We start from the raw sequence: 136961 nt of genomic DNA, 5'->3' as shown, positions 1-136961 counted from the left end.
ATTTCAGCACACAGTGTACTGAAAATCAAGTGTATTCGGCACACTGTGTGCCGAAATACATGTTTTCTTCGTGCCGATTTGGCTCTTCATTTTATGTAAGCTATTCCATGTGATTTGGCTATGCATTTTATGTAACCAAATTAAAAATTAGTTGCTAATGTAACTGTACAAAATACATGAGTAAAAAAGCATATAGTCTATAAAGCGGCGGACAATCTTAACACTTAGGTATATTCGAACATGCGCAACATTAACCCTTGTATCAGTGATCATCTTAAAATGGCGATGAAAAGTGATGATGTAGATTAGCGAAATCGTCGAGGCGTTGATGGCATAAAATTGTCGTCGTCGTCTTGAGGTATCACGGTACGAGCACGTGCTCTTGTATTGTTCGTTGAAAATTCTACTGTATGGCTGGTGGAACGTCGAGGCATAGGTGGCATGAAATCGTCGTTGTCGTCGTCTTGAGGTATCACGGTACGAGCATAGGTGGCATGAAATCGTCTTGAAGTAAATGATATATACAAATGCTTAATAAGTTACTGATAAATAAGTTATGTGCTCTAATTAGTTGAAAAAAGATTATATAAATTAAATGTAATTACTTGAACACTAAAGTGTATGGTATAGTACAAATGAGTACATAATATAGTGAATAACACTTAGTACAAATGAGTACACAAAATAGATGAGTACACAATATATTGCACTAGCTCATTAATGACAACGACGCCACAAGCAATCCCCAGGAGTGTAAGCGTCTGGCGGGTGCGTGGTCCTCATCCCAGTGGCCTGAGCTGGCCCCTGCCACGTGTGCCCTTGGTCCTCATCTTCATCGTCATGCTGTGTTCCAACTCCACAGAATGTGTATCCAGAACCGCTAACTCGGCCCTGCATGTACCACGATGTAGGATCGTCATGAGAGAGTGTGCCTGCCAGTAGTATGTGCTCGGTTGGAGTCCGAAATGATGAAGTCTCAGCTTCCTGGTACCAATGTGAACCCCTGGTGCATCGGGATATTAGGGGTATTGGCCGCTCAGTAGCTCGGTGAAGCTGCTCGCTTGCAATGCAGCAGCCCAGTCAAAATCTTAAGTGCCGCTCCAGTTGGGCGTCTGCTGCGTGCAGTCAATGACGTCCTCGTGGTGAGTTGATAATCCTGGTGGAGTTGTCTGCGTAGCCTGAGTAGGTTGTGTGAACGGAGAGGGCTGGGAACCCAGTGTACACTCCTCGGGAGCAGGAGCCTCAATCACCTCCTCGACTCCAGCACAAGAACGTGTCACATGATGGGCCGTAGACGAATGTGGCACCCGTGAATGTGCCTCATGAGCACTGGATGAGCGCCTGCTGTGGGAGGCACGGGACGGGTCCATGGTGGGTACGTCGTAGCCCCTAGAACATGGGGCGCAACCACCTAGTTCACGTATCGCGGACAAAAGACGAGACCCTCTCGTCCTCATGTAGTCCCGGAGAGGGTGCCGATCCCTTCGCGTGGCTGACCCACCCACTTCCACATATGCATGCTCCGCATGCCTATGCATTTCGTACCCTGCTTCAGTCTGTAGTTGTTGAGGGTTATGTCAGTAATACGGATGAAAAACTAATGAAAATCGTTATAAGTACAACATCACTTACCACCACATGAAGAAGCCGGGCACGATCTTCGGGGAAGGGTCTGGGGGCTGGCGGTACGTTGCCACTGAGTAAGGTGGGACACGTTCGTGATTGATACCACGAAAGGTACTCCAATATGTGCTATCGTCGTACTGTTCCGCATGAATGACGACATCCATTGGACCAGACTCCATCCACCGGGTTATGTGCTCTACATTAATCTCCGACTAGTTGTGTGTGCCTGCGTTTCCTTGGGCCCTCCTCCTGTACGTGACATAAATAGTTAAAATTACGTCACATAAGAATGGTACATACTTACTCGTGCGCCCGACCAGCGTCTCGTGGGGGAGGTACTGGCACCAACTGACGATGACCAAATTGCCTCTGTACACGGTCAGGAGAATACACTTCTACATTGTTCATATAAAGCAAAAAAACATATGGTCATCCATAAGTCAGAGTCACAGAAATAAGATGATGCGATGAGGCCGCTAGTCGCAATTTCAGCCACTTGTTCCATACGCCATGGATCCCACTCCACAAGTTCGACGCTGAGGACGTCAATGTCACTGATCACCCGGGCGTAGTTTCCATGGTCTTGATGGTGACTCCATCGCAGCCTGGCATGAAGCCACCGATAACCCATCGTTGGCCTCATGTCATCAGCCACGCCATCGGAGATGTGAACTGGATAGTAGGTCTTGCTCACCCACGGTCGACACACTGGGAGATACTCCCAGCTCCAGAGTTGTAGAAGGTGTAGGCAGCCAGAAATAGATCCCATCTTCGTTGACTGTTGGGTAGCAGCACACAATCCTTTGTATGTAGTGGCCAACACAGCAGATCCCCAACTGTAATGTGTCGGCTCGTACGGACGTGACGTGAGCTGACGCGCTGACGAGCTCGTATGTACAATATGTGGAAAAGTACATAATCGTCTACCGTGTTGCAGAACATAATGCCTCCAAGCAAGATGTACAAGTACACCTCGTAATGCTGCATAACTGTTACCTCGTCCGCATCCGGTGGGCAAGGGCTGAACTGTGGTAGCCCATGAATCCATGACATGGAGAGCCCTACGTCCTTCATTCATATTGCACATTAAACCTACAAGATGCAGAGACTCAATGAACCACAAACAACACTGCAACGTATGAAATGCTTTAGGTAACAAATAATTATCTACCCTGAATATAACTCTTCCACTACTCCTTTGCTGGTCGTGGAATTACTAACGGGGTGCCCCTTATCGGGAGCCTAGTCAGCATGGCCATGTCCCGTAAAGTAACGATCATCTCTCCGTAAGGAAAGTGGAACGTGTGCGTCTCAGGACGCCAGCGGTCGACGAGGCCTGTGAGCAGTGAGACCTCGATCGGCTGCAGTGAAGTCCTGCCACCACCCTCCATGAGAGCTCCTGCCATCATAAGAGCGAACGGTAGTAGTCCGGCCTGTGCGAGGGGCTCGTGGAATCGAGGGTCTAACTCATTAAGCTTGCGCACACTCCTGGAACGCAATAGGAGCAACTGCAAAGGTATGCAATACATTTATAGAGTAAGTACCAAGGTATTGGAGCAATTGAAATTCACGTATTATCGATGTACCTGTTGCCCTGCGAAAATCATCCTTCCCCTGTGGTTCTCGTCGTACCATAGTTGAAGAAGGTCGGGAAGGTGAACGTGAGCCATGCCAATGCTTTCAAGCCTCATGGTTCAATTACAAAACAACGTAAGACAACAGCTATTACAAAATAGGTACAACACCTAATACGTGCATAACAAATTACAATACAATCCATGTTTCCAACAAACTTCATATAACAAACTCAATGGCACCAAAGCTAATACATTTCAGTTCGATCGTAGCCTAATAGTTTACCGCCGGGTCGGACAAGTCCTCCTGTCATGGCCGGATTGCTTGCATATTTTGCACCTACGTAGTCCATCAATAGCATCTGCTGCATCCACATCACCTTAAAGCCTCGTGGCTCTAGGCCTCCCAGGATCCGTGCGTCTGGCCCTGGGATAAGGTACCCACTTAGGCCCCTCGATTGCTATACCACGGTCTCGAAAGTAGTTAGCCGTCCTATAGAATGTGAGCTCAATTATGGCACACAACGGGAGGCCGCGTACACCCTTTAGGACATTGTTAAACGCCTCCGCTATGTTCATTGTCATGATCGTATACCTATTATAAGAGACAACAATTTAGATGCGATATTTTTTCATAACCACAAGTAAAATACGATCTTTCAAACGCTATGTTCTAACCTGGAACCGTGAGTATCATGGATTAGGGCCCAACGCTCCACCGGCTTTCCCGTTATCCACTGGCTAAACGTACCACGTGAACGACTAATGATTGTTTGGCCCCCCACCATTTGCGTCCGCAGATGGTCCTCCTGTGCTTCCTGCTCTCCCGTCATCTTACGAGTGGTCTCATTTAACTCTCGCTATATCTCGTTGAACTTCGCTTGCTGGTTCTGAAGACACAACCCTTTGAACCTCTTCACAAGACCCTTGTTGTGGTACATTGAGTAAAGGTTTGCACCTAAGTGTCGTATGCACCATCTTCTCTCCACATCAGGCCAAGCAATGGAGGGGTTTGTGCTGTCATGCAGCACATCCAACACATGCAAGAGGCCCTTATTGCGGTCTGAGATGATACAGACTCGTTCCCTATTACCGACGACACGTGTCCTCACCAAGGTGAGGAACCACAACCAACTATCATTATTCTCACTCTCAACCAATGCATACGTGAGAGGAATGATCTGATTGTTTGCATCCGCCGCCATCGCTATCATTAGGTTACCATGGCTTGCCGCTAAGAAATGTGGCATCCACACATACCACCGGCTTACAATGTCTGAAAACTTCGATGCATTGGTCAAATAACCAGAAAAACCTAATGAGGTATCGGTCAGTGTTGTTGTATGACGCATCCTCCAGCCTGATCGGCTCATCCGCCATGGCCCACTGGGTCCCGGGATTGGTCATGGCAATCTTCTGCAGCAGCCTCGGTGCGTAGTGGTACGACTCTTCGAAACTTCCAAATAACATCTTCAACGCATTCTCGTCTTAGTCTGCACCTCCTCCATAATGAATTTTGGTGAAAAATATATGTTTGTGCCAACAAGGGTGATGAGTAGTTGGGTTATGAACCTCGCATCAACGGCGTGGCTCCAATTCCTAACAGCCTCTTCGCTGCATGTATGTGGGGTGTGTCTACTCAGCACAAAATAGTTCTCGTGCTTTGGCTTATGGGCTCGTACGAAGTAAGGACAAGTCGGGTGCTTGGTACACCTGACCTCATACTCCGTATGGTTAGACCGGGTACACTTGTGGTCCCTTTTTGTGATTACAGCATAGTTGCTGATAAAGTGGATGACCTCCTCCCTGTTCTGAAACCGTTGTCCTACCTGGATGTCGCTATTCTGGTATCCCCAATTAGATAGGGTGTTGTCGGTGACATGGGAACCAGAGGTCTCTGAGTCCCGAGGCCAGAACAACAGAGTGCCACGTGGCGAACAGTGGCCCCCGAGCACCCGAATTCCCCGAGGACCCGAGCAGTCAAGTTCTGGGAGAGGGCGCTCGGGGTCATGAACAGTAGCCCCCGAACACCCGAGTTCCCCAAGGACCCGAGCAGTCAAGTTCTGGGAGAGGGCGCTCGGGGTCATGAACAGTGGCCCCCGAACACCTGAGTTCCCCGAGGACCCGAGCAGTCAAGTTCCGGGAGAGGGCGCTTGGGGTCATGAACAGTGCCCCCCGATTACCCGAGTTCCCTGAGGACCAAGAAAGGGCATGTCCTGGAGATAGTGCTTGGGGCTGTGAACAGTAGTCCCTGAGCACTCACAGTTCCCTGAGGGCCCGAGAAGTCCTCCGCCGGCAGTCCCCGTAAGGGCTCAGCGGTGAGGTGTCAACTGGAGAGAGGCCCGATGCTGCATTTAAGAGGGCGCGTGGCCTGTCACTTCCAACCACTCCCCCCACGACTAATGTCAGTCCCTGCCACAGTCTGACAGGGAGGCGTGGGGGCATTTAATGCGCAGGTCCCGTTGCGCCTCGGGATAACGTCGCAGGGCTCGAGGTGCAACGTCTGCCGCGCTGCTGTGTCAGGCTCGCTCTGACCGGGCGGGCACGCGGGGCTGCTAGGTGGCTGCCCGGCGGGCCCTCCCCGCTGCACCTGCTGAAAAGCGAAATGATGACGATGAAGACTGGACGGGGGCGCATTTTCAACCCTCCCCGTCACCTCAAGCTGCAGCTCATGATGGTTGCTTTTCCATTGATAGCGCCTTGGAACTTGCGTCACCCTTTCTGGGCACACTACCCGCCCCGACAGATATAAAAGAGGGGCGGGCTCCCCGGAGAAGAAAAACTGGGATCAACCAAAGACACGAGAACACGTCGGACGAACTCCGGACGATGGCGACAGAAGAAGCACGAAGCACTAGACTTAGACAAACATCCTTGTAACACAGCAGATCCTCAGAGAGACATTCCCTGAGCATTTATAGCATACACACAGGAGTAGCGTATTACGCTCAGTGCGGCCCGAACCTGTCTAAAAATCCCATGAGCATTTACTTCCTCCTGCATCTGATCATCCAATCCACCTGCCTCTCATTTACTCACATTTATTTCCCGTACGAAGCGGATTCAGAATCATCCCCCCAGCCGAATCTTAAAGGGGGCCCCTCCGGATCCCCGCTTTAGGAGTTCATCCTCCGACAGGTGTTATACTCAACGATGGTACAATTTAGCAGCCCAGCACCATGAAAGTACTGGATCACCGGCACCGGGTCATCGTTGTCAGCACCTTCTTTGTCGTCAATACCACCGGCTTCATCATCCATGCATCCTGCATCTACCTCACCATGGTCCACTTCAGGTCCATCCGTACCAGAAGTGCCCTCCCCGACATTCCCTCCCGCCTCATCATGCATCACATTATGGTCTGATCTTTCCACGGTAGGCACCGCTTCACCATGCATCGGTCGTGATACTATGTTTATGTACACTCTCATTTCAAAGTTCTCCTCTAATGCCTTGCGTGAGTACAAGATCCATGCGTTGTTCCTTCTCAAATCGAACAACGTATGGACAATGAGCGAGCTGTTTGGTACAAACCGTGGCCTGACACCTTCTAGGATAACATTTTAGGACTGCTGGTTTAGACGCAAAAAACTCATAACATGTGTTTGTAAGCCTTCTAGATCAATTGGTAGCTCAACCATACTCTTTACGTGCTGGCAGTTCTGAATTGACACGAGTCTCCCATGCAAAACAGCGGGACGTTCTCCATAATAAATATGGATAGTCATAGCGTCTCTGCTAAACAAACGTAAATGGCCAAATAACTAATTAGATGTATGTTATATACCTACTCTATTTTAACAACTTAATATCATTTAGCCAATATATTCGAACGAAATAAATACTCTACTTGCTCTAATTACATTTTCTAATCTAAATATTACGATTAATGTTACACTATAGTTGCTTCTGTTGCGAGATCATACAATATGCAAATATTATACCTACTCTATTTTACCAACTTAATATCATTTATCCAATGTATTCGAACAGAATAAATACTCTACTGGCTCTAATTATATTTTCTAATCTAAATATTATGATTAATGTTACATTATAGTTGCTTCTGTTACGAGATCATACAATGTGCAAATATTATACCTACTCTATTTTACCAACTTAATATCATTTATCCAATATATTCGAACGGAATAAATACTCTATTGACTCTAATTATATTTTCTAATCTAAATATTACGATTAATGTTACACTATAGTTGCTTCTGTTGCGAGATCATACAATATGCTTCTGTTGCGAGATTATAACTACTCTATTTTACCAACTTAATATCATTTAACCAATATATTCGAACGGAATAAATACTCTACTTGCTCTAATTACATTTTCTAATCTAAATATTACGATTACTGTTACAATATAGTACCATCTATTACGAGATCATATAATATGCAAATATTACACCTACTCTATTTTAGCAACTTAATATCTACATGCTATAATTACATTTTCTAATCTAAATATAAGTACATACATAATCTAGGATCCAAATAACTAGATGATTCTATTACGACATCATAAAATATGCAAATATTATACCTACTATATTTTATCAACTTAATAAATACTCTAATCCTCTAATTACATCTACACAACTAAATATTACATACATACATAATCTACGTACTAACTATTACGGAAGGCTGTCCAATTCACACGCTGCTGCACTGCAGCTCCTTGTGCTCGACTGCTCGCGCTCGAGCTAACCTGCTGCTCTGCTCGTTGTCGCTCTGCTCACCGGCGCGCTTGCTTGCAGAGAATGGAGCGCGCGCTGCCATTTATAGCAGCGTTGACAGCGCTGCCCGCATGCAAAACAAACCAGCCGACATGCCCATGCAAAAAGCAAACTGAAAAAGCGAAAAGGAAAAGGAAAAAGAAAAAGGAAAAACGAAAAACGAAAAGAAAGAGAAAAGGTAAAGCGCGACGTGACGCTTAGTATTCGGCACATGGTGTGCGAAATACGTTTTTGCCTGTATTCGGTACACGGTGTGCCGAAAATGACTTTTTCGGTACACCGCGCTCCGAAAATCCGTTTTCGACACGCCGTGCACCGAATACAGGTGCTAAAATCCTAAATACAGAAAAAAATTATCCATTTCTTTAAATACGCTAACGTATACTGTACAAAATCATATTTTCCCCCAATTTACATCTACAAATATACTGTAGATAGTAAATAAGAAACAAACTCCACACTATTAAGATATTTATCCATAAGTAAACAAGTAAAACTAACATACCTAAATACCAACACAAAAAACCTAACGAAATGAGTTGTACTTACTAGAATGAGACAACAGCCAGTATATATGGTCCATCCCATTGTATATCACAAAATGTTTTCCACCCCTGTCCTGCACGCATCTCCACGTTGCACGGGCGCACTTGATTTCTGGCGCAAGTGACGCTAGGGGCACCAAAACATTCTCGTGATGCACTGTTTCCTATCGGACGCGAGACCGGCCCACGCGTTAACAGGTGCAGGCGAAGTCGGTGCGACAGAGCCAAAGCGCGCGTGTTTGCCGCGTCGGACTGTCGGAGAGGCCTTTTTATCTTCTTCTTTTTTCGCTTTCGCTTTCGCTTGCGTCCGATCTCCGGCGCCGCCGACGACGACGTGGCACCGCGTCGTCTCCAACCGACCAACCGAGGAGACGTCGCCCTCCCCTCCCGCCGACCGCCTACCTGCCGTCCCGCGCGTGCGTGGCTGACGTCGTCCGCGCCTGGGACAGTGGGACGCGGCATGTGCTGGGTGGCAAGCCGGCAGGGCAGGGCAGCTACACCTGCGCGACCGTGCGGCTCGCGGAGGAAAGTCGCTCGCGCCGTTGCGTAGGAATGGCAGCTTCGGGCTCGACGAGCTGCCGAAAGGACGGCGTCGGGCGCCGGTTGTTTGTGGAACACGTCTCTGCCCGTGCGGCCATGTTGTTCCGTCTCGCTTTTCGCCAAGCCATTGGCGATGATTGATCCAGGAAACCCGATTCCTCGCTCCTCCATGCAGGAAATCGGAGAAAGTGTTTTCTCCCCGAGTTCAAAACTATCAGTACTTTGCGTACCGATGTGCTATATGATAATAGGACTTAGGGGTTATTGGTATTTTGCATGCTAATAGGTCATATATCCCTAAATAATATTTTAACAAAAGTTTATAATTTTTTTACATGATCTCGGATATAGAGGATTTTTATACTAAAATTGTATGGTATCTATAACTTTATAGTTTAACATTTTCTATTTAAATCTGTTTAGATATCTAAAAATATTTAAAAATTTAGATCTAATTTTTTAATTACAAAGTTGTAGATATCACTAATAGTTACAATTTTTTATATAAAGATCATTTTTACTGAGATCATATGAAAAAATTATGATTTTTTCTTTAAATATCGTTTGTGGGACACCGAACTTGTCGGCACGCAGAGTGCTGACAGATCCCTATTCGACACTCCGCATACCGACATGTACGTATTTATGTAAATATCAGATTTTGGATATTATTTTTTAGTTTTCCAATAAAACAATATTATTTAAAAAAGCTCTTGTACCATGTGCATTTACTTCAAAAAACATTTTAGAGTTCAAAGAAAATAAAAGAAAACTGTTGCGTATTGTTGAGTGCCGAAGTTGTAATCATGTAAATGATCAGATATGTATTATGTATGTCGTGATTGTTGTCAAAACTATCCTCGCAAAAAAGTATTATGTATGTTGTCAAAAGTAAGTAAAACTAAACTTTCAATATATTTCTATGTCATATTCTAGTACATCTTTACAACACTTGGTCTAAAACGGGCATCATGCTTAGATGCAGACGGTTAATATTTTGAAACTTTTACCAGTAAGATGCATAAGGGATGGTCAATACAACAACTGCGTGTTTTTTGGGCTCCTAGCATCTGAATTTTGAGTAATTAGATATGTGAGCAATAGCTTAGATTTGATGTAACCGGTAGATGTGAATAAAAATTCAGGCATCATTGGGTTAACCCTAGCAAACACCTCAAAAACAAGATAGTACTATTGGTGAGTTCCAACAACACTCTGTTTCTAGTATAGCGGATCTGTATACATCGAGTATTTAGGCATGTCACGGGAAAAATTCTTCTCGTACAACCCTTTTTTTACAACATTGATTTACGAAAATGTTTTTAAGCCTTTTGATTTGGAAGTGAGCCATCACCCAAGTGATTTGAGCAATCCGGTTTTGAATTTTAGAGGAATTGCGAAAAAAAAGGTTACACGTATAAAAAAAGGTTACGCGTATAACAATGCTCTTTGACGGCCAAAAAATGTTTCATCACCCAAAAGACTTCTCAAACATTATAATTTTCTTAATTTCTGTTAATATATGCAGCGAAAGATTAAATCACCAGATGTTTTCTGAAGATTATCTCCTTGTCCAAAAGTACAAGTCGGAGCTAAGGTAGTCTCATTTTGATCATAAATACATATCGTTTAAAAAAATATTCAGTTAAACTTATAAAGTTTTGATTAACAATAACTTTCAAATATTAAGTTTGAAAATCTTAAAATCATATAGGTAGATTTGTCTTGAAAAAATACTTTCATAATATTATAAATTTAATATATTTTATAAATATATTATACTCCCTCTGGTTATAAATACTTGACGTTTTTATCCAGATCTGGTCAAACTTTTAAAACTTTAATCGTCAATAGCTTCCAAAATATTTAGTTTGAAAATATAAAAATCATATGTATAGATTTGCCTTGAAAAATACTTTTATAATATTATATTTTTATTAGATATGATAAATATATTCTAATAAAAACAGTGGTCAAAGTTGCATGTTGAATATCCTAAATAGTTAAAAACGACATGTATTTTTTACCAAAGAGAGTAATAAAAAATAGTGATCAAAGCTATATATTGGAGACTGCATTGTATACAAGACAACATGTATTTATAACCAGAAAAAATAGTTAATTTGTGGTGAACAAATTCTGGCACCTATTGAGATCGTATCATAGACTACCACGCAATTTCTACTACTTATCCACTTGAATCTCACGTTCACCCTGAATCCCAAGCCCATCTCCCCCTCACCTTCTCATCCCACCACCCTCGTCACTCTCACCTTCTTATCGCACAGCCCTCCCTCTATCCCCACCCCCGCGCTTTACGCGTCCTTCTTCCCTCCCGCACCCCCAAACTCTAAGCCTCTTCCTTTAGCCAAACCCCAACGCCGTCGCCTGCCATTGCTCTTTCCTCGTGCTCCGCCTTCTCTGTGCCAATGTCCGGTGCAAGTTCCTCTTTGACGCATGTGAGGAAAGGCGACGTCCTAAGAGGGGGTGAATTAGGACACTTAAAACTTAATTGGCTTCGAAAATTTCACAATATAAACTTATCTCAATTTCTATCTAGATATACTCTAGATTTATTTAATGTATCTACTCTACCGTCCAAGATGATTACAACATACTCTAACAAGGTAAATTGCAAGAAAGTAAATATGAAAACGTAAATAAGGTAGAGAGATAAACTTGACATAAGGAATTTTTATCCCGTAGTATCGATGGCACTAATACCACCCCTAGTCCATATTGAAGCTCCACCAAGAATATTGAAGTAGACAGGGGTTCCTGATCTTTCGATGAGAGCTGGGATAACTTCGATTTAGAGAGGAGTCAGCGTTGGTGGTCCACTACAAAAACCACAGGGGCGTTGCGCCTTAGCAATCGGTACACCGACTCTGGATGTTGCTGTTCTTACCATGCCAAGAATTACCTTGAATCTGCTAGCAATCGACGAACAAGTAAGAACAAGATGAACAAGCGAATAACTCAACAATCTAGCCTTGGGATTCGATATGTTACACCAAGGTGAGGTTCTGAATCGAGTAATTCGGGTGGTCTAGCCAACACACGCATTTACAAGTAAGAAGCAAAAGCTATCTTAGTCTAAAACAAAACCCCCCACTTCAAAGTGGCGGTTGATGGTGATATTTATAGGTAGCAAACCACCAGGAGGTGCAAACCCTAACTTAAGATGCAGTCACATGGGCTCTACTGGATATAAGGCTCAAGGCCCATAGCTGGAGGGTCCGAACATATGGTCCAAACATTCTTTGACTGATTCTGAACAACTTCTGTGGAATTTGATGGTGAGGTCAGATCTATCTGAAAGTAGAGGAGGAAATCTTTCCATCAAATACTCATAAGCCTCCACTATCCTCCGGAGTCAAGAGTTATGGCCGATTCAAAATGGTGTTGTTCATTGGTCCGAACTAATGGTCCGAACTTGCTCTTGGTTACTCTTGCTCCCATATGGTTCTTCTCCCAAGTTTCGAAGCATAAGAAAAACATAACAGGACTTTAGTAGCATCTAATTCAGAGAAGAACTTATATGAACAGCTAGAAATGACTTCACCTGATAATTAAGTTGACGTGCTCGAGCTCGAGTCATTAGCCCATGCTATGCAATATGCGTGGTTGTTTCATTGGAAGGGATGTCCTCATCACCATCCCCTTCTTGCATTTGAGTTGTTTTCGACTCAAACTCATTCTCTTCTCCCAAGTATGATTTCAAATCTGCAATATTAAATATGGGGCTGACCTCAAAATATGTAGGCAACTCAAGCTTGTATGTATTATTATTGATCTCTTCTAGCACTTTGAAGGGACCATCAGTTCATGGGAGTAACTTAGACTTTCTTAATTCAGAAAACCTATCATTTCTCAAATGTAGCCAAACCAAATCATCAGGTTCAAAAGTGACATGTTTCTTTCCTTTACTACCAGCAAACTTATACTTGGCATTTTATGCGCTCTATGTTTTCTTTGGTGGTTTTATGCATTTTTAACATCAGTTTAACACGTTGTTTAACATCAAAATGCAATCTCTCCGAAGTTGGCAGAGGCAACAGATCAATAGGGGCACGAGGTACAAAGCCATAAACAACCTCAAAAGGGCATATCTTAGTAGTAGAATGCTGTGAATGATTATATGCAAATTCAACATGAGGCAAACATTATTCCCACAAAACCACCCCTTGATGGTTGCCTACTTTGATATTACAGAAACTTCAGAGCTTCTTTCATTTCTCTTCCCCTTTTGTCTTCTCCACATCCGGACACAGGGTAAATAATTTTCCAGTTACATGCTCATTCTTGATTGCCTTCTTGATTTGCTTTTCCTTATTGCAAAATTTGGTGTAGGTTCGGGCTGGTGCCGAGGAGGAGGAGGGCAGAGGGATCGCATCTATGCATGTTCTTGCTGATGTGTTTGCACCTGTGCGTGTGAAGATGGCTACTATTTAGAATGATCCTGAGTTTCATTTCTCAGGTACGCTCTAACTGCATGCATGCTTGACTTTTTCTGGTGATCTTATTTCCATGCTTGTTGAGTTTTTCTGTTGATCTTAATTTCATACTTGTTGAGTTAAGAGGATTGGTCATGCTCTTTCTGCTCTTGCTTACATTGACTTAATTGCAAGTATATGTGCACTGTCAGACATCAAAATTTGAATTTGATTGGAGCTTTTGTTCTCTGCACCATCTGATACAATAGATTTTTTGTTGCTTTTTTTTTATTTTTCTTCAAATTTTTGTACCCAATCCATCTGTAATATGCTCATAATGCGTTTGTTATTTTAGGCACCATGAGAGCTAATCTAGCTTTAGCTGCTGGTTTTGACTTTGGTACAGGGAATCGAAACTTTGGAGTGCTTCAGCTATAAAGGAATCAAAACTTTGGAGTGCTTTAGCTATAACAATAGGATTTGCAATGCTTTTGTGTTAATAATATCGCCTCCTGAATTTTCTTACCTGAATTTATGCAAGTGCATCCTAATGGTTTTGCTAAAATCATGCTTCACTGACAATGAATGATGTTGGAATTTATGTTTTTTAGAAGATTTTGCTTATTGTGGTGCATAATTCGTTTAACTATTTTTAAATCAATTGCGTCTTTATCGTGGGAGCATAATCAGGTAAGTTAAAGATTGATATGGCAACACCTACTATATGATTTATGCTTGTATCTCACTCAAATAGTCAATATGCATCGGAGGAAACCTTGCACATCTGCACCATGTTGATTCCAAGGGTAAGCTACTTAAATTGACCATACAGGAAGTTGCACTAAGCTTGTCGCTTCATGCTTGTTCCATGTTAACTAGTGATATATCTTTTTACGCTCGTCTTGCATTTTATTCTCTAATTGAGAGTTGGGCCAATTGAAAAAATAATTAATTAACTTTTATATTCAGTTTAGAAAAAAAAGATGTGATACATAATTAGTGTACTGAAATGATTACAAAATTGGTCAGACTCTTGAATTAGGAGCTGAGGCTTATCTACTGTTACCAGAGTTGAAATCAAAAGTCAATACTATCAAACTTTTGTATGACACCTAAAGAATAAGTTAATAGTGATACTCCGAGACTACTCTAGAATTATATTTTCTTTTGTATGAAACAAAGACAGTAAGTAATTATGGTACAACCCTTGGTCATAAAGACCGTCTATAAATTGTGATTTTATTCTAGCATGAATGATGAGAGACAGGCTATGTACTTGAAGGGATACAATGAGGAACAAATATATATAGCAGATAGAGTATGTTTTATTCTTCAGCTTTCCTTTCATTTGCACTGAAATACTTAGCAGTTCTGCACTAGTGAATGGATTTCATATAAAAGCTCTTTGTCCTCAGTAATTGTTGTGCACTTGATAAACAAATTATAAAAAATAATCTAAACACTTCAACTCAAGATTTTTTGCATAGTGTAATTAGTCTTAGACACCATGTTTAAATTTTAGCTTGATACAAATCAATCAATCAGTCTTATTAGTCTCCAGCATGTAGTCATTATATTTTGTTTGGGGTAAATAGTAATGAGTGGACAAGTTATTTTTCCATCTCGTTACATGTTTAAGATTAAGATGCTTTTATTATAATGTTTTTCTTCGATGAATTAGTGTACAAATTGGTCTGTAGAATATGAATGTTGTATGGTGCAAAATAGCGTTACAGCTTGTTGTGTCAATTTAGTCAACTATACTACCTGTGAAAATTTTTGGTTCATGTTGCAACATACGGACATGTAACTAGCTAAATCCAAAATTTGCTAAGCAATAACTTCAAGCTAGGCAGATCCAACAGTCCAATGCAACAAAACAAAAATACCAATAAATGTAAAGGATCGACACCTTTGCCCATATAAAGGGAGTAAATCGTTATGCCAATAAAACATAATATCTTCCAAATCTAGATTTCTTTTCCTAAAATTTGCATAAGGTGACCCTGCGTGGGACCTTCTTGTCAATCGGTGGGACCCATATCAATGGCGGGTACTATCATAGTTTTCCCGCGATTCCTCTCCCGCACAAGGCACCTGCCGCCCCCATATCCCACATGCCGGAGCCCCACACATCGGACGACCGAGAGCGTCCAGCATGGCACTATTGGCACAGTACCCAGCCCATGGTAGGAGGGACCACATTCTTTTCTTGTCTTCCCCCTTTGCCGCCTGTTGTGCTGCCCTGTCGGGATAGCAAAAGTTATCCATTAGATTAATAAGATCTTATAAAACTGTATGTATAAGTAGATTGAGCTGAATTATATTTATTAAGAAAGAAGATTATTTAGCTGGTTATATCGGTCTGGATAGACTAATTTGGGTTCTTATTGGGTTGACTGAATCTAAGATTTAAAGATAATTTTATAATATTGATAAATAAACTTATTTACTACGTTAAATCAAACTACAGGGTAAAACTCAAATTCTCAATCTATAATAACACCACATTTACATCGATTAACTAGGACAATAAATAACTTCTTTTTAAAATTCAGCCAGGACCGGAGAGACGCGGGTAACCAAAAATGCCCCGTCTCCCTCTGCCTGCCTCGTCACGCATCTTTTGCACCTCGCCCCCTCCACAAGTTGCCTAATTATTCCTCGAGTGCGTGCGCGGAACGGAAACGGATCCCGCCGGCTCCTTCCTTTCGTGTTGCTGCTGCCTCTCCGTCACTTCCAAAGACACAGAAACCCGACCCTGAGGAGGGGGAAAATTGGAAACCCTCGAGGCCTAAATTGCAGCGGATTTGCGGAGGCGGGGACGGGAGACACAGAATTGGGGCGCGGATCCGTCGGGTAGGAGCGGCGGGGGCGAGATCTATGCGCGGAGCCGGAGGGGGAGGAGGAGTGGGCTGAGCAGGGGAGCGGGTGTGACAATGGAGGAGGCGGAGGAGACGTCGTTCTCGGTGGTCGTGGTGCTGGTGGCGCTCGCGGTGGTGCCAGTTCTGGTGCTGGTGGTGCGGAGCCGGTGGCGGCGCGCCGCGGCGCGGAGGGAGGAGGTGTGGCGCCTCTCGCGGCTGGCCGCGGAGGAGTCTGAGCTGGCGGAGCGGGAGTCGGTGATCGCGTACTACTCGGAGCTGTTCCCAGGCGTGGTGCAGGCCGCGGAGGTGCCCCCGGCGCCGGTGTGGGCGCTGCCGCCGGTGGCGGTGGCTCCTGGTCCGGCGCAGGAAGAGGTGGAGGTGCAGCCGCAGCCGCTGGTGGGGGCCAAGGGGGTCTGCGCGGTGTGCTTCAGGCCGACCACGTTCAGATGCAAGCAGTGCAAGGCAGTCAAGTACTGGTGAGTGGGCTGAATCCCTTCTCCTGATTCCATTTCCAGTTTGTTAAATTTCATCCGGTGATTGTGCAATTGTGGGGAGACAGTCCGCGATTTGTACAATCGGGAGTGGGGCTGTCTTGTATTTGGTATTATTATGGGTGTTGGTAACATGTGATGGGGCTAGTAGTTCCGCAAAGTTTTAGTCTTTACCTCAAACTTTGTGTGCCGCAAGCAGTAGTGCTTGGCAACTGAGTTTGGGCTTTCCGAACCCTCCACTTAGTCTTTACCATCTCCAACCATATTCCTTTCGTTTCGTTCCCTTCTCGATTCCCTTCCCCGTTCTCATTCCCTTTATTTTCTCTCATCTCTAACAGCTTCCCTTCGAGGGGAATCGCGAAGGGAAAGGAGAGAGAATCCCGTCCTAGAGGGAATGACCTTAGGAATACCTTCGTGACGGGAACCGTGAAATGAAACCGTTGGAGCGTTGAAGGGAACGAAAATCCCCATCGTGAAAGGATTCTGGACCCTGAAGGGAAACTGTTGGAGATATGTCTGTTTGTAATTTTGGATTTGGGATAACCTCAGGTGGATCAACAACATTGCTAATAGAAACTTGGATTTGATAGAATTTCGCTTGTGAATTGGTCAGCTATCATATTACTGGAAATTATCTAGGATCCGTGATGGCTTATTCCTTATAAAGTTAATTGTTTCGGTTCCCTGACTCCAAGTCTCTGCCTCTTGGTTCCTGCCAATTTATCTGGTTCATTGATTTTGATCAATTTATTAGGCCACAAACTGTCTTAGGTTATTAGCCATCTCATTGTGGCGTCTCATGTTGTTTAGATGAGGGTGTTATACTGTTATTATTTCCATGCCACAATATTGTCGGTTGTCATGGACAGTACTGGCATTGATCTGTTGCAAGATGTATCCTACGCAATGAGCAAGTGTGCTAATGGTGTCAACATCTGTAGAGATTCACCCATGACCCATGTGCAAGAAAATGGTTGGAACTCTATGTACATACTGAAAATTGCATAAACCTCCAAATTAATTCCTTACTTCTAAGTAGTTTGCATCTATGCAAAAAATGTTGTGTTTTCGGACCATTCAATGCCCCGAACATCATTTATTGTGACAGGAGGAGGTATCGTGACACCATCATTTGATGGTGAGTAAATGCACCAGCTAGCCACCAGTGCTACAATAATACCTCACACTTAATAGTTTTTTTACAACAGTACAGCTGCCAAATATTAGCGGAAAACCTTCATGCACTGACCCTCATCATCCCACATTGGTCGATCAACCTAGGAACTTCAAGACTATTTTATCATTGAGAACTTGTTTGCCTGTGGATAAGAAGTGAGATGCCAGCATGCTATAGATCCATCATGCATCTGCTTGTCCTGAAGTTTATGTGGTATATTTCTTAATTTATTTTTTCCTTGCTAATCCTTCATTTAATCATTTATTTCCATTAGTGCTTTTCCTGTGGAAAGGAGTGGTGTGGGCATCCATCGCTTCGTGTGCATGTGTTTCCTGTTAGGTGATATGATACTTTGTAATAATTGCTTCCTTAGATCATTAAAATGGTAGTATTTGACATTTAGAGAAGAAAATAGGAAGAATGGGAAGGGGAAAGGATTGTGTCACCATGTGGAAACAGCATGCATGCTTTCTCTCTCTGTGTGTGGGTGGGTGTGGGTTGGGGGGGTGCGGTGTTTCTTGCGGATACTTCATATGATGTGCAAAGAACGTTGAGTGGTTGAGATAGAATGATGGGTGGATTGGATGGGTCCTGCTTGTGTTTGTGGGATAAGTTTCCAACGGACATCTGCGAGTTATCATTTTTTAATTCCTAAACAATGTTTCACTTTGTGTGTGGTCCATAAGATCAGCAACTCTGTTAGCTTCTCAACTTCAATGACACCTTTCTTTTTGCAGTTCCTTCAAATGCCAGATAGCCCACTGGAGACAAGGCCACAAAGATGAATGCCATCCACCAAGTGTTAATACTAGGCCTGATGATGAAGGAAAAGTTGAACAGGGAAGAGCTTCTGAAGAAAATGTATTAGTTGGTGTAAAATCGGTTGCTGTTGGATCTGAAACTTCTGATGCAAACCGTGACTTGAAGAGTTTAAATGGTAAAAGTAAACATCTGCCTTTAGAAGAGGTATGTGCCAGCGCAAAGGTTGCTGGAGATCATCATTCCAACAGCACGGGCAAAATTTCTCAAAATGCTCCACTATCTGTTGACAGTAGTAAGATGCGATCAAACATCAAACATGCAGATTTTGTTGAAAAGGTTTCTTCCACTAAGGACTTAGATGAGGCGTTGCCATGTAAGTCTGAAGCTTCTGCAGCGGAGATAATTGCTCATAACAGTTCTGTTAATGAAGAATCCTCTGATCGTTCCAAGGAACACTATACAGCTCAGACAAGTAATAGAGAATTTGAAGATAATAGCAATCCTCAAGCTGCTGCATCTGTTGTACTGGAACCCAAAAGTTCTAGGACTCCTATTCGTGTGGAAGTTCAGACGTCTGAAACAAAACCTGTTGGTAATGACAACATTCAGAGCGCAAAACCTGCTTTGACGGTTGATAAAGTTTCTTCTGTTCGTGGGAGATGTTCTGTGACACCTAATCCATTGAAAAAGGCTGATGATCTTTCTGATAGAATATTTAAATCATCAGAGAGATCAGGTTCAACAGCAAATAACCTTGCAACATCTTTGAAGAAAATTGTCAGGCAGCAAACAGCACCAAAAGTTGTGAGGCATTATCCATCAGAATTGGTAAAAATAATTGAATTTCTCTTTATACTTAGCATTTATTTTATCTCTTCTATTTGCTAATAGTTCTCTTTTGTGTCAGACACTCTTTCCATATGAACTTTTCGTGAAGCTCTACGACAAGGTTGAGTTGCACCCTTTTGGTCTTCATAACCTTGGCAACAGGTAAACAGTGAATTGTTTTTGAATAGTAACAGTAGGAAGGTTAACTGCAACGCATATATGTCTTTCTGTTAAGTTTATCCCATCTTCTTTTTATCTTGGCATTTGTAAATTTTTTAGTTAATGCTCCTAATATATTGGCATTTATCATCCATTAAAGTCTGCTTTGTGCATAGAAGGTGACACTTTTAGTTGGTTTATAGCCTGAGCCAACCATATTAACACCTAACTTGTACCTTTCCATTGGAGCTTAGGCTAAGTGAGTTGTTTTGGCTGGACTTATATTTGAATAAATGTTCTTCTTCACTTTCTCTAATTCGTATTTTTCTTTTTCAGCTGCTATGCAAATACTGTTCTTCAGTGCTTGATGTTTACTCGACCACTTACAACATATCTTTTGGAAGGGCTTCATTCAAAAAATTGTAATTTTCCACTTCTATGTATGTCACGACACCTCTTTTACCATGCATTTGAGTATTTATGTAGTACCTCTTGTGTTCTAGGTTCCAAAAAGGAATGGTGCTTCATGTGTGAATTTGAAAAACTCATTGTGGAGGGCAAACAGAACAAGACTGCTTTGTCGCCAACTGGAATACTCTCTCATTTGCACGACATTGGCAGTAGCTTTGGTCCTGGTAAACAAGAAGATGCTCATGAATTTCTTAGGTAAGGAAGCATTTATTGTTTGTTATATTTTTTGTTGTGGCTAACTATTGTGGGTAGGTGGAAGAAAAACGTGTGCACTATGGTTGGGCCCTTTTACTACCTGTGGGCTGTGGATGAGCTCTTTTACCATTGTAGCTTATTTAGATGTCCTTCTACTGGGACTAAATTTGTAACACAGAAGCATTATTTACAATTAGGATGTTGAAACTCTGTTTGATTGTATACCTACACCTTTTTAATTTGATTTTTCTTATCCTGTTTGAACCAAATGCAAGCTGCAGGTATCATTCAGTACTTGTTTTGAATTTTCCCCCAACCGGTTGCTTATTGCCGTTCACACCATGGAAATGCTATGTGAATTACTACTTAGAAAACTCCATAGAAAAATAGACCCACAACAATTTATTAGGGTACTTTTTTGGATCAATTTATTTGGGTACTTTAGTGTCTCAAGTGACCATATCTTAAGCGAAAAGCTTAGTTAATTTTATTGAACTCTTTTATTTCCAATAGTTCTTTGATGTAACAATAATACCTGATCTGTTTACAGGTATGCCATTGATGCTATGCAATCTGTGTGCATTAAGGAAGCTAGAAAAGGAGGTGCTCATCGGTCAGCGGACGAAACAACACTCGTGCAATTAATATTTGGGGGCTATCTGCGATCTAAGGTTTTCTTAACCTGAAGCTTTTGTTTATTTTGATATATTCAGTTACCTTTAACTAGTTATCTAGTGAACTAACCTTTTTATCTCCCTATTGATTGTTTATTCCTCTTTCTTTGATTTTCCCCTAGATAAAATGCACTAGGTGCCGTGGTATTTCTGAGCAATGTGAGCGTATGCTGGATCTCACTGTTGAAATAGATGGTGACATCAATTCACTTGAAGAAGCACTTGAGCGGTTTACATCCACTGAAGTCTTGGATGGAGAAAATAGATATCAATGTATCAGGTTGTGTTACGCTTCTTGGTCTTTTGTTCTTGCATGTGTTCATTCTGTGTCCTTTTGTGTTTGTTACGTTGCTCATCTTTTATCTGTGGGCCATCCTCTAGCAGTCAGTGAGAAATTACTATACAAAGGACTTAAATTATAGTGTTGCAATATAATTTTAAAAGGTAGATGCCTGCACCTTTAAGGCCACCTTCACTTATACATGTACGGCTGTACCTCTAAGGTTGTCTCATTTAATTTTACAGGGTTGGTATCTGCATATCAGTTTGTTCTAGTTGCTAATGTTGGGGTTAGAGATTCTGCAATTCTTTGTTATGTCTTTAGAGCACTAGCATATTAGAAATTTGCATGTGTCTTCATACACCAACTGTATGACAATCATCTATAAATGTTAAAAATAATACCTTTCCCGTGGGCCATTTGAAAAGAACGGTGGGTGGGTTCTACAAGTCGTGCTAAAGTTTGCTAATTAGAAGCCATTTGTTGCAACTAATAATTAATTCAATATGTTAGTAATGTATCCCCACTTCATTTTTAATCACTTTTGTGTAACTTGAGCTTGATTCTTTTGCTCCTAATTCTGACACTCCTAACTCTACTCTGCGTTGTCAGATGCAAATCCTATGAGCGTGCTAAAAAGAAGTTGACAATATCAGAAGCGCCGAATGTACTGACGATTGCATTAAAAAGATATCAGGTACATAGATTACTATGTTTCACAGTATTTACTCGTCCTTGAAACTGCTATATGAACACTATCGCAGCGAAAGAGGGACAACTGCAAGTAGAACACTAAAATAATTGTCATTTTTTTCTGTATTCATGACTTCATGTGTTTTAGTTTTAATTAGTTTCATAGGAATTAAATTTTATAAAGGTACACTAATCATCCCTTTTTTGTGTGCAGTCTGGCAAGTTTGGGAAGATCAGCAAAGCCATCAGATTTCCAGAGACCCTGAACTTGAATCGCCACATGAGCGCAACTGATGACTATTCCCCTGTGTACAGCCTTTATGCAGTGGTTGTTCATCATGATGTCTTGAATGCTGCCTTTTCTGGTCATTATGTATGTTATGTTAAGGACACACAAGGAAAGTGGTACAAGATAGATGACAGTCAGGTATACTTACTCTTTCTGGACATCTCATGATTCTCTTTATGTGTTAAATAGTTACCTTTCAGAAATCTAATTCTATGTTAATACCTCTGTGCCTTTGTCTTTTTGGTAATCCTGTTTTCATATTTTGTTTTCAGATATAAGAAATGGACTATACTACCTTATTTGAAATTTGGAATAGTGGTCAGACTATGCGTCTTTTAGCATGTGATGATAATTTATATGCTTGGAAGTTGGAACAGAATAGTAAACATATTATATGTCAACAATCACTGCCCTGATGTTCCTCTTGCATGAAAGCTACCTGTGCTGGGTTATTATCGATGAGAATCAGTTGTTGTAGTCTTCTCTTCTAAATAGCTGGCCTTTGTTGTATGCAGGTCAAATCTGTATCTCTGGAAAATGTCATGTCAAAGTGTGCATACATGCTGCTGTATGCAAGGTGAGTACCAGGATTCTTTTATCTTAATACCAAATACTTCTGTGTATGCCTCTCAAGATATTTATCAGGACGTTCTAAATCCTATACTAACTAATCAGGTGTTCACCGAGGGCACCAAGCTCTGTGAGGCAAGCGATGAATGGTCAAGACCCATCACGTGTGAAGAAGGCCAGGCAGAAGGTAATTCCAGGGGAGACAACATTGCGACGAGGTTCCTTCAACAGACACCAAGGTGGCCAGCTGCATACAGATCGTATCGCAGATGACCATACCCATACATTCGACGAATATGGAGATACACCATATCCACCAGCAGAATCTCCAAGTCCAAGCGAGAGTTCATCGCTTTTCAGCAATTCTGATGCAGTGTCGCACAGCACCGATAGCAGTGACAGCACAAGGAATTCAACCAGTACTGAGGAGTATGAATACATATTTGGAGCCTCAGATAAAATGTATCCAGGAGGCCCCATGGTAGCATCTGTGGATAACGACTATACGACATATTCCCGTTCAAGGTCCGGCTTGAATACCAGCTCATCAGGTCGGGAGGTGGATCTGGCAGGCAATGCCGAGAGGTTTGTTGATCACAAGCTTCAGGGCACCAGAGGGGGTTGGGTCGAGGGCGATGACCGCCCATCCATATTGTATACTGACAGAAGTAAACAACACTTCAGCAGCAAGTTAACAGACCGATATAGGCAGTTAGATAGGACTGGACATGACCCTGGAGAAACCAGGGGTAGTGTTTTATTGAGAAGACCGGCTAGGTAAAGCACTGCCCAACCATTTTATTGATATGGAGAGTTTGGGTTGTAGAGGAATAATGGTGTAGCCTGTAATTTTATCTCGTTGCAATGTGAAAATGAAATGTGGTAGTTGATAAAAATGAAAGGAATTTCTGTCGTGCGTCCTTCTGAAATCCTTTGAAGCATTCAACTTGGTGCCTCAAGGTTGGCGCGACGAGTTGCAAGGTTGCATCGTTGGTCAAAACCAAAGGTTCAAATAAATAAGTTTTTGTCTAGTTGGGAGGTGAAAGTTGCAAGGTTACAGCATGGAGCATGGAACACGAGTTCTTTTCCGACTACCAACTGTTGGCAGGAAAAGCCTTTGAGTAGCACATGCTTTTTTATTTTTGGTAAAGACTTTCTTCGGTCGTGTGGACCGTTCGCACGCCGCTTCCAGCTAACTGAACAGACTCCTAGGACCAAACTCATAATTTAATTATCTGCTACTCCCACTGAGCTGCACCGATCCCTCTCCGCACGCGAGAAGACGGAAGAGTAATTACCTATTACTCTCACTTGAGTTACCCCCTGTCCCTCCCCGTAGGTGAGAAGATACGAGAGAGGATTAGGGTTTCGACCAGAGTGGCGGCTCACCGGATCCCCGGCTAGCCCGACGCTACCCTAGCTCCCTCGGCCTCCTCCGCTTCGGCTTTACCGGTGGCTGCTGCAGTTGATCGTGTCCACATCATGTTCCTCTCTATGGATATCACCCTCTTCACGCCCAGGATCGAGCACCTCGGGTTCACCGAGGATGCGGACGACGACGGAGATCACTTCCATCTCCCGGGACTGCCTCGAGCTCGAGGACGCAGAGCCATATCGGCCACTCGTGGCCTCCACCATGGCGGACGATTTCGAGTGGGATGGCTGCTTGGGACTTGATTCGAGGCCAGAGGAGAGGAGCTCACTTTGGGTGGTGTGGTGCTGGATCTAAAGGTCGGAAGGCCGAGGAGCCACCCTGGCCGGTGCGCATGCAGGCCAGGGCTCGTCGTGTTTGAAACATAGTCGCAGCTCGCTAGTGCGTGGCTATCTCTGCGGCAGCGTGCTCCATCCTGTCGCCGATTCATCAGCCGTCGCGCCCATTGGGTTGTGCTTGCCTAGAACCCAATCCGGTACATCGCATCTCTCTCTCTCTCTCTCTCTCTCTCTCATGGACAGATGGTGCAGTACTGAATTGAAATGGGGGTCCAAGGATTGGCTATCCCAAATAGAAATCCTTTCCATGTCTCTCAGTTTTTTTCTTTTCATTTTCAAATTTGTCCAGGTTCTATTAGATTTAGTTACGTTGAGTTAAATTAATCTCTTTGTTGATTTCATAAGATCGATCCTTCTTTACGTGATGTTTAATTTGCAAATTTGCTTGATTGGCTAGGTAAATGAGCTAGAGTTACTCAGCCTGGTTGCTTCGATACTGTCTCCACTGTTGCTGGTCATGGGGTTTGTATGAAATACATAACTATTGCTTATGCTTTCATTATTTTGCCACTTATCCTCCGACTGATCTTAGCTACTTATGCTGGTCGACAAATAGGTTCATGCCGTCATTGATTTGTTTACTCAGCCGCTTTTGATACTTATCCTTTTATCTGATAAAACACAAAGTGGTGCATTCATTTAACTGTGCTCTAAATCGACTGATTCATTCCTTGTTTTTATTTTTATTTTTGGCTCATGTTATTTGGTACTTTTGTGCTATGTGCAGTCTTTATACTTGCCCAAGTTTTCATCTTAGGTGTTTGGGGCCTCCATTTCATATGGATTAATGTCATGTATGCCATCGAAATAGAACCCCATGTGATCATAAAGTGCATGTTGTTGGTTCTCATGGTTCTCTCAAGTTGTCAGCTCTGGTGCAAGTTCTGGTCTTGGAATGGTCTGGAGTAGAGCCCTTTCTTGAAGCATTGGTGGATTCACGTGATTCGGTTTATGATTTGTAGTTTGTGGAGAAGGTGTTCAAGTTAGCAGTGTTTATCACGTTGTTTTTGCTTGGTATTGTAGTTGCACCTTGGCAGCAAAAGCAGCTAATGAAGTATGATGTATTTCAGTGGTTTTGCAATGTAGTCAGTGCATGAAAGCACTTGTATCAGTTATCATGAATGAAACCCTGCATTTGTATGATAAGTAATTAAATGGCTGAAATCTGATGTAAGAGAAGCATATTTTCAAAAAGTAGAAGCAAAATGTAATAGTATATAGAAGCATATTTTCAAAGAACAAAGAAGCAACCTGATATTCAAATCTGAAAAAAAAAACTGCATCAAGCACTTGATTCAACAAACCACCTTATTGTTCATTACATAAATAAATTAAATTAGCATTATGATGTTTATATTTTTAGCATATTTGCATGTGAATAACTGCATTTCTGCATTTGGAACATCCCCTACTGGCTACCCTAAAGGAAGTAAATTGGACTAACAATCAACTTCAAGACTTGAAACTTTTCTGCTACTGCTTGCTTTCACTGTCATGCAAATCTAGTTATTGAGTTAGGTTACTTAAGTGGTTCAGAGAAATATTTTGCTTTTCACACTGATCTAATTTGTCTATAGATTCACTATGATTTGCTTATGACTTTTAGCAAATTCTCTTATTATCCTAACACCTTTTTAACAAATGAAGCGCGATAGTGATTTTTCATATAGGTTTCGTAGTTATGGTTTACTTCTTTTCATTTTAGTGGTAGATGGACGTCAATAGTGTGTTAATTGAATCATGAACGGTTCCTTTTTCCATGGTGATGAACTGTTTTTGTGTGATTCATATTTGCACTCGTGATAATGAACAACTAAAACCACATGGGTACTGATTTGATTTTACTACATTGGCAAATTTTATGGTACTATATAGGCAAATCTAGACTATCATGTTTTTGTGAAATCCTGTGTTTATGTGAAATCTGTAGCGGAGCTAAAATGATATATGCACAACATTCATATACTCACATATTGTGCATTTTCTGTGAAATAATATGCTATAAATATCCTAAATCATGTATGCTTATTTCCTTTTTTTAGACTATGCTTGTGTTTCATGCAAAGGAACAACCGACAAAAAGGTAATTCTAGTGTCTAAGTCATTTATGTGCTCATTTTCAGGCAAATCTATTTATTCAGTCAAGCTACTTAACTATTAAAGAAGCAAAAATTCATAAACAAGAAGTAAAAACTTGTTAATATGTATAACAGAGTGTAAATGAACAATTATTATCCCATATGTATCTTATGATCAGTAAATCAGTACTTACTAGGGTTTTATCCTCCTTTGGTATTTGATTGTTCATTTGAGTATCCCATATGTAGCTACATTGATCGTTTTAGAACTAACGAATTTTTTCACTAGAAATTTTCAACCTAAACAAGAACCTATTAGCTAATTTTCTTCCATAATGCTTGTTACCCAAAATATAGCATCACTCACCCATCTAACTATCTAAGGAAATTTGTGTATGCTCTGTGCATTTGTGCATATGCAGTAGGGATGTAGTGGGGATAGAGCATATTTTTCTTCTGCTTCTGATCACTCCTTTGTGCATGCTTGTTATCCAAAATATAGGCTAGGTGATTAGTAGCTGCTATATTCTTTTTTTGGCTAGCAGTAGGGATGAAGGTAGTAAAAGTAGTTATGAACACAGTGTTTAAGGTGCTTTCTGAAAATATGAAAGCAAGTTCTATGAAATCTGGAAGCAATTCTTTCATAATCATCATGCAATTTTTATTCAAGTGAATTGGAAGCTAAAGCTAAAAATAGAATAGGTACTACCTACAATCTCTCAGTTTTACTATTATCAAATTTTAATTTCATTCAATTCGGCGTGCAAGCATTTTTATGAGTTACATAAGTATATATACAATGAACAAGAAGCAAAATTTCTATTGTCTAGTATATACCCTAGAGGAAGTGAAATATACCACTGTTGCTTGCATTCATTGTTAGGCTACTTAAGTGGTTTGGAGAATCATATTTTTATGAACTAATAAGCATTTCTACCAAATATGTAGTAGAAAGTAAATAAATAGGTAGATTGCAAAGTTAATTGCTCATACACCCTTCTTTTTCTCTGTTTGCGAAGCAGATACTCAAATGGTCACTGTAATGCTTGTTGTATATGCATTTTATAAGAGAAGAAGAATATACTCATTTGGGATTAATCAAGTTGTGTAGATTTTTAGTGATATGGATACGTGATCTTTTCTGATCTTGTCTAGTTATGTTTGCTTTTTTTTTAGTTCAAACTCTATTACGTGATCTATGCATCTGCTTTCACATGTAGTTCAAACGATAGTGCTATGTGCAGCAGATCTTAGGTATGTGAATATGTGTAGATATATGATCAGAAATATTTGAGGCAACCTTTTGAACTTGTGCCCATGTTAGGTATGTGAATATGTGCAGATATATGACCAAAAATATTTGAGGCAGCCTTTTGAACTTGTGCCTAGATTTGTGTGTTGTAAAAACTTGTATTTTTTAAGAATCTATGATCATATCATGTTTATATTTGTGATGTATTACTGTCCACGCGTTGGGGAAAAACAAACTAGGTTAGTTTGCTAGATTAGAAAACTAAATAATTAGGAATTTTCCTAATTAGGGGTTTGCAGACAGATCAACTAACGCGTGCATGTGCATACGTTAGCCATATCCCTTATTTTTTTGAGAGACTTCAAAACAAAACGAATTGTATGCATTTCCACTTGAGATTTAGATCGACAATGTCTACGTTGAAACGGCTGGCATGTCGCTATGCAAGATTGCAAGTTCAACTTCGACGCATCTGTTCTTCTTAATGATATGGATGTGGAGATGTTGGTTCTACACCCGGATTGATTGCATGGGCCAAGTTATGGTCAGGACCAATTATCGGATAAGGCGATCGACCATTGGGGTCCATCTGGTTGGCCAAGTGCATCACGTGCTCGCCGATAGTGCCTGTCGTTATCGGCCACGAGCATGCATGGATGGCTCAGCTACGTCCTCTACACACTACTGAATTGGAGCGCCTTTTCTTATAGACCGAAGCTTGGAATTCACCTAAAACACGATCAAACCAACCTTCGTAAGTGGATTGGAAATTTGGAGTTTGGATTGCTTCAAATCAAACGCAATGCACAACTTCACTTGTACTGATCACTGAATTTTACATCGCACTATCATGACTTCGGCCGCTCAGCCCGTACTCCCTGATACCGTCGGCGCCGTCATTATTACGGTCCAAGCCTGTCCTCCACAATGGATTTGTGTGTCCCCGATCGGTACCGGACCATCCTCGCGCCGAACCTGATCAATGCGCGCCACGCACCGCACATTCCATGCATGCATGGAGATGGAACAGCAGGCTCGGTCGCCGAGGCTATCTTGGCGTGTCGTCAAAAGATGCTGCGGCGGCCGGTCGGTGTTTGGTCGCAGAGACCGAATCGATGGCTGCTTCGCGCCGCGCGCGAGCGCGCTTTTGGTCAGTTTTTGCACGCAATGCAACCTTCCCGGTACACTGACACACGCGCCGGCGCATACCAACATGGACGCATGGTGCTTGGCATTTTGGCAATAATCTTGCAGGAACCAATCTCCCCTGGTCTCTGTCAACAATAGGGCAAAAGAATCAAGCCGTCAGATGACAAAAGAAGGTAAGATCAAAGGGCGATGCTATTTTTAAGTTCCCTGAAATTAGGCATTGCTTTAATCCATCTATATTAGCCGAAGGTCCCGATTGGACGGCTAGAACATCAAGCTTCAAACTCCGGCCTCCCTTCTCTCTTCTGTGACATATCCTGCCTCACCCGCCTCCTCCTGGTGGTATCTCTGCCACTAGATCCAAGCCCACCGTCTACCGCAACGCTAGTATCTCCGTTTTGAAGCTCCCTTAACGTGACGTAGACCCATCCGGCGATCGTCCATCACCTATAGCCGAAAGCGCCCCCGCCACCAGATCCGGTCCTGACATTTCGGTGGCTCGGGACAAGATTAAAAATAGAGCCTCATTATTAAATATAAATCGTCCAGATCTAATTTTTTCAGTTTACTTTTAGATCGATATACACAGTATACATATACATATGTGATCTTTGGATTTTGGAGGCTCAGGGTGGTCGTACCGTGACCCCCCTCCGGACCGGCCCTGCCCGCCACCTCACCACTCCGCCCCCGCGTCTACCTCCTCCCCGGACAGACTTTTCTCTTCAGATAGCTCTTCTAAACCCGACGACGAAGGAAGCCCCTACCCCTGCCGACGGCTCCCCTTTTTCATCACCTGAGACCAAGCTCGTTTTCGTGCGTTCAAATATGTTTACACCTATAGTCTGAAATCTCCCGAAACGCTGAAAATTAGAAAGCGTGAAGATCAAAAGCATGGGCCCAGACGCAGTCTCGGTTCTTTTGCCCCGGATCTGGTGGCCAATCCTGTCCCGCCTGTCCATCCTCCCCTTGCTTATATCTCGCCGAACGGCTCAAAAAATCTTCTTCCAGCTGCCGTGCTGCCATGCGCGTGTCATGGACATGGAAAGGCCCCGAGGACCCATCCTTCCATTATTACCACGGTGCAGCCACCAACCAGCTGCCTGCTACTCTTAACCCCTCGAGCTAGCTGCTGCCAAGCAAAGCCTCTCGCGGTCGTGTGTTTACCGCGGCGGTATGGACAGGGAGTGGCTTTACGGAAGCTGCCGGGATGACAGGGTCGTCCAAGGTTTCCCGCGGCCGCCGCCGCAGCGGGAGTCCTTCTCTGACGAGGTGAGCAGCCGCGACGGCGACGAGGAGATGAACGATGGCAGTGGCCCGCCGGCGGAGGCTTCTGGGGGAGGTGACGGGTTGAGCGTCGAGACGGGGAAGCGGAGGCGGGGGCGGCCACTGGGGTCCAAGAACAAGCCGAAGCCACCGCCGGTGGTGACGCGGGACGTGGAGCCCGCGACGGCGTTGCGGCCGCACGTGCTCGAGATCCCCGCCGGCGGGGACGTCGCGCGCGCGCTGGCCGGCTTCGCGCGCCGACGCGGCCTCGGGATCTGCGTGCTCTCCGGGACGGGCGCCGTCGCCGACGTGTCGCTCCGCCACCCCTCCCCTACCACCACAGCAGAAGGCCGCGCCGCGGTCATCTTCCGCGGTCAGTACGATATCCTCTCCATATCGGCCACGTTCCTTCCGCCTTCCATGTCCGCGGCGGTGCCCCGCGCCGTCAGGGACCTCTCGATATCGCTCGCCGGCCCGCACGGCCAGATCGTCGGAGGCGCCGTGGCAGGGCCGCTCATCGCCGCGACCACCGTCATGGTCCTGGCGGCCGCGTTCACCGACCTTACCTTCCAGCGCCTCCCCCTGGAGGACGACGCGTCAGTATCTGTCTCCGGCAGCGGCGAAGGCGACGAACACCGTGGGCACAAGCCGGAGCCGCAGGAGGCGACCCGGCTGCAGCCACACAGTATGGACATGGCGTCGGCGTCTCAGCCGGTGCCCTCAAATGCGCACCAGCGCCAAGATGCGTGGGCGCCGGCGGCGACCACACAACGCCCACGGCCGTCGTATCAGTAGCTCCGAACCTTCGACGAAAATGCTTTTCCTGACATCAAATGTATTCTTGCATGGTTAATGGCGATCGCCGACCGGTCCTTCATAACTAGATGGGTATCTTTTTTTGAGGGGATCTTAACTATCTAACTGTGCCTGCTACAACTATTTTAGGGTTAATAAACATTTGCTACACTGATGCTTTAGCTAGTTGTTAGGGTTCAACATTTATGCTTTTGCCATATGAAGTGACATATGACATATCTGATGCCAATGATGAGATCATAACAAGCAAATATCTGTGCCATTTTCTAATTTCGGTTGCTTGGGCATTAATGCTATTTTTTTTTTTACAAATTTGCTAAATGTCATAAGTTTGCATAAGAGATCCAAACCCACGTTGCAAAAGGACAGAATAAAAGGATAGTTTCTGGTGTTTGAGCTAATCAATGAATTTGTCAGCCATGAAACTGGCACTGGATATATTTTTTTATCAATTCGCTCGCACCATAAAGGGTTGTGGGCCAGTAAAATTCTTACCTGAGGGCTTTTTCGATTAGAGTTCAGAAGGAAGCGTTGTAGATTCTTCATTGAGTAATTTTTTACCTTACAGTTAAGTGATACACTTCATCAAGACTCTGCTAGCACCCGAATAATGTAGGATACCTTCCACTAGGGTGACCATTCTACCTTCGCAGACAATTTTTTTTTTTGAGTTAGCACCATTCTTGAACATTACTCGATCCCAAAGATAACCTCTGATAAGTTACTTCCATGAATCTTCGTACTCAAGCGATTTTATCGCATATGAAGAGTCAGACAATTCCTTGAGCGTTTTTCTTTTATTTGAGTCAGCGGCTTCTTCATCGTTTAAGGCCATTTGGGACACATATAGCTTTGAAAGTTTTTTTCCAAGAAAACCTCAAAGGCAAGAGAAATTGAGATGAAGCCAATCGAGTTAACATATCAGCCTGAGTATTGTCCTTTCTCGAGACACATTGCACCTCCAGTTCAAAGAAAAATCTCTTAACTTTCTCACCTCCGCAAGATATGCGGCCATATATAGTCGGGTCGGAACATTTGTATTCTTTTTTGACATGATTCGCGACAAGCTATGAATTGCCTTTCACAAATAGTCATCGATTTCCGAGCGAAGTTGCTTTTCAGAGACTAGTAAACAATTCTTCATATTCTGATACATTATTCGTTGTAGTGAAATTTATTTAGAGGGCATACCGCAAAGTTTCCTTTGTCGGCGAAGTTAATAGAGTTCCAGCCCCCAAGCCTTGAAGTGTAAGCAGACTATTGAAATGCATGGTACAAAATTCTAGGACCTTTGACTTCTGCTTCCTTTCTAGCTCGAGCCACACGCTAGACCAAGAAGTCGATTAGTGCTTGGGATTTAATGATTGTTTGGGGAACAAAACAAATTTTGAACTCTTCAAGTTCTACAACCCACTTTGAGATTCTCCTGACTGCATCACAATTACGCAAAACATCTCCTAACAGGAAAGTAGAAGGAATAGTAATCTTATGCTCTTGAAAGCAATGACTGTGGTTATGAGAAGTCATAAGGATGTCATAGAGCAATTTTTGTACTTATGAATAACGTACCTTTTCCCCATGTAGTACCTCACTCATGTAGTATACCGGCCTTTGTTCCTTCTCGCACATCTCCCCCTTCTCTCTCTCCCCACCATGAGTACTACACTGATAACTCATGGTGTAGTTGTCACATATAACATCAACTCTTCTCCTAGTTTCAGCGTGGTTAGAAAAAGGATCCACTAAAATGTACCTCTTTTGAATTTGGAATGCCGAGAAAAACAAAATCTCTGCTGATTTTCTAACGTTTGGGTCTTAGGTCTTGTTTGTTTTTTTATTCTGATAATGGATTCTAGCCCTAAAAGCAACAACAAAAATAAACGGTCACAATATAAAAGTCGATTCTCACAATCCACACGTCAAGTTGTACTACAAAATATCACAATCCACAATCTGGTGGGAAGAAACTTCCACAAATTCTACAGACTGGATTGGATTGTCACAATATAAAGATTTGTGGTCTGAGCGTGTCCTACTTTCTAGCACCGCTCTCCGTCGCTATCGGGTTAGAGTTCACTTGAGCCACACCAGATCTTACAAGGTGGAGGGGGCTACGGTGGCGCCACTAACTGCAAGACTGGAAGAGGGCGACTAATGGTAGAAGGCATCTCCATAGGTGGGTGAACTCGTAGGGCGTAGATGCACATGCACACTAATGCATGTGGGAGAAAACTAAGCAACCCACTGTCCTATTACTCAAACAAATAACCGCGTCTCACATTTTCACTGGACTAGATCTAGCTTCAGAATCCCACCAGAAATCATTAGACGTGTGACATAAAGAGACACTCCATGTAGACGATGCAGATAGCACCCATATTTCCAGCGTGAAAACAGAAGTGCTGGCAGTCTCTTTGCCTTCATGGAGGCAGACCGGGAAGAGTAGAGACGATGGCACGAAGATACGACATGGGGGTGGTGCGCACATGCAAGGTCAGGCGGTGTCGCACGCGGGTAAGCGAGCGCCGAAGCAAGATGAAGCTGCGGCACCACCCAACTTACGAAAACCCAATGATCGACTAGATGGATCTCACGATGTCGATAACTCAATACTGATGCACTCGCACTTTATTGCTGTAGTTCACGGGACTTTGCATCGCACTTTCTCTGCTTTTTCTCGAAGGAATGCTCTGCTATGCTCCCTCACTTCCTCTTCTAGCATGATCGACTATCTCTACTTCGGCCCCATATCTCTTCTGCTAGCTGCATAAGACTCCAGTGCTGACCCACATGTGATAGATCCTTGCACAAAAGATCCTCTTTAGTCTTTAACAACACCTCATGGGCCTTTGACTTGGCATACAACCCTTACAAGTCAAGGCCGCTTGGATCATAGCCTGGGAATGGGATATGAATGCTCTCATAGCATGCATGATGGTGGGGAGGAAAAGCAGGTGCTACCCGTGACTTCTGAACTTAATCCTCAACAAAATATTATAAGTAAACCTGGTTCTCCTCAGGTTGTTCAGAAATCTTCCTCTTCTCATATGAGTAGAGATTGGGGTGGTAATTTTGATGTGGGGGTTGTTTTAGTTGCAGATCTTTTGATCATCTGGCAATATAATACACTAAGGTTGTTAGATGTGTTCGGTGTGGTCGTGAAGGGCATAGGTCTCAACTTTGTCTAGAGCGTCAGACATGGGAGTTCATTGCACCCATGTGCGGAACACAAATTGCTGAACAAGCTTTTTTTTTCTTTATTGAGAATGTGCCTAATGTTTTTGCTGTGAAAGAGCACGCTAGCCTTGCTATGATCACTTTTGTTAAAGGTTCAATGACGGCTCAGCAAACTGAGCAATAATTCCAAGACATTTTTAGTAGTTCATGGAGATGTCATGCTAAAAAATGGTCAAAAACTCAGTATAGTATGCACTTTCCTAATGCTAAGAAGATATAAGAGTGGTCTCATTTTATTTCTATAAGTATGAGAAGGACTAAGGCTAAAATTATTGTTTCTAATTGGAATCCTGCTGTGGGGGCTAAAGGAGTCTTGCAAGTTGCTTGGTTTCATGTTAGGAGAATTTCACATGAGAGTAGGTCTAAGCCAGTACTTGCCTATGTGGGTTCTCTTGTTGGTATCACTCTGGAAATAGATAAGTCTAGTATGTACAAGTAGGAAAATGTGAGGCTAAAAATTGGGTGTTGAGATGTGAAAAAGATTTTTGCCGTAGCTAAAGGATGTCTGGCTATGCCAGATGGCTATTTTTTCTATGATTTCTTGTTTGAAAGAGAAATTCCTTTGAAAGAGAAATTTCTTTAGATGAGTCACCTCAAGTTGAGTTCCCTCTGATAATGATAAAGTAAAACATGCATCTAGGTCTGATCTTAGTGAGAGGACTTCTAAGAAGATCAAAATTGATGTTGGTAAGAAAGAAATGCATACTTCTATCTTTACCAGTGGGGGGGGGGGGGAACCTACCTCAAGAGTGCTTCCTCTTTGAGGTTCGTGCACAATCATCCTCAGTTTGCTCCTCCTAAGACCCAGAGCTTTGGACAGATCCGTCTGAATATGGCTCAAACTGTTGGAAATTTGTCAGCTGAACCTTATGGCAGTCATAGTTTGATTCCTCTTCCTAAGAGTATTGGGAGTGATAAAGTGAGTAGAAACATAAATCTAAGAAGATAAATGCTTTGTATGATCTTGAAGTTAGTGGTGAGGATGATGATGATGATCTTCTATCTAATGAGGTTCAAGAAGATGATGAGATGCTAGAAGGAGATCCTAAAATTCAAAGTGCTCATCCTGTGAATACGGTTAGATGTGAGGAGTTAGACAATGCCTTTAATGCTCCTAATATGCTAGGAGATCTCATCAAGCATGTTAATGAAGAACCTAAGGAGGTGATTCAATTTGAAGAAGAAGCTATTCTTGTAACAAAAGATACTTAAGATGTCAAATTGGATATGAAAGATCTTGACAAGACTCAAGAACTACTTATTCCAAAGAAAGGGCCTATGATGCCAACAAGGGATAGCACTAGATGTGCTCACTTGGTGGGGCATAACATTGTAGATCTGTCTGTGAAGAGGGCCAAGAAGAGGAATTTTGAAGGTACCCCTTTACCCCCTCCTCATACTATTCATGGTAAGAATTATTTTCACATCCTTTCTTGTTTTGATATTGTTTAAAAAGCTTACAAAATGGGTGTGCTTCTTGATTCTATTGATTATGAAGTGATAAATCTTATTAAAAATCTTGAAGATGCTAGGTGTGCCTTAGTGGATAAAACTAAGCCTAATTTGTGCTAAGAAATTCTTAATGAAATCTTTGATGGTAACATATCCCTCAATTAATTGGTTGGCATGATAATGACCCTATTTTTGACCCTGAGGATTTTGTTATTGTTAGTTCTAAAAGAAAGATGAGTAAGAAGGGCACTATTAAAATCCTTTCTATTCTATTAAGAGTGAACTTCTAAGATCAGAGTCTAATAAAAAAAACCTTGCAGAGGCATGTGAGGGAAGATACCAAAAAAACCCTAAAAAGTATAACTGATTGGATGTTTTTGGAATTGCAGAGGCTTAGGAAACAAAGGCATGAGTGTTTGCATTAGAGAGCTCATTTCCTCTAATCATCTTGAATTTATATGTTTACATGAGATCATTAAGTCTAGGATTTCTCAGACTGATCTTAGAAATATTGACCCATACTTAAAATTTTCTTGGGAATAGATTCCTTCCTATAGAAAATCTAGTGGTTTGTTAAGTGGTATCGATACTGATTGTTTGATATACTTGCTGTTAAAAAGGGTAAGTTTTTGTTACAATGTGACCTTTGGGAAGAACAGTTCAAATGCAAATGGAATTTGGTAAATGTGTATGGTGTTGCTCAAGATGAGCAGAAGCTTGATTTTCTCACTGAGCTTGCACTTTTTTGTGCTCAAGCTATGTGTCCTATAATGATTGGTGGTGATTTCAATATTATTAAATATTCACATGAGAAAAAAGGAACCAAATACTATTTCTACTTTCTCTCATCTTTTTAACTCCATCATTCAAGTGAATGACCTCAAAGAGTTACATATGTAAGGGGGGATTTTTTACATGGTCTAACAATAGAGATGTCCCCACCTTTGGAAAGCTTGTAGGGTTATTATCAATAATGAAATGAAAAGTTTGTATCCTTTGATTTATGTGCATTAAATTCCCAGACACATATCTGATCATAATATCATCATGATCTCTATCTCTGTCTCAAAAACCAATATAACCAAATTGTTCAAGTTTGAATTGGCTTGGTTAGAGGTGTATTCTTTTCAGAAAGAGGTTGAAAAAAATATGGAATGAAAATGTTGATGGCAATAGCATTGATATTGGGATAGCAAAAATGAAAAAATTAAGAGCCCATCTTAAAGGATCGGGTGACCATTTGGCTGATCAAATCAAGAAGAAGAAGGCTCTTCTAAGAGTAGAGTTGGCTGATATTGAGAAAATGGAAGAGCAATTCCTTTTAGACTTGAATACAACAAAAAGAAAAGTTGAGATTATAACTGAGTTGCAAAAAATATATAACGATGAAGAGCTTTACTAGTTTAAAAGAACTCATGCTAACTGGTTACTTAGGATTTGTAGAGATAAAGAACTGATGTAGCATGCTACTAGTTACTATAAAGAGTTGTTTGGTCCAGCTCCTAGGAATATTATTCCTATTAATCCTTCTTTATGGAATGAACAGAAAAATTTAAATATTGATGATAATCTGGTTCTGGATGAACTTTTCTCTGAGGAAGAAATTAAAAATGCCTTCTTTCAGATGAAAGAGAATAAAGCTTCTGGGCTTGATAGCTTTCCTATTGAATTTTTCCAAAATTACTGGGATTTGATTAAAGATGATCTTGTGAGTATGTTCCAAGATTTTTACTTGGGCTCTCTTGATGTGAGCATACTCAATTATGGGGTTATAATACTATTACCAAAAATTTATGGGGCTGATAAAGTTCAACAATTTTGGCCAATATGTTTATTGAATTGTACTTACAAGTTGATTACAAAGGTTTTGATCTTAAGAATTGAACCTTTTGTGGATAAACTCATTAACAAGGGTCAAAATGCTTTTATAAAAAATAGAAACATTATGGATGGAGTAATGACTCTGCATGAGATCATGCATGAAACAAAAATAAATAATGACATTGGGATTCTACTCAAACTTTATTTTGAGAAAGCTTATGACAAAGTTAATTGGGATTTTTTATTCTATTGTCTCAGTATAAGGGGTTTTAGTCCTAAATGGCTATCCTGGACATATACTATTGTGAGTAATGATACCTTGAGTGTTAAAATGAATAATCAAATGGGACCTTACTTTAGAAGCTACAAAGGTGTTAGACAGAGAGATCATCTATCTACTTTCCTGTTTAACCTAGCTACTGATTATTTGGCCAAAATGATACATGCTGATCAGAGATTTGATAGTGTAATTGAGTTGATCCCTCACCTTGTTGATGGAGGTGTTGTTGTGTTTCAATATGCTGATGACACTACTTTGTGTCTTCAACATGATACCAGTAGAGCTAATAATCTCAAGATTTTGTTGTACTTATATGAGCTCATGTCTGGGTTGAAAATTAACTTTCAGAAAAGTGAAGTGCTTGTTATTGGTGGGGATTTTAACATTTTGAATAATTATGCTGATCTTTTCCATTGCCATATAAGATGCTATCCTATTAGGTATTTGGGCGTGCATGTTAGCCCTAATAGGCTACATATTACATATTGGATTAAAGTGGAGGAAAAGATTTATAAAAAGCTAGATGTCTAGAAAGGTGAACTTTTGTCCATAGGAGGAAGGATTATTCTGATAAATGCTAGTCTGTCAAATGTCTCAACCTATCATATGTCAATGTATATTCTATCCCTAAAACTGTTATGGATAATATCGATAAGGCTAGAAGAAGGGTTTTCTGGCAAGGACATGGAACCAAAAAGAAATATTATCATGTTAAGTGGAGTACTATATATAAAACAAAGAAAAAAAGAGTGTTGGGCATTAGGAATCTCTCTGAAATGAATATTGCATTTCTGTGTAAGTGGTGGTGGAAACTGGATAACGAAGAAGATATGTGACAATAGATTGTGAAGAGAAAATACCTTCAATCTAATATCCTTACTGGCAATGGCGGAGCTCTTTGTCTGGCAAGACCCATGCCAACAACTAAGCGCCTAAACTATCCAAACCAGGTCATATACCAATATGTAACAAAAATAAAGCAAAAATGTACAATTTTATATAGTACTTCAACTTCATACTTATACGGAACAATGAACTACATAAAAACGTGCAATGATACAAAAGTATTTACCTAATTAATGAGTAATTCGTTCATCTGAGCCTCTCATGTCTTCATCAGCAATAGCATATGAAAGATAGCCTACAATTACAAGTTGCATTTGTAAAAAAATAAGGATGTAAAATTACAATTAATTATTGAACAAAAATTAGTAATCAAGAATACAACATACCACTAGCACTTACTAGAGGTAATCGAGGTAGCTGTTTTATATAACTCTTCGGTTCTTGAAAATGGTATAAAATATGTTTATCTTTAATGCTTGCAAAAGTACATCGCTCAATATAGCAAACCATCATATAATTCAACCACTCATTCGATATCTTATTCCAAAATTGTAGAGAATATATACTGAATAAAGTCAAGATTAACCAACCCAAATTGAATTATAAGCAGAAAGTAAAAGAATTCAAGAAATCGAGGCCGTGTTTTCTAAAGGACCAAAAGAGGCATTCTGTGGTAGCAAACCCCCAAATAATAAGCTTCCTTTCTCTATTATACCAAATCTTCTATATATCCAGCCATGAAATAAATCTAATATAAAATACTAAGGGTTTCTCTGCACTTATGATGATATTATAAATACACAGCAAACCAGAACAATACCACTGCAAACTGAGATGCACAAATTGAACTATCTGCTTGACAAAGTTTCACAGAACTAAGTTGTATAAAGTGCTAAGTAAAAATCTAGTAAACATTTTTCCTAAATACCACCCAAATCTGTCCACAAGTCCAAGGAATCACTTTTCTCACTGTAAAGGAGGGAGGAACATTCGAACTTTGTGCCCACAAATGTGCAGATCTTCTTCAAGCCACCCAAGTAACTTCTATGTTCAGTTACAACATCTGAAACATCTAAAGGGAAAGTAATTTCTCTTGCAAAAAAACCAAAAAGCACAACTGTTAGAATCTAGACCGTATGAGTCCATTGCTACAGATCCAAACACATGAGAGAGAGAGAGAGAGAGAGAGAGAGAGAGAGAGAGAGAGAGAGAACCAAATTCACTTGTTTCAATGCTTCAGTAGGGGTGGTGTAGCACCTTCTTGTAGCCATCAAGGATCGCACAAAAGCTTAGGCGATGGACTGGATAGGAAGAGGTACTGGAGGATGACCTAGGTTTAGGGAGGACATCAGCGATTGGAATGTGGAGGCAGGGACAAGGGCTCACCGGCATGCTGCCTGCACTCTATGACCTGCGGCTTGCATAGTGCGCAATGCGTTGTGTGCCCTGCAGCTTCCGTGCACGCCCTGCTGCTGCAGCCTCCATGCGCGCCTGGCTAGATGACGACATCCACCATGGCTAGGGTTTAGCAGTACGAGACTGCGAGCGAGTTGGGGATCGAGAGAGATGGAGTGAGCAAGAGATGGAGGCCGTCAGGCTTAGCCGCTTAGGCAGAGACACGCACAAATCAATTGCCAAGAGAGCCGGAGGGAAGTTGAGCCTTAACACTAGCCGCCTGGGCCTAGGTCGTGGGCTAAGTGAAGCTTGGGCCAATCAATAGAATAGTAGCTTGGATCTGAGAAAAGTATGGAAGTTGTACTCGGTTTTTTGGGCCATGACCTGGGCCGCGACCCTAGTTGCCCAGGCCCAAAATCCGCCCCTGCTTGCTGGAGTGAAACATAAACAAGGTGATTCTTCTTGTTAGTATGATCTCCTCAAAGTTAGATGGTTCTACCTCTAAGGAAGGAGGGCTAAAGTGCAGGATGGTAGAAATACCATGTTATAGGAAGATGCTTGGATTGTTCCAAAGCCTCTGTGTGATCTTTTCCATATTCTATATAGGATTTGTAATGATTCTAACATTCTTGTTAATACTGCATACCACAAAAATTGCGGTTGTCTAAGGATATGTAGTCTTAGCGGGATTTTATTAGAAATTTGATTGCTCCAGTTCATTTAAGTGAGGCTGATGATGTAATATGCTGGGTTTTTTTAAAAAAAAATGGTGGTATTTTTTTGGTTAAATATATGTATAGATGATTAGTGAGAGGTTTTCCTAACATATCTTATAAACATATTTGGAAAATCAAGTTGCCTTTGAAAATTAAAGTCTTTCTATGACTCTTAGAGTAAAATACGCTGCTTACTAAGGATAATATGTAAAGAAAAAATGGGTTGGGGATGGAACTTGTTACTTTTGCACACAACATGAGTCTGATGTACATTTGTTCTTCCTATGTCCTGTTGCTAAAGTAGTATGGGGTTTTGTTGCTCTATTCATTAGAGCAGACTCTATTTCTAATTCTGTTAATCAACTTTTAGCTGGATTAACACTTTCATTCCTCAAAAAAGAAGTTTCATGTGATTGGATTGGCCGTAGTTTACTGGGCTATTTGGAAAACGCGAAACCATGCTTGCTTTGATACGAAGTTAATACGTGATCCAAGTGAAATTATCTTTCATCCTTGTTATTTTTTGAATATTTGGGTATATTTGTTGAAGGGTATGAGCAAGGATGAATTGATGCAAAGGGGCTCAAGGTTTGCTGCACACGATGATGAATGTTCTTGCCAACCAATAGCAGTCCTCGTCCAGAGCTTTTCTAAGTAATCAAGTGATTATCTCAGAAGATCAGCCAGAAGATGAAGACCAGCATCCAGCTGAAGAAACCAATGAGGCTCAGTGATCTCTATTAAAAAACATTCTACTTATGTGGTAGTAGTTTTGGTATTTGTCTGATAGTCTCCCGTGACTTTAGTTTGGTTTGGTTTGCTCGGCCTATGTATGTGTGTGGGTCGTATACTTGTTGAACCTATGTTCTCCTTTCTCTATCTTTTTTGGTTGGATATAAGATGCTTAAATGATGGTTTGGTTACTCAGTAATGGAAATAGGTATTCCCGTATTCCAAAAAGATAATATAACACAACCCAAGGAAAATTGATTTTTTTAATTTTTATTTTTCAAATTTAACAATTTTAGATGGACTTTTGAAAAAAATTGTGCAATTTTTTCAAACGGCCATCTAAAATTACTAAATTTGAAAAAAAATATTAACATAAAAAAATTCGGGAAAGTTTTCCGTGAGGCCCGTAAAACCTAAAGCCTATTCTTCACGGCCCATTCGAAACCCACAAAATACTCCCTGCCCACAGGAGCACCCACCAGGCGAGAGAAGGCATCAACGTCTACCAATTCCTCGTTCGGTCGGAGCGCGGCGGCGGCGGCGTCGAGGGAGCCGGGGAAGATGAGCGGGAACGGCGCGAAGAAGGTGGCGGATGTGGCCGTCAAGGCCGGCAAGGCGATCAACTGGGATGGCATGGCCAAGATGCTCGTCTCCGAGGAGGCGCGCAAGGAGTTCGCCACCCTCCGCCGCACCTTCGAGGACGTCAACCACCAGCTCCAGACCAAGTTCTCGCAGGTATCCCGATCCCGCCCGACACCCGTCTCGTTCCCGGTGCCGATCTGACCTAGGGTTTCGAGATCTGGCACCTCGCGTCCACGGCGCCTTATCCTCCTGCCTGATCGGATCCATTTGAGTATTTGGCGTAGGGATTTTATCGTGCGATAGTGGCGGAACCAATCCAATTTGTTGGGAAATTTTGTAATGCGTGTGCGTTTTAATACCTTTTTTGTGAGGCCAAGTGATCTCTTGTAATTAGGTTAGATTTATAATTATGTTGGGAAACTGGGATAGCTCGCAGATAGGTGTTGCACCACCGATCGAACCAGCAGGAGAATGGGAATCTGAGGAAAGATCAGAGGTAGGATAGCAAAGCACGAGAGAGTCTAGACAGCATTCGAAGTTCAGGGAATTCAGTATTGTCTCTCTTCTTACCCCTTCCTCACGCTCCTCTCGCACTCACGACGCGGGACGCAGCCCATCACTCGACACCAAACACGACGCAGCCTGCTATCAGACGGCCCACTCATTAGCTGGGTAGCGGGTACTGGGCTGATGCACACGGGTTCCGATCGAGCGCAGTCGTGACCTGCCTGGCTCCACCATCTCCTCTGTAGTCGTCTTCTTCCTCTGGGTAGCTGTGTCAGCCGGGACGGTGACAATAGGGCATAGGCTGTTATTTGATGAGATTGAGTGGCCGCTTTGCTACATTGTCACCTCGTGGTCATTGTTGGTTTTGTTTTACAATGGTAAGTAATGGACACAGGAACTGGTAGAGGCATTACATTTTTTACTTAGATAAGTCAAACTTCAACACTATATTCAAGCCCTTCATGGCTTAGGCTCAGAGTAACTTTCTGTTGTTCTGAAAAGATTTCGTTTTGTTGCTGATAGAAAACACAAGGGGCGTTACATTTGAAGAATTGGTTTCAGAGTATTTATCTATTGTCAATATCGACAGAAAAGATCAAAGTATAGGGCATTTTTGTTTCGCATGCAACCCAAGTACTGTCTTGGTTGGCAGCAAGCTTGGAAATGAGATTGTTATGGGTTGGATTGAATGGCCCTTCCTGTCATATTGGATGCTTGTCTTCATGTTCCTTTGCTACTTTCATCTTGAAAATGCCTGGAAGTACTAAGGGAGACGAGACATGCATTCTCCCTTGAACTTGCAATCTTGTGCTGTTACCTGGCTATATTATGTGTTCTCTGAAGTTCTGTATTTGTTTTGTTGTTGCAGGAACCCCAACCTATTGATTGGGAGTACTACAGAAAGGGAATTGGATCTAAAGTAGTGGATATGTACAGAGAGGCTTATGAAAGTAAGCATCCTTATATTGCGAACCTAATTTTCATTTCTAGAAATCTGGCGGGAGTTTTTTTTTTTGGGCAACATTGAGGATGTTTTCAATTATTTCTCTTGCTCTGTTGATTATCTGGTCTGGACTGTGGACACTTTTCTGGTTTATTGATTTGTCAAGCTTCTACTTATTGGACAAGGACACTTACTCATGATATCCCATATAGACTTTTGAAGCTCACAAATCAATCCTGAAATGTGTTACCGATGTCAGGTCCTTCTGTGATTAATAATATGAATGATTCCACTGGTTATAAATTATACTTTACTAGAACGATAGTCACATTGTGGGTCTGAACCATCTGTCTTAGCATGTTTTTGGCTACAAGTTATGGTCCTGTCAGGCTATGTATTTGTAGTGGATCTTGCTCTATTAAAATATATTGCAGTGTGCAGTAAACCTCAGTTTTGTTGCAACTGATACCACAAAGTAAGCCTATTGAAATATTTCTCAGGGTAATCGTTGGTTCTACGGATATTCTTGTGGTTCTAAATAATCATGTTCTGTCGTTTTACTTGCTGAGATAATAAACTTGAAATAAATGCAGGCATCGAGATCCCCAAGTATGTCGACACCGTGACTCCCCAGTTCAAGCCAAAGTTTGATGCTCTGGTGAGTAGCTATTGCTCTCACTCTGCTTCGTCTTTCTAAGTTTATTGTCTGTTGAGAAACTTTTATTCTGTTTATGTTTTGTGCCTTGAGTTGTACTGCCAATATTCCCATTTTATTACAAGAGTGCATTCATTCTTCTGTACTTTGTCATTACCCCTAATAGAATAACATGTACTTTCTATTCCTTTCTTTTTCGTACGCTATAGATTGTTGAACTGAAGGAGGCAGAGCAAGCATCTCTAAAGGAGTCAGAGAGGATAGAGAAGGAGATTGCTGAAATGAAGGAAATGAAGGTGAGGACGTTCTTCAATGGGACTAGTATAAGTCCATTTATCTGAATTGAGTGCACTTGTATTCACTTTTAAGAGTGCATGCCATTCGCATCAACATCTTGTTTGTGTGCGCAGAAAAAGATCAGCACAATGACAGCGGATGAGTACTTCGAGAAGCACCCTGAACTCAAGCAGAAGTTCGACGATGAAATCCGTAACGACTACTGGGGATATTGAAGAGCATAACAGAACTCTTATTTGGCCATTTCCCTGCTGTGAAGAACCAATAATTTTTCTGTGCCCTGACATGTATAGGGGAAATCCGCTATCTCAAATTTGGTAGTTTCTGGAACATGTGGACGGGGCTTGTTGATGTTCCAACAGAACCGACTGTGTCAAGCTTCTTGAGATTCAAACCAAACACACTTTGTTTGACCTTGTCACAATCTTGAGGATTGTCGGTTTTGTCTTACGAAGATTATGTTTTGTTCTTAGCTCCTTTTCACTTGAATAAGAGGGTTTCTGCAGACTTGTCCTTCCACGGACCTTCTGTGATTTGTTGGTCTTTACTCTACTTGCAATGTTGTTTGGTGCAAGTTTACCTAATGCTTGTCCAATGCTTGGTTGCAACTGCATTTTATTGATTCCGGTGTAATCTTGGACATCATCAGCACTGAACAGCTTTCACTACGTAATTTGAAATCGATCACCATTGTAGTATGTTTATGAATGCAAATATTATGCAAGTATTTTTCAAGGTAAATCTATATCTTATTTTTTAAAGAATATTTATGTATCGGGACGCTATTCTACACCTAATTATTGTACATCAGGGAACTACTGACCTATATAGCCAGGTGTAGAATAGCTTATGTGTAAAATAGCACATGTAATATATATATATATTAATTATATCCATAGGTTGAATTTTAGCATCCGGTCTGTAGATATATCGAGAAAGCGCACACAATATCAAAGATTGACCCCACCTGCCATTGAGAAGGAAACAGCAAGCGCAGCGAGCAACTCCGGCCGCTACACGGAACCCGTGCGCGCGCCAACGGTTTCCGCCAAGCCACGCGCCCCGCGACATGGCGGCCGTGCGCGCCGCTCCACGCCTCCGCTCCCTCCCTCTCCTGCTTCCAGGGCCAGACGCCGCCGCCGCAGTCCGCCGTAGTCTCTCCTGCGCAAGCGCCTCCCCGGCTCCCAGCCCCGCGCTAGCGCGCACGATATCGTCTGCGTCCGCGTCCTCATCCTCGACTCCCTCCCCGTACACGGCGCTCGTGGGTCGCGTGAGCTGCGAACGTGAGATCAAGCGCAGCAAGTTCATCGCCGTAGCCGCCCCCGTCCCCGACGAGCGCGCCGCCATGGCCTTCCTCGACGAGGTGCGCCTTCCTCCCCCACACCGTTTACCTTCTAATGAGGCCCTAAATCCTCATCTCTAGCTGCGCCTGCTGTAATCGCGGCGCGCCCTTGCTTTGCCCCGGCTGGTCATCAAATCCGGAAACGCGGAATCCATGTGCGAACACAAGCAAATGCTGCACGGGAAGCTTAGTGATTTGTGTGCTCTGTTGGCATAATCCACTTGATCAATACTCCTAGCAAACTTATCCATGATAAAGGGTACTAGAAGCATTTGTGTGCTCTGTTGGCTTGATCCACTTGATTTTGTGTTTGTAGTTCTATCTCAACTGTTCATGTTTGTGCGTGGTAACGGTGAGTTGACCTTGCGTGCATGTGTGTTTAGCTGGGAGAGCAATTCCGTTACAACGATGACGGCGAACCTTCTAGCACAGCTGGGAAGCCAATATACTCTGCCATCATTTCCTCCGGCATTGATATGGTCATGGTGGTTGTTATTAGGTATCATTTTCTCAAGTGTTTCACTTCATTTATATTTTATTTAGTCATGATCAAACCAATTAGTCTTAGTGACGAGTGACGGGTATGATTGATAAAGTGTACATTCCACCACACATTTTGACAGGATACACTTCTCATATGATTATCGCTTTACCTTATTTTTTGTTTTAAACTACACGAACAGATATTTTGGAGGCATAAAATTGGGAACCGGTGGGCTGGTGAGAGCTTATGGTGGGGTTGCTTCTGAATGCCTTAAAGATGCTCCTACTTGTCTTGTGAAACCAAAGGTGATCAAAGTTTAATTCTTTAGCATATGCCTTTTCTTGTTTCTTGCAATAATGTTAGATATAGTCTTTACATGATGTGTATTTACATGTCAGGCTCGTGTGAGTATGGAGGTACCCTTTGATCTGTTGGGTACAGTCTATCATCGGGTGATTATTAGTTATTAATCAGCTTGCTTTTAGGAAAATAGAGTACAAGTAGTAAAATTGAGTTTGCCAATAGTTTTGGTATCCTTGATTAAAGCATAGTATATACTGAACTGTTGTTATAAGCACGCCACAGTGCATTTATGGTGTGTCAGATTACTGATGCTAACTAGAAATTATGTTTAAAAATCTAGGTTAGTTTACTAATTTTCATGTGTGACTCTTACGTATGTGCAACGACATTGAGAATAGGCAATGCAGCTATCTGTTGATCTATCATACAATGTGTAGATTTTGCAGTACCCGCATAACGAGTGACCTGATTCCAGATACTTGTTGTACATCTTGCAGCAAGATAGAAGGTTTCCTAAGACCAGTAGATTTGGTTAAATATGAAAAATGTTTCTATTTTGTTGGATAAATTTAAACAATCGTTACTGTTATATCTTTTTTTTTCTTAAAAATTGTTGTGCTGATGTTATTATTTGGTACATTATTTTGGGACCCTGGTAAGTAATCTGCACTTCAACTTTTCCAAAATGATAGTTGAATAGTTGAAGCACTGTCTCTAAATTATAAACTCCAAACCAGTTAGTCGCAGTCACCGCCCATTCCTGCCAGCTAGTTGTTTTTTTAATTCATCCCCTGTGCTGACTTCTGACAAAGTTTCTACCATCGGTTAGTCGGGAACTGGTGAGGCAGTTCCACCATGCCAGCCACTGTATGGGAAACTACTAGTGAACTTTCAGCTGGATAATATTAGAATGTTTAGATGACTTTATTTTGTCTCTTTGGTCATATTCTTTTATTCAGAAATATTTGCTGTTTGTGTTTGAACCATGATACAGAACAGCTTAATAGGGTAGTGTCCTCATGTTGGCCCAATATACATCTGATCAGAGTTAAACTCATTGTGTAAAACAACTGAGTGGAGTTATTTGTATATTGACATAATGAGGATCAATTATGACACCAAACTGACGTCCTAACTCCTAATTATATGAAGTAGTTTAGTATTTACTTTGCTAATGCTAATGGGACTGGGATGCTTGAGGTATCAAAGGTTCTGAAAGTTGATACTGCACAGTTGCTGCTATCATCTTGAATTGGATGGATCTATGCCCCATTGTTGGTGGTACCAATTACCGGGTTGTGAATTAAAAGCTGATTGAAAATTGAATGGCTCTCAATTTATTTTCCAACAAAGCTTAGTGAACCCATGTTATGTGCTCTTAACTCCAACTTGCAAGTGCTAATTTCAAGTCCCCTGAACTAGCTGCTTTTCAAAAAAATCCCAGTTAGCACTGGTTACTGCTGCTTGCTGAATGCTGACATTAGAAGCTATGTTTTTCCATGTTTTCTAACATGGTTATGCCTTGCTGCTTTTCTTGTGTTATTTGTACTTTCAGAAGCATATGTATGACTTGAGTTAAATCTTCAAACAGCTGCATCATTTCCAAGCTGAAGATATTAAACAGGACTATGACACTGGCAAAAATGGTACAGTTATGGTCATGTTCAAAGTGGAATATGAAAACATTGATAATCTTGGAAATGCAGTGAATTCAGCTTGCAGCAGGAAAATAGAACTAGTTCTATAAACAGCAGGCAAGGGACAAGGATGATTGTTTAGTTGCAATGTTTAAGTCGCAACTGGTATAGCTTCAGTTGTTGAGTGTAAGTATTGATACAGTCAAATCATATGTACTTGCAAGTCTTTAGTTCTTCATTTCCTCCTGCTTTGATATTGTTTTCCCGGGCTATTTGTTCTCCTCTTTGGCTTATTTTTCACCTAGCATGTAGGCACCGGAAATATTCAGCATCTTATTTGAGCTAACTATTACGTTGTATTGAACTGCCCCCATTGTTACCTGGACACGGACATAGGTGTCGGAATCCGACTCTGATTTGGGTGTTTGATTTGGCAAAGAAAATTTGGACAAGCGAATTACAACTCGGAATTGGACACGGGTGTCGGAATCCGACTCGGATTCAGGGTGTCCGATTCGGCAAAAAAAAAAAAAAAAAAATGGACACGGTTGTCCAGGTAACACTTTGCCCCAGTGTAAAATGTACGGTCCTGCTATCTTTTGACTTTCACAATGATAATAGATTCATGACTTTTGTGATTAATTGTCATCGAATTGGTTATTCATTTGCTTCAGTGTGTCACCATGATGGGATATCTTTTCTTTTTGTTTTCTATTGCCACGTTCTAGGAGTATTTTCACGGTAATTAAGATTTTTCTGTGTTAGATTCATGTTCTGATGCTTCGAAGGTTTGCTCAATAGTTCATATGTAAGCCACTTGAATACAAGATACCAAGAAACATACCTTTATGTCCTGTATGCTTGTCATGTATCATGCTGTCATTTCTGTCACATATGAGAAATGCCTTATAGCACTATAGGAAGTTTATCTTGTTCAGTAATGTATAAAACCCAAGTAATACTTTATTAACAGAACACAAGATGGTACAATCGACTGGCTGCATTCACGATCACACAACATGCTAGCCAGTATCACCCAAATAGCAAAACAGACATGGTAAACTCACTGACAATGACCATATACGACGAATCAAATTCCTGACTAACAGTAGTAAATTGAAGTCTCCTGCTACCATGAACTTCAAGGGCTGGCGGTCTGTGGTGGTGGGGCCATGAATGGAATGGGTGGCATCTGGAACCCAGGAATGGTAGGGATTGTTGTTGGGATCGTGGTTGGAATAGATGGCACAGTAGTGGGGATTGAGGGCATTGGTGGCAGGGTAACCGGCACTGCAGGGATAGTTGGTACGGTGGCGGGAATCCCAGGATTTGGTAGAGATGGGATTGTGCCAGCGGCTGCTGGTGGCAGGGCGACCTTCGGGATAGGAATGGATGGAATTGGTGGAACTGTCAACTTTGGGACCGCTGGAATGGAAGGCATCGGAGGCAGTGTTGTTGGAACTGCTGGTATGGAAGGCATCGGAGGCAGTGTGGTTGGAACTGCTGGTATGGAAGGCTGAGCCGGTGCCGCCTCTGGGGCAGCTGCTGTGTCCAGAAGATGGCGAGCTGCGAAGCTGCCATTGAAGGCTGTCAAGGTTAGGAGCAGGACAAGAAGACGGCAACCAGGTCCACGACCAGCCATGGTAAGTGACTGTATAGCTGTTGCCTGGGAAGCTATTAGAATTGTTGTGCTAATTGATGATACCTGTGAAGCTAAGACCTGATGCTGGGACTATTTATAGCAGTATGCGACCAGGTGAACAAGAGCAATGGTATCATTTATCATTGGTGGTTGACCTGTGCTCTGGCTTCTGAACTCGCATGGCCTCTGGTTGTTTACCGGCCAATGTGCTTTGGGAGTGTAGTTCAGGGAGTTAGGAAGTTCTTGCTCGATTGTTGAACTGATGGACGGTTGAGTTGTTGGATTTGTTGCTCTGGACTTTTGACAAGCCCAGCTTGTACACGATGTGAAGTAGTGGATGCCATCCAGATATTCAAAATTCAACACATTGAATTGCGAGAAATTCCATTGATATGAGAAATGTTCTAGTCAATGATGTTTACTTTGAAATGATCTATATTTTGAATCTTGAGGAAGCCTTATCCACATTTAACATCAATAATTGGGAAATTGGATGGCAACAGAGACATGCAATCTCACCGTTCTATCTTCCGTGTAAGACGCGAGGCTGAGCATGAGCAGATGCAAGGTATGCGGAGCCTAAGTGCTGTTGTTTGGGAAATGCTCTAGTACCACTATTCGAGTGTAACTCCGTTAACAACTGTGTGTTTGATTCATCAGATTCATTAATGAGCCATAATTCAAGTGCTCTCAACCATCTGATCTTAATTTGTTCGTGAGATGTAAGAAAATAGTTGTACGTATAGCAGTGTCGACTTGAACGTGTTACAAGCCCACTACTCTCTGGCTAACTTAGTTATCGTTTAGGACATGGATATCCTCTTTTGCATACTTGAACATTATTTTTTCTTATATATATCAATAAGGATAAATAAAAAATCTAATGATATTGAAGTACTTTTTGAGAGAATAGGCAAAGAGGTTGAGGAGATGTGACTACAAGATATGTGACTTTTCCCGAGAGCTAAGTTGGCCGACAATCCCTCTCCCCACCACCTTCGTCTCATTTTTTTGCTTCTTTATCACATCCTCACCCCCACCTTGCCAACCTTCGTTGTCTTTGATGACTTCCCACTGTTAGATCAGCCATTGCCTTTCACCCCATGTTAAACGTTGAGGTATGATGTTATGCTCCAGCACCGTCCAACTAGTGGTCATCCGTCTCATGGTCATCCTACCCCTGCATTCGACACCAACATGCCATTGCGACCTCCCCTCTAATCCGGGGGATTAGAGAGGGCCTCGCTGGAGCTCGAAGCCACCAACCCTGAACCCTAAATTCTCACCTGAGATCTCTAGTGAGATTTAGGATTAAAAAAGGTTAGACACTGCTACAAAATCTTAAAAACTAGCACCTCTAACCCTATAAAATCCAACTTGCATAGCTTGGCATGTCTAAGCCCTCTAACCCTACAATGCCCTAATGCACCACCCTGTTTCCAAACTCCATTATCGCCACAGTATACGGTGTACCGGACAAGTCTGCATGACCATAATACCGACTACTCATTACAAGACTTAACCCGGAGAACGGACATGTAAAATAAGGCCCACACGAAAGAGTTGAAGATACTAGCTAGTACGATCGAATGCATCGACACGGCGTTGTTCCCTTCGTTTTGCGCCTAGCTGGAACGCCGTTCACTGCACCTTGCCGATCTGCGCCGTGAAGCGCGGCCGCTTGTATCCCTCCGCGGCGACGAGTTGTTCCTCCCGGTTGAGCAGCACGGTGTGTAGCGCCGCGCGCAGCGTGGACAGCACCACCGCCCTGCCATTGCCAGTGGCCGCCTCGTCGTCGTCGCAGACGTCCAGCTCCAGGACCCTGCGGGTCCTCCCGCCGACGGTGGCGATCTCCGCGCGGACGGGGCGAGCGCTGACGGACCGCACGGCGCGGCCCAGGTCGGACATGAGCCCCGGGCTGTCGGCGCAGCACACCCACGCCCTGACGCGCCGCGGCCACCGGTGGTCGTCTGCCCGTGCGCCGACTGCGCCGTAGCAGTTATCGGGCCGCCAGTAGTCGTCCTCCTCGACGCCCACTTCGTCGCCCTCCCCGGGGACGACGCCGATGCCGACGCCCTCCATCGCGTCGCTCGCCTTCCCCCGCAGCTCCCGCACGTGCCGCACCACCTCGCCCAGCAACGCCGCCTTGTCCATCTGCACGCACGTCAGCCACGCATCCCATCACTCGCATGCCAAGCGCTTCGGTTTCTCTCTCTTTAGTAACGCACGAAACGCACCCGGGAGGCGGAGGGGACAAGGGTGCGGAGCGTGGCGAGGTGGGCGTTGATCCGCTGCCGCCGCTTGCGCTCGGCCTCGCTGTGGCTCCGGGCCGGCCCCTTCCGCGAAGCCGCCGGCGCCGAGCACTCCCCCTCCCTGTCCGTCACCACCATCTCTCCGCCGCCTCACCGCTCGTTAACCCAGAAGAGAACGCACAGCACGGGTACCGTATAAAGATCGTAGCCCTAGGCGACCGGAAGTGGGAGTGGAAGCGTCGCGGGTCGGGGGTTTAAAAAGGGGGAAGGAGATCGAGCAGGCGGGAAACCCTAGGGGACGAGCACGACATGCTGGAGCGGTGACTGTGCAGTGCTCGGGCCGCGCGCCGACACGCGGTGCGCTCCCTGTTTGCTCGGGTTGGCTGGCGTCAGCGCGGGCGCGGCAACGACGGCTGTTTTGGCGCCTGGTGCGCGGCCGGGCCTGCCGGGGCGGTGGAGCCGTGGAAACGGGCTTTCGGGCGAGGGTTTTGACGCTTTTTCACGTCGGCCGACCGGGAGCGGGAACGGGAACGGCGGGCAGGGAGGGCGTCACGTCGCGCCGGGGGGACATGGGAGGGACACGGCGCCTGCGTGGATCGCTGCGTTGCTTTGCGTCAGGGCGTGGCAGCCTTTGGGATTGGGATAGGTTCAGAATTCCTGCTGGTCGCTGGGTGCTGAGGCTGCTTTTCCACGGACCCATTGGAAGTTGGAACGTTACTTGTCGGCCGATCAGTGAAAAGCCGTCGGCAGCCACAACGGTGTTGTGCCACAGCTTTACTATTCTTTACTTCACTCTCTCATCGAAATTACAGTCCGCGTTGGTAAGCAGACTTTGTTCGGAATACGAGGGTTCCGTTTCATTTCTCGAGTACTAAACTGTTTCCTGCGAAATTCTAATTCCCACTTACCAAATGGAGGCTGAAATATGCCAAGATCCTTCACAGAAAAGTCATATGGATCAAATTTAATGGAATAATTATTATCAATAATAAATTGATGAATAGAAATTAAAATTTTAATTATCGGAGGAGTGACTAGAATGATCCGGAGATGAATAGGGCCATAAGCTCCTGGTATAGAGGTGGAGCCAGTGGAGGTAATAGGTAGCAGTGACTGATTACCGACAATGATGTTAGACGGTGTAGAAAACGAAGGTGGATGAGAAAAAATGAGGTTACCAACATCTAATGTCATATGAGAAGTAGCACAGGAGTCCATGTACCACTCCGCATTGGACGGATGGATGAGTGTCATTGTGTTGAGGCGTCGGCGAATATAGCGAAAATGGTCCTATTAGATTATGACTGTGATTTTGGTGATTAAAGATAACATAATCATTATGACTAATATGTTTGTCAAAATATATGTTAGTAGGTCTCATATATGCAATACATCAAGAAATCACTATAGCCGGGATAAAATTTAATTGAATTGAAGAAGTCCCAGAAGAATTGATATCACTACAAGGTCTGGTGCAGAGAAGTTTGTACTCACCAGAGCATTATACACAGAAGCTGATAGCCTCATCATATAGTCTGGTACTCTGTGTGTTGAACTCACCGGAGTATTTCTGACAAAAGGGGAGAAGGCTGATGATCTCACCGGATAGTCTGGTGATCTGCACTGAGTAACACCGGAGCATTTCTTGCAGAGAAGAATGTGAGTGCAGAAAACTGAAGATCAACCCATCAGAAGGTTCGATGAGGTCCAGCTTCCAAAGAATCAGGAGACTCCTGAGTCGAAAGACGATGAAGCCATTGTCTTCGTGGATTACTTCTAAGTTGGGCTTTGCCTACCCTACGATGAAATGGTGGCGAAGGTCCTTAAGATGTTTGAAATCTTTTTTCACTAGCTGATGTCGAATGCCACCATTCGGCTCAACCTGTTCGCTTGGGCACCGAGATCAGAAGAGACAAAGGCCTCCACACGAGCCTTCGTCGCTGCCCATCAACTTCATCACCAGTCAAAGCAAATATTCATGGATAACATCCAATGTGAAGCCCAGTATGGCTGCGTTAACTTCTGCTATCGAGGTGGCTGAGTTACACATGTGGTGGCCTACAAGAACAAGTGGCCGAGGAACTGAACGCAGTGATGGTTTTACCACAAGGTGGAGAAGAGGGAGTACCTTGTGTCCAAGTGCCAGGAATACAAGGGTAATCGCGCCCCCGATGTTATTCTGAAAAACTCACGAGGTGTAGGGATGGCAATCAGGTACCACGAATACGGGTAGTGCTCACCCATACCCGTACTCGTTAGTTTTTTACCTACCCGAGGGTATACCTGCGAAAGCCCACGGGCGAAGAGCGGCTTCTAAACCCATTATCCGCGGGTACCCGTTTACCAATGGATATACCCGTTTACCCATTAGTGAACCATACTAGTCGGACAATCTTTGAAGAAAATATTCCTCAATTCATGAAAGAGAAATTAACAATGCCATATTTGCTTCTCTAATCAAATAAAGAAATCACTAATGCATGCAGTTAGAACTCATGGTTTGCACTCAATTCACCATTTACTTCAGAAACACCTTATAAATTGCATGTAAAAAGGTCCACAAGTGCAATTAAAGTGTGTGCTGAACTGGTGACTGATAAACCATTTCTATCATCCTACACTCATCTCCCATGCCACTATTAATTCAGCTCAGCTCAATGTTCAATGGAGGATTGAGTTGGCCCACCTCTCAGACTTGTTTCACAGGTAAACGGGTTTCATGAGTATGGATACGCCTTACCTTATACCCATACATGTTTACCCGTCGGGTAGTATTTTCTGTCTATGAACGTACTCATGGGTAACAAATGCTACGCATAACCTACCCTATTCGAGTATTTACCCATGGGTAAACGGGTAATCGGGATAAATTGCCATTCCTAATGAGGTATGCAAAACACCTAAGCACTCGCGACCTTGTTAAAGAGTTCATTGATAAGGTTGTTTGGCCCCTGAGCGAAGGGTGGTCTATTCCATCCCTTGTTTGATATTGGAAGAAAAACTGGTATTGTAGAAAAGTCACGACTGGTGACCTTTTCTGCATGATTGCATTCGAAATTGTAGAACATGGCTCCTAAGAATATATTGACCCCAGAGATAAGGCGAAGTACCAAGATCTTGCTATTCCTTTTACTACCAACACGAAGTTCTTCGTCAATATTGTGCCATCTCCACCAGTAAATTCGACTGCTACTTGAAAACTCATAACAAACTCTGTTAAATCTAATTCTTCATCAAACATCATTACTCTTGGTATTTTAAAATCCGAATACAAAGGCTGATTCTGCGAGTCAGAAAAGACTAGAGAGTCTGGTTCACCTATGAACCGAAGATCTTGCACAACCCGTGTTACAAACGCGGGGAGGCAGGGACATGTCGCGATTCATGACTCGTACCGGAGACCAACTCCGTGTCTCGCCTCTCGAAAGTGGATCGGCAACCTTTACAACAGCAACGAAAATGCTATGGTACCATGTTACTTTCTCAGCTATTGGAACTAGCAATTGTACGGCCAAATCACTTAGCATTCGATCCGCTTTGTCCCGTCCTGAGCTGACACTGCCAATCTGCCCATGTAGCAACAGGAATCCTCTGCTGATGCGACGTCGTGTCACGCCGACAGGTTCTCTCGATTCGCATGGTGCTGCTCGCGAAGAGAAGAGAAACAGCTCCAAGTGGCAGCAAGATTTGAGCCATTAGTTCTCCACTGCTCAGACGCATTGTTTTACTTACCTTTTACCAGTCGGTCATGCAACATCCAGTCATTGGCATTACCCTTTCTGTTCTACCACAGTTAAAATCATGGGCCCTGCAGCTGTTTTAACATGTAGCAAATGCATTCTGATGCTGCAGGAAAACAATTCAGGGCAACTCAACAACTTGGTGGCAGGGTATACAAGGAATTCAATAGGCACCACATTCACCATTTTTGCGCAGTTACATTGAATTCAGTTCATTCTTCCGTTGATAATAACAGCGATTGCTATGTAATATAGTAAATCAGGCACCATATATCGGCGTTTCCCAAAAGCCGAATGCTAGCAGCAACTCGATATCCCATGGGGGCTACTAGGCAAAATGCACAGATTGAGGACTGCAAGATGTTAGCAGTTCACTAAACCTAATTGTTTCTGAAGGGCGTTGCGAGCGGAGTACAATTACTGATGAGTGGCTGCAACTACTCCGATTTTGCCAAATGGAGATCCTGATGGAGCAATCAGGCCGAGGCTTTGCATGATCCTGATTTGCCTGATCTGGCGTGCGCTAAGTGTTCCCGGTTGCTTCATCGCTGCACCCCTGCTCTGGTGGAATTTCATCAAATTAGCATATAAAATTTGATATCATAAAGGGGCAACGAAAGTAAGGAATGTGGACAAGGGAGTCGACTTACAGGAGTAGTGTGATCCACTTGCATTGTGTCCTCGGTTCCTTGATGTAATTTTTCTTTTCTATGCCTTCGTGTAACGTTGCTAGACTCACCCTCCACTCTGCTACCACTCTGCCTGACGCTTTGTCCACCCTTCGTAGAAGCAGTAGCACCACCAGTCACGTCATCCTCGGTAGCATTACAAATCCCATTAATCACATCATCTAAATAAGCCATTTCAGCATTATGCTCCCTGTCAATAATTTCCTTGAACAGTATATCCCTAACCAAAGCTTTTATTTCTGCATGAGGGGCTGAAGTTCCATCTCCCGTTGAATCTTCAGTTGCATCTTCACTTGCACCAATTTCAGTGATTGGTGCTGTTCTGTCCTCAGCTGGATCTAAATGTTTATTTTCATTAGTACGACCTGATCGTCTCAACCCTTCCCTTCTGACCACCGAAGCTCCTATCTTACAATCATCTTTATCCAGCATACATGCAATTTGCTTCCGTTTCTTATTTCTTAAACCTTCAGCTGAATTTTCACTAGAAGCTCGGTCAATGGCTTGCTCATGGGTACAACTTGATTGTCTCGCACATCCACGCTTTCCTTTCTGAACAGTAACTCCAGTTGTTGCAGTGCTCCCAACTTCTTGGTCTTGGTCTTCATTATACTGCTGTTCAGTTTCATCTCCCAGATCTTCAGTAGTTGCTGATTCTTTTAGACCCCTGTAACTACACTGCGCCAAACCTTCTCGTTTTCTGTCTTTTCTAGAAGAGTTCTTCTTTGTGGTTACTTCTGTATCACCACCTGAAATTGAATTTAGATGTATAGCAACTGAGGCAAAACAAACTTGATTTATTGATGACAAGTTCGAAATAGAATTTATTTCACAAAATCAGAAGCTCAAGTGAATAAATTTGCTTTATTAATAACACCATTGTTCATAACATGTGTCATTTGATAAAGATGAATTGCCTTTACATTGACATTGTGCCATATAGAACATGTTCCCAAATAGTATCAAATGAAGAATGTTGTCGAATATCTAACTATGGGGTATATGCGCATAAGGAATATATCATATACGAGCAGAGTATGCACATCACGTATTAATAAGCTTTAGATATCACGGAACCGAATCAGCGGTACCTGGTACACCCGGAATCACGAAAGTACATATCAGAAAGGTTTCGATCAATTACCTAACTCGATGCGGTTACTACTCAAAACAGATCTATCTACTTGGACGTCAAGAAAGACAACTCCCAATCAACAACGGTTGGATAGGAGTCGGTACCTCACCCCCATATAAAGTGAAAAGGTTGAGGGCGAGAAGAGAAGACACGAGAACAACACACAAGGAAAACACAAGAGAGAACTCAAGGCAAGCATAAAGACCATAGCAGAGAAGGTACTCAGCGACCCTAGTTTTAGGTTAGACCAGATCTGAAATACTCTCTATAATAGATTTAACCCATTGCCTGTACTCGAGATCATCAATATACGGCAGCAACACCCTCACAGGACGTAGGGTATTACTTCAATCGGAGGCCCGAACCTATATACATCGATTGTCCTCTTGTGATTAATCCCTGCACTCGAAGATACCCAGTCTATTTACGAACACATTGTCAGGAATTAATCTTCGACAGTTGGCGCGCCAGGTAGGAGCCTTCTTTTGCTCTGTAGGATTAATCATGTCTCGAGCTCACGTTTACGTCGGATTCTCCGATGACGGCTTCTACGACAACTTCGAGTCGACGGCGGACAACTTCGAGTCCCCTCTCATCAATTCAGAGATCATCTTCGGAACCATGGTTTTCCGTTGGGACGACCAAGGTCGACTGATCCATACCGGTACCCTCGAATCCAGACCAGTGGATGCGTACCGTGAGGTGGGACATCTCTAGTGAGATCCTGCGGAGCCTAATGTTCTCCACTGCATAGACACCAACAGCGATGAGGGTGACGACGGTGATTCTAACACTAGCTAGAGCAGCCGAACAGATCAATTCGTGTATATGGCTAGAAGCAATGACCCCTATCAACTGACCCAATGGCGATAGATCCAGAGGCCGTAGTCGACCATGGCACAGAAATTCCCAAAGATCCGGCGATAGTTGTCACCCCCAACGGTATTGGCGCGAGTTATCACCAGAAACATCCACAACTGGAGCCTTGCGTGCACCCGACACGACCCTTCACCGGCGGACCACGGGAGAACAGATGCCTCTTGGCCTCTCCCGGCGACTTCCGGTGGGTACGCCTCTGCCTGTGACGACTCACGGCTTGAGGGAGATGCTCCCCCCGAACAGTTGCCATGAAGCCTCATCGACTCGACCGCCACTGAGCCTTGGTAACGACATGTTCAATACTCCGGATGCTAACATACGAGGAGCGCATCTGATCCTTCGATCCCATCCAGAGTTAGATCCGACGAATCCGCTAACCCCTATGGTCAATCAAGTCAAGACCCTACTCGATGCAGCTTAGATCCAAGTTGCTCGAGCAAATAATACCAGCAATTCCAGGCCCCCCAGTCAGTACGGTCCCGACTCGAGGAGCCACGAGCGGGAAAGCTCTCGAGTAGGGGAATCTTAGACGGGAAGCTCAGGTGGTCGAGCCCGAACACGACAATGTGGGCCAAATCTACAGGACGGGATGGTCGACATGACTCCCCTGCTCAAAGAGGCAGGCGTGAAAGTCCCCAGCCACCTCCTCCTGATGAGTTCGACAGAGGCTGTGAGGCTTTCGTACACGAACTTCGATCAATTCGGTGGCCTGAGAAGTTCAAAGCAGGGCCCGATCCAGAAATATGATAGGAAAATCAATCCCAACGAGTGGTTGCAGATCTACACCACAGTTAATCGAGCAGCCGGTGGTGACAATCGAGTAATGGTCAGTTACCTGATAACCGCCCTCGATGGACCTACAAGGTCCTGGTTGCTAAACTTACCACCCAACTCGATTAGTTCATGGGCAGAACTCAAGACTCAGTTCATAGCCAATTTCCAAGGTACATTCGAGCGACCAGAAACGGAGAACGATCCCCACAAGCTACACCAAGGCGACAGTGAATCTCTTCGAGATTTTATCCGCCGGTTCAGCGACAAGCGTAACACGATCCCGGACATCTCCGTCGGTAATCATTGCCTTCAAACGAGGTGTTCAGGACACAGTTTTACGTGGAAAGATGGCTACTTGAAAGATCCGTACGGTCAAAGAGCTTTTCGAGTTAGCCGACAAGTGCGCAAAACGAGCAGAAGCGCAGGTGCACGCTAAAAACCTTCAATCTAGCAAGGGCAAACCCGAGTCCTCGAAGAGTAGAGGAAAGAAAACCAAACCCGGTAACAAGCGCAAGGGACCCGATACGACTATAGCTGCAGTCGACAGGAACAAATCGCGTAACACCGGAGACAACAAAGGCCTCAGTCGAGGTAGCGAGAAGTGGTGTCCCATCCATCGGAGCAACTAGCAGGACTTCGACGAGTGCTATGTGTTCAAGAAAAAGCTTGACGAAAAGATCAAGGCGAACGCTGAGCGTGGCAATAAGCAGGCTAAGTCGAATGTTGAGGGCAGTGAGCCCCAGTTCCATGAGGCAGATCACAGCTTGGCGCACATCTTCGGAGGATCCGCCACGTACAAGTCCAAAAGGCAGTACAAGGCGGTCGAGCGAGAAGTCAACTTGGCACTAATTGAGCCCACTCAGTATCTCAGGTGATCAGAACAGTCGATCACCTTTGGTTAAACCGATCATCCGGTCACAATACCACATCCTGGTCGATACCCGGTTGTGGTTCAACCGACCATACTCAATGTCAAAGTTTCCAGAACTCTGATCGATGGTGGTAGTTCATTCAACCTCATTTTCTCCAAAACCTTAGACAAGATGGGAATTCAGATATCAAAGCCTAAAACAGGAGTCGAGCCTTTTCACAGCATAACTCCCAACCCATCGACCATGCCTCTCGACCGGATTGAACTGCCAGTCACGTTTGGCACGCCCGACAATTTCCGCACAGAAAAGCTAACATTTGATGTCGCAGACTTTGAAACGGCGTACAATGTGATTCTAAGCCGCCCAATGCTGGGCAAGTTCATAGCGGTGGTTCACTATGCTTACCAAATGCTCAAGATCCCGGGTCCTAAGGGGGGCATTATAGTTAAAGAGGATCAACACGCAGCGGTCAAATGTAACAAGCAAAGCCTGGATATGGTCGAACACTTCAGTCGAGTGGCTATCATTCCCAAGGACGCAAATTCTAAGCGTCAAAGGCACCAAGATATCGTCGAGGCCAAAAACTCCAGGCTTGTAAGTCTTGCTAGCACCTCTGAGTCCGACGACGCCGAAGGCAAGATTAACAATGGCGTCAACGATAAGAAGATCGGTGGTTGCGTCAAGGCAGTGCCCCTCGACCTGTCTGAACCATATAAGATAGTTAAGATTAAGGCCAATCTTGACCTTAAATAGGAACTTGAGCTCGTCACCTTCCTCTTGGTAAACCAAGACGTGTTCGCATAGCAACCATCCAATATGCCTAGGGTCCACAGGGAGGTGATCGAACATCGACTAGCTGTTAAACTCGGCACCAAACCTGTGGTGCAGAAACAGCGAAGATCTGTGGAAGATAGGAAGCGGACCATCTAGGAGGATGTCGATAAACTCCTAAAGACGAGCTTCATTCGAGAAGTGCGTCATCCTACGTGGCTTGCGAACCCAGTCCTCGTCAAAAAGGTCAATGACAGATGGAGAATTTGCGTCGACTTCACCGACCTCAACAAAGCTTGCCCCAAGGATCCTTTTCCTCTCCCGCGCATCGACTAGATCGTCGACTCTATGACAGGCTGCGAATCGCTATGTTTTCTAGATGCCTATTCAAGGTATCACCAAATTAGCATTGGATTAGAAGATGTAGAGAAAATAGCTTTTACTACTCCATTCGATGTATTTTGTTATGTAAAGATGCCTTTCGGTTTAAAAAACGCTGATGCTGTATATCAAAGGTATATTCAAAACTGTCTACAACCCCAAATCGGGTGTAATGTAGAAGCATACATCGATGATGTTGTAGTCGAGTCGGAAACCAGAAACGCATTGCTTAGCGATCTCGCGGAAACATTTGACAACCTTAGAAAGTATCGTATGATGCTCAACCCCGAAAAGTGCACGTTCGGTGTGCCGTCCGGCAAGCTTCTCGGCTTCCTGGTGTCAAGTCGAGGCATTGAGGCCAACCTGCACAAAATTGAGACTCTCGACCAGATGCGGTCACCTTGAACACTGAAGGAGATTCAGAAACTGACAGGTTGCATCGCTGCTCTTAGTCGGTTCATCTTTAGGATGGACGAGCGAGGAATGCCTTTTTTTCAGATTGTTGAAGAAACAAGACCGATTCGAGTGGACAGAGGAAGCGGAACGCGCCTTCCAGAACTTAAAAAGGTACTTATCTTCCCCATTGATTCCTACATCGTCTAACGAGAAAGATGAGCTCTTTTTGTATATTGCAGCTACCTCACAAGTCGTAAGCACGGTAGTGACGGTCGAACGGGAATGCCCCGAGAAAAAGGCTAAGGTCCAAAAACCTGTTTATTACGTGAGCGAGATTCTGCACGATGCTAAGCTACGATACCTGCAAGTACAAAAGCTGATATATGCAGTCTTGATGTCTTCTCAAAAATTACGACATTACTTCCAAGCGCACAGGATCACGATCTTAACGATGTATCCGTTGAAGGATGTAATACACAATCAGAAAGCTACTGGACGAATCGCGCAATGGGCGGTAGAACTAAATGAGTTCGATTTAAGCTACGCACCACGCACAAGCGTGAAATCCCGAGTGTTAGCAGATTTCATTGCCGAATGGATAAGCGTTGAGGAAAAAAAGGCAAAACATGGTCGAAGATCACTGGACGCTCTTTTTCGATGGATCGCTCACGCTCCAGGGCTCGGTGGCTGGCATTGTGCTCAAATCTCCAAGGGGCGACGAACTCAGGTACGTTGTTCAGTTAGACTTTAAAGCCTATAATAATGTTGCAGAATATGAAGTATTGGTAAACAGGCTCCGCATAGCTGCGTCACTTGAGATTAAACATCTTGTGAAAGGGGACTCACAGCTAGTCGTAAACCAAATTCAAAAGGAGTATCAGTGCTTGGACGACAACACGGCGGCTTACTTACTCGAGGTGCGAAAGCTCAAACAAAAGTTTGAAGGGCTAGAAGTGACGCACATCAGAAAGAGTGATAACTCTGTTGTGGATGAACTTGCTAGACTCGTTTCTTCTCGAGCACTGGTACCCATACGGGCCTTCATTGAGAAACTCATTAAACCATTTGTCCTGACAGTTCAGCGGACGGATGCTGCCCAACCCAACCAGCAGTCTGGTCAGGTTAGCGAGGCAGAACCCACAGACACGGATGCTACACTATGTTACATAGTACGGGGATATGGATACGGGGATACGGGGATACGACATTTTCCAAAAACAACAATACGGGGATACGGTAAACCCCAAATACAATATTACAACCATAGTCGAATATTGTGCATTACATAATAATATCAATATATCATAGAAATATAGGATAAAAAAACATGCTAAGCTCATCAAGAAGTGATAAGAACTCAATCTTCCCCTCCTAATATCTCCTCAAATTCTGGCTCATCAAGTGTCAGATCGGCACCTTCGAAAAAGCCAACACCAACAAAGCTCTCAGTGCCATCTCCCCTGACATCCCACATTCGGCTTGGCCCACTTTGATAATCATTGGACTTCCTTGAAAGAAGACGCAAGTTGTTATGCACAAACACCAAACCCTCGGCTCGCTCAGGAGTGAGCTTATTCCTCACACATGGGGTCGGGCCGTATCCCCTGCGTATCCCTTGCATATCCCCTGCGTATCCCATTTATTTTGTATTTTTTTAATAAAAAAAGGGATACGCGGGGATACGCGTATCCCCACGTATCCCCGTCCCGTACGCGTCCTGGACGGGGATACGGCACCTCTGTGGAGTATCCGTGCAACAAAGGCTGCACTACTCGAACGCAACCCAACTTGGATGACTCCGTACCAAGCCTATCTCGAGGGTCGAGACATCCCTGATGATGATGCATCTGCAAAGAAAATTGCTCGTAAATCCAAACTCTACGTTTTGGTAGACAGCAAGCTCTACCGAAAGGGGAGTAACGGAATTTTGATGAAGTGCATCACTCAGAAAGAGGGCAATAAAATATTGCTCGATATCCATGAAGGCACGTGTGGTAATCATGTGTCTTCTCACAACTTGGTCGGAAAAATTTTCCGACAGGGATTCTATTGGCCAACTGCCCTCCAGGATGCTTCCGAGCTGGTCAAAAAGAGCGAAAGCTGCCAATTTTTCGAAAGGCAGACCACTCGATCAGCCCAAGCTCTGCAAACAATCACTCTTTCTTGGTCTTTCTCAGTCTAGGGCTTGGATATCCTGGAACCATTCCTAAAGGCCCAATGTGGTTACAAGTTCCTATTCGTGGCTATCGACACATTCACTAAGTGGATAGAGGCTGAACGCGTAGGAAAAATAACCACAGAAGCGACCAAGAAATTCATGAGGAGCAAAATTACTCGATTCGGCATTCCGCATCGGGTAATTGCGGATAACGGTAAGCAGTTCAGAAGCGAAAATTTTATTGCGTTCTGCGAAGAATTCGACATTAAAACTTGTTTCGCCTCAGTAGCTCACCCGCAGAGTAATGGTCAAGTTGAGCATGCTAATGGTATAGTCTTGCAGGATATCAAAACTCGGGTCTTCGACAGGCTAAAGGCTTACTCGAAACGCTGGGTAAAAGAGCTTCCCTCGGTACTATGGGTCGTTCGTACGTCGACTAATAGAGCCACCGATGAAACTCCTTCTTGGTTTATGGAGCAAAAGCAGTGCTACCGACTAAGTTGCATTTCGAATCACCTCGAGTGGAAAATTACTCTGAAGAAGGGCAGGAGCACTTACGAGCGGATGACATAAATCTACTCGAGTACCGAGATTGAGTGTCTATTCGAGAGGCCAAGTATCAGCAGGCGTTGCGTAGGTATCAAGGCTAGAAAATTCGACACAGGCAACTCGCTGCTGGGGACCTCGTCCTATGGAAGGTGCAGAAACAGGCCTAGCGCCACAAGTTATCGCCTAAGTGGAAAGAACCTTACATAGTAGTCGAGGTCACTCGACCTGGGTCGGTAAGACTATCTACTCCAAACGGCGAGATACTCGAGCACTCATGGAACATCGACCAACTCCGAAAGTTTTATTCGTAGAAAAGATAGGTTACTCCGAAAGTTTTTACTCTCCGATTGAGTAATTTCTTCCTCGGCCATAGAGTCAGGGGCTACATCGCATACCTTTGATGCTGGAACTTTACTCTTTGTTCGACTACATTATCGACCAACAATACAGGTATGTCCTTTTTTACTCTCCGATCGAGTAATTTCTTCCTCGACCATAGAGTCGGGAGCTACATCATAATACCATGTTTTTTGCAAAATTTTATCTGGCTCTGCGTCGATCTCATTGAATAGAACCAACGGAGACATGTGTTGAGTCGATGACGGACGATTATACCTCAGCGCATAACGGCACGAAGATTGTCAGACATCTCACGCCTTACCGCCAAAAGGGTTTTGAAGTCCTAGTCTGCCTCGCGTGTGCTCTCTATCAAGTTCATATTTATGTGCTGATTGAATGCACAAGTTGATAAAAATTCGCAGAAAATCTGATATGCTCTAAGCTCTATATTAGTTTTTTCCTTACTATTACGATCTTCTCAAGTACTCAAGGGCCGCGCATCTAATAGCTTATCTAGTTAAAATTTCAGGTTAACGAATGCATAACTGTATGGTCTTGAGAACGATGACAACATGTATCTATCAGTTTTTGCATCTACTTATGCTAATCCTATTTCATCGACAGGGAAATAGTAAACAAAAGCATAATAGACTGGCAAAGTATAGCATCGTTGCGAGCATTCTCAGATCATAAAATATATCTTACAAAATGCCAGAACAAGCTGGACCATCATTTTGAGGGACTCCCCCCACTATCATCATTAGGCAAACTAAGCCTCAAAGACTTGACAAATGCTGGAACTACCGGCTGGACGCTTTCGACCAGTTTTGCGGCTTCCTCGCTAGTACAATTGAACCCGACTGTCACCAATGAGGTATCGAGCGCTGGGTTATAGCTCTTGAGAATACCTAGCAATGTGGCAGCACTTGCAGAGGCTGCTTGTGACATAAGGTCAAGGGTCTGCTCTTTTAGCTCTTGTAGGGCCAGAACAGCAGCATCCCTTTCAGCCATCATCGCCTTCTTTTTAGCTCGAGCAGTGTTCGCTTGATTCCTGAGTCTCTCCCGAAACTTGACATCATCGTTAATCTTCTTCATTGCGACAGCAAGAAGCTTTTCCTTGCTGTTGCAGGAGGACTCGAGGCCTAAAAAAAAAGGTAAACCGAACAATAATTCTTTGTTAGTCACCCAATAATCGAATCACGCACTTGTGATCAAGAACAGACTTACGTTCAATTTTCTCCCTCTTGGCTTCAAGCTTTTTGTGGTGGTTGGCCTCAGCAGCAGCTACCTGAGCGCTTGTAGCCTGGAGAAGAGCTTTTATCGCCGCCCACGGATCATCAGTCGGAATTGGTATTGAAGTTTCACTTCCCCTAAGCTCCGAGTCTTCTTCGGGCGCGCTCGAGGCAGGATCTCTGATTGGACCCGAGGCCAAGTCAACCGGAGAAGGCAGCCCCAGATGACTGGTCAAGGCGCTGGCAGCCTTGGTCTGCGCCTCAGTCGATAGTCTGCAATCGACAAAATAAGAGAAGAGAAAAAGGAAGGATTGCTAATTGACCAGTCGAGATCAAAATCCAAAACAAACCTATTTGAAATCGGAAAATGTGAAATGATTCTTGGCTTTTGTCTTTTTGAGGTCACCTTCTTTGTTCTTGGTCCGGTAAGCGGAGCCGGTGGAGAAGTTACATATGGACCGAGCAAAGCCAAGTCATCAATGGCCTGCAAAGAACCAAATAATAAGAAAGCATTATTGAGTGAAAGTATGACCAACTAAATAGCGATAATTTAACTGAAATTACCTCTCTAATCGAGTCATCAGGCATGATGGTCCCTCGAGTTGGCGGTTGCGAGGACGTGCCAGACGTCCCCTAAAAAAGAGAGCCATCCATGCAACTCGCCATCAATAGAATGAAAGAAAGGAAATCGATGACTCGATAAGAGTTACCTTTTCGACCGGGTCATCGAGAGCGACGGTTGCTCGAAGAGGCGATTGAGCTGGTACACTCGTCGTTCCCTAACAAGAGGCCGCTCATCCAAACCGAATGCATTGAGGTATCTACTTAATAATTTAAAAGAAAATAAGAAGATAATAAGAACTTCAATCAGTACCTGAGGACTCCTTCGCTTGCGCTTGAGAGGGCTCGAATCAGACAGCAGTTGAGAACACGAGGATAATCTCTTCGATCGAAGAGACCCCTCGGCCTCCTCATTAGTTGATCCCTTCCCCTTGTCGACAGCATCAGCGGAATAGGTGCCATCAAGATCAAAGACCTCAATCGAAAGGATGTGTTCTTGGCGAAAGACTGGAGCCTACAGTCATACAAACAAGTCAGATCAAATGAACGATAACCGGTCCTACTTTTCAACTGCTACCCTTACATCTGGTCGAGGATTCTCATGGGAGTAAGGCAGAATATCACACTCTGGCACGCCAAAAGAGAAAAGCTTGTTTACTCGGGCGATGATATCCTGAGCAGGCAGAGCTGAAAAAGAGAAAAAAGGTTTACTCGATAAAGCTCTAAGTTTATAGCAAAACAAAAAAGGGCAAAAAGTTAATTAAGCCTTACATCCGGCGGCATCCCTAGAAGCATCCTTATCCCCAGTGTATTCCCAAGCTAGGCGTGTTTGCGCCTTCAAGGGACTTAATCTCTTACTAATAAAGCCTCTAGCCACATACCACCCGGTTAGACCAAATTGCCTCGACATGCCAATCTTGTTGGCGAAATAGGTGATGTGGTCGGACTCTCGGTGATCTTGTGTCCAAGAAGAATTTTGAACGGGAAAAAGACCTCTATACACTAATGGAAAACCAAACGGGTCAAGATTGGAGATGTAAAACCAAAGTTTTTTCCAATCTTTCGATCAAGATGTAGGAATTCCTCATTCCACTCCTCAATTGGAGACCACACCTCCCTACACATCTATTCTCAGTAATTCTTTTCTGTTTATAGAAGTACTGAAAAAGGTTCAGACTTGGCTCGATACCAAGGAAGGCCTCACAAAGATGAACAAAAACACTCAACATGGTGACAGAGTTGAGGTTCAGATGGTGAAGTTTAATTTGATATCGATCGAGTACATTGAGAAGAAACTTGGATGGAGGAATGTTAAAACCACAGCGGAAGGACTCGAAAACTACAAATTCGTGCTCAATCTTGCAGGAAAGGAATCTCTCACCAGATGTTGTCCTCCATTCAACCAGGCTGTACGCGGCACCACTCCTTCCGCTTCATGTTTCGCCAGCTTAGATTCTTGCATTGACGAGGGTGTCCAAGCCTCGATCATAAACCTCGTCTCATCATACTGATCGGGCGAGGTGCTAGCAGCTGCTGCGTCCGATTGCTTCTCTGGCGAGGAGGAAGTCGGGATCTCAGAGGAAGAGTTGGGATCCATGGATCTAGAAGTTCTTTCTGGCAATAGTGCGCGCCGGGGCGGAAAAGATTGTGCAGGAAGACTAGTGGCAATGACGAGGAACGGCCACCACAAGTCCGGATCATACAGGTAAATAGTCAAAGATTTATCGTCTCTTCGACAACAACGCCCGTTTTTACCATGCTTCGACTGGCGTGAAAAGCAGTATGATGACGACGTGCAAATCTCTGCACACCCTTCTGCTCGCATTAAATGCGCCTACACCTGTCATTTCAAATTTTGAAAGGTTTTTTAACTCTACTCGGAGTCAGGTGTCGATCAATTGAGTTCTTTAGTCTTTTCCTTCAAGTCTCAAGTGCGGTTAGCCGCAGGGCGCTCGACCCGACTGAGCTTCCACTCGATACTCGAGGAAGAACCCGCCTATGCTCGATTTCTTCAACCATGAGACTAATCCACTTTACTCAACCAAGCTTAAACTTGACGGTACTCGAGTGGGCGTTTATGGAAACCTCTCCTCTTAAATAGAATTAGGAGGGCTATTGTCGAATATCCAACTATGGGGTATATGCGCATAAGGAATATATCATATACGAACAGGGTATGCACAACACGTATTAAGAAGCTTTAGATATCACGGAACCAAATCAGCGACAGCTGATACACCCAGAATCACGGAAGTACATGTCAGTTACCTAACTCGATACAGTTAGTACTCAAAACAGATCTATCTACTTGGACGTCAAGCAAGATAACTCACTATCGACCACGGCTACCTCACCCATATATAAGGCGAAAAGGTTGAGAACGAGAAGAGAGGACACGAGAACAACACACAAGGAAAACACAGGAAGAGAGAACTCGAGGCAAGCATCAAAACCCTAGCAGAGAAGGTACTCGACAACCCTAGCTTTAGGTTAGACCAAATCTGATATACTCTATAATAGATTTAGCCCCATTGCCTATACTCGAGATCATCAATATACGGCAGCAACACTCCCACATGACGTAGGGTATTACTAAGGCCCGAACTTTTATACATCGATTATCCTGTCTCGTGATTAATCCCTACACTCGAAGGTATCCAGTCTATTTACGGACATATTATCAGGAATTAATCTTCGACAAATGTCAATAACAACATAAACTATTTCTTGTCAGAAGAACCATACTAGAAAAGAGGGTGAAGGAATGATCAAATGATTGACAACAAGGACCATCATGTCGAGTATACAGGACCTGCATGCATTAGATTGTGCAGGCAGAAAAGAAAAAGGTTCACCTTTTGAGTTGACACCTTCCTCATCATAATCACTGGATGAGTTAGCAGAAGACAGCTCCTGCATTATTAGATTAAGCACATCTCTCAACAACCTGTACCAAATAATTAACTCATAACACGTCTAGTGTAAAGATGACTGCTCTACCTTCTCAAGCACCTCACGGAATGCTTCCATTGCGCTCTTGTTTTGTTGCTTCAGCATCTGCATACAATGAGACCCTATGAGAAATCTTGTTACCAGCACTATGGAAAAAATGCCCATATCATTATCATTATGAGATAGAAGCTTGTGCATACCATTTTGAATTCTGTGTTAGACTTCCAAGGGTCTATGCACAAGCTGAAAGTAAAATAACAGAAACAATTAACTTTTCTCACCAAGAGTAACATTACAGAATGAAAAGGAAGGCTTGATGTATCAATAGGACCCCTTACTATTGACATGTGCCATACAGCCGGACTAGGCAATCATGTTTGGTCTTCTTCTTAGGCTTGCCACCGACACATGCTTCATCAATGACCTTAAATTCAGATAAAGAAATTGGGTGCAATTATATGCACGAGGAAGCTAGGGTCCAGAACAAGTAATACTCAACAAAAACTTCGCATCATACACATGCTAAGATGATGGCATCTGAACTGTAAAAGCTGTTCATCTTAATTGTTGTTGATCAACATAACTGTTCAACCACAAATGTCAAGCTATAACCCCAGCTAACTCTAGATTCTTACTATAATCCAGCCAACTTTAGATTCTTACTGTTTAAATTATCATCAGTTCAGTGCTCAATTTTATCCAGATGTGCAGTAAGCAACAAGGACATTCGCCGCTAGCAATCTAAACTGTTATGATGCTATGAAAGAACCATACTACGTGCATTGAAACATATGCCTACAAAATTCATGGAGATACCTGTGCTGGCCACCAAGAAGAGTCACTCTTCTTAACCCATGTTATATCTCCCAATCGAAAGTTGTGCCTTAACTTATTTTCTGGAAGCTCAGAAGTTGATGTGAATTCATCAATGCCATAATCTTTATCTGCATTTGCATTCACCATAATGGTCACTTGGTCCGTGCGAACCTGCATCAGCATCGGGCAAGAAACAATTGTTACAAATATTATCCACTGGGAGTGACGGTTGGCTCAATGGAAAGGATGCTATTCTACCAAAAGATCAATCAGAAGCATCTGCAATGATAGAACAGGGCAGCTGCAATACCCAGCCAATGCTAAAGCCAACTTTCTAAAGTCTAAAGCTCATTTTTATACTAATATAAAGAGAAAACCTACCCATGTAAGCCATCCGGGGCAATTTTAGGAAAACCATGCTAAAATAGGTGATTGATCATGAGGAAGGAAGGAAGATCATACAGAACACTTGTAACGTTGACATCCAAGGCTAAATTTGGATGATCTTAAAGATAAATAAATGTATTTTTCTGCAGTCTGCTGTCCAGCTAAACTAGATTCGTTTTCACGTTCAGGTTCACAGCATTATGTTCTCAGCATGCCACATTTGTGTGACACCAGCTACCAGCCTACTACTTACAAAATCAAAAACGGGTACACGATGCCAAATCGTGAAAGTATCGTCCTTCTGCTCACTTCACAGTTCAAAAGCTGAAATCAGGGGCTGGCTTAGCGTGGTGAATGGGGGTTCAGTTGAAACCCATCCTCCCCACCCAAAAAAAAAATGGAAAATAAACCGCACCCGCGCCGTAATTGGGTCCCTGGTGGCGCTAAATGAGATCGATCGATCGATCTTGCGCGCGCTGAAGAAGAAGGGCCTAACAGAACCGAACTAGAACCATGGATGGATGGTCAGATAGATACTCCACCAGGCATCAAATGAATCCGCTACTAGCTGATGGAGAGAACGAAGGTTCTGGGGTTGACTGCTCTCGTCGGTTAAAATGATCTCCCGGAACAAAAACCCACCACTCTTGGAACAACCCATCCAAGAAAGTTAGGGTTTCTTACCAACAAACGAGATCGGCCCCGACTCCGGATGGATCTCCACCCCACGCTGAGTGAGCCAGTACCCGGACCGGGGGTGGGGGGGGGGGCGTTGTTGGGCGTTGGAGGACGACAGCGCAGGAGGCGGCTGGAGTAGCGAGTAGGAGAGCAACCTCGCCCTCGCCCTCGCCCTCGCCCGCACTGACGAGTGACGGTTGCCCGTAAAGCTGTATAAACGTGCCGTGCCTATTGGACCGAGGCTCGCCATTGTAGGCAGAGCCCAAGCATATTCGGGCCGGACTGGCATGGCATGGTATTACTGGGCACTCAGCGGGGTATGGCTGGCCCAGCACATTTAGCCTGGCGTCTAGTCGTTGGCGTATGGGGCTGGTCTGGCTGGGCACGGGCAAGCATGCGAGGTACGTCCGGGTTAATAGGTTGAATGGGTTGCGTTTGGTTCGTATAACCCGTTATTTTTTAAAAGATTTATTGTTTTGTTACGGTTTGGGTTAAAAAAATAAAATCATCATTTTCACCTATAAATAGAGAATTATCCTACCCTTCCCTTCCACACCAGCAATAATATTTACTCTCTTGTTTTCTCCTCTTACTGTTGTCTCAAAGTTCTTAAAAATTTACAATAATTTAGCAAAATAGTTTGAATTGTTACAAAAATTTTAAAAAAATTTAATACAGTCATCCTACTATCTTAAAGAAATCTTTGTGTTTTTTTTATTGTTGTTCTTTCTTGTTTCTTTCGTTCTTTATTTTATTATTTGATTATTTTTAACTCTGAATAATTTGAATATTTTTAATGTCATTTGATATTGATTATGAACACCGGTGATCATGATCATGATAAAACATCTATCGATCATGATTTTTTCTTTAAGAACTCTCAGGGGACTACGATCTCTTTGATAGCAGTGCTACAGGTGAAGAATGACCTGACGGTGAACCTCTAGCTAGTTCACATGCAGCAGCACCTTCATCATTAGGCTCTATAAGTGCACAACGTCAGTAAGCACCGACTTTAAAAGATCAAGAGCCACTACTTCCGAAGTTTAGCAAGACTTCGAAATGATCTACAGTGAGGAAGACGAGGTAAGTGTCAGGTATGCTATGTGTTATATTTGCAAATATGAATTATCTGCAAAGCCCTTAAGTGGAACAAGACAATTGATGAGGCACGTCAGAACTTGCAAGCGAAAGAGTAGAGCAGCCATAAAGCAAATGATGCTGCAGTACAACCCTGATGGCTCTATTCGTCATTGAAAGTATGACTTCGCCAATGTTAGAAAAGGGTCATGCCGCTTCATTGTAAGAGCAGATCTACTACTTAACATTGGTGAGTTTGCTGAGTTGAAAATTTCAACATATTGTAATGGTGGCATAAGCACAAGACGAATTATCCAATGCTTTCACTGTTAGCACGAGATTTATTAACAATCCTTATATCTACAGTTTATTCAGATGCTATTTTTGGTCTTACTGTAAGGATAATCGAAGAGAGAAGAACAAGTCTTATAAGTGATATGGTGGAAATACTCACTATAGTAAAAGACTTGGAACAAACTGAAGCACGAATGCAACACACTGCAGAGAATACTGAGCTTGAAGATTCATTCAAAAATTTGTATCTAGATGTTGATGAGAACGTGTAATTTTCAATTTTTTAGCTAGGGTTTGAACTCTTTTTTCCTTTGCTAGAAAGGTTTTTAGTGAGGCAACATATTAATAAAACTTATTTTTTAAATTAATTATGTGTCCACATTATTTCTAATTTTTATTTTATTTTTATGAGTTTTTTTTTATTTTTTTGAAAGCGATCCACTACCTACCTTTCATCTTAGCCTATAAATAGCCACCATCTCAAACTCTCAGTGATCCTATTGATCACCCATCTCTCTTTTTCTACTTGCTAACCAGTAGCCACTTGCTCACTTCAACAAATTAATTATATATTTCTATTCATAGATCAAGACGTCGAGAAGTCGTGTGCATGGTCATCAGTATGGTAATATTTTTTAAAACATCTTTAGAGAAATAAACGAGGAACATGGAAGATTTGCTAAGTGTAATATATACAACTATGAATTATGTGCTAGTCTATAAGTGGAATGGGACACTTGAGGAAGCATATTGCATGTTGTAAGAAAAAATCTAAAGTTTCTAATGAAATTATATAATTTTCGGAGCATAGTTTGTATTCTTTTTTCCTCCTAGTAGAAAGGTTTTTAACAAGACAACCAATCAATAAAACTCATTTTTATCTATTTTATATATTATTTTTATTTTTTTGAATTTTGTAGCTATATTTTTATCTTTTCTATTTTCATAGTGCTGCTGGGCAGGCCATACCGCCGTGCCCGACGTGCCGCAACCGTGCCCGGGCCAGTCCGGCATGACACGACGACTGACAAGTCATGCCATGGGCTGAGGACGCAGTAGGCACGACATAGCTTGTTAACCTTACTGGCCTATTGGGCCATGCCTAGGTGGGTCCGTGCTGGATTAACCCGGTAGGCTTATTTGGACATGTCTGGTTGCCCGCATGGGTCTTAGAACAGATTGAGCAAATTTATATTTGTTAAAATAAGAATGTTTGGTTTATTATATCTTTTTAGACAGACTAAACTTAACTTCTATTTTGTTGATCGAATCTGAGGTCGTATGAGCGGATACAAGAGTTGAGATTTTGATTGGTTGCTCTATAAATGTGATTCTGTGACACCGAGTAGTGGACACACTTTCCATAAGCGAATGCAGGAATCTGTATCTATTAGACCAGATTATTAGCGTACATTTGCATCCATCGAATCAGACTGAAACAATATATATAGACAACTAAACACATTTCCCTCTAAAATTATATTTATCTATCGAGCCAAGTTACTTCCATATAGTTAACCAATCATATCCTAAGGTCACATGCGGGTCGATGGCAGGCTAGCTCGGGAGGTTTTGCGGGCTACTTTGCTTGATGGCCAACATGGGTTAGTCCACCATGCAACTTAGCCTATTTAAGTAAAAAAAAAACCTCAGAAAAATGATAAATTATTCTTGGTAACTTTTTTTATTATCTTTCTCTCAAAAATGGAACCACCGATTGATACGGTGTGGAGATGTGAGGATATTACTTCATCCATCAGTTTACAAATCCTGATGCCCACGATATTTTACACATACTCGAGTATGTTCAACGGTTTTATTTATATGGGTGTAACATAAATGCATTTCAGTCGTGCATGTGTGACGGTGGGTATGCGTGCGCATATGTGCATCTAAAGACGTCTAAATGGATCGTGTCTACTGGGCCGACCCGAGGCACGGCACTGTAGGCACGGCTCAGGCATGGCACGGCCCGGTCGAGTCGGGCCGGCACGCCTGGCAAGTATTTTCTATTATATATTTTTTTTTAATTTTTTAGCTATTTTTTATCTATTTTTTATATTTTTATCTATTTTCTATATTTTTTATATATTTTTTTCATTTTTTATATTTTTTTATCTATTTCGGTCCGTCGGACCGACCGGGCCATTGGACCGAAATCGTGTCCGGACCAGCCCGGCACAGCACGATCACTAACGGGCCGTATCGTGGGTCGAGGGGAAGGTACGCGGGCCGGCACGGCACGGCCCGTTACTGTAGATAAGCTGTTTGGGCCGTGCCGTAGCCGGGCTGACACGAATGGCCCATTTGACTATGTTTGTGTGCATCATACATGTAGTAAACAAATCTTTCTCTCAAAAATATAATTTTCTTATCGTGTGTTCGGCTTATTCAGCTGATTCTCAAACATGTCTTGCTGTCTACCTAGGACCGGTAAACCGAAAGAAAGAAGACAAATGAAAAATTGGTAACGCATTTGAGCTGAGCGGTAGGGAAGTTTTGAACTTGCGATATCTGATATTTTACGACTGTATCAAGAGGGGCAACTTGCCTAAGTAAAAACAAGGATAGCTATTGCATAAGAACTATCAAGATGCAATCGTAAAATATCTGTAACTTGGCGAGGTTCAAATGCCTTCATGTTCATGGCATGACCAATTTCAGTTGATGTCGTCCAGAGAAGATGACAGATGCTACAAATTTCACGCGGGGGCAGACCGTTAGTAAGTGAGAAAGGTGCGCACTCCCATCTTCTAGCTTCAGATAAGCTAGATTTGGAGCAGCTACACTCGTAAAACTTAGAAGAGGTCACTCAGGTAGAGGCATAGAACTTATGAACTTATGAATGGGCAGGAACCAGGCCAGACTGGTATTCGGAGTTAGACACAAATATAATTTGCAATACGAACACACTGCATCACAGGTGACCCCAGTTATAATTCCATTATGAATCCTCACTTGATCTTGACAATAGGTTTTTCCAGTCAATTGCACAGATCTGCACAAATGTTCAGCAAAAAAAAAAAAGGGCATCCATGATGGTTACCGATATACTAAATTTATTATATACCTGAACCAACAGAAGCACTTCTGACAGAATGGGTCTGTCTCCTTGTCTGTCAACAGTTCCATACTATTTCTAATTTAATGTACATTTCACAGTGTTAATCATCCATCTGATAATCTTACAAGTTACAACAGCCACAGCACATACCACAAGTTACATATGCAAGCTTACAACAGTCATATTGCTAAGTAAGTAATGTACACTTCGCAGTGGTAATTAATTGTCCATCTAATAATCTTACAAGTTACAAACAGCAAATATGGCCGTCGATCAGCTACCACTCTACAACATACAACATCTACACCATCAGGGCAATTGCTTTTTTTTGCCATCCTATCGGATGTCACACGCCAAATTATCACTCTACCAAAACTTCACTCCCATTTGCCACCCAGTCCCGCATGTCAGTGAGATCGGATAAACAGTAACCAACAGAAAGCTGAAAACCAGTACTACGTGTAATTCAAACTAAAAAATGCTAAAAAAGTGTATTGATTTTTTACATGCTCTATAATTCATAAGCAACCCATTTTAACTAAATTCTCCTAAAAATATTATTTAGAATTCAAACTAAAAATTCCCAAGAATGTGTTACTTTCGTAACTTCTAGCAATTTTTAAGACCTTAAAAAATTCCCAAAAAATACAAAATTCACTAATATTTCTCTAATGTGATGTACTAATTTCTAAAATTATCGCATACCCTAGATTATAAGATGAAAAAGTGAGTTATTTTGTAATAGGCATTACTAATAAATTATTACATCACATTATAATAAATAGGCATTACAAGAACACACTTTTTTAATTATAACGTAGGGTGTGAGATAATTTTAGAAATTACTAAATTATATTAGAGGAATATTAGTGATTTTTAAAGACTTTTTTGAATTTTTATAATGTCTTAAAAATTACTAGAAGTTACAAAAGTAGCATATTTTGGAGAATTTTAGTTTGAATTCTACATAAGATTTTTAGATGAATTCAGTCAAAATAGGTTGTTTATGAATTATATGACATGTACAAAAATTGACACATTCTTTAGTATTTTTTAGTTTGAATTACACAAAAAATTTAGCTGGCTCCGTTTTTCCAACTCCCTCATGCTTACTGTTCATCCAGGTGGCAAATGAGAGTAAAGTTTTGGTAGAGTGGCATTTTAGCGTGTGTCAACCGGTAGGACGGTAAAAAAGCAATTGGTCCGTGGAAGAAAGGGGAAAAACTAATGACCAAAATTGTTGTGCGTGGAGAAGCTCCGATTCCGATAACCTTATTGCGCCCATGTAATCCACGAACATGAAACTACCCTACATATTCAGAAAGTTAGGTTACAACAGATGCTGATGTCGAATGGCGTAGCTATTGCATCCCCGTAGTAGCCCTAATTGATCTCAATCACCACTTTCTTGTTCTTGCTGCCTTTGGGCCGCCCTCGCTTCTTTGCCGCAACCTTTACATGTGAGGACTTCACTGGCATTGCCACTGCCAGCGCTGGTGCTGGCGCTGTCACTGTGGGGGTTACGGGAATGCCACTGCCGGCACCAACTGCTGCTGTACTGCCTGACACAACGCTACCTTGGCCTGGCAATGGCAAGTATGGCCCCATTGGATAAAATCCTAGAGCAGCAGGCGCCTGCTGCGCCGGGGAATTGACGGGTCCGGGGAATGCAGGGCCTCCAGGGAACCCCATTGGGAAGAACCCCCAGGAGCAGTAGTACATGTCAGTGCCCGGCACGATGGGCGGCAGCGTGGGCATTGCCGTGGCGAAGAACGGCCGGCGGCAGCTCGGGCAGAGCAGTGTTTGCGCCTCATAGGAGCGATCATACTGGTGCAAGTGGCAGCAGGACGGGCAGACTGTCCAGAACGCTGGCGCCTGCGGTGCATCTGCCTCCTGCTGCCGCTCCGGCGGCGTTGCCGGCGGTTTGGCAGCGCGCGGCGGTCGCCCGCGCTTTGACGGCGGCGTGGCCGACGCCGCTTGCCGTGGTTTGGGAGCAGGCGGTGGCGACGCTGGCTGTGGAGGCAGCGGCGGCTGGAGCTGCGGCTCCTGCTGCTGCTGCTGCGGCTGCTGTTTCTCTGGAGAGGGAGCCGGGGGTGCACGAGCTGCGGAGGCGAAAACTGCTTTGGCGGTTGCAGCAGCGTTAGCGGCGGCCGCGGCGGCGTCGAGGTCGGAGTCGAGAGAGGCTTTGCGGAGAGGGTCTGATAGGAAGGCCCAAGCGTCCGCGACGAGGTGGGCGGCGTCGGCGAAGGCGAGGGAGCTGGGGCGGTCGGGGTGGGAACGGTTGAGGAGGAGCGAGAGGCGCCGGTAGTGGGAGTGGACGATGTCGGGGTTGCGGGAGGCGGGGACGGCGGAGTCGAGGCCAAGGACGGCGTAGGGGTCGAGGGCGCCGGAGGGCAGGTGCCGGCTCTGGGCGGCGAGGAGGGCGTCGGCGGCGGCGAACAGATCGTCGGCGCCGGGGATACGGGGATCGGCGGAAAGGGCCTGGGAGGCGAACTGCTTGCAGCCCTCAAGGTCGCGCGCCATCAGGAGCTTCTCCGCGACGCCCATCCACCGCTCCGCCTCCCGCCGCTGGGCGGCGGCAGGATCCATGGGGCGCTCGCCGGGGGGCACAGGGAGATGGCCAGGGGATTTGACTGGGGCAAGGGGGGCTGAATCGAGGCTTTGTGGGGCTGTGGATTGTGGGTGCGTGCAGTAATTTTGGTTGGCACACTGGTTTTGTGCTTTTGTTTCGGTTCTCGTGTCTGATTTGGGGTAAATTGCTATGCGCACTCCGTGACCAAAATCATTGATACGAGTCGAACAAGAAACAGAGCCACGCCCAAGATGGGAGGTCTCCAACTAAGGTTTATAAATTTGTTTGGCGAATGAAAATTGAGATCCGATGGTTATCGAGAACCATGGTTATCATGATAAATGCTTGAAAATCGGTGAAAATTTATACAAATATAATTGAACAAATTTGCAAATCGGTGCTAAAACCTTGCCGAATTGGACTGTCAGTTACCGAGCGAATTGGACTGATAACCGAGTAGTTTCTATAATTTATCAATCGATTTTGACCATAACCGAATTGATCAAAATTCAAGCGTTTTTTACCGATAACCGATCGAATTTTGACGGTTACCAAACACATTATTTGAATTTTTACAAAGCTCAAGAAAAATAAAAAATCATTAAAAATAACAAAGGGTTAGGGAAAATACAAATAAATATGACATGAGATTTGCTATGTTTTGTTTAATCATACTATCTACTCATTGCATATATCATACATAGGGGGAAATTTTGTAAAAAATAAGGGAAAAGTTTGGCATAAACTTTGCTATATTTTGGACATTTCCAAGGAAACAAATAGATACTAATAGTAATACGAGTATGATCATATAATTGTTTCATCGAATATATGCATATATTACATGAGTAGCACTCAAATTAACAAATTTGTCAAATTATCCATACAAAAGCTAGAAACATAATTACATGACATCCATCAATACTTACCAAAGTGATAGTTGATGCTTAACATTTAGTTTGCATATTATCCACGCAACATATAACCTATGAGATGAAAAAAATTAGTATAATACCATGGTATGTAGATAAAGTAGTTGCAGAAAATAAATTATCATCACCTTTAGTACCACCAACTTCTAACAGGGGGCGATTAAACTCGTTTGTATTATACTCCTCGGTGGAAATGAGTATTATCCATCATATAGATCGCAACTCTGTCTTAAACTCTGTCTAATTTTGTTCCATCTATGTAGAAGTGGTTGACCATTGTTCTTATAATATAACATAAAACTCATGATATTTTCACTCATAGACCCATTGAATAGGAGGCTCTGACTATAGGGAATAGGATAATCGTACAGATACGATCTAGAACTACTCTCCATGCCATAGTTGCTGGAATAGCTCGTACTATCTTGTGATCCATTATGGCCACCCCGTATGACATGCCTTTGTGAGGATGGGGCACTGTGATCCTTGTCCTGTGTGGCATGTGTAAACTGACTCTCACTAGTGAATCGCATGAGAGTAACGACAGATGATGGGCATGGAGGAGCATCGCCTCACTGATCCTCATCGTCATCGATATCTGTCTTTGAGCTGCTATCATTAGACTCTTAGTAAGTTGGACTCTTTGAGGCATTATCCGTGCCCTCATCGCTTTGCACTTGTCTTTTGCCCTTACCCTTAATCTTTTTGCTCTTCTTTAGATGCGCAATTGCTTCTTACTCTTTTCTCATGTGTATGTCACTTATCACTTTAGCAGCCCATTGTGATAGTGTACGTTGAAAATCATGTGGGTTCACTATATCTGTCACTATATGAGTTGGCAGGAGTATGTCATTGTTTGTGTCTTCCTCATCAAGCTCTGGGGCAGCATTTGATTTATTGATCTCCATCCAGTCCTGAAGCGCATTGTTCTCCTCATTCAATGTGAGCTCTATAAGCCGCTGAAATCGATCATCATCAACAGTTTACCTAATGCATGCATCCAAGTTATTTTGTATTATCAGGTTGTAGTTTACATATACCAACTTATGAAGCTTCTTGTAGCTTAACTGATTGCAAACTTTCGTGTGGATAAATGCAAATATACTACAGTTCCTCTCACACCCACTAGATGAAGCGCACTGAGACACTAGGCGCTTGACAATCATCGTTAGTGTAGGTGCAGATGAAACGAACATAGACCACCATTGCGCTGCAAGTAGGTAAAATGATCTAACGTTTAGAAAAGTAGATAAATAGATGTAGCGGTTACATATGTCGATACAAGTCGTACTAGGTAAAGTCCTACCGTCACATGTCATCCATGAAGCGAGCGGACCAGCGAATGATCGAGACTTTGTCCGATACATTTCAACCTCATTAAGTGCTTCCAAAACAGTACTAATATCGGTCATCCTCTCGAATGCCTCCCAGAGATCTTCTAACAAGGTTGGACCCATGCCATACATGTGGCACGCCTGGGGATTCAATGTGGCCGCTGCAAGTTGATGATCAAAACATTAGTACCATACGTATTAATACAATAAGAATGCAATTGGTAACAGTGTATCACCGGAATTCAAGTAGGTCTCATTCGTTATGTCATACATTCTGCGATCGATAACTGTCATGAACTTTTTAAAGGTATCCATATCATTATGATACAACGAATCGTACTTCTGCTTGATAATGTTGTATCTCAGGAGCACCTCACTCAATGTCGGCACCTTGTCTTGATCAATAAATTGGAGAAAGTCATACAATGACTGAACGGAACCGACAACCATTTCAAGGTTGTCTCACCATGTTAAATTGGATAGGCAACCATTGGCATATCTCCCAATATTAGAACCCATGTAGCGAGACTGTTGTAGGTCACTAGATGTCATCCATTGCAAGAACCTATCCTTTTGGCGTAGAAAGCTTTCAAGAAATAGATAGTTTGTACCAAATCTTATGACATTCCACCTCACCAACTCTCCACCAATCTCGATCGTCATCGTTTCATAGAGCTTTGAATGATTGTATAACCATCGCGATATGGATCTTGCACTTTGAATGACAATATCATGATTTCTAAAGTCACCAATTGATTTCAACATTAAATTTATCATATGTGTCACACAAGGCTACCACGTGATAGTAGGATACTCCCTTCTAAGAACCTGATATGCCTTCTTATAGTTGGACCCACTATCAGTCATGATTTGCACAATATTTTATGACCCCACATCATTGACCACGGATATTATCTCCTGCATAAACGAATTAACCAAATAAATATGCAACAATTGCAATACTAAGTTAACAACGCAACACAACAATGTACCTTGTTCAAATACTTGGCATCTTGGCTGTAGCCAATTACATCTACGGATTTGTGAAAAAAATACGACCATTGCAATATAAAAGTAAATTAATAATACTTATGTGCGTCGGTTCAGTCCAAGAATCACATATGATGGTCACACTACACTCTGACCATTCTAGCTTTCACTTGTCAAATATCTTCTCAATACACTCTCCTTGTCGTCCAGTTACTTACCATCCATATCCCGGCTAGTTGGAGATGGGACACCCTCTCCTGTTATACAACAGATGGTCATAAGTCAAAAAGAAAGAAATACGACAATAATAAATTTTATTACAAACTTTATCACTCATCTCATTTCTGTGTTTCTTTTACTGTAGCAACAATTTATGTGTCGTCCGCCCTTATAACAGGGGGATTGAGGGCAGTTCATTTTTCTAGGGGATATTCCCTCTCGGGTTTTTATTTACTGTTGCTGTTTAGGAACTAAGGGGATAAAAATCCCGGGAAACAAAAATGGTCGCAAAAAATCAAGAAAAATCATAAAAATCAATAATAAGAGAAACTGGTTATGAATTTGTCTCGACATCACATGATCACGAAAACAGATGAGTCCAATTCATACAACACACAATTCTATTAAAAAATCATCTATGTATGAATACCGCTACAAGCACAGAGAGCATGACATTATCGAGAGAACTAGATGTCAAGAACAAGCATTATGCAGAATCCTTTGTTCCAAGAAATTTAGCTGTCAATGGCTGTTGGAAGTTAGTAGCATTCAGTAACAGCTAGCCAATTAATGATAGACAAAAAAATCCACATATATTTAAGTTTTTTTAGAGGGAAGCTTAGATATGAAATTATTGGCAAACTTATATCCACTCCTCGTCTCACACCTGATGGCACTACTACAGTTCATACCTCGGGATCTGGCTCCTTTGCCGTGCCAAAGGGAAGGCACGGACGAAGTGACTCGCCTATGCTACAGTGTGTGAACAGACCGAATCCAACTTGTTCACACCCAACTCAGTATGTAATATTCTTTCTGCTTATAAATGTAGGTCGTTTTACTTAATTATTTTTTAAATATAAGTTATTCTCGAATTTTTATATTTTTTTTTTTTTTATTCTCGTCTTACCTTTATTTAATAAATATTACCGTTGTCATAAATAAATGAGTTATCTTTTTCAATACAGAATAAATAAAGGGTAACAAGGTTATTTGATTTACTTTCTTAATCTTTGTATATAAGTCTAAAACGAACTACATTTACAATCGGAGGGAGTAACTAAGAGTAACTCCAATCTATTCCCTATTTCTACTTCTTTATTCTCCTGAAAGAATTCCTTACCAGATTTCCTTCCCTACTTTTCAACATGTTCCAACCGGTTTCTTAAATTTACCTCTATATAATCCACTCACTGCTGTTTTATTAAAATTTTGTAACTAACAAATAACCATTTTATATTTAAACAATATTATTTCGATGGCTATATTTTTAACTGCTCTTACAACACGTGTGCTTATGTGGTAACTGCTCTTACAAATTCTTATAGCACGTGTGTTTATGTGGTAACTACTCTTACAACATGTGTGTTTGTGTGTTAACTGTTTTTACAACACGTGTATTTGTGTGACAATAGCTCTTATAAATTCTCATGTGTGTGCTTATGTGGTAACTGCTCTTACAACACGTATGTTTGTGTGGTAACTGCTCTTATAACGTGTGTGCTTGTGTGGCAACTGCTCTTATAATGTATGATCCCTCACATGCTCTCTCTCTCTCCGCCCTCTCATCTCATCACATGCGCATGAGCAACAACAAGTGGTAGTGTAGGATCAAGAACGGTGACTAAAGGGGGTGAATATGCGCCTTATAAATTTCTTGCAAAATAGATGACCTACTCCTTGTTCACCTAACGCTTCTAAAAACGTACAAATAAGAGCATAAACTTTAGAGAGACGAAGTGAGAAAGAAAGTTCTAAGGCAACATGACTCCACAGATAGAATATGAACTATAGGCTCTATTCAAGATCATTCCATATGTCTTTGAGCATAAAACTTGAAACTTGAACGAAGAATAAAGAAAAAATAGTCACTGAAAAAGCAACTCTCAAAGTTGATGGTCTAGAGATAAGTAGATTTAAGACCCTCTCAAATACATGAGTATATGAATATTTATACTTCTAGCAACAAGAAAAACAACTTTCAAAAGTTAAAAATCACAGTTCAAAGGCAAAAATAAAAATCAACAAGAAAATCACAACTAAAAAAGAAAAACTTACAAACTTACAAGAAAATCAATAGAGAAAGACTAGAAGGAAGTGAATTCAAATATATACAAAAATATAAACTTTATTACTCAAAGAGGTTAGCCCTATTTTAGACGGATTACAAAAATTTTTCTTTTAAAAACTCTCACATATTACATAGATTAAGCATCCATATTTCTCTCATCTAAAACTTTAACACTAAAATCTCAAATAAGTGGCACAAGGAGCTTAAATGGCTAGTTCTAACTTTTCTATAGCCATACCACTCTATTTATAGGTCTAAGAAATTTGATCCATAAATTTTCTAGCTTGTTACCAAAATACCTCTCTTTTTTAGTACACTCATACCTACTATTGAAGGTATTTTAGTATACTTCTTGCTTCATCTATCGAACGGCCGTGCGGCTCAGTTATTAACTCAGAAAAGTGTAACATGCAAACACATATTTTTCTTGTGTAAAACGTATTTTAAGAGAATCTTTAAAATTGATTTCACTTTATTTAGAGTTTTATTAAATTCTCTATGATTTTTACAAAGTTCACAAGCATAAAATAAATATGTTAAGAAACAGCACTGTAATTAACTTTTTCATGTCTACTATTATTTTTACTACGTAAATCATAGTATAAATAAGCTAATGAAAGTAGTTTCACTAATTTTTGAGGTGTGATGGGTCAGTTATGAATTAATCTAGTCGCAACACATTTACACAATCATGCATGTTACAATAATTAATTCATGAGTTCATGTATTTTTAAAAGACATAGGATCATGTAAGAAGACTAACAAAATTAGTTTCATGATTTTTGATTAGCAAAGAGTAAACTATGCATTTAACTTGGTTTAACAAATACAATTTCTCATAGAAAATTTTGAACTTTTTTATGAGTATAAATACTTTTATCATGTAGATCATGTTAAAAGAAAACCAACAAAATTTGTTTCACTTGATTTGAAGCTCAGATGAATTAGTTATTGATTTTACAAGGTTGAGCCCTTTTTTGGATTTTTTGTTGAACTGCACTGAAATTAGATAAAACTGCTCGATAAATCGAGAAAACCGAGCGGTTACCGACCCAAACCGCTCGGTAACTGACCAATTCAAAAATACGAGAAAATCGCTTAGTAACCGACCCAAACCGCTCGGTAACCGACCAAAACCGCTCGATAACCGACCAAAACCGAGCGGTTACCTTCTTCAAATTCTCTCCAAATTCAAATTTTGAGCGAATTCTCGTCAAATATTCTCTGGTTATTGCGATAACCGCGGTTTTGTCAGTAACTGCCGTCGAGCGGTTACCAATACCAAAACGGTTTCGTTAACCTTGCTCTCTATCTGCCCGTTGATTGTCGGCTCGCTGCCCCGAGAAAGGGCCAGGCCGGCGCGGTTTGGGCCTCTCAAACAAACCCTAAGTGAGTGAGCTGTTTCACAATTCCGTTCCAAGGCAGAGGCCGCGGGCCGAATCGCCTACTCCAGTACTCCTCCTCGAGCCGCGGCGGCCACGGCGAGAAAGCCGGCATGAGCGTGTTCGGCGGCGACAGCTGGGCGCGCGACGCGCAGCAGCGGAAGCGCCGCCTCGACGACCTCATGCACCCCGCCTCGTCGTCCTCCAAACCTGATTCCTTCAAGAGGCTCTCCGACGGAAAGCTCGTCTGCCTCGTCTGCCCCCACCGCCCCGTCCTCGACTCCCTCGTCATGCTCTCTGTAAGCCGTCCCGCCACCCCCCAACTCGTGTACTAAACTCATGTAGCTAGTTAGCTGACGGGTTGCCTATGCTTCTGTGAATCGTTGCTGAACGATGCGTTAGCGAGAATTTGCTCGTTTAGGATCTCGTTTTTCATCTATCAATCTATCGTTTATTATTTGCTCGCATTACTATGATTAGGTAAATCATGGCATATTTCACATTGTGGGGAAAAATGTCGCTATAACTGTTGAGAAAGGAAGTTTTGGTTTATCTGAGACATCTGTTGCTGTATGTTTGACGAAAACGATGTGCAACTACTCTCTTACTGAAATTTTGTGCCACAATCACTGTCTCTTACTGCATCTTGGATAATCCCTCGAGAATCTTGTAACTGGTGTCCAGGAAGCTGTTTTGTGTAAGTTCCTGAATCGCGGTAAATGCTCCTGCTTCCTCTACATTTCATTTTGGCATGCTCTACGAGAGAGAACTTCAGTTACTAACTTTTATTGCAATATGTCGTAAAAACTGTGAAAATATACTATAAGAAAGTATTTTCGATGACTAATCTATCACTATTAATTTCACTCAGTTAATCTAGATGCATTTGCTAATAATTGTGTTTAAAATTTTAAAACTTTGACTGCAGCTTGCCCAAAACAACTTATATATTTCTATGCAGATGGAGTATATGATACCGGTGGTTTATCTATCCATGTTATGTAACAGTCATTTTTTCGTTTTTCTTTTCATAAATCATGTCATGTAGATCCTGAGGGCACTGTGTGTGTGAATTCCGTGTTGAGTACTTCTTTTGGAAGTATATTTTGCAATCATAAGCCTTGCGCCAGTTCTTTATTATGCACTTCTGTTCTTGTTTATCATGCTAGACATTGTGACCGTGGTTCTTCCATTGTTATTGCTTTTCTAATGACAATAAATTAACAGATGCATAATAAAGGTGCACGACACATTTCAGCTGAATCTAGGCAAAGGGAGAAAGAATTATCAAAACAGCACGAAATTAACAAGAGACTGTCTCTTTCTTCAGATGCTTCCCTTTCAAATTCTGGTAATCCACGTGCTGGTGTTATGCCCAGTAATATGAAAGAAAAACCATTAATTGAGCAGACTCGAAGGGCTATTTTGGAAGCGCAGTCAAGCAGATTGAACGATTTCAGTGCTAACAGGGTGTCTTGTGATCAGAAGAAGATCGCAAATGCTTCACCCCATGATTCACATGTTTCTCCTGGTGTTCCAATGGAAAAATTGACTGGAAATACTTTATCGATTGAATGTAACAGTAGAAAAGGAGAACCTACTATTGGAAATCAAACTCAAGGCAAGGTACTTTCACAGTGGCAAGCAGATCTCCAGAAACGTCAGGAGCAAGAACTTAGGTTCACTGCTTCAGGCTGGAAACGGGACTGCCACGGCAAATGGTACAGAGATGAAAATGTGAGTTCATATATTTTATGGAGATATTGCCATTAAACAATATACTCAAGTCTTTTGTTGCTGTTATATCTCTCTGTATTACTGTGACACAATTTAGGTTGATTCTATCAATGAAGAGTGCACTACTTGAATCATCAAAGTTAAGTATAGTACACATTAAATTTTCACACAGACAGAGAAAGTGGTGTCAGTAAATATAATATGTGAACTTATGACATGATGACCCTCAAAGAATGTATCCTTAAATATTATGAAAGTGCTCATGATCCATATAATCCAAATTTGCATCAGTTTCTCTTGACATGTTTCCAATCATGCTGTCCATTAAACTTCTTATGCTGGATGGCAGGTTGAATTTGACTCAGACGAAGATGATCCTAACATCTGTCTCGGCTAATCATTTTTGAAGGCAGTCTGAATGGAATAATCAAAGGGTTCAACTGGAACTTTGAATTGTTGTCTCATTGCCAGATGAAATGCAATCACACCTTTATGAAATTGTGCAAATCTGTGGTGTCATCTGTCAGATTTTCCTGTAAATGTCACTGACATATAGTATTGAAAAAAACATTGCAATAGATAATGTGCCTGTCGAATTGCATATTTATATACTCCCTCCATTTCAAAATATAAGGCGTGGTTTGATTTGGCACGGTCTTCTAAACTGAACTTTGTTAATTTGTCTTACAGTACAATGTTAAAAACAATAAAACCATAACTTACTGAAAAGAACTTTCAAGTACGAACCCAATGTTATCATTTTTGCATCACAAAGTTTACATATCGTTTGACTAATTGTTGGTAAAAGTTTCCAAAGTTTGAATCTTCGAATGCGCGCACACCTTATAAAATGAATGGAGGGAGTATTTGTTTGCTTGCTGAAGCAAAACCTGTATATTGATACTTGAGAAATAAAGTGAGTATATGTCCATGTCTTGACCTGCTGTTAGCCTGTGTAAAGATACATCTGATGGTGATCTCTTTTGTTTTTGTAGCTTGTCTTCAAACGCGTCCATGTTTGGGGACTGGCTTATTGCTTGATTTGGGAATCCTGTTGTTCATTGTTGTGCTCGACAATATGATGAAACTTTCTGAACAAATCGCATGGAAAAGAAAGAAGAGTAAAATTAATCATTTACTGTGCTAGCGACTTAAAATCTATTTCGAAGACCTGATAGATGTCAAACGAACTTCATCAACCAAGCACGAATTGCGTGCAGCTTTAAGAAAAGCATAACTAATTAAATAATCTGCAATAGATTAGATTCTTTTTCTTCCACTCAACAACTACCTTGAGAACCTCATCCATTTTATTGTCAACACACCCTGATTTAAAGAAGTCAATGGGCAGCACACATGCCTATCTTCTTTTGTTTGATCATCATAAACATAACTCTCAAGACCTTATTAATCTTTGGGAGAGTATATAGCTGTGCGTTATCGTTCTGGCACTCTGGCAGGATAATAGTAGTCAGTAGTGCGTGCCTGTGTATGTTTACATTATATTAGCTGGAAGTATCACTTCTAAGCATTCTTTTAAACCACGTTTAATGCCATCTTTTGGTTTCAAACTTGCCAATTTTTTTTTCTTTTAAGAACCAGTGTAAGATATTTTTCTGGTGATGGAATACTTAACAATTTACATGCGCTCCATATACTTTTGTGTTGTGAATACAAACATGACTGCTAGTTCTTAAAACTAACATCATTAAGCATCAGTTGTTACAAGCCATTTAGAAATTGCAGGTGCATGCAAAACTAATGAGATGGGCAATTTGCTGCTTGTATCCTTACATTCCAGCTTCCAGCTTTCCAGGTTTCTTCCATGTATAATTTTTGTGAAAATCCGATGAATATTGTAAAAGCAAAAGATGCGTTAATTTTTTCCTGAAGAGAGATGCCAAACGTTTGCAATGTTAATTGGCAGATCAGTTTAGTAACTAAACATTTGCATGGAACCAAGCATTGGCCGGAGGTGCCTAGAAGGTGTGTTGTTCACCTATACAGTTCATGATGTATTGAAATTAAATGGTTGAGTAAAAAAGTGGATGACTTAGGGATTAAGAATTTCCCAAGAATACATACATGTTTGTTTCTCTTAGAGAGAGCAAAGATGCATCTTGCAAGAAATGCACAGCCTCCTTGCGCAAACAAGGGGCAATGCAATGCAGTTAAAAGAACGCAGTGGAGAGGATGTTCTCCACGACACGGTTTAAGGTTGAGTTTTATTATTATGACTGGTTCACCTCATAGTTGGTGAAAATTTTATTGGAGGGGCGTGATAGAAATAATTTGTTGGAGATGTCCTTGTAGCTGTATAGTGAACTTTAGATAATGTAGGTTGAAGATGTCTGGCACTGATTTCTTGTACAAGCAGTTGAAAAGAACTGATTACTTATCTCGGGATGTAATTTAATCAGATTAGTTGGCTTTTCCTCAATAATCTGGCCCTGTATGACCCCTCCAGTTGAGCCAACATTGTTCCTTCTTCCTTCAGTTGTTCCAGAGTCCAAAACATGTCTCTATAAAAAGCTTAATGGTTTGCTTCCTAGTACTAGTGGTTCCTTCACGAAATTCCTTCTCATAACTCAGAATAAGGTGCAGTCTGTGCCATCAAAATCAAAGATGGCAAGTCCTAGTTCTGCAGAAGGTGCTCATCGGATTTCCCCTGACAAGGTCAAGCTGATCACCGTCCTGAGCATCGACGGTGGCGGCGTGAGAGGGATCATCCCAGCCACCATCCTCGCCTTTCTCGAAGAAAAGCTCCAAGTAATTATGAACAGTGGAACGCTGTCACTCTGCACATTGATTTGCTTCTCAGGTTGTAGTTTCATGTATGTCAGGTGCTGATGTCTCGTGTGTTCTGGCGTTGTGCCTGTGCAGGAACTGGACGGGCCCGATGCACGGATCGCGGACTACTTCGACGTAGTTGCCGGCACGAGCACCGGCGGACTCTTGACGGCGATGCTCACAGCCCCGGACAAGAAGAAACGTCCATTGTTCGCCGCCAAGGACCTGGCGCAGTTCTACATCGATCACGCGCCCAAAATCTTCCCACAGAAGTAAAACATTACATGCATGGCAAAATTATACTGCCAAAGAGGAAACGTCTGTTTAAGGATACGTCGGTGACTGCCGTTCGTTTTGCAGGAACTTCATCCTGTCCAAGATCATCAGCACGCTGAGGATGGTGAGGGGGCCAAAGTACGACGGCAAGTACCTCCACTCGCTGCTTCGTCAGTACCTTGGCGACCTGACGCTGGACAAGACGCTGACAAACGTGGTCATCCCTACCTTCGACATCGCCTACCTGCAACCCTCGATTTTCTCGAGCTTTGAGGTAACTGAACACGGGTCCTCCGATGCCTGGCAGTAATATACTATTATGCTATCCAGTGCTCACACAAGCAGCACCAGTTCGTCTAATCAAGAAGAGAAGATTTACTCAGTGTCATTTTGTATGCACACGAAACAATTTGAGGGCTTGTACGTCCAGTTCCACCCTGAGACCGACGATAACCCCTATCAAAGAACTAGATTTTGATTTTTGAATAAAACAGTGGATTTGAGAGGCAAAATTTGTAGTTAGTGTGAAAAATAGTCGTAGAATAAGAGGACCCCAGAATTGTTTTTCCTTTTTTTGCTTAATTCATTAAATTGATGTTTCTTGGTCAAGCCAATAAAGGCTGGGGTTGTAGATAAAGCAGTCAATATAGAAAATCAAAATAACTGCTTATACTAATCATGAAAGGTTGAAGCTGTATTTGTTTCTCTTCTAAACTATACTTGTTGCCCACTTATTCTAATTCGTAGAAACTGTTAATTATATGTGTATCACTGTTATTGTCGTATGCGTTTGGGTTATTCTGTTTTCTCCGTCTCTGTAGCTTAAACTTGAGGAAAACCAACTACAAGTGCTGATGGGCTATGAATCAACTACCTAGTTTTTCCTATATGCCTTGAACATCCAACTGCTAGTTTTGGTATAATCCAACCACGGCCAACAACTTAGTTTCATATAATCAGATCACCATCATTAACCAATGCTTGTCATGTAGTCGCAATATCAAAGGAGAACTTTTTTTTTTTCGTGATTTCTTAATTAACTCGTTTCATGCTTGCTACCTGCCCTGGTAATGATCAATTGCAGCACCGGCAGTCGAAGAATGCGCTCCTCTCGGACATCTCGATCAGCACCTCCGCCGCTCCGACCTTCTTCCCGGCGCACTACTTCGAGACGAAAGACGAGAACGGCAGGGTTAGGGCCTTCAACCTCGTCGACGGTGGCCTTGCCGCGAACAACCCCGTAAGCGCCTCGCTGCATGCACCATAGCTCACATACGCATGGCGCGCATTTTAACATTCTCCACGTGCACCTCACGAACTGGCCGGGCGCACGAGCAGACGCTATGCGCGATGAGCCAGGTGTCCAAGGACATCATCCTGGGGAACGAAGACTTTTTCCCCGTGAAGCCGGTGGACTACGGCAAGTGCATGGTGATCTCCATCGGCTGCGGGTCGAACCGGAACCGCAGGTACAGCGCCAAAGCTGCCGCCAAGTGGGGCATCTTCAACTGGCTCATCAAGGACGGCAATGCTCCCATCATCGACATGTTCAACTCCGCCAGCGCTGATATGGTCGACATCCACCTCTGCGTCCTCTTCAGGGCCCTGCGCTCCAGACAAAACTACCTTCGCATTCAGGTATGCATATATAGATGAACTCCATGGCCACTTCCATTTTTTTTTTACTTCTGAATCTTCATCATAGGAAAAAATGGAATTTAACTGGCGATTATTTCGCGTGCAAATGCAGTATGATCAATTGACGGGCAGCGCGGGCTCCATCGATGACTGCTCGAAGGAGAACATGGATAAGCTGGTGAAGATTGGGAACGAGCTTCTCGGCAAGAACGTCTCCCGGGTGGACCTGGATACCGGCCGGAACGTGGACGTGCCCGGCGAGGGCACCAACGCCGAGCGGCTCGCCAAGTTCGCAAAGCAGCTCTCCGATGAGCGACGCCGGCGTCAGAAGCAGCTTCCAAAGTAGTATTTCATGTTAAGTTCGATGACACTTGAACTACCGATGATGTGGGTTTACAATGTTATCTAGCCGTTCGCTTTCCAAGCTTTGGCATATGCATTAATTTCCTCGTGTTATTGTCTTTTTTCTCCTCTCTTTTTTTCCTGAAGAAAGGGCAAGCCTCCTCTTATATTGTCATAAAGTACTTCATGATGTTTACCTGTGCAAGAGGTCGAGAGGAACGTCATGCCACGTCTAGCACGCATGTGCGTATCATTTGACAAGTTCGCGGTTTGTCCAAACCAATGCTACTCTTAGTAAGGTCTCAGGCTCTAGCAATTCCACGTGACGGACTAGCTAGAAAAATTCATTATTGTAGTCGTACACTTTGTCCACAAGAAATCTCAACCAAGGTGTGTACGAACAACCAAGCTTGAGATGAGGATTTGAACTGGTCGAGAACAGTATCATAATTCACAATCAATTTCATCTTAGGTCATCTCTACTGGGATCTTGAGAAAGCATGCGTCGATAGAGAATTAACAAATGGTGAGATTATAGTGTACTCAAGATTATGGTCATCGTTCGTACTGGTTAACACGCTCACGTTATCGATTTCGGACTAATTAATACTACAACTAGGCAAAACCCCGACCCTGTTGATTACATATGCATCCTCATCTTGGAAAGCTGCCCATCTACATCCATTCTTGTTGGAGTGGTGCATACACGATGTCTTCACCAGGGATTAAAATTTCGCTAAAACCTTGGTGAAATTTTGTGAATTTTGATAATTTGGGTGGGGAACAAACTATCTAATTTCAGAATTTTTTTTCGCACAAACATGTAGGACTCACATAGTAGATGACGAAAAATGACCGAAATTCCGGTCTTCTTCGCCCGTGAAAAAAAATTGTAAAACAAAATTGAAATCCCTAATCTTGAAGAAAAGCAACATGGGAGGAAGTCTCAATTCCCAAGATCATTCTAGCATAGCAGTAATTTGCATACCTTTTTAAGCTAATTTAACATTTTAGAGTGTCTTTTCTCCTCTGATCCTTTTCCCTCAAGTTTTCTTCTATGGGAGATAGTGGACGACTCATTCGAGCATAGATGATTTTGATGTTGGCCTCTACTGCTCTATTCTCTATTATCTACCATCAGATGAAAAGAGACAAATTAACTGTGGACATGACACAGCTTTTTAATTAGCTGTAGCAAGCAAAAGAATGAGCTCAATTTGCCAGGCAGGACAGAAGAATAGAAAAATTAGAGCACAAATGTGGTTCTGCTGTTGTCATCTTCCTCCTCCAGCCATGTTCTCCATTAAGCCAACAAGCATCGACCTCCAAGGTGAGATCCGGCCAAACATGGGCAGCCACCAATTCACTGGATCCGCCCATGTGCATATTGTTGGTGAAAGAAAAAAGTTTTTCACCAACAAGCTAGTGCAATGAGAATCTCTTCTAGAGTGGAGACTCAAGCTTGGAGAAGTAGTGGAGAGGAAGAGATATCAAATGTGTTGTTGATATTGATAAGAAAGATCTCTCATCCTTTGATCTGTACTTATAGTGTCGTTAGGGTACAAGTATACAAGTTTACCCTTACAAAGATAGTTATACCAGTCATTGCTATACCACATGGATCTAGGGCCGATTGAATCACACAACCTAGGTCCAAACAACATACTAATACTCCTATCCACTATGGTAAATACAATGGTACAAGTGGTCCTAAGGGCGATGTACTAGGTCGGCCACCTATTACGGCGCTGCACTGTCTAAGGATGTCAGGCTGACCACTACTTGTGCTAGGATGTCAGGATGACCTCTACTTGCATGGGTGTTAAATGACGGTCACTTCCTTACAGGCGGAGGACGTTTGGCGAGCTCCCTCTAGCTGATCTTTTGGCAAGACCTGATAGCTCACCCTCCGGGCTCCGGGGAGGCTGCCATGTCCTTCGAAGGATAGGGGCTCCGGAGAGCCCGCCTAGGCTTCGGAAGGTAGGGGCTTCAGAGAGCCTCAAAGCCTGGAGACCTGAAGGGCCTTCGGAGGTCCATGATCTCGAAGGCCGTAGGTTGGCAAGGCCAGGGCATTGAGGGTCCTTAATGATGACCCCCAACACTAGCCCATCGCGAGGGTGGCCAGCAGAGTACCCGGTGATCCCTGGCTCCGTGGCTGACAGCCTATGGTCCTTCGTCTTGCTTGAGTTGTTTTGTAAAGTTCAGACCAATTGATTTGAATTGACCGTTTGGTAACACCTGTGAGGGGGCATTCAATGCGTCCTGTGTTTATCAGTGTGGTCACGCCTTATCGAGCAGTAGTGGGACACGTGGTGCCTCGTCGTTGGAGGGTTGTGGGGGGGGGGGGGTTTGCTCCTCCATGAGCGTGGCCTCGTGGGTGAAAGCATGGGGCATGCCCTTGCGTTCCTAGGAGGAAATAACCCCCTCATTTTATAAGGTGGAGGTCCCGGCCGACTGGAGGCCCTATCTGACACCTCTACTCATATCTACATCTGCTTTAGCCCACGTGTGCGGCCGACCATAGCACTACCATCTTCCACCATTGTCCAGCGCTTTTCCCTGCCCTCCAGAGACCATCATGGTTAGCTTCGGTACTCAAGGCGGGGCCATTAATGTGCACGGGGCAGCGGATGCTCAAGCGGTGGTGATTCCTCTACCGTTGCCCAGGCTGCCGCCGGCTGTGAAGCTTCACTATGCCAGCAGGAAGTATCCCTGGCAGACCAGCGTGTTGAGAGAAACTACCATCAATGAGGCCAAGCTCGACCGGATGGTCGAGGAGGGGGAAGATCCCCTCTAGGTCCGTCGCCCGGGCATCGTGGAATGAAGCGGTTCCGGAACCTTAGGGCCATGAGATCGTGGTTTTTGAAGCCTTTTTTGATGCGGGCATCAGCTTCCCAGTAGTGTTGCTTCTCCAGTAGTGCTGCTTCTTGAGGGAGTGCTCCACCTTTTTTACATAGAGCTGCCGTAGCTCGTGGTCAACACGATTGCCCGCTTGGCCATCTTCGAATGGGCCATGTGGGTAGAGGGATGCGAAGGGAGAGGAACTTTTCACCTCCATCCATGAGGCGAGTTGCCAGCTGAAGGTTCAGATGGAGAATGGAGTGATGAAGGCCCTCAGTTTTAGCAGCATGAACTTCCAGCTCTGCCCAGAATATCAGGATGTGTTTCTACCAAAGGCCATTAACAACCGGTGGTACTCTGGGTGGCCAAAGCAGTGGTTCTACTACAATGTTGGTGTTGGGTCCCCCTTTCGTTCAACGAATCGGGACATTGAGTATGTTCGGGCCCTGGTGGCGGAGATCTCCGATGCCTAGCTCTCTTCGTGATTGGCGCTTCTCCAAAGGGTGGCCCGGAGGATGAACATGCGTGATCTCATGGAGGAGTTCACGATGCTAGGTATCCGGCCCCTTTGAGCGGACTGGGAGCACGTCTTTGCAAAAGGTGGGGATGATGAGCCAAACGTATACTCTGGGCCCACTATCAGTTCTGGTGAGTTTGCCTCGTTGTTTAGCTTTGACTTCGAGGATGTGACACGTCTTTTTCTTTTAGAGGATTGCCTTCCGCTGGAGCAAGTAGTCGAAGTCGTTGAGGAGTTCTTGGGCCTGCCTACCGCCACGAAGCGGGACCGGTGTATGGATTTGGTTGGGAGCTGGGAGAGATACAACCGCATTCACTTCCACCTCAGGGTAGTGGCTCTAGCATGGCCAGATCCGGTAGAGCCCAAGGTTTTCGGGAAGCGAGGGTGCATGGTTTCTGGTGCCGTGGCCTCCACGATCCTTGTGAGCCCTCTCCAAGCATGGATCCCTCCCAGAACAACAAGACGGAGCATCTTCTTTCGGTCGGCCTCCTCCAACCTCTAGATGTGCCTCGTGCGGTGTGAGAGGACATCATGATGTATTTTGCCGAAGGCTTTCCTAAGGTCGGCGGCAAGTCAATTGTCTTGACTGTCATCGACCGTTTCTCCAAATACGCCACTTCATAGCACTAGGGCATCCCTACACCGCCATGACAGTCGCTCAAGCTTTCTTCGACCAGATCGTGCGCCTACATAGATTTCCCTGTTCCATTATGAGTGATTGGGACCCTGTCTTCACCAGCACGTTCTGGTTTGAGCTATTCAGATTGGCTGGCGTGCAGCTTCACCTCAGCTCGGCCTTCCACCCCCAAACAGATGGCCAATCTGAAGTGGCCAATTGCGTGTTGGGAGTCTACCTACAATGTTTGGTGGGCGATCATCCCCGGAGCTGGCTACAATGGTTGCCATGGGCTGAATTATGCTTCAACACCTTCTCTCAGACATCGCTCAAGGTCACATTGTTCAAAGTGGTCTATGACAGAAACCCACCTGGCGTTGATCCCCTATTAGTCAGGCCTCACTCGCATGGTAGCGTTGGACAAGCAATTGCAGGAGAGGGATTTGTTCATAGCTGACATCGGAGAACGTCTACTGCAAGCACAAGACCACATGAAGCTGGACCATGATGCGCACCATCGCGATGTTGAATTTGTTGTGGGTGACTGGGTGTGGCTGTGTCTCCATTAGCGCTCGGCTATCGCCATCAAATCAACAACGACAGCCAAATTGGCTCCTCTCTTCTATGGTCCATTCATGGTGGAAGAATGGATTGGCGCGGTGGCATACAGGCTACATCTTCCATCTTCAGCGAAAATTCACAATGTGTTCCATGTTGTGTTCCTTAAACGGCACCACGGGACGCCTCCAGCAGCTCAAGTCCCTTTGCCACCCATCGTCCATGGTCGAGCAGTACCGGCACCAGGGCAGTGGTCTGTGCTCGGCTGAATCGGAGGTTTTGAAAGCTCCTTGTTCGTTGGGTGGGTCACAGTGTAGTGGATGCCACATGGGAGTGCCTACAAGGCTTCACCACCAGTTAACCTGATTTCCAGTTCGAGGATGAGCTGTTTTGCCAGGAAGGTGTAAGTGTTGTCGACGCTTCCGTCGGCAAGGCTTAAAGGCGACGTAAGGCAGCTCAGCCCAAACCGCAGATTAGGATCGGCTAAATCCTTTGTTAGCAACTTAGTTGGTTTGTTAGATAAAGATCAGATTTGGGTTAATTAGATAAGATTTGGTTGTTTGCTTCTCTTGTTAGGGCCGGCTATATACAGGCCAGGCATCGTCATTCGGAAGGCAAGCAAAGAATAGCATGAGTCCACCAAAATCGCTGCTCAGATCCTCCATCCGGAGGGCGAGTATGCTCCCCTTTGCTTATCCATCTCTGACCATATCAGAGACAGACCGGATCGTGGAGGTGCCCGGCGTGGGCACCAACTCTGGATAGCTCGCCAAGTTTGCAAAGCAGCTCTCCATCGAGCGAAGCCGGCGCCAGAACGAGCTTCCATATTCTTAAGTAGTAGTATTAAAAAATAAGTTTGTTGACACTTGAACTACAGACCGAATTGGGGTTTGATGTTCAGAGTTGTTCACATTTGATACCTTGGCATATGTTTTCCCCTCATTTATTTGTTTTATTGTCATACAGTTGTTAACTGATATCCTGAGTTCTTTTGAGCAGTTCTGTAACGTATGGATTGGGGGTTTCAAGGGTTAGAATAAAAGTTAGTGGTGTAGGAGTGGCAGATGTCTTTTGGAGTCCATGGAAAGCCAGATACAATGCATGCTTCAGGAATAAACTGTGAAATGATCCATCTAGTGTAGTTTTTACTATTTGTCATTGGCTCAAAACCTGGTCTGTTTTGCAGAGAAAACCACAAAACCGAGAGCTTCTGAAGCTGGGGAGTTAGAATAAGTCTGCTACGACCGGTCGCAGGTGAAGCCTTTGAAGCCAGTAAAGGTTGGAGCAGGGGTGGAATCAGATCCATGGTAAGACCCAAATTTTCATTGAATTTTATTGTAGAAATGATAGATTGTTTAGGCTCAGTCCAAACTTGAATGGATCAGCCCGGGGTTTGGCTCATGGCTGGTTCCATCCCTTTGGAGGCCGGTGGTGATGAGAATTCAAGACTGAAGGTTTTTGAGAAATGGAGTCTCTTGTGATGGTATGAGTGGCCGCTACGAAGCACAAGAGAGTTTGTAGCTGTTGTGTGAGTTTCTGTCGATCTTTTGTTTGTGCTCAAGATAGTATTGCTAAGCCTCTTGCTCCATGTAGGTGTGAGAAGAGTGCCAGTTCAGCTGGGGTTGGAGGGTGGCTGATTTCAGCGCCTCTGCACTACTAGTGTCCTAGTTTAATCTCTGCTAGTTTCTTTCTCGCTAGTTGAGCTCGGTTGTTAAAGACTTGGTTTCTAGCAATACAAATCGGAAGGGGTAAGTTAAAACCCTTGCCTCGTCTTACAAGGAACTTAACTGATATCGGTAAGCTAACGGTGTTTGTACTTGTGAGTTGTGAAAGAGTTCTGGATCCAAGAACGTTTCAGAATTCAGATGTTTCTGTGCCACGTCTTGAATGCATGTAGTTATCGTCTCCTTAGTTTATGGTTTGTTCAATCCAATACAACTCTCAGTTAGTCCTCTAGCCTCTAGGGCTCCAGCAAACTCCAAGTAAACGACGGACTGATACGTTCATAGTCGTACTCTTTGTCCACTAGAAATCTCAAAATGGCACCGATCGAGCTACTGTATACACATGTATATAAGCTAGGGATAAGGATTTGAGCTGGTGTATCTTCGAAAAGCATGCACCCACAAATTCACAAAATATTGGCATCAACTATTTGTTTAACTATAGTCCGCAGAATCCAGTTGTCATATCCAAGATGATCACCCTCTTTCGTACGTTCACGCTATCGATTCTGGACTATTACTACGCAAACCTGGGCCTCCTGACTACTGCCTGATTTTGGAAAGCTATTCATATATTATCCTTCCCAATTTTGAAGTGGTATAATACTATATACTCACTCCAGGCATAATAAATAAGTGTTATTTTGGATATCAGTATACTCTCTAAAATATATCTTTGACTGTTATTTTTTGATGTAATATGTTTATAAAACAAAATTATACTATTATAAAACTATTTTTTTTGACAAATCTTCCCGTATCATTTTTAAATATCCAAGTTTAATATATATAAAATAATTTATTGTTAAAATTTAAAAATATTAACTACACACAACTTAAACATGCTTATTTGTGACTAGGAGTATATAACTTAAAAGATTGCGATAGAGAAGTCAAAGATGTCCTCTGAACTTTCGAACCAGTAGAGCTTACGCACTGGTATAAATGTTTAGATATACTTTGTCCGAATGATGCTTTCTCTTGTTTCGTCTTTGCCTTTTTTTATAAAGATGGACAAAGATGCGTCTGACAAGCATAACCAACGTTTAACTAATATATGCCACGCATGGATTCAGCGGTACGTGTCTATCTTGTCTGTGAATTTGATAATGTCTGATGCCACGCATGGATTCAGCAGTTCGCCATGAATTGCACGTCTGGGTAGAATGTTCGGCTTGCCAGAAATGTGATGGGATCTTCTCCGAACTACACGAGATAAACTGGTAGAGCCAAATGACAGAGGCGTTCTGCATAAACAATGCCCCCGGAAGCCCACGCCGGCGGCGATCCGGTATGCTGCTGACCACGCCTCCCATATTAAAATCTGGAGTGGCATACAAAACCAGCATCAAGCCATCTTTCGTCCCCTGAGTTAGGTTTGGATTCTGGTACTTTCGTTTTGAGTGGTGGATTCTGGTACTTTCGTTTTGAGTGGTGGATTCTGGTACTGAAGCACAGACGTACCGAACCAAAATTACTCCAAAACCAACCGTGTCACACCCAAAATTCCGATTTTGATTGTGAACATTTTAAAATAATAAAATAATATTTTTTCTGAAATTTGAAAGCTTTTTCAAAATTTTGTTTAGAGTTTAAAAAGAATTTATTTTGTGTGATGAAAAATGTATTTATAAAATATTAGAATATGTTATAGAATTTCAAGATTGGAGAAATCATTGTTCTATTTTTCCCATATTATCCAAAAATTCACCGTGGACAATCTCATCTCGCATCATTTTGATCTAACCCACCGTACACAGTTTGTCCTCAATATTTTTCTCTCTAGCCTGTGGCTCAAAATCAGCATCAAGCCATCAACCTTGCATCATGTTGGATTGCTAGCATGATGGTACACATGTGCGCTAAAGTCAGCCCAAATCAGCTCTCTTGAATATGCATGTACCTGATAGTTTTATTCACTTTCAAATGATGTCATTCTTTCGCCTGGCAGCCAAGGTCGGCCAACAAAGCTCGAGACAGTGCTCAATCAAGACGCATTGACATCCATTTATCCTCTTTAAATTCCTAGCAATTCATAGTGGAAACCGCCGCTTAAATGACCATAATGACAATTGAAGTCGGCTACCAGTTACTCCTTGTCGTCAGCCTCATCTTCTCACGCAATTTTTGAGTTCAATACAACCTCAAATGCAAATCTTATCAATACCAAAGTGGTAGGTCTCGTCGAGAGCTTCGATTTGCACCTATGAAAGTCCCTATTTGGATAATGGATCTGAGAGTTATTCCCCCCAGATTAGTGCTGCACAGTTAAGGCTGAATTCAAACAGTTTCCCTTGTGACGTAGCCAGGCCAACTACGCCAATAGCACTCATCCATAAACCGGTGACGGGTACAAATAGCATAAAGAAATGAGTTTTAGAAATTAAGATGGCATTTTCAGAAATTCCAATGAATACCAAAGTTGTAGATCTTTTCGATTACTACAAGATAGAGTCTAGAAACGTCCAATTTGGTATTCGGAAGGTGGAGTTATCATCCTCAGAACACAGGCTTGCGAATTAGCATCGCGCAATCAGATCACAATTTGGGCCTGGGCCATAGCCGGCTTTGATCCCACCTTCGCTCACCAGCCCAACGTCCCTAGCCCCATAAAAAGGGACTAGCACACCCTCCCCTGCCCTTTTCCCATGTCCACCAAACCCTAGCCACCGTTCCCAACCTGCCAGGCACTGCTTGCCGTCGCGGACAACCATGTCGTCGCCGTTTGGCATCCGCGTTCCCGACGATCTGTCCAACTAAATGCCTTCATCTTTTGTCGAGATGTGCCCCTGGTCGGTGCAAACAACTCCACAAAGTAGCATGGCAAGAGGAGCATAGAAGCCACCGGGATCTACGTCATCGTGTGCGTTGCTCCGTTTCTGGCCGCGTCCAGGGCGCGAACCAAAGACTCCATCGGCATTCCCGACGATTCATTGAAGATCCAGCCACGCCACCCAAGTCACCATGTAGAATGTCAAGGGAACCTCTGGATCCCATAAGGGCTCGTCCAGATCTTTGTCGACGCAGCGGGAACACGAGCCTCAATTCCAGTGTCGCCGCCGTCGGTTCCGTCATCGTCTCCACAAATCCTTCTTGCCCGATCATCGCAGCAAGGTGAGGACCCAGGACTAGCCCTTTCCCCTCCTCCTTTACCCTGCATTGTCATCCCATGTGATCCCTAGCCAAACCCTCATCCCCTCGAATCCACCATCGCGCCGCCACGGTCGTCGCCGTCGCGGATGACATCGGCGTTCCCCAGCCGATCAGAGCTCAGATCACTGCGCCCTTTAACCAGCACGTACCCCTAGATGTCCCACATTCCCTCACCAAACCGTTTGGCCATTAGAGCCCCGACGCCACTGGGATTACGATCCTCGTGCCCGCTGCCCAATCTGGAGTTCTGCGCATGCAGCGCGGGTTCAGATCGCGTTCCCTAGCGAACTAGCACTCCAATCCACGAGTCCTTTGGCCGAGATGTGCCCCTGCTAGTCCTCTACATCCTCCCAAAATTGGTTTATCCAAAGCTACAATAGAGCCCACGTTCTCGATGTTGCAATCCCTACTGCCCAGTCTCGTACACGTTCTGCATACCTAGAATGTCAGCCGCGTTCCCCGGCGAACTAGAGCTCCAATCATCGATCCCTTTTATAGAGACGTGCCCTTGGTTATCCTGAATAATCCCTAAAAGTAGTTCAGCCAGAAGAGCACCGATGCCAACGATTTTGTGGTCGCTACGCCGCTGCCCCCATGTGTGTGAGTGTTCTGCGCGTGCACCCGGAATGCATTCGCGTTCCCCGTCAATCCAGGAGCTGTTTCGATGCACCGACTGCATCACAATGTGTCACATCACATCTTTTGTGCGGCCACATGAAGGTTCCCTCGCATTTGCAGCGATGCCACCAGGAACGCGATCCTAACTTCCAACGTCGTTGCGTAATCTCACCAAAGTTCCAACTGATCAATGTCCTTCTCAGGTGAAGCTCTATCCAAACCATCATTGCAGAATTGTGTTCTAAAAAATATAAATATTTTTATTCAAACTGTTTCTTAAATATCATAGCCAATCTTAGAGAACGTGCACGTCTTCTTCGTTGTGTCTGTGCGCGGTCACCTCCGAACCTGGGATGGTTCGTCTCTCTTTTGCTGCTACCTCGAAACTTCTCTGACAAGACCAACCATAAAATTGAGCTTGTCTTCTCACATTCTACCCCCGTGCTCTCCTTGATTTGTTGAAACACCATTGTTTCCCAATATCAACATCAGTGATCGTCGTTGCTATCGCCATCTAATCGTGCACTTCGCCACCTTCAGCTCGCCAGTGTGCGTGTCCTTCTGTACCTCAGGTCAAACCGAGCCCTTTATGAGTTCATGGCTGCGATGCGACCCCGTCTGCACCATCTCCGTCAACCCTGGGCCTTTTCCCTCACCGGCGACGCTGAGAGCCCACCGTCGGTCGACTCCTCCATGCCAAACTCCCCTACTCTGCTCTCTGATCTCGCTCTCTTGGTGAGAATCCCAAATAACCCCTCCAGAGATCCTTTATTTCTATCTGTACTTTACTGTTTAGGATATTTACACGTTAGTCCCTGCCTTCTATAGTTAATTCTGTTCCAACTCTTATTATTCAAATATAATAATCTATTCAAATCTTGTTCCACGAATTTCACTCAAATCCAAGCAACACTATGAATTCGCCTAAATCTCGTATCCTATCCAACCATAGAGTTTTTTTTTATAATGTGATGCCTCTGTTTGATGTACTGTTCTTAGTTATTTGTGTTTTCTCTTTTTGTCGGTTGTTCCTGCAAGTAGACGACTACGTTCGGAAGCAACACGATGATCTCCAAGAGCAATAGTTCGGAAATCGATGATCTGCAAAGTTAAGACTTCGAGATATGCTAGAACCAAGTTTACGAATATCATTGAGCAGCAGCCAGACAAGTGTCTTTGAACATCTTGCACCTATTTTAGGACTTTTAATTGTTTATCCTTCTTGCATGCTTGTCTAATTTGGAATCCCATGATTAGGGTTTACTAGATTTTGTATGATTATCCTTGTCGCCGTTGATGAGTCATGAGAAATGAATTGGGTATGATAATCTTGTAATAACATGGTATAGGGATCATAACTAGATGGTTGATTTGATGTGATGCTGCACAACAGGTTTGTGGTTGTTCCTGTGTGGGATTCTAAGGACCAGTTCTTAGAGCATGTATCCAAGCTAAACCGCAACCATCCACGAGGCCTATATGGGTACAGCCTGACTAATTAATTAGCCACCCCTCCGGTTGTGCGAGCACCATTGGACAGTTTAGTGGCACAAGAGGGGGCTTCTGCAGTGATGTAATCGTCTGTTAGCGGTGAAACCTCAGTGGGTGCTTGCAGGTCGGTGGGAGCTTTATAAAGGCCTTGTAGTGATCTCCTGGTGCACACCTCGGAAGTGTGTAAGTGCTTGGCCGGTACGGCAACATAGAGACTGTCACTTGGTAATGCGGGTGATGAAATCACGACCTGTAAGAAAAGATGGGCAAACTCTGCAAAGTATAAAACTGATCGATCAGCCGTGCTCACGGTCAAGAGCGGCTTGGACTTCTTCTTAATTAGTTGGGTTCAGGGTTCTTGTATGGATGGTCAGGTAGCCAGGTACTAGGATTACCTGGTGAGTTATGGTAGTCGGATATGGAATATCTGATGAGTTTCGTAGTCGGATGAAATCCGATGAGCTGTTCTTCTTATTTAAGTTGTGTCTTCACACTTAATAAATATGACGCTTGATTCTAGGAGTTATAGGTTAAGGTTGCTTAGTGCAGTAAACCGGTGTCTAAACTTTTTCTTGACTTAAACCCCTTTTCTTACTTTTCTACACTTGCAGAGTACAATATGTACTCACACTTGCTATTTCCAATTATAAATGTTGCTCAGTTAGAAAAGACCTCATCAAGATCAAGGAAGCTGAAGGCTATATGAAGATGGAGCGTTTCGGGTCGCGTTGCCCCCAGTTGATTGCCTGTGCTGTGCCCAGAAGATTCTTAGGAGTCCTCTTGTGTTCTTCCACTGCTGTCTTGTAAACTTTGGTATTTCTTTAAATAAATTTGTTTTTGTTCGATATAGAACTGTATATCATTGATAATATCACCGGATGTATGATGGAACTGATTTTGGCATATATGTAGAATGTATTTGGTTATTTTTTTTTAAAACCGGGTGTGACAAAGCGTGTCTAGACACACATTCTACTATTCTATTTTTTGGATAATTTCTATTTAGGCATTTACTATTGCTTTTGTTATTTCTACGTCTGATGCAACGGTTCAGGAATAATAGCACATTCACACCTACCCAGTGTTGACGAAAAGAAAATCAACGGTCATAACACAAAATCTGTATCCCAACACCGGAAAATCCAGCCTGATCGATCGAAGGGCCAACTGTTGGTCGAGACGTCTGATTTAATCCAGGAAAGTTTCTGCTCAACTCGTCTCCATTCACCGTGGAACGCACCCGATGGAGCTTTCCAGCCACTTTCCTGGCGAAGAAAAATTCCTCGCCGCTCGGCACATCGATACGTCGCACGTACGCATACGTCCATCCATCCATCCACACCGGCGAGGCGGGGGCTGGCTGCTTCCGACCACCGGTCGCTGGCCATCCACCCATGCGGTGGCGCAGCAGCCGGCAAGTGGCACCGCCGGAGTGGGCTGCGGATCACTAGATTTTTCGATTATCATGTCAGGTGCAAGTGGAACCCCTTGACCGGTTCGCCGTCCTGTCCTGCGACGGGTTCCTCGTCCCGGCGCGGGGCCCCGCGTGTTCGCGCGGCGAGCTGCTTGGTCAGTTCAACCTTTTGGCTCGCACGAACGTAAGGTTTCCATCCATAGGCGCAGCACGAGTGCGACATTTTTCTATCGGAAGGTCCATGGAACCACTCCGTGTTGTCTCGTTCTTTCACCCCTGCAGTATAAATATGCGCACATGTGCATCGACCTAACTACAGCACAGAGGCACACATCACCAAGTGCGGTAGCCAGGGACAGAAACAGATAGAGAAGTCTTTTTGTAAAGCGAGAGCATCTCATCTCCCAGAGCCTTTGTTTAGCTGCACGAACTCGAGGCTCCAGCTAGCAAGGGATCGAGGTTGGGGATTGTTAATCGGTTGGTGTTTGAGGTTGCAGCCATGTCGCCCGTGCACGTCCCGGAGCTCGGCACCAACGGGTCCCGCCTGACCCTGAACCCTGCGCAGCGAGCGCTCAGTCGCGGCGCGCCGTCGGTGTCCACGCCCAGGTCACCTTCTCCGGCCTACGGGAGCATCGTCACCGTGCTGAGCATCGACGGCGGCGGCGTTCGCGGGATCATCCCCGGCACCATCCTCGGCTTCCTCGAAGAAAAGCTGCAGGTGAGATTATATTGCGAGAGCCCATGCATGCATGAATCCTGCTTGCATGTTGCATGCATGCATGTAAGACATGTGTCTCTTATGCACCGATTCTAAGTCCACGTTCTAACGGGCTGTGTTCTTGTGTCTGTAGGAGCTTGATGGATCGGACGCGAGGATCGCGGACTACTTTGACGTGATCGCCGGGACGAGCACCGGAGGGCTGGTGACCGCCATGCTCACAGCGCCCAACGAGAAGGGCCGCCCGCTCTTCTCCGCCAAGGACATTAACAACTTCTACCTCGAGCACTGCCCCAAGATCTTCCCTGTCGTCAGGTGAGGATTGCAACGTAGTAATTAGTTTGAACCGGCGGGCACAAAATTAAAGCAAAATCCATCGAGTATGTTCATGTGTCGGCGTCAGCTCAACCCAGTAAGTAAACGTTTGACTTGTGCTGTGCAGCGGCGGGCTTCTGGGGTCATTGAAGAGCATTTTGGGGCCAAAGTACAACGGCAAGTACCTCCACTCCATCGTGCGGAAGCTCCTCGGCGAGACGCGGGTCAGCCAGGCGCTCCAGAACATCGTCATCCCCACCTTCGACATCAAGCTCCTCCAGCCCACCGTCTTCTCCAGATACGACGTACGTGCATCGATCGGTGGATGGGCAAACACACGCCCCTAACGCTCGCCGACTGCATGTTTTCCTGCGTCGTACTTACGTGAGTGTGATTCATTGACGCAGGCCAAGAGCGATGTCTCCAAGGACGCTCTGCTGTCCGACGTGTGCATCAGCACCTCCGCCGCGCCGACGTACCTCCCAGGTCACCAGTTCCAGACCATGGACAAGGACGGCAATCCCCGGGCCTTCAACCTCATCGACGGAGGCGTCGCCGCAAACAATCCGGTGAGTGATCGATTGCACTTGGGCATGCGTACGTGCTAGCTTAGCTAGCGACAACAAACAATTGGATCGACACAACGAACACGTAGCTACACACGAAACAAAAAATTCCAGGCAAATGGGCTGTCAGTGTGCAGTGTAGTCAACGGCGTGTAGCACCGCAACATCAGCAAACTGAATATTCAGATAAATTGAATATGGACTGAACTCAATTTACTTGTAGAACAATACGCTACGAGATTAAACAATATTGACTTCTTTTCTCTGAAAATGATCGATGCTAATGTACTTTGCGCGCCCTGTTTGACAAATTTTACAGACGCTGCTGGCGATGACGCACGTGAGCAAGCAGATCCTCCTGGGCAACCAGGACTTCTTCCCGATCAAGCCGGCGGACTACGGCAAGTTCATGGTCCTGTCCCTGGGCACCGGCTCCTCCAAAATCGAGGAAAAGTTCGACGCCGTGCAGTCCAGCAAGTGGGGCGTCCTCGGGTGGCTCTACAACAAGGGCGCCACGCCGCTGATCGACAGCTTCAGCCAGGCCAGCGCCGACCTCGTCGACATCCACGCCTCCGTGTTCTTCCAGGCCCTGCACTGCGACAAGCGGTACCTCCGGATCCAGGACGACGAGCTCAAGGGCGACACGGCGTCCGTCGACGTGTCCACCAAGGAGAACCTGAACCGCCTCGTCGACGTCGGCAAGGGGCTGCTGAAGAAGCCGGTGTGCATGGTGAACGTCGAGACCGGGAAGAACGAGCCTGACCCGCACAGGGGCACCAACGAGGAGGAGCTGGTCCGTTTCGCCCGGATGCTATCCAATGAGCGCCGGGCCAGGCTCCAGAAGAAAGGCGACATCAAACAGTAAACATGGATGGGACGGGAGAATACTTGTGTCAAAAATTTATGCCATAAATACCCTGTATTAATTCCTTCGTTAATTATCATGTTCTTGTGTCCACATTGATGAGTATTTCCGAAGCGTCTATCTCTCTTAAACGCGTGTGAATAAGAGTGGAGCGTGCGCTAGATCCAACGTCCCAGAAGTCAAGTATTTTGAGCCTTAGAAAACAATCAACAGATTAAACATATGCTTTCGTGTTTAAGCCAGATGCGACGATACTTTGGAGGTGAAATTTAGATGATTGTTTCTCTTGCTCCCTTCGGCTGTATCAACAGTATACATGGGCTCATTTGGGCCTAACAAACAGCCCACCTAACATTTACCCTGTAGCAAAAATGTCCTTATTAAATCATGATTATAGCATCGGAGCATTTTTTTTCAAGAGACGACTGTAAGTATTGAAGAATGAAGATCAACTCATCGGATAGTATGGTGATCACAGGGATAGTTGCACTGGAGTATTTTCAAGAAAAAAGAAGATAAGGTTTAACTTACGGATGGTCCGATGTGAATGAAATGAACACCGAATAAATGCATCGGAGTATTTACATACAGAGGCTGCAAAGTCTCAGTGATATTAGTGCCAATAAACTGGTACTTATACATAAAAATGGATATTAGTACCGATTCTTAGTACCTCAACCATAGTTTGGACGTGTGAGGGTAAGAACCTGAACCGGTATCTTTTTAGTGTCGGTTTTTAAGCAACCATCACTAATAGGCTGGCACCTATAACCTATGTTTGTGATAATGATAAGGTTGATGTTAGTAAATTCAACATAAAAAATATATTCATAATATATAATTTTGTCTATTTAAGATAATATTGTTTTATAGATTGTTTAAATTAAAATATCATATTAAAGACTGGATGCGTTGATATCCTAATATATTTATATTTAGAATTAGAGGGAGTACTATATATATTCAGGAACAAAGAGATCTAAGGTATGGAAAAGTAAAACGACTGGTAACCTGCGAATTGACAGCTGTGGTCGTTTACTACTGAGGGAGTACAAGACATATTCCGACAGTGCACGATCAATCGCAGACTCGCAGTATTGAACTACTACCACTACACTACACTGTCTACCGCAACAGGCCAAGCAGCAGAGGGCAACACGTCCTGCAGCACAAATTGACCGTCCTTAATGCCAGAATCAAGGCAGAAACTAACAAAGCGTTGACGTCCTTTTCGTACCCGCGATCTCACATTTGAGAAATTGATAATGTGTACTTCCTCTAGGAAAAATACTCGTCTAACGTCAAACCGGGGACGGACTCCAGAGCTAACATAAAGACGCTATCGTCTTCTCTCTTCTCCTCTTCTCTTCCACTTTTTCTTCTTTTTTTTTCTTTTTTTTTCTCCTCCTCCACCTCTTATTCCAGCGGTTAAGGAGAGCTTGAGCACCCCCCCCCCCGCCCCTAAAGATCCGCTGCTACTGAAGCCCTATCGAGTCGGTCCGTCGTTGATCATTGTATGTGCATGGCTCATGCATCGATCGCGTCCGACCTAAGTGAGCTGTACGGGCCACGGCCACGCACGTCGCTGGATTGATTCGATTCTCCTTGGACGTTGATCGCTTGTACTGATCTTCTGAAATGATATCTCGATCGAACGTCGATTGATCATGGAGCTCAGTGACGACACTTAGGTACGCGATAGTCTACGCGTGCTGCTTTTGCACAGGATCAAAAGCAAGCATGACGCAGTTGTGCAGTGCATAGGGGATGTGCCCATAAGGGTAGAATTTCTTTTGCCCAAGTAAGCAGTGTTCCGTGGCGCCGCCAGCCGACGTGTTACATTGATCAATCGTGCAACAACTTTAGCAAGCAAACACTAGCACGAGCAGCTACAACCTAGCATGCGTACATGGAAGCGCCAAACTACGTACCTAACTTTCGCTAGTAGCACTACTGTACAGTCTTTATGCACCTGTGAAGTTGTTGTAGAGATAGACTGGCATGCAACACGAGGACATTGGTTTGGAGGTCCTTTCGAAGGACCTAGCAGCAGCTCGCTAAACAAACGATGTTTCCTCATGATTGGCATCCTCATTTTAAGGACTTGTTTTTTTCCTTTTGTTCAGGTGACGAACGTACACCGTTGGATCGTGATGATCTAACGCGTCTCGAGTTGTCCTCCACCTCTAGCTCCTCTCGCAACCCCTCGTCTCTCTCTCGTTTCTCTGCAGTGCTAGGCCCCGCGCCATATCCCACTGCCGCCGGCTGCTACTTCACTAACCCGATGGCGCTATTGCCCCCACCTCGACTATTCCCATCCAATTGTCCTTCTCCACCCATGACTAACGACATCTCCATTGCTCGCCGCCCCGCCCAGTGACCGCCACCTCCACTGGGTTGGTCTATCACACTGCGGCCTCCCTCTAAACACAGAGATGAAGGAACCCGCCGGAGAAGAACGCAATGCATATTCGCACGCGTCGACCAAGAGATGTGTTTTCATGCATCTGAAATCTAGGTGTGCCATTTTACAGATGCATGCACGCAACCGATGCAATGCCATGCTAACAAGAAGTTGTTACATACCCCCGAGCCAGCTTCTAGTGAAATCAATGTTCGGTCCCCTGCGTGATGGCGAGGCTAATTATGTATGTTGCATACCCTAAGTTCATGCATTGTTATATATGGTAAGGATTCATAAAGATTCAACTATTATGGTAGGATTAAATTAGAGTATGACGACTAATTGAGATTTGATAGGATTTGTTAGGATTACGATATCATGTTTCTATCTTACCTTAGGAGGCCTCCTGCCCTTAAAGTCTTTTAACTTTATATAAACTGCTCTCGAGGCTAAGTAATACATCGACAACATTAAGTCAATTCCTTACTCTTTCATGGTATCAGTTTAGGTTTTAGCCCTTCTCTAAAACTGTTGCTTTCGCTACGCCGTCCTTAGGGAGATCAATCTCTATGATCTCTGTCGGGGGCTGCGCAACCCGTAGTTAGGATTTGCATCGCCGATCGTGTCAATTGGCCGCCCTACAGAGTCTTTACCCTATCCGCTGATCAGGTTTTCCTCTTTCGATGATCGTCGATTAGCGTTTTTTTCTTTTCGGTTTCTGATCAAAGATCGGTCTGCATCGCCCACTGCCGTCCATTGTCCTAGCGTGCCTCTACTCTGACATCAGCATCGACTCCACCGATAGGTTCCTCATCTCCAACCTTGTGGCAAGGCTGGGCGTGCGACACCCTAGGAACGTCTTCACGCGTTGTTGCCCTGCTGCCCCATCCGCACGCCTCCATGCTGGTTCATCATTGCCACCATGAGTATGCGCGCGATGTTACCAAGAACCGAGGTTGCCATTGTGTCACCCCTTTTGGGCCGTCGTACTACAGCCTATGGTCATTGCCTCCAGACTGTTGCCACACCCTCCTTGGCGTGTCCCTATCTTTAGTAGCTCCCGCCGCTGCTATGCCTTGTGCATGGCCACTACATCGCCCCCTCGAGCCGCATCATTTGTGCACATGGTCTTCATTGCTATTCCCACGTGCAATGACTCTCGAGCTGAGCTGGGCTACCTCTCTTGGCGTAGCTTTCATCGATAGTCGTACACATGTCTGGTCTTCGTCACGCCGATCAGGTCCTTCTCTGCCTACTTCAAGCACAGTCGCTTTGCTTCTCTTGGATAACGGCGTCGCCACTCTAGGCCACTAGTTCTGCTTCACATGTAGTCTCCGTCCACCACAACCTCATCACCAGAGTCGTCGTCTCTTCTCGGACTACACTCTGTCTACTCCAGCAACCGCGGGCCGCACCGGTACTCTACTCCTAGCCACTCAGCGCATCGCAACCATCTTGGAGGCCTTCTCTGCTTGTCCCTCTGACACTGGTGCATGGTTTGTGATATTCCCTTTCTTAGCATGTCCAGTACTAGCAACACCGATGCGTGCCTTCATCCCTAACGTGTTCCTAGGTCTGGTAAACTTGGTGCAACACCTTGTCATCGATGGCCTCGACTGCATCGACTTTGGCATCAATCTCTTCCTCAACAATTTCCTCGATCACGCCACCGTCTTCTTCCATAGCTCATCCTCGCGCCCTCGGCTCCATGGCACCTCCTTGCGCCCATGGCCTCAAGTTTGGCTTCCTCGTCAATGGCAGTCCCAACTATGGCTACCTCGACCACAACTATCTTATGCGTGACATCCTCAACCACGGCTGCATGCCCTCGCTCTTGGCTACATCGACATCGGCACAAAGAGCTATCATCTTCATGAGCACCTCGTTAACTTCCACTCCATTCACAACATCTGTGTTGCATTGGCATTGCCACTGCGACTGCAGGGGGGATGTCACTTTGCTTCCTCTTCAGTCTCACCTTTTGCGATGCTCCCGTATCGACTATGTGGGATGTTAGAATATATGGTAAGGATCCGGAAGGATCTGACTGTTATCGTAAGGTTAGATTAGAGTATCACGACTAACCGAGATTTGATAGAATTTGTTAAGATTACAATCCCATGTTTCCATCTTATCTTAGGAGGCTTCTTAACCCTTCAAGTCTTATAACTCTATATAATTTGCCCTCGAGGCTCAAACAACATATTGATCCCATTAAGCTAATTTCTTACTCTTTCATGCATCATGCTCTCATTGTACATATTTGCTTTTTTTGTACTTGGTTTCTAATTTCAAACTGAAACTTCAAGTTTCAAACGACTTTGATTGCAAAACAAATAAAGTTTCATCCAATTCTTTTACCAAAGTTTAAAATCTTTGATAGCAGATAGTTCATGTAAGTTTCACAAAATCTCATAGAAGTTTACAGGAAGTTCAGAAGTTTATGGAACAAAATTAGCATATTTTAAACAAACTATGCAAAAAAAACCTGATATATTGGCATTTTCTGTTGCAATGATTGCCCGTGACTGCACCTGAGCAAAATAGGCCCAGCATGAACACAGTCCAAAAGCCTTGTAGAGCTGTGCTTGGGCAGCTCCTCCTGAGCCCAAAACAAGCCAGTCTTGGTCTGATCCCGACCAAAACATTCTTCTTCTTTAAAAAATTGACAAGCGACCTGGCCTGGCCAATTTCAGACTAGCTTTTGCAGAACCCACAGACTTATTCGACGGACCTAGGCATATTTTTTTAGGCCTAAAACAAACGGGGATTTTTTTCAGCTTTGCCTGGCCCACAAAATCCTTCGGTCTAACCCAACCAGTATGGTTTGTGTTTGCCCGTACCACCATGGTGGTACACTATTTCAATATATATCTAATACATATCTCTACTACTTAAAAACTTTGTACTGCATCGTATTTTCATACATGGTTTGCTCCCGTCCCTGTTCTGCTCGAATCACGATCCCATTCCCCCCTCCTCATCTCGTGCGCGTCGATAGGTGGGCCTCCAATCTGCGTGACCGCGTCCACCCCCACGCCCGTCCCCACGGCGATCCCCCCCCCACCACGCCCGTCCCCATGGCGTCTCCCCCTCACCCTCGCCCCAGAGCAGCCCTCCACGCCCATCCCTATGGCGTCTCCCCCCCTGCCCCAGAGCAGCCCAGGCTTCTCGCCGCACCACTCGTCGGGTTCCACCACTAGCCATGTCTTCTTAGGTACCGCCTCCTCATCCCTACAGATCGATTAGGGTTTGAGTCGGTGTCAAGGTCCATCCATCTGTCGCGCTGGGAGCGTGGATGGATTTCGAGACTCTCGTGTGTTGTGCTCGTCGATCCCCATTTGGATCCCAGCCGTCCATGAAGTCTCACAATTCGTGTGTGTGGGTTTGTAGGTCGACAGCCATAGCCAATCTGTCGGGAAGCGAGCGTGCACCGACGGTAGGTTGCTCCACCGAGGAAGGTGCAGAAGTGGGGAGGCCGACGCCCGTTGCCGTGCACCCCTCATCGTATGCATCGTGCCACTGCCATGACGACGAGGATGGCGGCCGAGGAGATGAAAAGGGTGTCCACCACTGCCACGACGACTGCCACCATCAAAGAGGCGTCAGAGTCAGCGCCGGCCGCGGGGGTCGAGGTGGGCGAGGGTGTGGCATGCGCTCTACTGAATCCCCAACTCCACAAACCGCATCATCGCTGCCGAGAGGTCCCAGTGTCAGAGGTCCCGATCACTTGCGAAGTTGCGATCGCCTCCGCTGGTGGACTGGCATCAAGGGAGACACACAGACGGGCCCCCTCCATAACTATCCTGCAGCAATTGCAGAGGGAGCAAGCCGCCTACCGACTGCTCTAATCCTGTCCCTGATCTTATCTCAGGTGCTAGGTATTGAATCATATCGACTTCCTTCTATCTCTGCCATTTTAGATTGGTTAAGAACTAATGATTAGGGCTAAACCTTGATGGAGGTCATGCTGCTCGCGAATGGTAGCCCTGGCCTCCTCATACACCTGAGAATGGCGGCCTCCTGCATTGCCCACGACCCTCGACGTCTTGCTGGAGTAGCTACAAGTTCTACAGGCTACCATCCTTGCAGCTGGAAGAAGTGCCGATATGGAATAGAGTAGTTGTGAATACATCACCTGTGAGTTCACTACGTATGCCCCACAAATTTTGCATTTCCGGTTTGATCTCCTCCCATCTGCCTTCTTCGAATTTATTTTCTTCTTGTGATGAATCATTTTATCTATTTTGATTAGAGCAACCTTTTGTCGCTTAGGAACTGTGGTGGCCCAATCGATCTTCATTCAGCCCATGAGGTATTTGATGAAATGTAGCTCAGCCAGTACGGAACCTCAAATCGACATCTCTTGCAATAGATTCTACAGGTATGCATTTGCAACTTAAACGAAGATTTTGCTTGCAACTGAACTCTATATATCTAATTTGTGACAAATATCTATTCATTCTTGTAAAATGAAGCATTGTGTTTTAACGTGTGAGGTATGAAAAGGATTACATAGAAATTTCTGCCTAAGATATTTTAGAAGTGCCATGCATCACCTGCTAATATTATCCTAGAGCACCGATGACATGTCTGCTTTATGTGGGTGAGCTTGGGTGGTTTTTTTAATTATAAGATATGTTGGGGCCTTATAGAACAGTATGTTGATATTTCAATATTTTTTGGCTGTTGTATCTAATTTAGCATTTTTTTTAACACAATACAAAGAACCTGCAGGGTTAGGTTATCACAAGGGCCCACAAGCTGAATAAACTGCACTGCTACAATGCAACACCACTAAGAATGACATTTTGGAATTCTAAGATGGTTGTTCAAGTATCTTTCATGTTGGTTCATTAGTTCAAGAAAAGTTAATAGCATTTCCCTTGCTTCGCTTCCCATGCTCGATTTGTTCCATTCTCAGGATCGATGGAACACAGAAGAGAAGAGGTCTTCGTTTGGTCAGTCTGGGACAGATAAAGATTGTTAAAGTGGACTACTTATTCTGATTCCATTTTGTGATATGATCTGAAAGGGAAGTTAGGAGGAAAATTAGTGGTATACGATTGGGATGGACTTTAGTGTCTAATAATCAAGGAGGTCAAATTAGTAATGCAAGATAGCATGGAACATCAAGTTGTTCCACTGAGTTGATGCCTTGATGGTGATAGAGTAGGCCCCCCTGTTCTTCCCTTCGGGCCTTTGGCTACTGAACGATGAACTAAATGACAGAACACTACTGCACTCCATGCATCATTATCGCCACTGCATTGTTGGACACTTAACCGTGCATGCTGCGTGTTGCACCCGCTGTTTCTGTGAACATAGTGCTCTTTAAGCTGTGGTTGACCATATGTTAGTTGTAGGCTTGCAGAATAATATGAAAAGCTATGTGATAATAGATATTTTTAGAGGTTTCTATAGAGAACCACAGTTCATATAGTTTTAGTGTGGCAGTATGCATTTCCTTTTCTGTTAATTAGCAGGTAAAGTGTCAGAACAAGAGATTTTTTTTCTTAGATATGATTTTATAATGGCTCTAATATTTGTATGCCATCACAAGGCAAGGAGTGTGCTGCCATGCTTGCCATTGCCATTGGCATGGTGGGCACATGTCTTGTGAGACAAAGCCAGTAGCTTGATCGGCTGATCACTCATCCTCACTTTTTTGTTTTTTTTATGCATTGTTGTGAGTGATCATGTCATGTTTTTCCTGCAAAATAGTGAACATGACCTAGCACCATGGAAATATTAGCATTAGTAAATGAAATACGTCAATGTCAACCTGATAGCTGAAAAAGTTAGCTTGTTTGTAAGTTGGGTTTTCTTTTTTCTGGTTTTGGAAATGGAAAGTTGCAAAGAAGTTTGAGCTGGTTCTTTGCTCCAAGCGAATGGAGGCTCCCAAATTTTCAACCAACCATCTACTACTTATGTTGAAGAGAAACAGGTACTACTTTTGCTTCTTCTCACATTCTGATGATTGGACTGAAAATTGAATTGTCATGTCTGATGGTAGTTCACTGTTAATTAAGTGGTTTTGCAAACTTTGGAAGAGATGTCTCGTTGTAAACTGAGACATGACCATGTTATGTATTCTCTGCTTATTAAAATTTTAGCACTTCGATGATTTGATTTCTTTCAGTATGTATGCAATGTCATAGTGGAAATTATTTTTCCTTGGTGGTCAACAATTATATCGGTACATCACTGCCCGTGGTTTCAAATGGTTATATTTTCAATAAATTTCAATAATTTTGCCCCTTGATTTGTATCTCTCTCTCTTTCATGTAGTATGAAACGGCGGAGAGCATGTGCAATATGTGTGCTGCTATATGTTGCTATATCTGCTGTCATATCCATATGACTCTTCAAATCTTGAAGAGTGATACAGTTGGTTGTAAACACAATGAACTGAAATGAGAATTGACTTTCTTTGTAAATCTGTTCGAATGCATATATATCTCCCACCACCGTTGAGCCTCATAATCCAGACATTGCCTTGTTTTTTGGGCATCTTCAAGGTAATTCCTAACTCTGAAGTTTATAGCTTTTGTGCATATGCTTGATGTCATCTTGTGTAATTTTTGTTTCTATTGCAACACACGTGCACCAAACTAGTAATTTACTATAGTTGATATGAATCTGCTACTAGTGAAAATTTTCACCCTAGTGCACGTGCACCCGAATGAAACACTCTAGCGTCACCTCTAGTCATGTCCGCTTGTCCAAAGTTGCACTGGTTGCCATGATCCATACCTGCTGATTATGCCCTTGCTTGCTCCCGCACAGGCCACGACCACCATGACAACTCGCGGTTGCCAAGCCTCTTTGCCACAATCGCCGCCTCATCGGCACTCGCTCATAGCCATACGAATTTGGCTACATGATCTAGGGGAACCGATCGAACATGTGGTATTTCAAGTTTCATATTTCAAGCCATCGATGATAAGATTCTTTGTATTAGAATTTGATTATAGTTAGTGATCAATTAACATATATGTGTCTTGACTGAAGGGACATATCCTTTGGTGAAAAGACTTCAACCCTTTCATTGTGTCCAATGGAGAGAGACATGTCTCTCCAATGACACCCTTCATCATATATATATATATATATATATATATATATGTGTGTGTGTGTGTGTGTGTGTGTGTGTGTGTGTGTGTGTGTGTGTGTGTGTGTGTGTGTGTCTTGACTGAAGGGACATATCCTTTGGTGAAAAGACTTCAACCCTTTCATTGTGTCCAATGGAGAGAGACATGTCTCTCCAATGACACCCTTCATCATATATATATATATATACACACACACACACACACACACACACAATTCATTAAATCAATACAAGAGTTTCATTCTCTACTCTACGTGCTCTCTCTTTACTTTATATTTGCAATATGTTATCAGACATGCTAGTTTCTACCACTAAGCGGCCAGGAGAAACATCAACTAGTGGCACGAAGGCCTTCATCACAGACGGACGATCTACACTGTGCTACGAAAGCAATGCACTCACGCTCTACAAGGCATTCATCGGCATCAACACAGAGAAGAAATCGAGACCGACCATCAAGAATAGAGGTACGAAGGCCATCAAGAACTCATTGATGCCATACCTTGAACCTTGATGGCGTTCCAGACAGTGCTTCTCCTGGTCCTTCCCCTTTGTCATCCTCAACAGGGCCGACCATTCGCTTACCAATGTTGACGTGGATGCCATGGCTTTCGCCACAACTAAGGGTGTCTTCCACACCACGGCTTTTGTCGTGCACACCTTCGTGGATGTTGCACTCTGCACACCAGCCCTCAAGTCGGCGGCTCCTCCACGATGACAGCAACAGTGGACACGACCACCCCTCTGAGTGGCGGTGCCCCTTCCTCACCACGACGACCATGGAGCATTGCCACTGGATCTTTGGATCTATGGAGGCCGAGGTTGCCCTAGCACCACGAACGACTCCCTCCGACTCCTCGGCTGCTCACAAGGCTTGAGCGGTGCCTTGCCACGACCGCACCACCTGCTCCCGGTGTTCAACGTCACCGTAAACCCTAGGGTCCACTCATGGGCCTCCTACTCGGCGACTGATGCACGCCATCCTCTACCAACACGCTGATGTCGCTGACTGACCCTCCGATTCAGCTGAGCCCTTCGGGTGGTGACACGTGTGAGCACAGGAGATAGCGCCAGTGGACAGACTAGTGGACCATCCTCGTCCTCAATTCTAGAGGCACAGGTGGCACCGAACCTAGCATGCCCTCATCCATGGAGTTGTCCTATCTGCGCCGCACCCACTTCACCCGATCTACGTGATAGCGGCGCTAACGACGCCTCGACCGGCCATCATGCATCAACCTACCTCGACACTACAGAACGCCGACCTCGTGGCGGCGGTCCATCCATGTTCGCAATGGCACGACATCACACAGCCAGGCGGCGCAACGGCGCGGCCCCATGGCTACGTGACTCGACGCGGCAGCACACCAGCCTGGAAATGCGACGGCGCCATCGAAGTTTGGGTTTGGTGGCCGGGGTAAAACCCTAACTGTCGCCCCCACCTCCCCTTATAAGGCACGCCTCCACTCCCCGATTGGGCTGACCAAAAGGCCACCACGATCCAAGCCTAGGTTGTTTGCCACATGGGCCACCGAAGCCTTGGCTATTTTGGAAAAAGCCCTTTGGGTTCTTAATAAATGGCAAAATAGTCCAACAAAATAGTACTATATCTAGTACTTTTCATGTATAGGCCCTCGGTGTTTTCATTAGTTGTACATTGTGTTATTTACTAATGTAAAGTTGTATTCCAGACCCTATTTTTCTGAAAAATATGTAATATTCAATTTGTTTGCTATTAAGCATTCCCTATAATATGCAGTTGAATTAACGATCGTGTAAATTTTGCAATAGAGAATTTTCTTACAGAATTACATATTAATTCTCTGTAATTAAGCGCAAAGAGCTTTTATGCCCAATAGTGCTTAATTTAAGCAGAATTAAAATTCAAAATTAAGTGACTACCTCAACTAATATTGGTATAACACAAGGTCGTGGATGTTCTGAAATCTACTATAATATTTGTAGATTACTCGTTCACTATTGTGCGGTCTACACCATTTTTTTGGTGACTATCATCAAAGTGTTAAACCATTACTATGCGGTCTACACCTTTTTTGGTGACTACCGTCAAAGGGTTAAATCACTCCATTTAAGGTCTATACCATTTTTGTGATTACCTTCTAAGTGATTACCTCTATTTAATATTTACACAAGATAATAGAACAATGACATCTACTGCATATTTACATATTATCCACCATTACTGCGAGGTCTATATTTTTTCACCTTGACTTAATGATTATCTTCAACGTGTTCTTCCAAATATTCTACTTAGCATAACACAAGGTAATAGAAACATAGGCATCTACTGACAAATGTCAGATTATGCCTCCTACTACTGTGAGATCTACACCATATTTGGTGATTATCTTCAACGTGTTAGCTACATAATTTGAGATCTACACTATGTAATTCATGTCTCAACTTGACTTTACAAATTTTGCATCATTATTACAATATTACCATGATGATTTTTAATTTACCTACTGTAAAATAATCAAATCTATGGTCAAATCCATGTAGGATACAATAACCAGAAAAGAGTTCGATTAACTCATGTTAGATGGTCACAATTATCTAACATAGCCAATGTACGTCAAGGTCAGACTCGTGTCCCGCAGAATAGTAGCGGCACTCCAACCTTTCCAAGAGGGAGAACCACCGCTACCAGATTAAGTTAAATATGGAGCTTTATATATAATAAGGCACCATATCCATTTGGATCTTAAGTCTGAGTATCTGATGGAAGAGAATATGAGCACTCTATGACTGACTCTTAAAACAAGATATGAATAACAGAAGATAGTCATTCTCCCTGATGTAAGTCATGAATGGACACATCTCTGACTACAGGAGTTCAAATCCACCATAGATTACAATCATGATATTCATAAACTCTGCTCACAATTACGTTTTTGTTAAAAAAAACTACATATGCAGAAGAATAAAGAAAACTTTATCTTCTATGCTTCCCGCTGATATGATCTTATAGCAACAATACCGTGTAAGAGAATACTAAGTTTATTCTGACTCAATATATGTATTACCTCGGGCCGAATAGCATGATGAACTCCTTCTAAGAAATTATCATCAGTGTCCACTCGGCGTTGCTACGTTACCTGAAGTACGTGCTAATGTCCAGAATAACAAGTTCCATGGCTCTTTTAGACGTCATACAAATAATTTTAATGGTAAATACAAACATAATAAGAAGCAGAAGCCCTATGCACCGGATCAGGGTTGATGCTACGAGCACTCAACGAAGAAATATCATAACCCAAGATATTTAGTTGATCTGTATTTACAATCCATGGGACATATTCAACCTGCTCAAGGACAAAGATTCGAAACACACTTCAATCTTCAAACTGACTCCATCAAGGAGGCTAGTTGTTCACAACAAGTTCTATAAGAACCAAGTAATAACCAGACTCTTCTGCAACCAGAAGATCCCATGAGCACGAAAAACATGTTTGTCAAATTTTCTTTGCACGACACTGTCGGAGGATTAACTCCTGTCGCAGGGATCCCGAGAGACCCCTTTTTAGAGATTCGGCTGGGGGGATGATCCTGAATAAGTTCGTCGGAGAAATAAATGGAAGTGAAAGTAAATGCAACGGCCGGTGGTGGGGGATAATCGACCTAGTGCAAAGGGAAGTAAATGCACCGGAGTTTAGACAGGTTCGGGCCGCGCAGGGGCGTAATACCCTACTCCTGTGTGGATGTAATAACTGTCCTGAGGAAGTCTCTCAAGGATGTTGCTAATTACAAGAATATTGTATCTAACTAAGAGCTTGAGGCTCCTTGTTCTTGGGCAGGGACTACGGTTTGATTCTTGATGCTTCTGTGCTCGATGCTTGCGGGGGTCGTTTCGGATGTATCTTTGGTCGGACTCTCTTTCGGTCTATCCTTTGTTGATTACGGGGGTCCTTCCTCTCCTTCTGTGTGCCGACTCTTTTATGCATTCGCCGGCTGCGATATGCCCCGAACGGGAAGGAGGGGGCACAAGTTCCAAGACGCTATGACTGGGAAAGGCGTCATCATTTTCTCTGGGCGAAGTGACCGGGGAGGTGGAAAACGCGGCGCACGCTCGGTCACTTATCGCCATAAACGCCCTGGCAACGGGCGCCGTTGAGAGGGCCCACTGGGCAGCCATAGAGCTACCCGGCGTGCCCGCCCTGTCTTGTTCTTCTGTCACGGCAGGGCGGCAGGCGGAATGCCTTGATCCTGGCGATGTTATCCCGAGACACACCGGATGACACGGGACAGGACCCGTGCAATTAATAGCCCCACGCCTCTCTGCCAAAACGTGGCAGGAACTGACACTGCGGCGGGAGCAGTTGGGAATGTCAGGCCGCGCACGCTCATTAAATGCGGCCTCAGACCTCTGACTGATTGACACCTCATCGGCGGGCCCCTCGGGGGCCTTTCTGGATCGTCGGGGCACCGAGTGCTCAGGGGTACTGTTCACCTCCCCGAGCACTCTCTCCCGAGCACTCTTGCACGAGCCTTCGGGGAACTGAGAGCCCAGGGGCTGCCACGCGCAACCCCGAGCACTCTCTCCCGAGCACCTTTGTACAGATCTTTCGGGGAACCGAGAGCCCGGGGGCTGCCACATGCAGCCCCGAGCACTCTCTCCCGAGCACTTTCATACTGACCCTCGGGGAACCGTGCGCTCGGGGACTGCTGCGCGCAGCCCCCGAGCACTCTCTCACAGAACTTAGCTCTTCTGATCGTCGGGGGACTAGGGTGCTCGGGGGTGACCGGGCACCTCCCCGAGCACTTTCTTCCCGGTACTTAGACTCTGCGGGTCATCGGGGAACTGGGGTGCTCGGGGACCAGGGACTGTGGCCCCGAGCACCTTCTCCTGGAACTTAGACTTTCCTCACCTCGCAGGAGGAACCTCGCGGGATGGTGACACATGGCGGACGGCTGGCCTGGCCTCGGGACTCAGGGACTCCCGGTTCCTGATACACCGACAGACACGTTTGGAGATCTTAACTAGTCTCCTAATTCCTTAGATATCATGTTATCTACATCCCATTAAATATTGTAATACAATATTGTATCAGCATTATGATACTACAATAAAGTATGTATGTATATATATCTAATAAAGAATTTCATATCAAATTCTTTAATTCTATGTATAGATGTCTACGAGAGTCAATCCGATGGAGGAAATGTGCCTTGTGAACAGCTACACTACAAATTCTATACTTAGGGAAACCAAAATATTTTTAAACTCTTACTAAGAGATAATGAAATATTTTGATAATCGCTGGACGCAATGTAGTGATTGTTGGCTCTAGTCGTGCTATAATTGCTCTCTCTATGGTTACACAAGTCATAATCATTTATGCTCGATGGTATCTCGATTCAACCCGTACCTTACTAAATTGTAGAGATATTTATCAAAATGGTTTCCATATCGAAACCCATGATGACAACAAAGTGGAATTTCTCCTCTTAATCAAAATAACGGATATGACAATCTTCCCAAAATATGATCTGGATTGTAATATATATACATCAAATCCCGTGCCACATATTGCATACAATATAATTTTTCTATCTTGATCAAATCAAGACTTGGCATGATTGCCTTGGTCACTCTACCTTAGAGATGATTAGAAACATTATTAATAATTCTATTAGTCACAGTATTCCCAAAATCTTCAGATTTATGTGCACCATATATCTCACAAAGAATTTAATTTTAAGGCATCCTTACCTTAAATTTCAAACTGTGCCACCCAATTTCTTTAACACCTTCAATAACATACATGTGGCTCTATTCAGTAATATTATAGACCATTTAGATACTTTACAATGTTGATTGATGCATCTACAAAATAGTCCCACATGTGTCCTTATACATAAGGCACCACAATTATGCCAAACTCATTGCACACATAATTAAAACTAGAGCAAATTATCATGGATGCAGGATCAAATCCATTCACATGGATAATGCCGTTCCTTAACGTGTATTTAATTATTGTTTAGCTTTGGACATTACTACATTAAGTACCCTATGTGCACATTCATACTGGTATAGCTAAATATCTCATCAAGAAAATCAATTTATTTGCATGACCAACCATAGAATTGTAATTTTCCAACAACTTGTTGGTGACATGCGGCTTTACACACCACATCATTAAACCAAATTCATTCAACTACAATTATACGGCTCCCTCCGTTGCAGTTAATACGTGGAAACTTGGCCTCAGCCAAGTATTTCCTATTTGTGAATCGGTTACATTCTGCACGTACCAGTATCATCACTGTACAACATACATCAAAGGGCATTAGGGATCTATATAAGGTATTTATCTGTCAATCATATAATACCTCGAGTTTCTCACATGGGACATATTCATTGTTTGTATGCTCATAACATTTTGAGGACAATTTTCGGCATTAGGGGGAATTAATACCACAAAGAATACCAGAAATCAAAAGAGACAATCATACACGTTCACATTCAGTCCTCATATCCACATACCATAGATCTGAACCATTATTCAGAGTATCTTATATTTATAATATATTGCAAATAATCTGTCAGATATGTTTACTTGTCATAAAGGTATCACCAAATCCTATATTCCTAATAGGAATGTGCCAGAAAGAGTAGAGGTACCAAACAAAACCACTCAACTCCCAAATCAAAATAAGTGGGGGAGAAGTACGATCATAAAGGATAAAAGCTTCTTGCAAGTTACCGCGGAAATAGAGGAATTCCTCCTCTAGGACCGTAAATGCAAATCAACACCATGTTAATAGATGCCTTATGGATATTCACTATCCAAACGCCTATGAATGTTCAGCATCCAAATTCTCAGCATAAATGTGTATACAATTTCAGGCGTTGGATCATGGGAACAACCTAACTCCATTGTTTTGGGAAATACACGGAGTTAAATAGGATAATATTTCCACAAACTGTATTGATTACATAGAATCAATCAATACCAAAGACTATAAATTGTTGACAAATATTTCTCCTCAAAAATTGCAGAAGATCTTCAATTGGATCCAGGCCAAAGTTTATGGCCATGGCAGGGTGCCTTAAGCACTCGGACTAGACCAAATAGAATGAAGGAATTGAGGTAGAATTACACTCGCTTACAAAAAGAGAAGTATTCATAAAAGTAATACCTACACCTCTAATGTCTTCTCTACGGAAGCAAAATGGATTTTTATTCCATAAGGTGGTGAAATAGCAAGGCCAGTAGCACAAAGGTTCACGCAGAGACCCGACATCAATTACGATGCTACATACCCCATGGTATATGTGAAAATTATGTTTTCATATTCAATATCATTGGTAGATCAAGCGAATTGGATATATTCGAACATATAATTCCCTAATGGACTTCGTATTCTGAATCTAAATACAAATTGCAATATATATTGTGTATAGCTCAAAGTCATATTATGACTTCAAGCAGTTAAGCTGATTGTAGTACAACTGATTAAATGAGTTCCTCCCACAGAATGGTTACTCCAACCATGACAATTGCATATGTGTGTTCATAATAAAATCCCAATTAGATTTTGTATCATCTCCAAACCACACACAATAAAGTATGTAATCATCTTAAAGACGGAATTTGAGATGAATGATTTGGTTAAACCAAATTCTGCTTAAGTCTACAACTTGAGCATATTCCTTCAGAAATATTTATTCATCAGTCCACCAATATCCAAAGATATTGGACAAAGATATCCATCAAAATACTTATGGTCATTCAATCCCTAAATATGAATCAAGATCAATTCATATATTGGGTTGACGATAAAAAGATATTGAACATACAATTCTATATCTTAGTGACATCAAAGGGCTCATGTATCTTGCAAATCACGACAAGCCTGATATTGCATTTGCATATAATTTGCTAGCTTCAATAGCGCAACTCCAATAATGCCATTAGTCGAGAGTCAAAGAGGATATCCGTAGCTATCTTTATGGCATCAAAGATCTAGGTTTTTCTATCAGAAAAATCAAGATATGACCATGGTGGGATATTCAAACACTGACTATATAACTGATCCCCATAACGCTAAATTACATATTAATTTTATAGTGATATAGCCATCTCATAGGAGTCATCAAAAAAGATTCCAGTGGTTGCTTTCATTTATCATTCTGAAATATCACATACATATGTATGACTTCACAGAATGACCAACCACATAAAAAAGTCATGTGGTATTGGTTCCATTGAATCACTAACGATTATCTATGAAAGATAATTTTGCATGCATTGCTTAAATACAAACAGATTACATAAAGAGCAATATTGCCAAACATATTACTCCTAAATTGTTTTATCCTCATAATAGGGAGATAGAAATCTTACAAACTAAATCATGTTATAATCTCGCTGATTTATTCTTTAAGTCCTTACCAACTCTCACATTCTAAAATGTATTCATGGAATTGGTATGCGGCGACTACAAGATTTGCAAGATTTAGGGAGAGTTGATCCCTGAATAATAATTTGTTCATATTATATTGCACTCTTTTCCTTTACAAGTTTTTCCTATACAGTTTCTCATATAATATTTTTAATAAGGCAATATCTACCTTATTCCTCTCTTTTTCCCAAATGTTTTTACGGAGGTTTTAATATGATCCACGAATCATAATTATTGTTCTCTAAGTTCAACAATAAGTTTTTCCTATCTAGGTTTCTCAAATAAACTTATAATGAGATAATATCTTCATAAGAATATATGTCATATCTCTTTTTTTTCCCCTCCATGGTTTTTAAAGGATGTACCAAAGATATATCTATTGTTCTTTAAACTCACTTATGAGTTTTTCCTTTTCAAGGTTTTCTTATATGAGTTTATAATGAGGCAATAACCAATATATGTCATATTATTTTCTTTTTATATTTTCTCACTGGGTTTTAAAGGAGTTTTAATAGCATATCAACATACTATTTTCTTATCATATTTTTTTACAGGGTTTTAAAGGTGTTTTTGACAAGAAGTTTACATTACGGATAGTTGATTAAGGGGAAGTACTAGAATTAATTACAGATCAATTAACATATAGGTGTCTTGACCGAAGGTACGTATCCTTTGGTGAAGAGACTTCAACTCTTTCAATGTGTCTATTGGAGAGAGACATATCTCTCCAATGACATTCTTCATCATGTATATATATGTAAATAATTTATTAAATTAATATAAGAGTTTTATTCTCTATTTTACGTAGTCTCTCTTTACTTTCTATTTGCAATACTTTGCTCCCAACGGTGAATTGAGCGATGAGTTGTCAGTGGAGGAGAGGGGTGGGGAAGGGAGTGTAAGTTTCACATAGGGCTGCAGTCTACAGCTGCTCGAATGGGTTGGGTTCTGTCGGGTTGATTGTTTCTTGTCCACTTGAAAAAACTTTCCCTAAGGCCAAAGATGATAGCATGTAATGTGCTAATGGCTTAGGCCTGTTTGGAATGGAGAAATTTCATTAGAATTGTAGAGAAATTCCACAATAAATAATTCAATTTGTCTTGGAACTGGGGAAAAAGTTCATGTGCTCTAAACGAGGCCTGAACGAGAAACAAAGTTTAGACGGTTGTACCAGTTGAATATAAAGATGAGACTTAATAAAGTTTTTTTTATTAAAAAAACAAGAAACAAAGTACTCCGTGTTACTGCCGAAACGATGACCATTATATCAATCTTGTGTCAATATCTGTTCCCACATGCGCAGTACTTAAGAGAAAATAATAAGGGTACGAATATGTCGCATCACGATTTATGGCATGCTATGCTTGCCATGTGTAACAGCTTTTGCAATGCAAAAAATGAGCTAACTGTAAGACCCAAAATAATGATTATAGAAAGTGAATAGAGGTCTTACCAAACTCTTAAATGGTGTTTTTCTAATCTTTTATCTAATATGTCTAAAAACATAGCTTTTATAGATGGAATTAAACAATATGTTCTATTGAAAATCAATCCATGCATCATCACACAGAAGAGTTTGCAATTTGAGAAACAAACATTTAAATCCAAGGAGATAGTCACCAGCTGAAAAAACTCTTCAAATTGATGATTTAGAGGTAAAGTAATTCAAGACCAATTATGAATATGAATTTTATTCCTCTAGCAACAAGAAGAGCCACTTCAACATAGTGAAAATTTTCAGCTCTTAAATCAAAATGAAAATCGCAACAAAAATAGAAAACTCTCAACGAAACAAAAGAGCCAATAAAGAAAAACTAGAAAAAGATGAATACAAGCATAAAAGGTAACATGATCTTCATTACTTGCAAATGATAGCTATATTTTCGGCAGATTACGAAGTATTTTGTATAAAAAAAACTTCCACATAATACATAGACTAAGCACACATCTCTCTCATAAAACCCCACCACATAACTCTCAAATGGCTCAACCAGCCCTCCCCTCTATTTAAATACTCCTCTCTTCCAATATACTCCTACCTATCACCTAGGGTATTTTTGTCTATCTTTTTTCTCGTTCATCGGACGGTCGTGACGCCTTTATGATTTAACTTTGCCTCGACGCAAGCTTCACGATAATATCACGTGCACTCCATCTTTACATGGTTTTGAGACCAAACCGCAAAACCATCTTGCACGCTTCTCAAAGCGTGACTCACCGCTACTTGCTTACACCTTAAGCAAGCGATCCAGTGTGGACGCGTGTACTCCATCTAATGATCTTGGTCGCCGGTAAGTCTGTCCCTCTCTTGATTCCTTAGACCATCTTGTCATTTGCAACGGCATCCCCTTCGCTTGACTTTGTCTAACACGTCGTCTTCATCCGCCTTCTCACGTTTTGCTGAATCTCCACATTTACATATAGGATCACCCTGGACTCCGCCCAACCTCCTTGTTCGTTTGACACCAAGCATCTTGCTTAGCCCCAATCATCCCGCCGTTGACCGTCAAGTTGCATCCATCACCTACACATCATAAGACATGTAAACACGTATCTCCAACTCCATTATAGATTAGTCAAAATCCAAATCCTCGGTTGAAAGCATATCACAGAAAAATCGTGAATACTGGATGATCCGACATGTATTGCCCTTTTATCACCGAACCATCTGTCGTGTGCAATACTTCCTTTACTGACACATTCCTGTAAAACCCTCCGTGTGCACACCTTCAATTGCCGGACCATCCGACGTATACATTCTCACCAGACAAGCTTTGCATTCTCTCTGAAAAAATTAGTGTAGCGTGCATATCTTTCATCACCAGACCATCCAGCATATCGAATCACACCAGAAACATTTTGCAACCTCTCTGAAAAAAGTAGTCCGGCATTGTCGGAGGGCGAACTCCTCAAGAGGGGATCCGGAGGGACCCCCTTTGAGATTCGGCCAGGGTGTGATTTTGAATCCGCTTTGCAGGTGAAATAAATGGGCGTAAATGAGATGCAGGTAGAATGGAATGATCGGATGTAGGAAGTAGTAAATGCTCAGGGGATTTTTAGACAGGTTCGGGCCGCACTGAGCGTAACACCCTACTCCTGTGTGTATGTTATAAATGCTATGAGAAAGTCTCTCTGAGTATCTGCTGAGTTACAAGAATATTTGTCTAGTCTAGAGCTACGTGCTCCTTGTTCTTCGGCTGATCTCGAACTGGTCTCTGTCTTGATCTTCACCCGGCTACCGTCGAACTCTACCTTGTCCTCTTTCTCCGGGGAGCCCGCCCAGCTTAAATACCCGCCGGGGCGGTAGTGTGCCCAGAAAGGATGGCGCGAGTTCCGAGGCACCATAAATGGAAAGCAACCATCATGGGCTGCTGCGCGAGGTAACGGGGAGGGTTGAAAACGCGCCCCCGTCCGGTCTTGTTCGTCATCATGCCGTTTTTCAACGGGCGCCGCGGGGAGGGCCCACCGGGCAGCCACCGAGCAGCCCGGCGTGCCCGCCTGGTCAGAGCAGGTTTGACACAGCACGGCGGCAGGCGGGGCGCCTCGAGCTCTGCGACGCTATCTCGAGGCGTGCCGGATGACGCACGATGGGACCCGTGCATTAAATGTCCCCACGCCTCCCTGCCAGGCCGTAGCAGGGACTGACAGCACGCATGGGGGGAGCAGTTAGAAGTGACAGGCCATGCACCCTCTTAAATGCAGCATCAGGCCTCTCACCAACTGACACCTCACCGCTGGGCCTCTGTGGGGGCCACCCGCGAAGGACTTCTCAGACCCTCAAGAAACCGAGTGCTCGGGGGCCATTGTTCGCCGCCCCGAGCACTCTCTCCCGGATATGCCCTTTCTTGGTCCTCGGGGAACCGAGTGCTCGGGGGCCACTGTTCACGGCCCCAAGCACTCTCTCCCGGAACTGACTATTCGGGTCCTCGGGGAACCGAGTGCTCGGGGGCCACTGTTCATGGCCCCGAGCATTCTCTCCCGGAACTAACTTCCCTTAGGTCCTCGGGGGACTCGGGTGCTCGGGGGTCACTGTTCGCAGCCCCGAGCACCCTCTTCCCGGTACTTGGCTTTTCTTGTCGTCGGGGGACTTGAGTGCTCGGGGGCCACTGTTCGCAGCCCCGAGCACTCTCTTCTCGGTATTTGGTCTTCTCGGGTCATCGGGGGACTCGGGTACTCGAGGATCACTGTTTATGGCCCTGAGCACCCTCTCTCAGGACTTGGTCTTCTCGTAACTCAGGGAGATAACCCTGCGGGAGGGCGTCACGTGGCACTCTGCTGTTCTGGCCTCGGGACTCGGGACCCCTGGTTCCTGTGTCTCCGACAAATATGTTATGATGTCCGTCGCCAGACCATCCGGTGTTTTAATGGTTTTTCTCTACTGAGTCAAAACCCTCTGAAATGAAATCTTCCTAAACACCGGACCATCCAACGTGTTCAGAGATAAATTTTCTTAGACTCAGAGATAAAAATATCAACTCTATTTTTTAAATTTTGATTAGTCACGATCATAATTATAATAGATAAATATACTCATACAATCTCATAAATTATCAAATCAAATCTATAATTTTATCAATCATTTATCGTATATAAATCAAAACACATTTTACCTGGATTCTAACCAACTGATCGACTGACCAAGGACATCGATCTTAAGGCTTACTGAGAATGAAATATCTTGTTCGGAAAACAAAAGATATTTCACCATGCTAGCTAGACGCCATTGCTAAGAATAGTTTGAGCATACACAGTTCGAATTGATCACTCCTCGATTGCATTTTATTCACTTGAGATGACAGTTCGAATTGATCACTATTGCACAAGCAAATTGATATAGGAAAAACTATCGATCACTCTTTAAACTTTAGTCTGGTCTTTAAATTTCATATTATACTATAAAATTAGATATGTTACATCCTAAATTTTATAATACTATTTAAATTTCACTATAAACTATAAAACCAGATATATTTCACCTAAACTTTACAATACTACTAAAATCTCACCATAAACTATAAAATCAGATAATTTTACTATAAAATTTAAAATACCACTCAAATAACACACTAGCTGATTTTGAAGGGTAGTTTTATCTATATGGTAGGTATGCATGAATGTTGTTGCTACAAGGGCATGCTAACATGACTGATTTGGTCCAGTTCATTATCCACCTTACGGAGATGTAATGGCATAGACCCTGACGGCAGCCCATGTTAGCTCAGCTAGATATCAAATGATGATGAAGCAACATGACCGAGTCAATATATAGCAAAACCACTTGAAAAAAAGGAAGAATAAAAACAAGATTAAGTGACATATAGCACAGACCCTGACAGCAGCCCGTGTTAGCTCAGCTAGACATCGAATAATGATGAAGCAACATGACCGAATCAATATATGACAAAACCAGACCGAATCAATATATGACAAAACCACTTAGAAAAAAGAAGAATAAAAACAAGATTAAGTGATATTTCAATTCGTATGGTTTAACCGTCGATACAGACTTGCCACATAGGCAAAATCACCCTTCAAAACCGGCTAGGGTATTATTTGAGTGGTATTGTAAATTTCAGCATCAAATATATCTGATTTCATAGTTTATGATAAAATTAAGTGGTATAATTAAATTTAGGTTGAAATATATCTTGTTCTATAGTTTAGAGTGAAAATTGAAAATCAAGCTAATGTTCAGGGTCACCTGTAGCTTTTCCATTGATATATAGTGCACATATATATAGCTCTCTTCACACGGTATATCCGTATATGTACACAAGAGAACAGTAATGTGTCGAACTATAGATACGTAGTTACGTACTCATGTAACTTTTCTCACTTCTTCCTCACCAGGAAGATGCTCAGCTCCGGCGCGCTATCGGCGCCCCTGTCGCTGCCGTCGTCCGGGTTGATCATGTAGAACGCCTCAGAGTCCTTGGACCCGACGACGCGCTCGACGCGGGCGCGCATGTAGGTGAGCTCGCCGTCGGGCCCCGCGGAAGGCGTTGCGCCCGCGCCGCCCCTCTCGTCTGGCGCCGGCGGCAGCACTCCGGCGCCCATGGACACGCCGCGCAGCAGCCGCAGGACGTGCCGGTCGTCGTCGGACGCGTCCTTCCGCCGGATGGCGTACCCGGCCTTGCGCCCGTTGCAGTAGACAGCCCAAACGTACTCCTCCAGCAGCCGCCGCCGCGCGCTGCGCGTGTCGCTCTCCAGCGCCAGCTTCACGGTGCCCGTGGCCATCTCCCGGTGCAGCGCGGCCGCCAGCATAGGCAGCTCGATCAGGAACACGGGGGGCGCGCGCGTGTCCTCGTGGATGGCCAGGCTCAGCCGCCCGCGCTGGTGCCCGAACAGCGTCACCGTCGGCGCGTGGTCCGCGAGGAGGGGCGCCCTGTTGTGCCGCCCCAGCAGCGCCGCCATCTTGCACCCGGTGGTGAGCATCGGCAGGAGCTTGAACATCTTGAAGAGCCCCGCGGCGCCGCCGGCCCCAGCCCCGGAGAGCTTCGCCTGGCGCTCATCTGTGGTCGGCCGGAGCAGCGCCCGCAGCGAGGCCGCGCCGTTGATAAGAGACGGCATTGGCCAGTGATGCTGAGTGAGATGGACCTTGATTATTCCGGCGGGCTTGGCGCAGCTGATAGCCGCGATTTGCCGCCGATGGAGCCCCGAGCCAGTGGGGTGGAAGTCGAAAGATTACCGCGTTATTTAAGTGGGTGGAACGAGAGGTTAGGTGGTCCTTTCGATTCTGCGTTTTGGGACCGTTGATTGGATGAAATCATCAAGCTCTCCATGACTCCATTAGATCCTCACTGCGTGGGAGAATTTCAGATGAAAACGGTGCAAATTCATCTAAAATTATGTTTGGCACCATTTTCACCCAATACGTCCTCCAGCTATTTAGTTTTGTCCAATTTGGTATACTTCATTTCCTAGGGAAATTTAGGTTTTTGCAATTGTATCAATTGCAGTTTCAATATTTACTATCACTTTCGTAATATTTAGAATCATGTCACTAGTTTTAAAACTTATTAGACTCATTTCACTTGTTGGACCAAACTAGTTGTAATGATCGAACAAGTTTTTCAATCCAACCGTGCTAACTAGTGATAAGTTTTTTAGCCCAACAATGCTAACTAGTGATAAGGATCAAACAAGTTTTTAAAATCAGTGGCACGAATCAAATAATTACAAAACTAATGGTAACAACCGAAATGGTAATTGACCTAAAATTTCGTTTCTCATACTTGTGTGACATAAAGTTTTTGGGAATTTCAGTCAAATTTTTAATGGTTTGTGATGTTGGATCCGACGGTAGCAATTTAGGTTGATATGGGGGGAGAAGATTTCAGCCAGTTGCAGTGCATACATCCCACTGCTTAAACATATTATCCTATAGTCCTAATATCGTCCCTTTTCTCGTATCTGCTTTGTGCTTTTGCGTTTATCAAGGCCGTGCTGCCTACTAGATTGGTTCTAGAGGTAGTCAACTGCCCCGAGTACACATGTTCAGGAACCACCCAAAACACACGGTACTGCTCAGTGCTTTATGTGCTCATCAGGAACGTGCACACATTTTCTCGATCGGTTTGCCCTGACACTTCACAGTAGTAGCTGATAAATAGATGGCCTTTCGCATCAAGTCGTGGGAGGCGTTAACAATCTGTGCGTACCACGAAAGTAGTTGCCGGGGTGCAGCTCACTAACCATCGGTGTGCAGTGCACACGAGGACCGCAGCACTTGTGTACGAAACGGTGGCTGTTCTGGCTTCCTAGTGGATGCATGAATAGATGCAGTGACGCACGTTGTACCAGCACAACGAGTTATTGTAGTTTTGTTTAGTTTGATCGTTTTTTCGCGAATCTAACTGCAAAAAAATCGACTGCTTCGATTCTGCCAGCGAGTGACCTCAATGCCTTCAGAAGAGGGAGCTATCCAGTGGGATCCTAACGGCTCTCTCGGGCGCTTTGGCCACTCGTCCTACCAAGCTGCTTTTACTACAAATCTTCCCTGTAATCCATCTAGATCATCACCGTTCTCTCTCTTCTTGCGCCAGATCTGTCCTTCGCCACCTTTCTTTCCTCCCCAGGAATCGCCTTAGTTCTTCGCGTCTGGTTGTTGCTTCGCTTAGTCTGTCATTTCTGGTGTTCAATCCAGATCTGGATCCAGCTCCTTCGCCTGATGCTCCATCTGATCGGATTCATCATGCTCGGCGTGTCTGCTGCTCCTATGCTGAAGTTGTCAAGGTGGGGCCTCATCCGGTCGCTGCTCTGGCCTTCAATGCCCCTTGCTCCACTTCAGATCCACTTTCAAGCTTGGGTGGGAGTAATGGTGCGGCTTCACCATCCAGCAAATCTGCAAGCGTGCGTGGGCACTTTGAATTGTCCAGACACCTCTGCAATCAATTCAAGCTCTTTGCCAGCAGCACAAGCGAGCTCTCCGGATTTCTCTCTGGTGCATCAGGCTTCTCAGCTTTCAGCCCTGTCATGCATTCATGGCGATGGTTGTAAAGCCTCTCGGAACGGCAGAAAGCAGGTGGCTGAAAGGCCTATTCGTGCAGCGGCCTTTGAAGTTTGGCATCCCCCTCCTTTGTTGCAGCCATTCGAGAGGATCCACAATCACTCTTCTTGCAGAGATGGAGGACAAGTGAAAGATTTCTGGTACGCTGAATCCTCAACCGTGGCGGGACGTGGGGCTCGAGACAGGGATTTGCTCACCGGGGACTGGAAATTAGTGAAGCCAAGACACTGATGGCGTAGGGAAAGAAAGTATTTAAAGCCTCCTTCTTCCTCCGACAATGAATTAATAGCTTCGTAACGCTCATGACCAGACAACTATCTGAGAAGCCTGCAGGGTAAATGCTTTAATTGCCTTGCAATGGACCACCGGGTTGCCGCTTGCCAAGACCTTGCAAAATGCTAGTGTTGTGAAGGTTCTGGTCATCAGTCTAGTGCTTGTAGATCGAGACCTTCAAGTACACGCTCCAGGCACATTTTCTACTCTGTGTAGACACTTCCTCCCTCTTCCTCCAGTGTTGAGTCAGCCCTGCCAGCATCCCCTACTGCCACTGCTATGATGGCGAGCTTCCCCGGCGACCCGATGGTCAGGCCCTTGGAGGCTTTTGTTGCGCTTGTTGCTATGGGAGACATCGAGCAGTGGAAGGAGATGCTTCTTGATAGGGCGACTATCTGCTGGCTGGCGAGGACCAGGCCAGAGACAGAGCCGTCCGTTCTCTCGGATGCACTGATGACAGTTTACCGTATTGGTGTCCAGGACTGTTAGTTGGTGAAGCATCATCCTCATGCGTGGTTTGAGGAAGTGGCAGCCTTGGTGGTCGTCGACCAGTGTTCGCTGCACTTCGTTGAAGAACAGTCCATGTGGCATGGTGTAACAACCCCAATCTCATCCCCAAGGTTGTGTGGTTGACCATCACCGATGCTAATTGAGAATTGCCGCCAACCTCCATTGCTCTATTTCAGGTGGAGATCCACCATGACAGGCCAACAGATGTCAAGGGTGCGCAATGCTATAGACTCTTCATCCATCTACATGTGATCCAGGACCTTGCTTTTCTCACAGGTAATCCACCCGACCCTCGCCATAGCAACCAGCGATGAGAGCGGCATCTGGACTGGCAGTATGGCTCTACCGATGGGGGTGTTCAGGCGGAACACATTCATCAGTGCGCTTCCCGTAGTGGCGATGACGACCGTCGTGATCGTGATGAAGACGTCGACAGGGATCGGCACCGACGCAGTCACCACCGCCACTATAGCCACTCTCTTTGGTCGCGCCTCTTGCGTACTTGTTGCGATGAAGGCAGCGTCATTCATGGTGGGGTGACCATGGCCATTACAGGCGTTGCCGTGATGATGCTGCCGCCCTGCTTTCAACCTTGCCTCCGAGAAGCCCTATTCGTCGCCAACACTACTCTATCCAGAAGAGGAGTTGGAGCAAGAAAGTTTCCTTCACATCGTCGATTGCCACAATGTGCTCGCCGCACCGCCTAAAGCTTTGTCTGATGCCTTCTGAAGGTGACTGGCCTTTGATTGACTTCTTCCCCGGAACATCGTTCAACTTGAATCTTATTATTTTTGACCTGATGCTCACCGAACTGGATTCCTTCTCCACCTCTGCAGGTTTCAACTGCCATTTTCCTCGCCTCCCTTGGCCGCCAGTGGCCTCCCCGCTCATGACAATATCTCAGGCTGTCTCTGCAGAGGCCTTGGTTGAAGCTTCCGCTTTCACAGGATAAGATGGGGAGGTGCTGGCTGGTTCGAGGGCCCCTACACCAAGATTGGATAGCCCTCCGGTGCCTTCTCCAGAGTACTTTCCATCTTAGGATGTTATCCAGTCTACGTAGGAGGAGGGTTGATTGATGCTTGTTGATCCAGCTATGGACGTTCTAGGGGAGAGTAACACACAAGTACCCAGCAGTGTCCCTTTTCTGCATCTTGTTACTAAACCCCTAGATTATCCACTCTCTGCAAATCCTCCGCAGTCTCCAAAGCCTCCTATGGCTAGGAAAAAAGGAGTAAATGATCTGAATTCCACACCTTCTAGAAGTAGTGAATGTCTCAAATTGAGAACTACTCAGGGAAAATCTTCTATGCAGCTCGCCACTGAAGTTTTAGCAAAGAAACTAGGCTCAACATCATCTAATGCTTATAAAATAGAGTTGTTTAACTCTTACTTGCAGATGTTTGATTAGTCGTTGGAGCAGCAGACCATGATGGCCATTGCGGAACTGGTGGATAAAGGGCAACATCAACAGAAGAAAAAGGCCAAGAGGGTGGTGCCGGTTGATGCGCAGGCTGCTTAGCAAGTGTGATGTAGCGTCAAGCTGACTAACAACAAGTTGTCGTTAGCTTTAATCAATGTCTTTTAGTTCAGTCTCATCGTCCAGTCAGTTCCTTTTGGAGCATTGTCATTTGTGCCATGTGTTGTCATGTGAGTTGTAGTACTAATTGTGTTCGTTAGGTATGGCAAAGAATCGCCTAGGCCGGTTTCAACTATGCACCGCCGGTGCGGGTTGCTAGGTCGTTTTGCAATCTGGATGTCCGGCTATGCCTGCAAATGCAGTTCAGAAGGTGGCAACAAGACTAGTATGCTGGGTTGTTTTTAGGGGCAGGAAGCCCTTTTTATTCAACTGTTCAATAGGTGTCTGTGTGATCTTGTTAGCATGTTGAGCTTTGAGTGTTGGTCACCAAGCT

At 43.7% G+C, this 136961-nt stretch overlaps 11 protein-coding genes across 17 annotated transcripts; 7 read left to right on the top strand and 4 right to left on the bottom strand.

The window, feature by feature from the left end:
• The first annotated feature begins 16125 nt into the window (after positions 1 to 16125).
• On the top strand, positions 16126 to 23935 carry LOC133898850 (ubiquitin carboxyl-terminal hydrolase 17-like). Its single transcript, XM_062339637.1, has 11 exons — positions 16126 to 16815; positions 18745 to 19597; positions 19677 to 19759; positions 20093 to 20178; positions 20260 to 20422; positions 20973 to 21093; positions 21219 to 21376; positions 21989 to 22073; positions 22284 to 22496; positions 22874 to 22935; positions 23034 to 23935. Exons 1-11 carry the CDS (start codon positions 16415 to 16417, stop codon positions 23707 to 23709), a joined length of 2901 nt encoding a protein of 966 aa, XP_062195621.1. The 5' UTR covers positions 16126 to 16414; the 3' UTR covers positions 23710 to 23935.
• A 6213-nt stretch (positions 23936 to 30148) lies between these two features.
• Positions 30149 to 31719, top strand: LOC133899263 (AT-hook motif nuclear-localized protein 17-like). Its single transcript, XM_062340241.1, has one exon. It carries the CDS (start codon positions 30354 to 30356, stop codon positions 31236 to 31238), a length of 885 nt encoding a protein of 294 aa, XP_062196225.1. The 5' UTR covers positions 30149 to 30353; the 3' UTR covers positions 31239 to 31719.
• A 10474-nt stretch (positions 31720 to 42193) lies between these two features.
• Positions 42194 to 45241, top strand: LOC133899229 (ATP synthase subunit d, mitochondrial-like). Its single transcript, XM_062340204.1, has 5 exons — positions 42194 to 42473; positions 43696 to 43777; positions 44364 to 44428; positions 44635 to 44721; positions 44836 to 45241. The coding sequence occupies exons 1-5, from the start codon at positions 42300 to 42302 to the stop codon at positions 44935 to 44937; spliced, it is 510 nt and encodes a 169-aa protein (XP_062196188.1). The 5' UTR covers positions 42194 to 42299; the 3' UTR covers positions 44938 to 45241.
• Positions 45242 to 45690: 449 nt separating this feature from the next.
• Positions 45691 to 48760, top strand: LOC133899504 (uncharacterized). 3 transcript variants are annotated; one of them, XM_062340491.1, is made up of 4 exons: positions 45691 to 46085; positions 46448 to 46563; positions 46748 to 46853; positions 48443 to 48760. In XM_062340491.1, exons 1-4 carry the CDS (start codon positions 45792 to 45794, stop codon positions 48596 to 48598), a joined length of 672 nt encoding a protein of 223 aa, XP_062196475.1. In that variant the 5' UTR covers positions 45691 to 45791; the 3' UTR covers positions 48599 to 48760. The 3 variants fall into 3 exon arrangements, with proteins under 3 accessions (XP_062196475.1, XP_062196477.1, XP_062196476.1); XM_062340493.1 differs by having other exon boundaries at positions 48407 to 48536; XM_062340492.1 differs by lacking the exon at positions 48443 to 48760 and adding an exon at positions 46947 to 48400.
• A 671-nt stretch (positions 48761 to 49431) lies between these two features.
• Positions 49432 to 50212, bottom strand: LOC133899506 (vegetative cell wall protein gp1-like). The gene has a single exon (XM_062340494.1). The coding sequence runs from the start codon at positions 50128 to 50130 to the stop codon at positions 49630 to 49632; it is 501 nt and encodes a 166-aa protein (XP_062196478.1). The 5' UTR covers positions 50131 to 50212; the 3' UTR covers positions 49432 to 49629.
• Positions 50213 to 51667: 1455 nt separating this feature from the next.
• On the bottom strand, positions 51668 to 52591 carry LOC133899729 (transcription factor AIG1-like). Its single transcript, XM_062340777.1, has 2 exons — positions 52368 to 52591; positions 51668 to 52284 (listed from the first exon to the last, which is right to left on the bottom strand). The coding sequence occupies exons 1-2, from the start codon at positions 52518 to 52520 to the stop codon at positions 51772 to 51774; spliced, it is 666 nt and encodes a 221-aa protein (XP_062196761.1). The 5' UTR covers positions 52521 to 52591; the 3' UTR covers positions 51668 to 51771.
• A 3679-nt stretch (positions 52592 to 56270) lies between these two features.
• On the bottom strand, positions 56271 to 71893 carry LOC133898410 (uncharacterized). 5 transcript variants are annotated; one of them, XM_062339092.1, is made up of 15 exons: positions 71698 to 71893; positions 70627 to 70797; positions 70149 to 70234; positions 70011 to 70053; positions 69859 to 69915; positions 69714 to 69771; positions 67442 to 67545; positions 67172 to 67372; positions 67008 to 67076; positions 66862 to 66930; positions 66648 to 66781; positions 66293 to 66570; positions 65974 to 66207; positions 56773 to 57560; positions 56271 to 56683 (listed from the first exon to the last, which is right to left on the bottom strand). In XM_062339092.1, exons 2-15 carry the CDS (start codon positions 70771 to 70773, stop codon positions 56540 to 56542), a joined length of 2412 nt encoding a protein of 803 aa, XP_062195076.1. In that variant the 5' UTR covers positions 70774 to 70797; positions 71698 to 71893; the 3' UTR covers positions 56271 to 56539. The 5 variants fall into 5 exon arrangements, with proteins under 5 accessions (XP_062195076.1, XP_062195077.1, XP_062195078.1 ...); XM_062339093.1 differs by having other exon boundaries at positions 56271 to 56678; XM_062339094.1 differs by lacking the exon at positions 65974 to 66207.
• A 13697-nt stretch (positions 71894 to 85590) lies between these two features.
• LOC133898266 (uncharacterized) lies at positions 85591 to 87949 on the top strand. Its single transcript, XM_062338894.1, has 3 exons — positions 85591 to 85928; positions 86857 to 87366; positions 87716 to 87949. The coding sequence occupies exons 1-3, from the start codon at positions 85743 to 85745 to the stop codon at positions 87761 to 87763; spliced, it is 744 nt and encodes a 247-aa protein (XP_062194878.1). The 5' UTR covers positions 85591 to 85742; the 3' UTR covers positions 87764 to 87949.
• A 1856-nt stretch (positions 87950 to 89805) lies between these two features.
• LOC133898361 (patatin-like protein 2) lies at positions 89806 to 92579 on the top strand. The gene is made up of 6 exons (XM_062339030.1): positions 89806 to 90135; positions 90250 to 90428; positions 90517 to 90706; positions 91517 to 91672; positions 91771 to 92070; positions 92183 to 92579. The coding sequence occupies exons 1-6, from the start codon at positions 89821 to 89823 to the stop codon at positions 92414 to 92416; spliced, it is 1374 nt and encodes a 457-aa protein (XP_062195014.1). The 5' UTR covers positions 89806 to 89820; the 3' UTR covers positions 92417 to 92579.
• A 13069-nt stretch (positions 92580 to 105648) lies between these two features.
• LOC133899178 (patatin-like protein 2) lies at positions 105649 to 107901 on the top strand. The gene is made up of 5 exons (XM_062340142.1): positions 105649 to 106062; positions 106196 to 106377; positions 106505 to 106682; positions 106785 to 106946; positions 107263 to 107901. The coding sequence occupies exons 1-5, from the start codon at positions 105844 to 105846 to the stop codon at positions 107806 to 107808; spliced, it is 1287 nt and encodes a 428-aa protein (XP_062196126.1). The 5' UTR covers positions 105649 to 105843; the 3' UTR covers positions 107809 to 107901.
• A 23565-nt stretch (positions 107902 to 131466) lies between these two features.
• On the bottom strand, positions 131467 to 132416 carry LOC133899710 (protein MIZU-KUSSEI 1-like). The gene has a single exon (XM_062340752.1). The coding sequence runs from the start codon at positions 132327 to 132329 to the stop codon at positions 131592 to 131594; it is 738 nt and encodes a 245-aa protein (XP_062196736.1). The 5' UTR covers positions 132330 to 132416; the 3' UTR covers positions 131467 to 131591.
• Between the last annotated feature and the right edge of the window lie 4545 nt (positions 132417 to 136961).

Source organism: Phragmites australis, chromosome 18 (genome assembly GCF_958298935.1).
Source record: "Phragmites australis chromosome 18, lpPhrAust1.1, whole genome shotgun sequence".
NCBI lineage: Eukaryota > Viridiplantae > Streptophyta > Magnoliopsida > Poales > Poaceae > Phragmites > Phragmites australis.
Note: the sequence above shows the minus strand (reverse complement) of the source record. Positions and strands in the feature narration are given on the sequence as shown.

Bases quoted from the DNA above. Each gene is read 5' to 3' on its own strand.
- LOC133898850 (XM_062339637.1), top strand. From the start codon at position 16,415: ATGGAGGAGGCGGAGGAGACGTCGTTCTCGGTGGTCGTGGTGCTGGTG. The intron at 21,377-21,988 runs GTTGTGTTACGC...CTGCGTTGTCAG, and splicing joins AATAGATATCAATGTATCAG to ATGCAAATCCTATGAGCGTG. The intron at 22,497-22,873 runs GTATACTTACTC...TGTTGTATGCAG, and splicing joins ACAAGATAGATGACAGTCAG to GTCAAATCTGTATCTCTGGA.
- LOC133899263 (XM_062340241.1), top strand. From the start codon at position 30,354: ATGGACAGGGAGTGGCTTTACGGAAGCTGCCGGGATGACAGGGTCGTC.
- LOC133899229 (XM_062340204.1), top strand. From the start codon at position 42,300: ATGAGCGGGAACGGCGCGAAGAAGGTGGCGGATGTGGCCGTCAAGGCC. The intron at 42,474-43,695 runs GTATCCCGATCC...TTGTTGTTGCAG, and splicing joins TCCAGACCAAGTTCTCGCAG to GAACCCCAACCTATTGATTG. The intron at 43,778-44,363 runs GTAAGCATCCTT...AAATAAATGCAG, and splicing joins GTACAGAGAGGCTTATGAAA to GCATCGAGATCCCCAAGTAT.
- LOC133899504 (XM_062340491.1), top strand. From the start codon at position 45,792: ATGGCGGCCGTGCGCGCCGCTCCACGCCTCCGCTCCCTCCCTCTCCTG. The intron at 46,086-46,447 runs GTGCGCCTTCCT...ATGTGTGTTTAG, and splicing joins CCATGGCCTTCCTCGACGAG to CTGGGAGAGCAATTCCGTTA. The intron at 46,564-46,747 runs GTATCATTTTCT...CTACACGAACAG, and splicing joins GTCATGGTGGTTGTTATTAG to ATATTTTGGAGGCATAAAAT.
- LOC133899506 (XM_062340494.1), bottom strand. From the start codon at position 50,130: ATGGCTGGTCGTGGACCTGGTTGCCGTCTTCTTGTCCTGCTCCTAACC.
- LOC133899729 (XM_062340777.1), bottom strand. From the start codon at position 52,520: ATGGTGGTGACGGACAGGGAGGGGGAGTGCTCGGCGCCGGCGGCTTCG. The intron at 52,285-52,367 runs GTGCGTTTCGTG...ACGTGCGTGCAG, and splicing joins TTGTCCCCTCCGCCTCCCGG to ATGGACAAGGCGGCGTTGCT.
- LOC133898410 (XM_062339092.1), bottom strand. From the start codon at position 70,773: ATGGTGAATGCAAATGCAGATAAAGATTATGGCATTGATGAATTCACA. The intron at 66,782-66,861 runs GTAATTTCAGTT...GGTTCTTTGCAG, and splicing joins CTGATGACTCGATTAGAGAG to GCCATTGATGACTTGGCTTT. The intron at 56,684-56,772 runs GTAAGTCGACTC...AAATTCCACCAG, and splicing joins AAGTGGATCACACTACTCCT to AGCAGGGGTGCAGCGATGAA.
- LOC133898266 (XM_062338894.1), top strand. From the start codon at position 85,743: ATGAGCGTGTTCGGCGGCGACAGCTGGGCGCGCGACGCGCAGCAGCGG. The intron at 85,929-86,856 runs GTAAGCCGTCCC...ATAAATTAACAG, and splicing joins ACTCCCTCGTCATGCTCTCT to ATGCATAATAAAGGTGCACG. The intron at 87,367-87,715 runs GTGAGTTCATAT...GCTGGATGGCAG, and splicing joins AATGGTACAGAGATGAAAAT to GTTGAATTTGACTCAGACGA.
- LOC133898361 (XM_062339030.1), top strand. From the start codon at position 89,821: ATGACCCCTCCAGTTGAGCCAACATTGTTCCTTCTTCCTTCAGTTGTT. The intron at 90,429-90,516 runs GTAAAACATTAC...TTCGTTTTGCAG, and splicing joins CCCAAAATCTTCCCACAGAA to GAACTTCATCCTGTCCAAGA. The intron at 91,673-91,770 runs GTAAGCGCCTCG...GCGCACGAGCAG, and splicing joins GCCTTGCCGCGAACAACCCC to ACGCTATGCGCGATGAGCCA.
- LOC133899178 (XM_062340142.1), top strand. From the start codon at position 105,844: ATGTCGCCCGTGCACGTCCCGGAGCTCGGCACCAACGGGTCCCGCCTG. The intron at 106,063-106,195 runs GTGAGATTATAT...TTGTGTCTGTAG, and splicing joins TCCTCGAAGAAAAGCTGCAG to GAGCTTGATGGATCGGACGC. The intron at 106,947-107,262 runs GTGAGTGATCGA...CAAATTTTACAG, and splicing joins GCGTCGCCGCAAACAATCCG to ACGCTGCTGGCGATGACGCA.
- LOC133899710 (XM_062340752.1), bottom strand. From the start codon at position 132,329: ATGCCGTCTCTTATCAACGGCGCGGCCTCGCTGCGGGCGCTGCTCCGG.